This window comes from Calypte anna, chromosome 2 (genome assembly GCF_003957555.1).
Source record: "Calypte anna isolate BGI_N300 chromosome 2, bCalAnn1_v1.p, whole genome shotgun sequence".
In the NCBI taxonomy this organism is placed as follows: domain Eukaryota; kingdom Metazoa; phylum Chordata; class Aves; order Apodiformes; family Trochilidae; genus Calypte; species Calypte anna.
In genome coordinates, this window is record NC_044245.1 from 59,455,223 (window position 1) to 59,599,401 (window position 144,179).

The 144,179-nt window shown below is 39.6% G+C and overlaps 2 protein-coding genes across 2 annotated transcripts; both read right to left on the reverse strand.

The window, feature by feature from the left end:
• Nucleotides 1-2,492: 2,492 nt before the first annotated feature.
• RECK (reversion inducing cysteine rich protein with kazal motifs) lies at nt 2,493-61,641 on the reverse strand. The gene is made up of 21 exons (XM_030444836.1): nt 61,524-61,641; nt 57,395-57,453; nt 48,248-48,322; nt 45,011-45,047; nt 41,120-41,205; nt 38,079-38,126; nt 27,005-27,038; nt 25,948-26,145; nt 25,294-25,561; nt 23,827-24,006; nt 22,633-22,845; nt 21,750-21,886; nt 21,266-21,406; nt 20,185-20,373; nt 16,048-16,170; nt 14,648-14,819; nt 12,609-12,801; nt 10,261-10,471; nt 9,249-9,322; nt 6,015-6,170; nt 2,493-3,731 (listed from the first exon to the last, which is right to left on the reverse strand). The coding sequence occupies exons 1-21, from the start codon at nt 61,600-61,602 to the stop codon at nt 3,516-3,518; spliced, it is 2,889 nt and encodes a 962-aa protein (XP_030300696.1). The 5' UTR covers nt 61,603-61,641; the 3' UTR covers nt 2,493-3,515.
• A 7,715-nt stretch (nt 61,642-69,356) lies between these two features.
• Nucleotides 69,357-101,203, reverse strand: TGFBR1 (transforming growth factor beta receptor 1). Its single transcript, XM_030444882.1, has 9 exons — nt 100,948-101,203; nt 95,394-95,645; nt 94,779-95,021; nt 88,998-89,228; nt 85,054-85,221; nt 84,150-84,306; nt 76,656-76,780; nt 75,857-75,987; nt 69,357-73,590 (listed from the first exon to the last, which is right to left on the reverse strand). The coding sequence occupies exons 1-9, from the start codon at nt 101,024-101,026 to the stop codon at nt 73,465-73,467; spliced, it is 1,512 nt and encodes a 503-aa protein (XP_030300742.1). The 5' UTR covers nt 101,027-101,203; the 3' UTR covers nt 69,357-73,464.
• Nucleotides 101,204-144,179: the final 42,976 nt, after the last annotated feature.

The following is a 144,179-nucleotide window of genomic DNA, read 5'->3' on the forward strand; positions in this document are numbered from 1 at the left end:
ACACCAAGATGATGAAGGGAGTGGAACATCTCCCTTATGAGGAAAGGCTGAGGGAGCTGGGGCTCTGCAGCTTGGAGGAGAATGAGGGGTGACCTTATCAACATTTATAAATATGTAAGGGGTGAGTGTCAGGAGGACGGAGTCAAGGTTTTCTCAGGGGTGACTAACAACAGGACAAGGGGCAATGGTTATAAACTGGAGCACAGGTGGTTCTGTATAAATATTAGGAAGGATTTTTTCACTGGGAGGGTGTCAGGGCACTGGCACAGGCTGCCCAGGGAGGTTGTGGAGTCTCCTTCCCTGGAGACATTTAGAGCCCACCTGGATGTGTTCCTGTGTGACCTGCTGTAGGTGACCCTGCTTTGTCAGGGGGGGTTGAAGTCGATCTTTTTAAGTCCCCTAACTTTCTGTGATTCTATGATTCTGTGTTTTCTGTTATAAAACCTAAAACTGCTTTGAATTGTGCTGTCTTCATTCCTTCTTAAGCAAAGTCAGATTTCTGTACAGGTGGTGACAGCATCTTAAAAAGTTGCATGGAAAACTCACCTGAAACCCGTATCCAATCTGTCACTATTAGCTTCAAATTTCATGACATGCAAGTAAAACTGGGCTTGGTTTCTTCTGTCTTTTCGCCTAGTTAATTTGAATTCAAAACCATAAGTAGTTTCTTCATTCCTTTGAGGTAGTTTGAAGGTCTTAAGAAAACTGAGAAAATACTTACTTCTCTTTAAGCAGCAATAGAAATCTAAGCCCTGTATGTACACTTTGGAAGCTGGACTTATGATCAAGAATTTAGGATCATAGAAACTCTCACTGGTTCTGTACGTCTTTGACATAACCACTCAATATCTTCATTTTAGCAAGTACTGGATGCTCATGTGTGAATTAAAAAGTCTCTGGGCTTAAATTCTGCTTTTTTTTTCAGATTCATCATACAAGGTGAAACAACTTTTGTGGTACTTTTTTCAATGAAGAAGATCTGTACAGCTGATAAAAGACCCTAGATGTCACTGTATACTGTTTAACAAAAGGTATGTTTTTAATCTCTAAACAAATTGTGTGGCATATAAAGATATGTGTGTGCATAAATATTTTCTTCAGATATTTTTAATTCCTCTCATTTAAGTAGGCATCAAGTGCTTCAGCTCCATGCTAAGCAAGCTAATAGGCTACATGTTGAAGAGAGACTTACTGATCATAGAATTTTCAGGGTTGGAAGGGACCTTTAAGATCATCAAGTTCCAGCCTCCCATGGGCAGGGACATGATTTTGATTTAGAAAAAATAAGGAATTAAATAAACTACCTGAATTGCTTGCAATTTCTGATTAGATCATCTAAGCCATTTCAGTTCAAGAACCTTTTCAAATTAATTCATTATGCTTGTCTCCAAAGAATGTGCAGAAGAAATGGTAGAACAATGTATTATCAACATATTCAACAATTTTTTTTGTATCCAGACTTTGATGATTATGTACATCGGTCTTTCTGGAGGTATTTGGCAAAAATACTTCCAAAGACTATCTGCATTTGCACTCATCTACCAAAAGTACTCAGAAACGACTGCACTTAAAGTCTAAAAGTGCTCCTGATTCATTAAGAGACAACAAACGAGCAATATGCTTAGAAATAGCAGCTGATGGAGGTTTCAAAGAAACTCACTCTGACAGCTTGCACTCTGACACAAATCTAGTCACTTAGCTTGCTTTGGAGGTGGTTGTGCCTTAAAGTTTAGGTACAAATAAGGCAGATTTGTGCAGATTTCCAGATGGTGTTGTTTCCAAATCAAAACTGAGGATGATAACCCAAGAGGGTCCCATAAAGACAACTTCATTCTTCTATAGTTCTACATTTCTTGTATGAAGTCTTGACACTCACAGCACAAGCTCACATGCATGTACACAGATTTGGTAAAAAACTACACTCTCAGTACTCCCTTGAAATGTACTTTGTTTGGAAACATTTAACAGTGTAAGCCATGAATGTGTGCAATTGCAGTGAGTTTTAAGCGTTGGTTCCAGACAGAAAGAAAGCTGGGAGCTGGGGGTGTTCAGCCTGGAGAAGAGGAGGCTCAGGGGAGACCTCATCACTCTCTACAACTCCCTGAAAGGAGGGTGTAGCCAGGGGGGGGTTGGTCTCTTTTCCCAGGCAACTCTCAGCAAGACAAGAGGGCAGGGTCTCAAGTTGTGCCAGGGGAAGTTTAGGTTGGATATTAGAAAGAATTTCTTTATGGAGAGGGTGATCAGACATTGGAATGGGCTGCCCAGGGAAGTAGTGGATTCTCCGTCCCTGGAGATATTTAAGAAGAGACTGGATGTGGCACTCAGTGCCATGGTCTGGTAACTGCAGCAGTAGTGGATCAAGGGTTGGACTTGATGATCTCTGAGGTCCCTTCCAACCCAGCTGATTCTATGATTCTATGAAAAATATATGCTGTGTTGCAGAATCCTGTAAAATTATATGCATTGGTACAGAAAGACACAAGACAAAAGAGTTTTATTAAAATAAAAAGCTTTAATACTCTTGCATTTAGAATATTTAGCAGAAAATAACTGCTACAAACATGCTACAACATACATGTTCAAAAAGTTTTCAGTGCTTTTTTCCAAAGTTCAGCATTGTGGCAAAAATAGTATTTCTGTAAATATACAGAAGTTGGCTATCATAATACTGATATAAAATGCTTCATGTAGACTAAGGTCAGGTGCATAAAATACAGTAAGTAATAAAACATACTGTTTGTATAAACATTTAAAGTATAAAATTCATTAGATAACATGCGAATACTGCAATATTTTAAATGGCACTTAAATATAGATACCAAGATTCTTTATAATTTTGCATTCAATACAAGATTCTGAAATGTAAAAAGAACATATTTCTTCACTATTTCTTCACTGAAGTCAGGTACTAGTACAGAGCTTGATTGTCATTTTACAAGCATTGAACCCAATGTCCTGCAAATCTTCACTAGTCCAAGTAAAGATCAATACTGAAATAGGCCCAGGGCTAGGTAGTTTTCTTCATAATGAAACATGAAAGCATATTTACATGAGAAGAAACTCTTAAATTTTTGGTAAGGTAATTAAGTAGCAGCAATTTGTTTCTTCCAAAAATGATGTTTAAAGTAGGTATTTGCTTTTCGTTATCACTGATATGTGTCTGAATAATATAAAATCAACATTCTTCAATAAATTCCACTACCTTGTTCACTGCTGAAAAAAACCCTGTAAGATCCCTTCAAGCAAAAATCATAAATCCATAATGTCACAGCCTTCCACACTATTTTTATGTGTCCAAGATCAATGGAAAACAATTTAATTGTGCTGAAACAGTCATCTGACTAGTAATGAATAAAAGAATCATCTTTTCACATTATTCCAAATACTTATAGTTCTTCATCAAAGAAGTTAATAAGATCTTCGACCAATTTTTGTTTTCTGGTTCAGTGACCAACAATTCTGAATGTCCTTCATAATACAGAACACCACAATAGTCATGTGTGTTTCCTAAGCAGTTATATGCAATATATTAATCCTGACAGGGTGAATAAAAGGCTTATGAGCAGGGAGTGCAGGACAGGCACCACTTTAACAGAAGGAGAAGAAATGCTAAATGAAACTTGTACTTGAGATGCAATCAGAGCTGATAGTGGTACATGTGATGCTAATGTTGGACTGTCTGAGTTTATCAGTGACTCTATGTTTTCTGCTTCTTTATTGCAGGCTTCAATCTAAGGAAAAAAAAAGAAGTTGTTATTTTTCTCCTCCTTGCTACGTAAAATCCCAGTTCAAAAATGTTGCAGAATTCAAGAAAGAAAATCTGAGTTATTCCCATCACAGATAAGATTTATGTAACTTCGGGGAGCATTTCTTAGAAAGTACAGTGGAGCTCTTACCACAGACTTTGGTACTATGACAAGTACTGTGCAAGCCCTGAGTACTAGCAAAAGGGAAGCAAGGAAGCTACATCCAAGCTGTCATGGGTCGTGTGTACTGAATGCTGATGCCAAAAAGCTCACAGTAAATTATAACTGAAATAAGTACCCCTAAAACTAAGGTCATCCTTCCAGATTGAAGTCTTCCTTCCTTACTATCTTGAAGTCTACAGCAGAGGAAAGATCAGGATTTTCTGTTTCTTGGGATTTTTCTTCCAAATAAAGGAAAATTGATTTCTTTCATGGGAAGGGAAGAATGGAAGTAATGGGAAAATGTGAGGAAATCCAGCTTTCCATTTTCCTGCAGACATGATGATAAGTATAACTTTATGTTAGAAAATCCATTTTTTTTTACATTACCTTCTACTCCAACCCAGGGATTGATTCAGTACTCTATTTAACAGCTTTGGAAGCGGCCTCTGGTGACATTTTAACTTGGAAAACTCAGTATCTGGATGCCCAAAGCTTTGAAAATCGATGAACAACTATTCCAGCAATGGGTGTCACCAGTGAGACAGGAAGCTCCTCACTGGTTTCAGGTGGCCTCTCTGATTCCAGAGAGTACTCCTCTCCCCACGGGTCTGACAGCACCTGCTCCTGATGGAATGAGAGCTGACCAGATCAGCAAGACCCTGTTTTCTAAGTCCTGGTAACATTTTGGGCTCTTTCTAGTAAAGATGGAGACATAAACTGGAGCTGAGATGGACAGAACAGGGTTGCTTTGGTAGCATGTCCAAGGAAAATACACACAATATACCTGGCTGAGGAGTAACTAACCTATTAGATATTGCAGCTCACAACATTTATGGCAGTGATTCTGTCCCCTCACACTATATCATAATTTAGCCCATCCCAGAAGCAATATTCAGAACTCAAAATTAAGAGTGTAGAAATATAATGGAAATGGGAAGCAACCATTAATAATAAAATAAAAAATAAGGAAATGAACCTGCCTGAATTCTGTTTGTATAGTAACAGATAAGAGAGAGACTGTGGTTAGTTTTTCTCTCCCCTTTATTTCCCAAGCTAAATCCTTCATTTTACACTGGTACACATCAGCATGTCAGGAAGCAAAATGAAGCAGCAAGACCACCTAATCTGTTATGACTTCATTATAAAGTGCCATCAGCTGGGCCAGGTGGGACTATTATGAACACCTGTAAAATGGCAATAAATTATGTTCTTTTTAATAGGAAGAAGATACCCTCACTAGTCTGGCACAGGTTAACGAGCAGGAAGTGAAAATGAAGCAACAGCCCCAAGACAATAATAGTGCAATACACAGCCAAAGCCTTGTATTGCTCTGAACTGCTCCTAAGAAAATACTGCAAGAATGTTCAGCTGAATATGTTGGTTTACCTTTAGAGTTTATTACTGTGAGTGTTAGATTCTTGTTTGCTGGCATGAACTAGCAATGACACAGCAAGCTGGGCAGCTTACTGGAATCTTACTTACTTATTACAGTTTGTAATAACATTTTGGGATCTTCTAGCACTTTTTACCATAAGGTAGAAAGAAATATCAAAACTAGGATGGTCTCAGAATAGTGCCAACACATCCTCCTTGATATCAATTACTGCTTAACATCAAGATATGCACAAAGTATTAATATATCAATATATATGATGTGCTTCAGCCTAATATCACAATCTACTGCTAACCCTCCTAACAAAGGAGTACCATTTCATATGCAAGTATGCATTTCATATACGATTAACATTGATATAAGAGTAATTTATTTTCATCAATTTGTATTTTCTGTTATCTTAGCCACAGAAATTTGAGGGTTCTGCATTTATTAATTTTTAAACAAAACTTACACTACTCTGTTATTGGCCTTCTTTCACCTCCCCACTCTAATTACCCATACTCAAGAGCCTCTTAGTAGACAAGCAGGATTCTCAAGACATTTCTCCATCCATGATCCTAGCTATTCAGATCTGAGTTACTAAAGAAATCTTCATTAATTCAGTATGCAGGAAAACGCACAATTTAAAACCTGCTATATTGAAAACAGTAAAGTGTATACATAAAAATGAAGTATATCCATGCTGGGTAAACAAAATAACTTAGTTCTACCTGTAATGGTTTGGGGTTCTGATCCACAGGAATAATGAGAATCACGATTTCAGATTCAATGCTTAAGTACCCAAACACATCACACTGTGGCACTGAGACATGCAGGCGTATTTTTTCAAGTATGTCAAGTACTGTTATAGGCTTTTTATTTGTTACCTGGAAAAAAGCAAAGAACTTCATGGATGTTGATATTTTGCACAATTACATTCCTCCTACTCAGTTTCAACAACTTGCCGTTAGGACAGAAAATTTGTTTCATCCGTTAAATGGCTCAGTTCTGATCTCTAGCAAAAAATCCCCAAAACCAACCCTCTCAAAAAGTGAAGAGAAAAAAACTATTTACTTTTTAAATTAACCGTGGTTTTGCTAGTTGTTGTTCTTCACCTTTATGGTTAGTGTGTGTATGTATCACATACCTCAGAATCATGTAAATGGTTATCTGTTACCGTGGCTTGTACTCTCATGCTGGGAAACAAGAGGCAGAGCAGTCCTACCAGCTGGCAGTCCTTTACCATCACAGACCTTATTCCAAAAGCCACCAGAAATGAAGAGAAATACGTCTGTATCTATGGAAACTTATGACATCTCACTATTGTGAGATGTCACTATTGTCATGTGACATGACAATAGTCATGTCACTATTGTGACATCTCATTTCCCCCCAGTTCAGGAAGGATATCGAGGTCCTGGAGCAGGTCCAAAGGAGGGCAACCAGGCTGGTGAAGGGACTCCAGCACAAGTCCTGTGAGGAGAGGCTGAGGGAGCTGGGGCTGTTCAGCCTGGAGAAGAGGAGGCTCAGGGGAGACCTCATCACTCTCTACAACTCCCTGAAAGGAGGGTGTAGCCAGGTGGGGGTTGGTCTCTTTTGCCAAACGACTTTCAACAAGACAAGAGGGCATGGTCTCAAGTTGTGCCAGGGGAGGTTTAGGTTGGATATTAGAAAGAATTTCTTTACAGAGAGGGTGATCAGGCATTGGAATGGGCTGCCCAGGGAAGTAGTGGATTCTCCGTCCCTGGAGATATTTAAAAAGAGACTGGATGTGGCACTCAGTGCCATGGGCTGGTAACCGCAGCGGTGGTTCAAGGGTTGGACTCGATGATCTCTGAGGTCCCTTCCAACCCAGCCAATTCTATGATTCTATATAACTACCATATTTTTCTCTCCTTTCTGCTGTCTATTATCTGACAAAACATAAATTAATTTGACTCTAGGTGCTCAGTCTATTTAAGGACTGCTACACTTTAAAGTATTTTCACCTTTTTATCCAGGTCACTTCTGGATGTGTAGTACTGCAGTATAGACCCCAACACTTCTGATCATTCATTGCTGTATTCTGTTTTCTAGCTTTAGCTGCAGGAAACATCCTTCTTACCCCACTGCAGCTTTGTTTCTCTTGAGACCACTGGTACAGGACCTTAACAAGTGGGTATCTGGAAAACCCAAGCAGACCACCTGAATCAAATTTGCAAGGTGTCACAAAATAATTCTTTTTAGATCTTTGAGGGATTTCCTTGTCATAGCCCCATTAACATGTAGTAGGTAGGACATGCTGACTGAACAGTCTTAGAATAGAAGCACATGTATACTTTAAGAATGCTGACAGGAATGCTTGAGAGGTCACGTATTTTAAAGATACAAATATATGAGTTCTGAAAACTTTAAGACTGTGTTGTGATGCTAGGTGAACAAGAGAAAAAAAAGGCAGCAAGACTGTGGTGACAAAGGGAAATAAAATAGAGGGGGAAGAGATAGAAAAAAGCAACAACTAAATACCCTAATCTGGATATTAGGGTACTTAGCAGGTGAGAGGAATGTAGCTATCACCAACTGCTTGAATAGCTACCTAAATCCAATACATTTTTTAAAAATGGAAAACTTTCTTCTAACTAAAACTAAAAACCTCTCTTCATAGCCACATGTTATATTGTATGAAGTGAGAAGCTGCAGTGGTCACCATGTTCCTGGTACAATGAGAGATGACAGCTGAAAGACATTCCATGTCCATGACCTGACAGACAATGTTGCTCAGCAAAACCGGTCAGTACAGGCACAGCACACACAGAAAGAAGATCTGAGAGTAACTTGGTAGAGCATCAGTCAGAATCACACCCTTGAGACAAAGGCCAACCACACACTGGGCTGGAACACCAGGAACAGAGCCAGCAGAAGTCACTGTTCCCCTTTGTTTACCCCTCCCCAGGCCACATTGATGAGTTGGAGGGAGTTTGGTGGTGTTCAGCTTGTGAAATCTTCACTCTGGAGTTTTTAAACATCTGAACTAACTGGAGTTAACCTTGCTCTGAGCAGGGGTGTGGACTACATGAGCTTCAGGGATCGTATTCAATCTCAGTTTTTCTGTGCTTTTACAGTAATAGTCATTTATCTCAACTTCTAAATATATAAGCAAGTTAATGTAATTATATACTGTTTTGTTGAAATTCTGTCTTTTCTTGATATATTAAAAAGAAAAGAATCATGTGCAGATGCAAACACAGATTGTTTTGCTTCACCTGGCATGATCATGGTATTACTATGTTTTCTTGGGATGCGGTGCCAAAAATCAAGTGTTCTGCTCTGTTCCATAAATCAGAGCATAAAAGCAGGGGTCAAAGAAGTGCAGTCCTTTTATACACCAGGTGGAGACTCTGGGCCTAGCATGCTGTGTTCAGTGATAGACAATCAGAAGATCCATCTTACACTGGAGGTTTTCAAAGAGGAGCAATGAGGATGCTAGTGTCTAACTTATGGTGTCTAACATTTTTAGCTGATTAGCAGCAGAAGCAGTGGCAACTAGGTAACCCAAAAAGTGTAAACCAATCCAATTTAAACATAAGACAATGTCAGAACTAAGTTACCAACGTTAGGAAATAGTGAGTTGGCACAATAAACTTAACAAAAAGGCCATAATAACAAGTACAAACTGTATTATTACCACATGATAGATACAGTTCTGGTATCATTCGTCTTAAATCTTTCATGTCATTTAAAGTGCAAACCTGAATGTGCTTGCTGGTGCCTACTCTAACTCTGTTTTGCTTTGTCTTGTAATTAAATTTCTTTACCTGATACTAAGGTGAAGGAAAGTATAGACAGTGTAAAGAAAAAAAATATTACACACGACTTACTGAAAAATAACTGGTTTTATAATTTGTTAAATACTTTTTAGGAGAGAGTATACAGCAACTTGACTTTTCCATGTACCATTTAAAATAAGGCATGATTAATCTGCTTACCCTTGCAAAAGTATCCAGCTTATCTTTGTCGTATAAGATTCTCAGCATTCCAGCACATAGTGGACAGCAGGCTCCTATGTGAATAATAAAAAAAGAATCTCAGAAATTAAAGCAGATAGTATTTTAACAGAGGTCAAAATTTTAATGTTAACTGGGAATTGAAGATAGCAATACTACCAAAGCAAAGTAAATGTTTCAATTTGATAGCAGAGTTTCACAAGGTCTAAGATTTTTTAATGTTGTAAACATTTATAAGGCAAAAGCAGTCGCCTTTCAACACACATTTACTACTATCAACATGAAACAAAATGTATTTTCATTCACACATTCAGAGTGACTTTTATAATATTACATGTAATACCAAAGCACAAAGACCCTTTTTCATACCACTGAATGAGAAAAAAGCAGAGAACTTTTTAAAAACGGAGCCTTCCTTGCTCTGTTTATTACCTGTAGTTACTTAGTGTTTCATGAAGGAAGTATTTATGAAAACAATATAGAACCCAGTTTAAAACAGCACAACTGCAGAAGTATTCCTACTGTCTTCCTCTTTCATGGTACTGTACACATAAGGTATCTTACTCTTTGTTCTTCTGTGAACTCTACTTTGATGAGAGTTTGGCATTCCAGTACAGTACCTGAAAATTTCCCATCCAGTTCCTACTGACCCTGGACACCACAGATCTCATTGATTTCTGCCAAACCTGCCCTTTGGGGAAAGATGGGAGGACTTCAGTCCTTCCAAGGACTGAAGGAGCATGACTTCTAAAGCTAACACCTTAGCACTTCAGAATTACTTGGCTGAGTCCTGATACTGCCTCGTTCTAGCCCTCAGTAAGGGCTCTCTTAGATATCTCAGAGATATCTTCATCCTCTCTCTTTAGATATCTCAGAGACAGGGAACAGAACATTTTAAAGCTTATTTTTTTTGTTCCAGATACACACTCATCCATACACATACCCTGGGAACTCTCTCCTGCCTGCAGCAAACTTCAGCAGGGTGCTGACTTACCTGGTGCAATAACAGGTTTGCAGCCAGCAGCAGAAAGCTGGGGACACTTAACAAAGGCACACTCAGTGTGAAACCCATAGTCTGAGAGAACCCCCACGGCCTGGCAGTGCCCGTAGTAGTCAACAGCCACACGGTCGGCGTAGGCAGCACAGACACTGCTGTAGGTTTCCCCGTTGTGCCCGCAAACAGGCTCCACCGACCTGCAGAATGCCTGAAACGCAGAGAAAAATGGTTCTGAGGTCAACCTGTTTGTGCTACAGACAAAAAAAAACCAAACCCCACATTAGTTTTAATGTTGCCAAACGTTTTAAAAAGGAAGCAATGGAGAGAAAATAACCCGTCGGTTTATGAATGGGTAATAAATGCAAGGAATAAGTACTTAAAGAAGGTGGCAGAAAAAAAATCTAAGTTGGAATATAGGACATGTTTTGGAAAATAATACTCTTTGTTCTGTGCTAATGCACAATAAATATGACCATATCATTAAAATTAACTTACTAAATTAGCTAGATTTAAGATAATTATAATTTTATTATGTAATAAAGGTATTATTTTAGGAATAAAATCAATTTCTTAATAAAATACTTGATTTTATAGCGTGTGTCAATAATTTAATTACTATTACCTTATTTATTCATTCATCTCAGTGGTTTTGTGTTCTTAAATTTCAGTGCATGTGTGCACAAGTATTTCTAACACATTATTTCAGAAGTAAATGTATACATTTACTGCAAAAGGATAAAACCAGTTACTAGACATCTCTGTCAAAAAGATATTTACTGAGAACATCTGTAACAATACATTTATTTTGTCCACTTTCTCTCAGAAAAACATCTAGTGTGTCACTGGATTAAAAAGCATGTAAGTGTCAAAGAATGGTCATGCCGTTTCTTCCCAACCCACCTGTGCACATGTATTAGTGAACCATGTTCAAGAGGTCAAAAGCCAAGAAACTGAAGCTTTTGAACGTGGAGAGAAGCAAATGGAATTGTTAAGGTGTTTGCAGACAAGACATGGCTAATACTTTTGTCCAAAGTTTTATGAAATGAGACAACTCATTCCATTATTTCTTGATAAGGTCTAAATATTTTGTTAAACTAGTCTTTCAAATAAGACACTATAGCTACGTGATCACTGTATATCCTCTAAACAGTAGGAAAAATACAGTTTCTGTGTTAAACACCTAAGCTAACAGAGAAGAGGACAAGTAAATGTAAGCACTGAAAATTGCTTTGTATTTTGCAGTCATATAAAAGCAAGAGTGCAAACTTAAGGCTACCAATGTCAAAGACTTTGTAAACTTGGATACCACTAGACATACAACTTTTGGAGAAAAAAACCCAGCCATGCAATATTCCTTTGATTCTTACTGTTCAGGGGCTGAACGTTCTCTGAATATCTTGTGAGATATCTGATGTGCAATGAGAAGAATTATCTGTACTTAATGAGGTTGCTGAAAAAGGGCAAGAAAAAGAAGATACAAAGACAGAAAGGCAGAAACCAAAAGTGGGTTAAAAGAGCAATAGCATTTATAATACAGAAAAACCCTGAAAAAATGTTCCGTACTTCTAAGAATACTCTTCAGCTGAGACCAAGAGAAGGTCCCAAATTCATCTTCATAATCTGAGAAAAACCTGGAGATGAACAGCCTACCAAGAAAGAAAAGCTGCCAACTAGAAAAGCTACCAACTTTGGAAAGAGTAGCTCCTGGCTTTTCTTGTGAAGTGACAGAATAACTGCTCTATCAACACTGTAGGAAGGGGTAGGATGGAAGAACTAAACCTGATCCTTCTCAGGGATCTCAAGACTAATCCAATCCAGGCTGAAGAAAACACTGCAGGCTGCCAAGTCTCCAATAAAACTCAGGTGTAAACAGATCCTGAACAATGAACTTGGTAAACCTGGGGCACAGTCACACAACACTACAGACTTGATGACTGAGCATTAGTTTTTATTTAAAACAAGTTCAAATAGGTAAAACCTAGCATTTTACTAACCAAGGAACTGCATTAATTACTGTGAACCTACCTCAGTGCAACTTTTAATAGTGAAAAGTATAGGAAGAATTAATATAAATATCAGAGTACTATCCCTAAGGAAGCTTAAGTAAAGCTTTTGTTTGGCTTTGAGACAGCTGTTAACTAAACCAGATAAAACACTTGACCAAATTCTGAATACAATTTTTTGACAGTATTTTTGCACTAGTTGAAATTACATTTTTAAAGGGTTACTTTCAATGAAAACATTTTGTAAAGCTACAAAAAACAGAATGCAAAAAAACCCCAGAACATAGCAGAGCTGAACATTGAAGAACTAAGGAAACTTTATAGCTTAGAACAACTTCCTACCTGGCATGGTCCTCGGTATGCTAAACTTTTCCCTTTCTGGTACAAAGCACACAAGTTACTGTATTCCACATTGTCTGTGTCACAAACAGGATCCCGTGTCTGGTCACAATTTAACTGCCTTGGCACACATTCATGCTGGCTACATTTGAACTTTTCAAAACTAGTCAAACAAACTTGTTTCTTTGGTATACACCTGCATAAAGTAATCATAATTGCACATAATTTATTAGGATTTCTTTTTTTAAGCAAAAAAAAAAAGAAAAATTCAGGGAAAATATTTTCAGTGAAATATTTTCCTGTGCTTTAGAGCTAACTATGATTCAGCAGAGCTGCAGGAAATACAAGTGGTAGAACATTCTGAATAGCAAATTTCAGGTCTGGAACTGGTTCACACCATGTTTAGTCAATGTGTGAAAATGCAACCATGGTTTTCACTAATTAACCTTTTACCAAGTTCTTTTCAATAGATTTTCAACCATGGCTTGGATAAACTTCTTATTTATTCCCAATTTTGTAAATGTATATTAAAGGAAAACCAGAGAAAACATGAAAACAGTGAACTGCAAGAGGAAAACATATTGCAAAGGTCTAGCCTCATCCTTCCTCAAAAGGGTAGTGAAAGCAAGACTTAGAAGATTATATGGTTTCAATTACAAATAACTAACTGGATTCTAGTTTTGTAGGTTCAGAATATTCTATCACATTCAATCTTGAGTTTGATCAATAAATAGACTGATGAAAGGTCAAATGGCTGTTTTAACAATCTCCTCCTCCTATAAATGACAACAATGCTGCACTGGACTATGTACAACAGGAACTTATTCTCTCTGAGTGCTGCTTTCCTACACATTACATATTTTCCTTCGATATTGGGGAAGCCTCATAAATTGTGAGATTTAAACACTTTGCAAGTGGAACGTAAGATCTTAAGTACATTCTAAATGCTTCAGAGACACTTTAAAATGAATATGTTTATTTAGCTTAGGCAACATTACCAAACTGACCCAGAAAAATGTGTTGTGTAAAGTCATTTATGGAAACTGTAAGTTGAGGTTCCAAGCAGAATGGTTATTCTGTAAAACTGAAAAACCTCTATGCTTCCCAAATTAGAAATATAAAAAGTAAAAAATGTATAGCCACAATGCAGCTTTGAAATTCCAATTTTCAATGCACTAATGGCTACTACAATTAAAAAAATACAACGTTTTCTTTGCAGTTTTTTGCCGCAAGGCATTTCAAATCAGAAAATGGAAAAAAAAAATTGCTGTAATCTGTTTTCATGAAAGCAAAGTATTACACAACTTTTTATTGTGGCTTTCTTTCCAAACAGAAAAATGTACAAATTCAAAGGAGACTGCAATATTGCACAACACCGAGAAAACTGAAGATAGAGATCAATATTATGAGGCACAGACTTTACTTTCTGTGAGACAGGACAGATTGGCTTTTCTTCCAACACTAGTACACAGCATATTTTTGGTTTACTATGTTTGTCTATACAGATTTTGCTTTTTCTGGCACTGAAAAAATAGAGATTGTACAGACACAGTTTCCACAAGATATCAATTGAATTAAGAGAAACTCAAGTGTTCCAGAGAAATGGATATTTTTATATCTTAAAGATAAAAAGCACATATCATTGACTTAATTATCAAGACTGACAAGATGTTTTGAATGCAGGTGTACGAATTTTTTTAAAAACTATCAGAAGATGTGAAATAAAAATAATGAAATTTCACTTACAGCCCTTTCAACAAATTTAATTCTCCCACTTTTGAAAGCACACATAAATTCTTTTTGATTGCTAAAACTGAGATCTGTGTAATGAATTTCAACTATATAGCACGACATAAGTGGAAACAAGGTTTGGCAGTTATGACAGTCCAGTACTATGATAAATAAAAAGTAGCTTTATACAGATATTGGTACTGGAGCATCCCAAAAGTAGAAGTACTACAATATACTACACATTCAAAGAAAAAAGTAAATCTGCTTAACGAACAGAAGATGCCAAGCTTAAAAACATGTATTGCTTTTACCTCTGATTTTTATTACAAGGGTTAGGGTTACAAGGATCCTTGGAAATGCATGATCCAAACTCAAACTGGTTGTCCTGCAGCCCAACACAACGAGCTATACACGCACTTGGATACGTGCGCCCGTTCTGACCACACACTGGTACAAACTGATCAACACAGTTGCATGGCAAACCTGTAGAAGCAACACACAGAACAAGAATTTGGTGTACACTTGTTTTCTCTGACAGAAGATACACAGGGGATCACGATGATATCTTTGCCTTCCAGCAAATGCAAAGTTGTGCCTGCCCCACCTTAGAATCATAGAATCATAGAATTGGCTGGGTTGGAAGGGACCTCAGAGATCATCGAGTCCAACCCTTGAACCACCGCTGCGGTTACCAGCCCATGGCACTGAGTGCCACATCCAGTCTCTTTTTAAATATCTCCAGGGACGGAGAACCCACTACTTCCCTGGGCAGCCCATTCCAGTGTCTGATCACCCTCTCAGTAAAGAAATTCTAATATCCAACCTAAACCTCCCCTGGCACAACTTAAGACCGTGCCCTCTTGTCTTGTTGAAAGTCGTCTCGGAAAAGAGACCAACCCCCACCTGGCTACACCCTCCTTTCAGGGAGTTGTAGAGAGTGATGAGGTCTCCCCTGAGCCTCCTCTTCTCCAGGCTGAACAGCCCCAGCTCTCTCAGCCTCTCCTCACAGGACTTGTGCTGGAGTCCCTTCACCAGCCTGGTTGCCCTCCTTTGGACCTGCTCCAGGACCTCAATCTCCTTCCTGAACTGAGGTGGCCCAGAACTGGACACAGAACTCGAGCTGTGGCCTCACCAGGGCTGAGTACAGGGGCAGAATCACTTCCCTGGACCTGCTGGCCACGCTGTTCCTGATACAGGCCAGGATGCCATTGGCCTTCTTGGCCACCTGGGCACACTGTGGCTCATGTTCAGCTTCCTGTCAATCCAGACTCCCAGGTCCCTCTCTGTCTGCCTGCTCTCAGCCACTCTGTGCCCAGCCTGTAGCTCCCCATGGGGTTGTTGTGACTTTCAGTCACTTGCTCACTCCTGTAATTTGAGCAATGCAGTAAGGAAGGGAAGTTTGTGCTCTGCTTGCTGATTCTACTCAGCTTTCTCCATTTTCCCCAAACTTCCCATCTCTTCTCCCCAGTGACATTACCCTATCTCTAGCAATCGTTACATATTACCTGAGGTTTTATCTTTCAGTACCCATTTTTTTTTAAACCTATATGTTTTTTCTGAAGTGCAGGTTGGACACAAGAAAAGAAACATTTACAATAATATACTAGTAGTAAATTATCAGGTAGTTTCCACTGACACTGTACAAAGAATTGAGAAGCTAATCCTTGCTCTAAGAATATTAAACTTACAGTTTCATAGTTTGGAAATTTACCTGTAAACTTCCGACGTTCATCTTCTGAACTATGCTCAGTTAGACACTGACGTGTAGAACATATCAAGTTTCCAGCAAAACATGAACAGACATTACAATCTATATTGAAGGAAGTTCCATGGCCTTGAAATAAAAGAAATTTAAGTAAACGCATACAATTAATGCAAGTGTATCAAAAGACTATATATGTATATGCTTTACACATATATTACATTTTCATTATTACTTGTTGCTGTGATTTTCCTTATTAAGTTTATTTTCCTCCCAAACGTGTTTTGCTGGTGTCACAGCAAGGCACCAACAATCCAGAAGGTTCACTAATGACAATTTCCTTCTCCAAGTGGTAGAGCAATCAATGAGAGGAAGTGCTATGCTGGACCTTGTTCTCACCAACAAGGGCAGGATCCTGGACATGAAGCTTAAGGGCAGCCTTGGCTGCAGTGACCACAGAATGGTGCAATTCAGGATCCTTAGGGATACAAGAAGGGTGCACAACAAACTCAGTACCCTGGAATCTAGAAGAGCAGACTTTGATCTCTCCATGGATTGGCTCGGTGGGGTACCATGGCATAAAGCCCTGGATGGGAGAGAAGCCCAAGAAAGATGGTCAGTACTCAAGGATCACCTCCTCCAAGTCCAGAGCAATGTGCCCCAACAAAAAGGAAGGCAGGCAAGAATGCCAGTAGCCACACACAGATCAACAAGGAGCTCCTGTACACACTTAGATGTAAAAGGAAAGCGTACAGAGAGTGGAAGCAAGGAGAAGTACCCTGGGAGGAACACAAAAGAAGTTGGAGTAGCCAGGCATTAGCTTATGAAGTTTAAAGCCCAGGTAGAATTAAATCTGGCCAGGAACATCAGGAGTAATAAGAAAAGCTTCTATAGGTACCTCAGTGATAAAAAGGAAGACTAGGGAAAATGTGGGCCCTCTCTGGAAGGAAACAGGATTATCAGAGAGTTGGAGTGCATCTCCTGTGAAAACAGGCTGAAAGAAGTTGGATTGTTCAGTCTAGAGAAGAGAGGAGACATCTCATAGCAACCTTCCAGTACCTGGAGGGGCCTACAGAGGAGCTGGGGAGGGACATTTTACAAGGGCATGGAGTGATAGGATGAGGGGTAATGACTTTAAACTGAAAGAGGGCAGATTTAGATTAGACAGTTGGAAGAAAATCTTTAGTGTGAGGGTGCTGAGACCCTGCAACAGGTTGCTCAGAGGATACCTCATCCCTGGAAGTGTTCAAGGTCTGGCTGGATGGGGCATTGAGCAATCTGACCTAGTGGGAGGTGTCCCTGCCCACACCAGGTTGTTTGGAACTAGCTTATCTTAATACCACTTCCAACCCAAACCATTCTATGAGTTTATGGTTAAGCAGTTAAGAGAGGAAGCTAGTACTTAATCCTTTCAAAGCCTGAATATGTTAGGTTTCCTTTTTTCTTTTAAGGACAATTTATAGCTGCAGAAATGAGTATGTTCAGAAACAGAAGAAGTGGTAATTTAATTATGGCTATGAAGCTTCACTTTTTAAAGGTAAAGCTTTTGTAAAGATGCATTCTTCTCCTAAAAAGTTTTTACATAACACTGCTAAACTTTCAGCCATATTCTCATATATAAACCAAAACTCTTCTGTAGTGCTAAATTTCTTTCCTTTGTGTGTATTTTTTGTCAAAAGGTAAAAAGTGCCAATTCAAATCTTAATTCTTTTGTAACATGCATTATAGTTTTAATTTCAGCTTCAACAAGCAGTAGAAGTTACACTGCACCTCTGTCCAAAGTGGGGAAAAGGAGTGTAACAAAGCTGAAAGGAAACACAGAATTAGCACAAGGAACACAGAAAATATGTCCATATGTTCACCCACTGGCTTTCAAAAAGGAGCTCTTAATAATATAACTGACACCATCACAGCTGCTTTTTGAAGATGGAACAATCCTCCTAATTATTGCATTTTATAAATCAGTAACCCTTTCCCACTTGAATCTAGGAATCAGATGGCAAGCTTACAGAATTTTGCTTCGATTTAGTAATTTCAGTTTGCTTTTGTGAACTGTCCATATGTTGTACACTGTGTTGTACATTCTATGTAAAATAAATTCATGTAGGTGAGAGCCAATCTACTGATTGACTGAAAACTGCTTATTAAAGACAACAAATACACAGCTCTTCAGGAAAATGAGTAACTGTGCCTTACAAAACAAGGTAATTCTCTCTAGCCTCCTTTTAAAGGGTTGAGAATAAGGATTTTTGAAAAATATTACAGGACCACATGGAAAAGACTCAACATCTGAGCAAGTCTCAGCATCTAGGAGCACCTCAGAAGAGGTGCTAGAAAATGATGGCTGAACAAGAGAGGATGGGAGAGAAAGCCTCTGTAGCAGAAAAAGTTCTGTTTAAACCACAGTACTACTCAAGGAAGAGCATTTGAGCAACCTGGTCTAGTGGGAAGTGTCTCTGCCCATGCAGGGAAAACCATTCTATGACTCCACAGTTCTATTTGTAACCTTCCCCAGGGTTTGGATACTAATGCAAGTGGATAAAGTATTTTTTTTTCAAAAAGAGTTCTATGGATAATAAAGACAGGAAAACTTAATTTTGCACCATACCAATATGGTAACAATATAAAAGTTTGCATCAGTGGACACATACCTAAATATGACATGTTGTGGGGAGGAATCAATCAAGGTTTTGTGCAAGTCTTTAAACAAATCTTTTAGGACTACCTGAAAAGTGAATAAGCATGTGTACTACACAAAATCAGGTGGTTACATGTCAAAGCCTAAGACATAAAATATGTCTCTAACATAGGCTTTCAAGAAAAAATAGATAGGAAAAAAGGGCACTCGCATAAATAGATAACTTTGAAACAGAATAAACATAACATAAAGGGAGATCAATGGAAGAGTCTCCAGCAGTGGCTGCTCTGCTCAACATATTTGGTATTTGATTGAAAATATCAAAAGCAAGGATTTCCAGGGAAAAGTCTATCAATAACATCCAAGTAAAAAGGACCAAATAATTAAGAACTGCAAGAAAAATCTCACCATACCGAGCAACTAGGAAAGCATATAGCAGACGAAATTCACTGTACTGAATATGAAGTGATTTTCTACAGTTCACACAATGAGCTGTGATCTGACCATTTCCACTTAGGAACTGGACCAGAGTGTTACAATAGACAGCTCTGTGAAAGCATGGCCTAAATACAATTAGTAGCCAAAAAATTCTGTGTCCAGAATAATAATGAAAGGAACAGGATTTTGCTATTACATGCACTCCACTGGGCACTTGCATCAACAGTGCAATAGTGCATGATTTTCCAGTTACCATTCCAAAAGAAAATGAAAGTAGAGAAAGGTACACGGTAGGGTAATAAATATGATCAACAGTATATAACTATATACTATTCCCTATAAGGAATGCTTAAATTGAATAGGAACTGGCTTGGTTAAAAGAACAGAAAGCTGATGGGAATATCACAGAGGTCTGAAAGAGGTTGGGAATGAGGTACCAATCATGCATCAGCTTTTTCCAACAATAATGACTGTATAAATTTCATGGACTAAAAGGAACCAGATGAAACAAACTATTAAGACTCAAGATTAAGAAATTCCTTTCAAACCCGCCAAGTTGGAATCCAGGAAACAGCAGCCATTTTCAGTCAGTTATACTGTGCTTAAACCTCAGAACAACATGCTTAAAATAGATCAGTTTGTTTTGCTGCTTTTGCTTCATCCCTGCTGCCTACTGGCTACTGTCAGATTTTTTTCCTGCTCAGTCCCCAGACCTCCCACCAGCAAATTCTTCTACCAGAAAGGAAGCCACCTGCTAACAAGTACCACAAAATATAGGTGATGTGAGGCAAGTCAGTGACCTTTTGTTTGAAAAATGGTGTTCTAAGAACGTGCTTCACACAGGACTTTAAACTGGTTTAACAGACAGTGTTAAGTATTAATTTAAATAACAGAAGCTTTCAGCGTATGTAAAAACTAAAAAAGTACTATATTCAGTGATGCAGGCAATAACTTTTGTATTTTTTAATAATCTCTACATTCAGACCCCCTGGGTCTTCATACATACCTCAGAATTCATTACTTGAGGAGCAGGTTTTGTACAAAGACATAATTACTGTTCTAATACTTACTTTTTCTTTGTCCTCCAACAATGCATGATTTTTGGAGGTCAACACAATGCACTTCCATGCAGTTTTCTAGCAATCCACTGAGTCCACATGTACAAATCTTGTAACAACCAACATCACCAGCTGAGGATGGAACCTGAATGAGTGTATCTTGACGGACAATAAAATCTGAGGCTTCTCCCAGTTTGCAGCCTATATCCAAGGAAAAATTTTAGCTTGTATTTATTAAATGCTTTGGCAAGTGCTACTACACAAAAACCTACTACTTTTTGGCTTGTGAAAACCTAAGGTGTTCTGAAAGTAGCCTTGCCCTCTCACTTGAAACAAACTAACTCATTTCACAGAGGCAACAGGCAGCAGAAATGCAAGATACTTTCTTGAGGAAATGTTCTGAGTAATTGTCACTTTAGTGAAAAAGACTGGCAATTCCCACAGTTGTCAAATAATTTCATATTCCCCAGTTCTGTAGTAGTATGACATGTATGTGATATCACTGACACTAATATGCTTCACTCTCCTCAACAGAGATTCTGAATTAAAGGGTCTCAAAAACAAAGTCTTTTTTCCAATTTCACATATTTTATTGTACCTTTCTATCCTACTTGTACCTCTTATGTGAACATCAAAGGACTTTTATAGGTAGAGATTAAGAGAGTAAAAAGGGAGAAAAAATTAGAAAAACTGGATTAAAAAAAAAAAAATGGAAAATAAGAAGAATGTTTTTTAAAATTACATGGGAAAAGTAATAACAAAATAGTAGACCAAAATTACCCTAGAAGTGATGAATTGCAACAAATACCCTGAAACATTCAACCAATAAAAAGACTGAATTCAAACAAAAAAGTTTCAGAGAAAGTAAACTGTCTCTAAAACAGATGCGTTCTAGAAAAGCAGTTCTCAAATGACCATGAATGCAAATGAAACAAAAAGAGCCAGAAAGTAGGCTACAGCTTCTGAAAACACAGGGTAATTGTGGTAATAGTTCTTTTGGGACATCAGCAATTAACATTTAACTTTCAAAAACATTTCAGTAACATGTACTTATCAGCAAAATTCAGCTAAACAGAAGTCAAAACCCACTCACCTGGGACACACAAATAGGGAAGGCACAGCTCTCCAGACTGACATCCCTTCCTATTTACTTCACATAACTGATTTGCTGTACATGGATTAGGATTACATGGATGTGTAACATCTTCTACAATGTTACCTAAGGTACTTGGGCCTGAAAAAAGAATATAAAGCATCTATATTGATTTAAATGAGGTTTATTTTTCTTCAATAAGGCATGGCGTTTTTTACACTTGGTAAAAGAGTATTTTTTGACAATTCTGTTAATTTGTTTCTAATTTTTTAGCTGTGCTTTAGGGGCCTGACATGACATTTCAAAAGTTCAGTCTGTGGTCCTGGAAATTTAACCCAGATGATTCTTCACAAGCAAAATGTATTTATTTACATAAAGAAATATGTATTTCTTTAAAAGAAATAATGAAAATTATTAGAAACAATTACAAGCATTCAAAGTATCTTGGTTTCTAATTTTGCTGCATAGGTATATTGGTACTTACTCAGGTATGTATCCAAAGGGATACAGTTCTCCAGGTCATCTGTTGGAGATAACAGTTCACAAATACTTTCAGCTGAGTGGCCTTCTGGGAATTTATTATGATCTCCACATTTCTTCAGAATTTCCACACAATCTGATCTTCAGACAAATAAAGAAAGAGAACTTCATGAACCCTTCATGAAGAGGTCTTCTATGTAAAAGATTTCTTTCCACATTCTTCCCTTCCCTGAATCCACGATTTCCCCTCCTGCCTCACAACAGTGCTCATAGATATTTATGTAACTGCTGTGTTTTACATACAGGGGAAGGAACAAATTTATGACACAAAGACTGGAACTCTTGCTTAGAGTACTCTTCCTTTGCCATGGGCTTGCTGATCTTTATTTTCTATGACATCACATTCATCTGTCTTTCAAGCATTTCCTTGATTTAATGTTTACTATGGGTTGAACTATATACCCCTACATGTACTATTAACTGGCCTCTTTTGTACCCAGTCACCTACTTTCAAAATTGATTTTAAAAAAAAAGAAGTTTAAAAAATAAATTTCATATTTTCAGATATTTTTGTCAGCCAAAAATTAACAGTAACTACTTAAAAAAACCAAACCAAACAAACAAAAAAGGTTTTATAAACACCACAGAGAGACAAAAACCCCACAAGAATAAGGTCACCTTTACAATGGAAGAATATACATCCATCTCATTAACAGATAAGCATCTTCCACTTAGTGATGGAGCTTCAAACAAGCCCATGTACCTTCTGTGCCTGCCTTGCCATGTTATCTCAACATAAGTAAAACACAGTCTTACAGCAGCTTTTTAGTTCTCATTAAAATACTTAGCAGAACTTCTAAACAGTTTTATTCCTCCACAGTACTTACTTGCAGATAATACTCCCCCTAGATTTGCTGTGGCAAGGTTTAATCTGCAGCGAGCAGGCAATTGCCTTCCACATTTCTGGTTGGCATTTTTTAATATCAAGCACAGGAATATTTATAAATGGCATTTTGATACTCCCTTTTTCCCACAGCTTCATGTCATTCATGGCTCCCTGGTCTGACTGAGTATTGCAGCTCCTAAAAAGTTCTGTTGGTCTGAAAAGAAGAAGTTAAGATATGGCATGTATACATGAAAGAGGAAAACCCACACATTTTACCTTTCACCATTCAATTATACAAACTTTGTATGGTTTGCTTTTTGTCATGAAAATAAATTAACCCCTTCCACAATTAAAAAAGATCAAAATCAATTTGAATTCTGTCTTTAAGAAAAATGAGCTCTTTAAGTCTCAAGGTTGAAACCCCTCATCTCTACCTCTTAGATCAAATATCACTTAAATTTTTCTTACTTGGAGAAAACTGACTTAAAAGCCAGTATCTTAGATATTCAGAGTATCTGTGTGAATGTTTTCTGATGAATCACTAATCCAAGTTATCATTTATATTTGCCTGGGGTGAATCTATTGAATATGTGATTCTACTGCTCATGTAGAACTCCTGCCAGTGTGTATTATTTCTAAGAAACGCCAGAGATTTCTAATTGGTAGCAAAATTATAAATTTTTTTTTTTTTGAAACTCAAACTATTTCAGTTGTAATCTTGCAACTACAGATTCAGACACCATTTATAAATCATGCATTTTGCCCTATACAGTGTAAAACTACAGAAATAAATCTGAAAGGAAAAGAATTTTGAAAAACAGTACCATGGAAATTTTAACAAACATTTAAAAACTTATTTATATTGCACAAAATTCCAGTAATCATGGCTTACTTCTCTATAAAGTAAGTAAGACAGATGAATATGTTGCTAATATATGATGACGTTTTGCAAGTTCATGGGTTAGATGACATTTTGCAAGTTCATGGGTTAGCTTTTATTCTTTTAAATTTAGTTATGCCAGCTGTTAAATACATTTCCACAAGTCTGCTTTAAGGACAAACTTTTGAAATTATATAAAAGAATATTTGCAGAAAGATGGCCACATACAATCTCAAACCTGGAAAAAAAAACATTTTATTTTTTAAATCAAAGCACAGGAATTCTTTTAGAAAATATTCAGTGTCTTTCTCCTACCTGTTATTAAAATTAGTGCAGTAAGTAAGATTTCTACAGCCCAGCTGACAAGGCTCTCGCACATCTGCTAAACAGGTCAGCATGGAAACTTCAACTGCATTATACTCACAAAAGCGATCAAATTCTTGCCAGCTCTGTGAATTGCCCCAGCTCGTGCTGTAAAGTTTAGTGCAGAGCTCTCTGAAAAAAAAAATAATTATATAAAATTGAATGAACACCAGGCGTTCAGATTTACTGGAGTCTATTTAATGTCACTGCTAAGCAGAAGAACCTATGCTCACTGTAGCACACTGTGTTAGCACCCACAGTTTTCAAGAGTATAAATATGTTTTGCTTAGAGCAAATAATTCCACTGTTTTCCAAGTTTTCCAGTCTGCTTAAGAATCTTTAAGCTAGTAAGACTGAAAGACTTCAGAATAGAAACCGCAATATCTAGTAAAAATTTAATAGCTGTAAAACTGAACTAATGACTTTGAGTTGAGACCTATCCCAGCTAATTTTACCTGTAATAAATGTACATTGACATGTTAATGAACAACTTCTAATCCCATCCTTCACCTTCAAATCACAACTACTCCTATTACAGAAAGGATTGGCAGGCAAAATGTGTTTCTTATTTTGCCCTGATGTTTGAAACAGGTGTACAGTTTGTCGCTTGTATTTGATATGTCTCCTGATGTCAGCAGCACTCAAGCCACTTTGTTCAAACCAGTATCCTACAAACTATGACTGAAGGAATAGAACTTCACTGCAAAACTGAAGTCTACTGTATACTGACAACGGGAAGAAAGCATCTACTTGTAGAACTCATTGTCAAAGCAAGCTACTAAAAGATATTACATCAAGTGCTCTATGCTACCATATTCTAAGAAACAGCATAACTTCAGGAGTCTGCTACTAATCTCATTGTAATATCCTACTTCAGGATCTGTTGTTTTGTGTTTCTGTGGAAACTTTGATATAAAAGAAGAAACATGTCAAGAATCAATGCTTGGAACTTTAGTTATTTTTCATTGACAAAAATCTGAATAGCACCTGGTAAAGAATACTGCCAAGATTTTAATATTCCACAACCAAGTTCTTGAGAATTTGTGCCTTTCCCATGGCTTTCATTAGCATCAGGTTAGGGCCTCCTCATCTTGTCAAAATATTGGCAATTATGATCACAAGTAAGGTACAGATTTCCATAGCGTGTTTGCTATAATAGGACAGTGCTGAATGTGAGAAAAGAGTAACTTATAAAAGAACAGAGAGAGAGAAGAGTACTCTTATAAAACAGTACTTTCTGATAAAACACAAGTGTTGAACAGAACGCAGCACCCATCTTATTACCTAAACCTGTATTTTTTCTAAGAGTTCACAGAACTCTTTATTTGATGTACAAAGCAGGGCTCAGGCAACTGTCTTCACACAAGACAATTTGTGAAACATTTTCATAATTGTAAATTAGGGTAGAGAGGTACTGACCTACACATGGAAGAATTTGCTTTAGAACAGCAGTGGAGCTTAGCTCCATCGAGGCCTGTTGAAGGTGGAGGGTGCACAGTGACTCCTGGGTGCACAGACCTTGAACTTTCAAGAAAACATTGCCAAAGTGGATCTTGAGGGAGAGGCATCGTTTTACACCCTTCTATAAGTCCATCAACAATTTCAAGCTCTGTTTTCATTGACATCAAAATTCTTTTACAAGCACTCTGGCATGCATAGTCTTCTGCTCTATCACAGCAATACAAACCTGTTAAAAATTAAAAACAGTTAATGATCAAGTACACAACAACCAAGATGAACGACAAGAAAGTCCTCAGTAAGTACTATAAGGGGGATTTTTCCCATTCCCAAAATAGCCAAAATAGTATTGCTTCTTATAAATGCAAATACAATCAACTCTGGAAAAAACACAACAACAATATGTAGAATTAAAAATATAAATAAAAGTCAATAATGCCCCTAAAGACAAACATTATCATTATATAACTTAGTATAATTAGAATATAGAAATACAGTGATACAATTTATACAGCAGACATAGAATAACACATTTTACATTACAAGGGCATATAATCCTCAATTGTTTTCCGTATTTTTTGTGACTTTTACTAAAGAAGGAGTTTTTATACTTACTATCCGTAGGATTTCTCATTGGATATGATTGTGTATAGTTGTTCACACAGAGTATAAGCTGAGGGCTAATTGATGCACAATAATTTTCAACTGCTTTAATTTGTGATGGACCAGGAGAAGAGTCTGTCCGAAAAATTGCTTGACAATATTCCCGACAGTTTGTATGATGTCCTGCATAACTGCAACAGACTGATCCCACTGGGGAAACAAAGAGAAAAACAACAGAAAATCTATGGGTTCCTACACAGAGAAATAAAGAAATGAGCTTGTGTGTACCACACATTATGATGCTCGAGGTATTATTGTGAAAAAAACGAAGAAATTCTTCTATGCTCTATTCAAGAAATCTGTTTACAGAATGACTGGGAATATATTTAGCCAGCCAAATTACATTTGTTTGTTTGGTTATGGACAAAAGTCCCTAAAGCCATCCTGAACTCAAATTAAATTAGTAAGCCTTCTGAATTTTATCTTTGGGTATTTTGTTCTTATTTGAGGTAACTAGATTTGTCCTATAAATTAATTATTAAACAAATATTAATAGTAAAGAAGTGAATATGAAAGTGGTACCATAAAACTAATTTTAAAACCCCACACTATTGTGATTGATTCATTTCCATATGTTATAAAATATAAATTTTTTGGGAAATACCTATACTAGAGTTCATTCTGAGACACTGATTTATTTTCATTTCATATAGACAGACACCAGGCAACAAAACACTTGCATGGTGCAAGATTTTATGTATAAATTTAATTTTGCTACTTAACACTCATCAAATACACAAAGCAGAAGGAAAAAAAGAGCTTCTAAGCAGTCATAAAATAGGACAGAAAAAACAAATACAGATACACAAATTAAAAACTGGTGTAAATTATATGAGCAGCTCAATCTCCTTATCACTTGAGTAAGAAAATGTATGCATGTGGTTTGTCTTTTTATGGAGCTGAATCCATGGGATTTGAGTATATGTCCACCCACAGAATTTCTTACATTTTAAAGAAAAAAAAGAGAGAATGATATAAAAGAAGGACAAACTGTTCACTTCATACTTACTTTCATTTCTGTTAATACAACTAAAGAGAGCATTCTGAAATCAAAACAAAAATAGTGTTAGACATTAGAAAACTTCCATTAAATAGCATCCAGTCATTTCTTATAATGAATTTAAAAAATCTAACCTTATTATTTGTTCCAAACTCAAACAAAAACTACACAAAACCACTGAAAGCAGGGAAAACTTAGAAACAGCATGCTTTAACAGGATGTCCCACAAAGTTAGTTGTTCTCTTTTTTTGGTTTGTTTTTTAATGACAACAATTTTAGAGATTCTATGTGAAAAAAGGAACTCTGCACAGATGCACACATGCAAATAGGAAATCTCAACTCACTTGACACCAAAATATATTACAAGCTAAAGCATGCTATTAACTCTCAAACTGCAGCCAAAACGTACAGTTGGAGGGACAACACAGCAATATCATCAGCAATTCAGGAGGTTCCTGGAATGCAATGATAACAATGCCTTTCCCTTATACCATGGATAAATCCAAGGAAGGGAGAGGAGCCAAAGGAAGCTGGTCAGTATTCAAGGATAACCTCCAAGCCCCAGAGCAATGTCGCCCAACAAAAAGGAAAGCAGACAAGAATGCCAGGCCTGCATGGATGCTCCTGTACAAACTTAGATGAAAAAAAGACTACCTACAGAGCGTGTAAGCATATGAAATTGCTGCAATTTGAAGTCCTACATGGCAGTGTAAAGGTTCAGAGGCCAATTACACTCCAACTGAAAGAGAAATATTGGCTGCTTATGAAGGAGTTTGAGCCACTTCAGAAGTGATTGGTACTGAGGCAATGCTCCTCCTGGTGCCCTGTCTGCCAGTTCTGAACTGGATGTTCAAGGGGAGGATCTCACCTACACACCATGTCACTGATGCCACCTGGAGTAAGTGGAGTGCCTTGATAAAGCAGTGTGATTGAACAGGGAGTCCTGATCATCCAGACATCGTGGAGGTGATTACAAACTGGCCAGAGGGTAAAAACTGTGGAATACCACCAGATGAGACAGTGATCTGTGCCGAGGAAGCCCCTTCCTATAATGAACCTTCACACTATAAGAAGAAGTTTGCTCTCCTCACCAATGGATCCTGGCATCTTGTAGGAAGTCAGCAGAGGTGGAAAGCAGCAGTTTGGAGTCCTACAGGACAAGTCACTCAAGCAGCTGAGGGTGAATCCAGGCAGCTTGCAGAGGTAAAAGCCATCCAGCTGGCCCTGGACATTGCTGAACGGGCAAAGTGGCCAATGCTTTACCCCTACACTGACTCATGGATGGCAGCAAACGCCTTGTGGGGGTGGCTGAAGGGATGGAAACAGGAGCACTGGCAGGACAGGGGAGGCCTATTTGGGCTGCCACTCTGTGGCAAGATACCAGTGCCCGGTTAGAGACACTGAGGGTGAGGGTACAGCACGTGGACATCACGTACCTAAGAGTGGGGCCAGTGAAGAACAGCAGCAAAACCATCAGGTGGACCAGGCAGCTGAAGTGTTTCAAACAGATTCAGAGTGGGAGTACAGAGCTGAACTGTGCTTAGCTCACTGGGCCCATGGCACTTCAGGTCACCAAGGGCGAGATGCGATGTACCAATGGGCCCCTGACCTAGGGGTGGGTTTAACTTTAGACATTATTACACAGGTTATTGATGCTTGTAATGTATGTGCAGCAATCAAACAAGCTATATGGTTAAAACCTTTGTGGTACAGGGGATGTTGGTGTAAATATAAGCATGGAGAGGCCTGGCAGATTACATCACACTCCCTCAGACTTGCCAGGGGAAGCACTATGGGCTCACAATGGTTGAAGCAAGCTCTGGATGGTTGGAAACGTTTCTGTGCCTCATGGCACTGCCCATAAGACTGTTCTGGGGCTCGAAAGGGATGTGTTGTGGTGGCACAGTAGCCCAGAGAGGACTGAGCCAGAAAATGGGACTCATCTCACAGATAACTGGGCTAAAGAGCACGGTGTAGAGTGGATACACCATATCCCCTATCATGCACCAGTATACTGAACACTACGGTGGCTTGATGGAAACCACCCTGAAAGCAATGGGTAGTGGGACTTTCAAAAACTGGGATATGCATTTGGCAGAAGCCACCTGGCTAGTTAACACTAGGGGATCTATCAATTGAGCCAAGAATTGCAGTGCATTGAGGGCATGAACCCTGACAGACCCTGCACCATCTGTCTTGCTTTGAGAAACTGTCATGATGAGGATCTGCAGCCTGGACTTAACAAAAATCTTGTTTAAAGACAGGGCATTGCTGGGTGAACAAGTATGGAGAGAAATGGAATTGAATAAGGGGTGAAATGTCATCTTTAAATATAAGAAACTAAACGAGAGCTTTCAGACTCTGGGAGGGGCAGCACACAGAGGGGTCTCTTCCCTTCCATTCCCTGCCCATACTCTCTAAGCTCAGGCAGACCCCAGCCCCCTCCTCTCTTTACCCCGCTCCTCGCTTCGCTGCTGTTCCCCTGCGCTCCTTTACCCCCAGCTCCCCACCTGCTCTCCAGAATCCACATCCAGCGGGTGCGGGAAGAGCCCTGGAGCCCTCTCCTGAACAGGCCCTGCCTCAAGGGCCCTCAGGAATCTATCCCTGCTGCCATTGAGATCGGGTTGTATGCATATATTTATATATATATGTATATCTACATCTACATATTTATGTATATAAATTTGTATATACTTTCCAACTTTAGGTCTCCAGTCTTTATTCCCCTTTTATGTTCCCTTTGTGAGGGATGGGAATAGAGAGTAATTCTGCCCTTTGATTTGTGGTCCACCCAAACTCCTAAACTGTGACATCTTTTCATTGTTAATGCATTTGTAGAAACTTTTTGTTTTCCTTTACAAGAGTAGCCAGATTGAGCTGGCTGGGCTTTTGTCTCCCTAATACTTTTTCTACATGACCCAACTAGATCCCTGTACTCATCCTCAGATGTCTGTGTACCCTCTTCCAAAGGAGTTAAAACTCTTTTTCTCCCAAGTCCCAGTAAAAGCTCTCGGTTCATCCAGGCTGGTCATCTTCCCTGCACTTTGTCTTACAGCACATGGGGACAGCCTGCACCCACGCTTCTAAGATTTCCATCTTGAACAATGTCCAGCCTTCTTGGACCCCTCTGTCCTTCAGACAAAGTCACTCCCAAGTGCCTCCCAAGGCCCTCTCTCAAACAGCATCCTGACCAGGCCGAAGTCCTCCCTCCAGAAGTCCATGGTGGAGGTTTTGCTAATTTTCTCACTTCACCTAGGATTGAGAGTTTCACCATTTTGTGGTCGCTAAGCCCAAGATGGCTCCTGACCACTACATCCCCCAGGAGTCCATCCCTGTTTGTGATCAGGAGATGTAACAAGGCACATCTTGTGGTAGGCATGCTCACTAGCTGTGTTAGGAAGCTGTCTTCCTCACACTCAAGGAACCTCTCTGTGCCCTCTCTGCTATGTTACACTTCCAGCAGACATCTGGTAGGTTGAAGCACCCCACCAAAACAAGGGCTAGTGATTGCCCCTTGTAATGCTGTGCACTTCCTCTCAAGCAGCTTCCTCACTTTCAGTCCTGCTTAACAGAATCATCATGGTGGGAAAGGACCTTCAAGATCATCAGGTCCAACTGTCAGTCCTACACCACCATAACCACTAAATCATCTCCTGAAGTACCACATACACGTTTTTTTAAAGACCTTGAGTAAATACAGAACATATGTCAATTCACAGGAGGGGCACATATAGGCAGTCTCATCTCCACTAGGCAGTTTCAGTATATAACCCACACTTTCTGCACCATTTCCCTTACATACTCACCTTGAGAGAATCTTAAACCTGGCTCCAGAAAGCTACTCAGTAAGCACACTTAAAAGAATCAGAGAATTCTACAATCCCAGTTCACTTTTTTCTTTTTTTTTTTTCTCATTGAAGTTTTTAGGTACCCAAGTAAAAACATGATTTTCACATGCTTCTCTTCAGTTTAATAGCTTTCTTCATCATCATCTTTACTGTTATTCATTTAAAAGTAAGCACTTAAAAACACAGATTATCTCTCTATGCGTAAATTACCATTCAAATGAACTAGCAATGCTGCATAGACAGTTCTGATGAAAATCTGAAGAGCTAAAAGAGTTATTTTCTGTACCAAAAGATGGAAGACTCACTTTTTAACTTAGATTTGAAAAGCTTCAAGCATTGATGTTTGTTTGTATCATGCCATTAATAATTGTATTTTATGTTGTAATTTAAATCACAAGTTTCATCTTGCCCATTACACTTCATGTCATGTGAATCATAGTGCCACAGTCCTGGTTTCTACAGACTCATAATTATATAGACATTCTGATAATGTATTTTTGCATACTGAAGTATGTTGAGTCAAACACAAGATTATAAAGAGGACAGTCCCAATACTGCTGTGAGCAGCATCACTTTCTTCTATTTACAGTCAGAAATTAATTTAAACCATGGGTAGAAGTGGCACTGAAGTAATGACACTAAGAAAATAAACACAAACCTAGGAGAAAAATAGAGCTAACTTCCCATGAACACCAGCTACTTGTAATTATAATGACCATGAATAAGAATAAAACTATTGAGAACACCTCACACAAAAATTCAAGCAAGTCCACCAAAGATACAACAACACATAAAACCTTACAAAGCAATAATTCAGACATTTTATTTTCATTCTTATAATAACCTCTACCAAATTTTAGATCTTTTCTCCCAAGAGCTGGGATACTGAATTTCTCTGAGACTGATAATAAAGTTCCAGCAACATTCCTCATTCCAGCACCAAATTTTCATCTGATTCACTTCAGATTTTCCCTCTTTACTACCCACAAAACAAATCCTGTCACTTATTCATCTGTGTAGCATGGAAATCATGGAAGCAGAGCTTGTAAGCAAAATCACCATTTTTCTTCTGTCAAGAACAGATTAATACTGTTTCCTATATGCTCCTGTCATTTTTATAGCACCATACATCTTTCTCTACGGATGCCAGACAATGATTATCAGAAAGTCACTGTTTCAATATGGCCATCTGATTCCTTTGGGATCCTCCACGTATGAAAAAAGAAACAACTGTCAGACAGGAATTGGTGCACAGAACATCACTCTGACCCAAAACTCATGTCCTCAGAAGCTGCTGAAAGTAGACCTCTCCACACTCACCCTGTATAATGCACTTGGCATAAAAATCTACCAGGTAGAAAGCAACATTGAACTTTATTAATCAATGCACTGAGACAGTAGAGACTCCTGAAAAGTCTGTCTGTCATGGTTATACCTAAGTACTTGATGATACTGTTAGCACAAACAGTACTTAGAATCATAAACAGTAAAAGGGATCGTAATGCAGCTATAAACTCCACTAAAATTTGTCATATTATTTTTTAAAAATTGAATGCTACAAAAAAAGTTATTAAGAAGCAGTTCAGGGATAATATTGTTACTGTCCCATATAGCTAGGATTGCAGTTTATAGCTATACACAAAACAGAGAATCTTGAGAAGATTATGGTGTCTACCAACATTCTTCCCATGAAGAAGGACTCTCATTGAGACAAAATTATCTTCTTACAGCAATTTCACACAGGCAGGATGTACTAACCAGGTAATAAATTTTCTTTCTGTACTTTGAAACTGCAGTTCCACAGACTGCTGAATCACTCTAATAGTACTTGTATTTCTGATAAAAGACAGTGGTCTTACTTCTCTTTTACATCTTTTTAAAACTGTTGCATAGCTTTGTGTATTCATTTACACCAGATCTGACCCTAATCACCTTCTCATGACCTGATTTTTCTGAGTAACCCTGCTGAAAACTGCTTTTCCTTATCTCCTAGCAATTCAAACCAAGAGATTTCAACATGTTTAATACTGTTAGAACAGAAAAGAACAGAACAGACCAGACTAGAACACAACCAAACATAATGATTTTTTTGAGATAATCTTTTAGAAGGAACTGCCAGATGCCAGAGGCAAAGAAAGATAAGGAGAAACAAGTTTGTCTGGCTAGCAGCAGGAGGGAATGTGTATGGAAAAAGGGCAATTGCAGGAAGGAACAGGAAGAACTTCAGCTGTACTGAGTTGATTAAGCAACTCACCGTATTTCATGAAACTGTAGTGCCTGTAGCCACCACAGAATATAGTGTTAGTTAGGGTGCTGACTTTGCTCTTTATGTAGGTCTGGATAATCATTGAGTTTCCCATCATGTAATGGTACACATATGGGGAACGTACAGAGACATGAGAAAATCTTAAAAAAAAATAATAAAAATTAGTGTGTAGTCACCTGCTCGTAAATAAAGCTGACAACAGCATTCGATGTTCAGTCTGATTGGAATTACTAACCATAATTTCATTACAAAACACAGAATTAATGCCCATCTCTAGTAAAATAGCACTCATACTTAAGAAATCAAAGCTTTTCTGCCCACTCAAGCTTCCTTTCTGAATCGGCTAGTAAACTGTCAGAAGAGAGTGAAAACAAAGGAAAAAAACAGAGAAATAGGTAAGGAAAATAAAACCCAACAAACAAAGAAAAAACCTCCACAAAACCCCAAAGAGTAGAAAAGTATGTCCTCTTTCAAGAAAGAACTAGGTCAAGATTTGGGAAAACGAGGATAAAAAGGCAATACCATGTACACACAGAGTCTGATACTCCATTTTCAGCTAGTGAAAAAATATTAAATGGTGTTAAATGATGTTATGGGAATTGAAAAAGGCAATTGAAGTTTATCCAGCAGAGAACACTGACCAGTCTTCCTCATCAGAAGCTTCTTGAAGAAGATTTTAGCCAGTACTGCAGGACCTAACTGGTTTCGCTTTTTTTGGAGCTCATCAGCTGCAGGTAACGGCTGCAAAACAAAATGCATGCACAAAAACACAAACAGAGCAGAACATTTTGCTAAATGAAGAAGTATTCTGCATTGTAAGGCATGATTTTATATTATAAATACATTTTTTTCTAAATGGCTGTCTCTTGTGTCTTAAATGAAAAGTGACAGCCAGTCACTTAAGACTGTTCTTAGACACCAGAACTAAGAGTATTTTGCTAAAAAGTGACGATTACTTTCCTCCCCCAAAACTTTAACAGTATCTCTATTCTACTAACTCCAGTAAAAATTAAGTTTTGTAATGCTGTCTTGGGTAACCTAACCATGTTAAATTTTTGAATATAGATGCAATGTATACCCAATTATGGCCCTCTTAATTTACTCTAAAGTACTACCTACAGCTAACACACACACTAGGAAACAAAATGCTCCACTCTGTGAGAACAGCAACAGAAGTCCTGTTAATCCCTGACTTTATTTAACCCTCAAATTTATCAAGTCAGAAGGTAAGCTACTAAAGTTTAGTGGAGGCAGCTGAAGTTTCAGATGACAGTGCACATCTGTTAAGAACTTAAAAAAACTTGCAGTAAGTAATAAGATTTTGCTGGATTATGTAAACCAGTAAACAAATGAGAACACTTGCACAGCAAGGTAGATCAAAATCTATGGAACTTAAATTTTGGCAAGATCATTGATTTTTCTATCAACCTTCTTGGAACAGTAGAGAACAGAGACAAAAAACACCAGTGGCTAACAAAAATATTAGCTATAATGTGTAGTGTATCATAGAATCATAGAATTGGCTGGGTTGGAAGGGACCTCAGAGATCATCGAGTCCAACCCTTAATGGTATGGTCATAGTCCACCCTGAATTTGTTAACTCGTACTTCCAGAGGCCACACACATCTATGTGCCTCAGTAGTTCATTAAAGTTGTTTTGGAACCTTTTCCTAAATGATGTTGAAAAGAGTTTCTAGAGTTATAATATGTTGTCTTTAAGTGATGTACACAAATAAGAGCTAAAAACTGACTTCATTTTTCAGAAGGGGTAACTACTAACCAGCTTTCACCTTCAGCATAAAGTGAGATGACATGACCCTAGAAGATAAAACAAGCCAGTACTGTAAAACACTGAGTACTTTTCTGAATCCCTACTACAGCCCTTAAAGCTGCATTTGAGGTTTCTGTACTTAAAAACTGCAGAAAACAGATTAAGCTAAGCAGTGCTCAGGTCTGAAAATCACCATAAAACAGTCCAAGGACATCAAAAGTGTTTACAAAAAGTGTTAGTTGTTTGTCAAAAATAGTTTAAAGAACAGAATGAAATAATCCACAACATTTCCAACTCAATTTCGACTGCATGGCAGATGTTAACAGTGCTCAGCTGCAGCAAGGCAAGTTTAATAGAGAACAATGAATGTCTTATTTAGTACTCATGAAATAAGAATGGAGTTCTTAATGTGAAGAGGTGAAGTCACAGTATGCAGTATAGATACCCAAGAACTGCAGTCTAAAGGAAATTTTAGTACTACCCTTTCCATGCACTGATGAAGGAAAAGTGATCTTAAATGAATTAATAAGGCTTTTACAGCTTATTTCAAGATTTGGACATTATTTTCAGTTATTCCTCTAAGCATGTATTCTATTCAAAGAATGAACCTCAACTTTACTTGAAACTTTTAAAAATAGGAAAACCAGAAAATCATACATACAATCCATATGGTCTCAACATGGTTTTTCTTCTTCCTTTGACTACTACCTACCTTCTTTTTAGAGGAAGACGCACAGGACAGCAAAAAGCTGGAAGAAGTAGTGAAAGATAAAGAGACTTGAGATGCACAGAACTAGAGAAAAAATGAAGGTGACAAAAATGAGTATCTGAGAAGTGGAAGATGGGAAAAAGGACTACCAGAATAAAATCTTTCAAAAGTAGGAACATATGATCAGCAGAAAAAGCATCTTCAATTAATCTTTTGAAAAGCAGGCACAATGCTCAAGTGATTCTGCTACTGTAAAACCTGACACTCCAGTTAGCAACTTCAACTTTGTGACACCTCCTGCTTGAAGTTTGGGGTTTTTTCACTGCTCTGAACTTTATGCCCTTGAACACTTACCTCATTCTTCATGGTCACTAACTTAGTGAGAAGCTGAAAGGTAAATCTTGAAGTTGCTTCCCTAATCTCAAAAGATTACAGCAAAGTACTCAGTTCAATCAACTATTTTAAGAAGCTTGTGAAAAACCTCTGAGAGGTCCTTATGTCAGTATATAAGAAAGCTATGAAAGCTGGCAACCTATGACAGTGTTTACAAAAAGGGAATTATATTTTAATATTTTTATTCAGATAGTTTTTACTTACATGTCATGTACTTAAATTCAATACCTCAATAACAGCTTTCAGAACCAATTAAGATGCACCATTAGCATACACCATATTGCATGCTAATCCTCAAATTCGATCCTCATTTTTAGTGAGCGAAGTAATAATTTTTAAACACACTATGTATGACATTACATTTCTATGATTCACATGCTGTTTCTGATCTTGTTACTTCTTTCATTTTTAACTCGCCAATCCCATCCCAGTTGTTCAGTTTCTTCCCCAGCCAAACCCACAAAGTATGGTACCAGTCACAGCAAAAGAAACTTCTTACAGAGTACAGAGAGAGCAGAACACACTCACCAAGATCTATTTTTTTAAAAAAAAGAGAAAGGATGACTACAGTGTGAAAAAGCGCAGGTTCCCTCAACAAATTTGGAATCTCCTGTCTTAGGCAAAACTTACTTGAATTTTATATAACCGATGAGTCTCTTGAGTGCATTGCAAATACTACTTTTCACTAGTATCTGTAAGCCTAGATACATAGTCAAACCCCAAAAAATCTGTAATAACTGAAGATCTACCATGTCAGATGGTTAATTTCTGTCCCTAATATAGTATCTGTATCTATTTCTCCTAGTGTTCATAAAAAAAATACACATTCCTTCTTCACCAACCAGGAGGGTGATTCCTTCTTCCATCATTTTTCTCCCTCTCCTCTTTTAGTGCTGCACAGTTAGAACGAGTTAAAGTTTTCTGTATAATAACTCTTGAATAGGAGTGAGGGGGACACTTTCCAAAATTCCAGCTAAAAACTGCAGAATGAAGAACTAGAAAAACTAAATAAGATGGCTATCACCATTTTGTAGTCATTCTTTACCTTTCCTCTCCCGTTATCCTTCAATCCATATTGGCCAACCTCCTACAGCAACGTAGAAATGTACAAAAAAAGAAGGAAACAGACCAGCATAATAGAGGTAAAGCTCACAGATGTTGACAGTGTAGCATATCACAGCACAAGATGAGACAGAACTACTTAACATGAGAATTCATTTTTATGAGAACAAGCTATGGTAATTTCAACAGTGATGAATCTAGGAAAATACTCTGTAAAAGGACCAAAGGGGGAAAAAAAAAAAGAATTCTAGGAAAACAGGAAATCTGTTCCACTTCTGCCCAAATCAAGAGAACAGAGAATTGCCTGGTAACCTGAACTGTTGATTATGAGCAGAATTTATGTAGGACTACCCAATTCAGGGCAGTAGTAAATGAGACCAAAGGAGAAGGAGGTGGAGGAGGAATGTGGCTTTTAATTAAGAAATTGATTGCAAGAAAGGAAGTCCTAGCAGAGCAGCATTCCTATGAGCCATTGGTAAAAAGAATATAGGTAAGGGCAGACTTCTGAAAATATCTTGATGGTTAATTTTAACAGCAGAGTAGTAAAAATAATTGCAATCATCAGTAGTTTCACTGATATGGCAAAAATAATTAATTTTAAATTATTTACATTAGGGTAGGATACTTGAGGGGTTATTCTTTCCTGCGTCAATTTCTTTAGGTCACTTTTAAGCTGACTCTTCCACTACAGAAGCCAAAATGTTTCAGATGGAATAAATGCTTACAATGCATGCTGAATTTCATCAGAATTCCTATGAAAAATACTTTTTTTCAAGCCATGTCTCAATTTTGAAAGTTGTGTAATTTCATTCAAATTAAGATACAGGTAAGCCTAAAAATAGACAATCCCCTTTAACGGAAAATTATTTTATTTTTACAAAAACTGTAGAGAGAGACAATTGACATTTGGATGAAAATTTATCCTGAAATACAACAATAAGAAGACTGCACTTTCTCTCTTCTATAGGATTCATTATACAGAATTTATGACACGGCTGATTTTTAGTAAGATACATCCACACACACATACATACCTCATATTCCTTCCTGCAGACCTTCAAAATATCATTCTTTGCAGAAGCCTGAAAGACAAATTCTCCATTTGTAGTAGAAAATAATACAATCAATTTGCAAAATAAAGATGATTCCACTTATATATTAATAACCATGGATTGATGATCTATTTAAATGTTCCTTTTTAAGAACCTACAGAATGCATGCAAAGCTTTAAGAAAAAAGGCAGAAACCATGACTGTCAATACTACATTTAATGAAAAAACAGAAACCTTGTATTTCTGCACCAAGTCAGTTCATATTGGAACCACACAAAGCAGCTTCTTTTCCTAAAAGTTTACCAGATAGAGCAGAATAAAGGAAACATTTAGGAAACAGATGAACTTGAGCCTAAAAATCTCCCCATTTTGCACACCCAATACCACTTGTATGTCTCTTCCCCTTCTCCTCCCTCCTGTATGTACAGTCCTCCGGTTCCTGATGTCAAACTGGGATGCAGAAATTCTGCCTTCAAACTGCTTATCAATTGCTTCTGTAGAATACCTCTTGCTCCTTTTCCATGAGATATTCAACATTATTATTGCTACTAACATTAGTTACTTCCCCCTCTAATAAAATCCTTGTTCATCATCTTACCTTGGATGTATCATATAACTCTATAAATGCCTTCAAAACCTCAAGTATCAATAGTTAAAATTAAACACTACAGTAGATATTAAATACATCTGTGCTCCAGAAAGCAGTTACAAGGAGGATTATAAATAATTATATGGTCCTTGACGTTGAAGAATTTTTGAATGTCACATGCATACCTTTGGGAAAAAACATTAATCACAAAATGCTTGACATTAAAATATAAATTGTTAAATAAAAATATTGCTGAAATATAAATTGCTAAAATATAATTTTATTATAAATTATAATTGCTAAAATGTATACAATTTTATAAATATAATTGCTAAATTTATGCAGTATGCTGTCACCATTTAACAGGAGGAACTACAGAAGGGCTTTTTGGAGAGCAGCAGAATGCAGAAGGAGGGATCTATTCCCTCCCATTTCCTGCCATACTCTATAATAAAGATCAGAAAGCCAGCAGCTCCTCCCTCTTTTTCCTCTCTCCTCCTGCTGCCCGGGCTGCTGTTTCTTCCCACCAGCTCTACAATGTTATTACTTTGAACTAGTAAAACCTGTATCCGATTGTTTTCAGTGTCCAAATTAAGGTCTCCAGTCTTTATTCCCCTTTTATCTTCCCTTTGTGTGGATTTGGGTTTGTTTTGGGTTTTTCTTTGGGGGGGGGGGGGGGGGAGAGGGATTCTGCCATTAGGTTTGGGGCCCACCTTGCTGAACTGTGACATATGCTTACAATTATCACTAGAAAAAATAGTGATACAGTAACACCAGAAACAACTGTCTTCTGATATCTCTTTGAAGTGGCACAAAAATCTACTGAGGGCTATAACCACAGTGTTGCATTAGAAAACATTAGGCTGCAAAAAAGATCTTAGAAACAGCCACAAACTGTTGCTACCCACTCAGCATTATTTTAAAATAGCATCTTTCATGTTGAGATTGCGACCAAAAAAAAAAAAAAAAAATCAAGAAATTAAGCTTATCACAACCAAAGAGAGCTTTAGAATCTTTATGGAGTCGATCAATAAATCACTAACAAACCAGAGCACATCACTAATAATCACACACCTACTGTCTGCAAAATTAAAATAAGTGGATTAGCCCCAGTTGTTGCCACGTGCAGTGGTGCTAACACGTCTGCAGCAACCTTGCCAGCTCTCACACTGGAACTTCTGTGGTGTTTAAAGTTATAAACACAGGAATATTTTATCTTATTTGTATCTTCATTACTGAGCAATTAAATGTAGCATCAGAATGCACAAAAAGGGCATTGTAAGCCCTCAGGTCTTAAAATATCTTCTTCAGCCTCAAGGCTCACCAAGAAAAGCAGCCCAGTCCTACAGCACAGTTTAAAATCCACTCTCTTAATTTTTTTTTCTTACTAGGTTTTCATCTGATGGGTTGAACTTTTTTATTTTCATTGAAAACTCACTTTACAAACATGATGTGGACACTTTGAAATTATGAATTGTTCTTGGTCCAGCATTTCTCTATTAAAATATATCAAAGCTACTTCAAATTAACATAATTTCCTCCCACCCCGGCCCTGGCCTATTCTTTTAGACTGTAGCAAAACTTATTTCCTCTGAGTACCCATCTTAATTTACATTATACAGAATGTATCAATCAACAAAATCCTGGTTGGCTAACTTCTGCTTACACGTCTTACAATGTCTCCTGATAAGCTGCCAGACAGGTAATACAAATTAGTATCGGATAACAAGAACTGAAGAATTACAGGGTATCAAAAGGAAGTCCTCAAAATTGCAATCATCTGACAATAATTAATGAAAAAGTAATTTACTGAATAAAAACTCAGAGGGAAGAGGAGAAAAAGCCTCAGCTACTGCTAGGGGACAGCCTCAGCAGCCAAGCCAGAGCGGAGGGTCCTACCCCCAGCAAGAGATGCAGATTGCCTGTGACTAGGGTGAAAAAAAAACCCTAATTACTCTCTTTTCTTCTCTTAACGACCCTTTCTCAGAGTGACTCATTTATGTCAAAACCTCTCCTCTTGCAAATTTGTCTTCTAGTACAGACCTCTCTTTTAAAGGCAGTGTCATTTTTTCCCCGACATAAATCTCTGTAATTTGCTCAAATCATAAAACTGGTTATTTTTGCAATTCATGTGACATGTATGAATAGTGCCTAACGTATATCCTCCTAGCAAAATATAAAATAATAGTTATGGACCATAACAAAACATAAATTCTTTATGTTTTGGTTTCTGGAAACTGGTTGCTGGCATTTATCACCAGTAGTACTTCCTGGGAAGTATCTATTCACATTTTGCAATTTTAAAAAGAGTTTATGTGACAATTTACTTTTGATGTAAAAAATGCACTAAGCATGAATTTCATGTACAGTAATATATAAATGAATTCAACATGACACTAGTGTTAATCACATTAAACCAATTAGAAAGCCTTACCTGCTTACATGCTTGCCGACATTCCACAGCAATAGCTAGCTCACAGCAACCTAAACCAACCCACCCGTCAGACTTCTTCAAAACTCCTTTGAAAACAAGATGACAGTACATATTACAATAGATAAAAGATGCCATTATTTTCCCTCCCCTCCCCATGAGTTAGTTACTTTTCAAATCTGACAGTCTTGTTCTCTGAAGAAGCCTATTTACAGATGACATTTTAACTGGAATTTATGAAGTCATTCAAGACTTGGTTGAAGTTTTAAGCATGAAAAGAGCGAGTCGGTGCCATAATAAATACTGAACTTGGCAATTACTAAGTACCTTTTATACACTGAGTTTAAAGAAGCTTTATGTGAACTATTTCATATTACTTGAACTGTCAGTTTGATAATTTATCTAATCTGAAATAAGGAACCAACTGGAAAAAAAGTCATTAAAATGAAGATTAACTCCTCCAAACACATCCTTGTTGGTTTCAACAGCACATTTTTCTGCAGTGAAATGAGGCAACCAGGAGCCACTAATTGCCATGTAGTGAGCATGAGCTTGTGTCAAGCCCACCTGTGCCTGATTAGGGCGGGCCCCCACTGCGCATGAGCAGGACCAGGGGGCCAATAATACCCTAATTGGGCACAGGTGGGCTTGACACAAGCTCATGCCACTTCCTGGCAATTAGTGGCACCTGGTTGCCTCATTTCACTACATTTTTCCACCAACTTTGTCAATGCAGAATATCGTTCTTACTTTGTTTTCAAGCTTCCTGTCCTGTCGCTCACCGAGGCAACCAGCTCCAGTGCAGGAACATCTGCACTGGAGAAGGAAATGGGCAAAAAAGGGGCTTTTACAAGCACTGACACCACTTGGGAAGGGCAGCTCTGCAGAGGGCTGCTAAGGAAGGGTGGGGGAGCCCATCCCCACTCTGACAAAAGGCAGCCCCTAGGAGTAGCAGCAACCAGGATGTGGTGCAGAAATTTGCAGGGGACAGTGTGAAAGAGGCCCTGCACTTTGCTGGTAGGTCCATAGCTCAGGGAAGAGCTCTCAGACTCTGGCAATATGGTAGGCACTCACCTTAAAGATAAAGTGAGTGAAAACACAAGAGCCAAAACAGAAAACTGCATCCACCCAGACTGAACTAGCAACAAAGGAGACTTCAGTACAGGCAGTATTTCCAAGGACTACCAAGACCCTTCTCATGGTAAAAAGGCAAGTACATGCACAAGGTGTGCACAAGTTAATGATTTAGTAATTCAGATGGCTGAGTAGCATTGAACAGTTAAAAGGCTGCATAGTATCAATTGACCTAAGACAGAGATTGACACGTGGTTACAGAAACATCTTCCTGTAGAGGAAGCCATTAAGAATGATGCACCCTGGACTCTGGTGACTTAGAAAAGCTGGACTCAAATTCAACCCAAACCCTTATGAATAATGACAAAAAACAGATATGAAGCCTTAATTCCTATGGAAACCAATGAACATAGGCTGCAAGGAGTAACCGAACAAGCACACAGTCAACACAGTAAAAAGGAATAGTGAGTGCCTGTAGTAGGGGATGCTCTGTTAAAATGCACTGAGGAGCCATCAAGATTGGGTTGTATATATATATTTGTATTTTTGTTCTTTATCCCATTATCTTATTGCCTTTCCCCTCTGCTAGTAAATCTGTTTACAATATTTTATTTTCCAACTTCAAGTCTATCATTAATAGAAAGTAATCCTGTCCTTTCATTTTTTTGTCTGCCCAAACTGCTAAACCCTTACACATACTCATCACACTCAGTATACATTTGAGGGATGACAAGGGCCAAGTTTTTCCTTGCTCGTTGCCTGCATCCTGGGAGGATTCCCTCAGTTCATCTTCCTGTGGCCCTGATCTGTGCCCTCCTGAATCTGTGTGTTCCTGCCGCCAAGTTCTGTCTGTCACTAATTGTCAGATAACTAAAGATAAAAATATTTAAAGAGAAGGTTTAACTCATGCATCTGCTCAGTGTCTCTAGCAGATTTGTTACACTCTTTTGTTTCTTAGGGCAGGCAGTGGAATTGAAATGAACCACTCATTTTCACTATGAGTATTTGAAAAATAAGCACTATTTTAGGATATGCACAAATTATATCCTTTACATAGAATAAAAACTGTAAGGTAACAGAATCAACCATTAATTTGAAAAAACTCTAAGTCTAATAGAAAGGCATGTCCAGAAAAGTAATATGTATGTCTAGTCTTAAAAAAAAGGGAAGTGAAAGAGCCAGGAATGCTATCGGAGAGCTTAAATGCTAAGAAAATATTGAAAAAAAGGTAATTAAAGATCATAGCAATCAATGGATAATAATCACCAGTAGGCACTTATTGTAAACAAAGTTCCTTTAAAATACACTTTTAAAATACAGTTTTTCAGCTTTAAAAACACAGATGGCATAGAAAGTCTTATCAGTATCTTTCATGACATTCTGATGGGCAAATTAAGAAATCAGTCAGCTCCCTTGGAGCCCTCTGTAATGGACAGGATGCTTTATGCATTTGTCTCAAACAGTCTGAAGGACTTAAGAAGCAACAGTTCCTTCATAAGAGGGGAGGCCACAAAGCCAGAGACTGTTGACTCTGCTAAGAAAAAAAGTCTTGACCTAGAGGTACTAACTTTGGGTGGTGACTTAACTTCTTTATTTGCCTTTCTTCCTCTCTTTCCTCTTCTATGACTATAATTTTAAGGGACTGTTCCACAGGGAACATTTGCAACACCACTGTAAGCCCTCAAACAAATACTTGTTAACATTCCTCTAGGACTGCCTGGTGCCTATGGCCTGCATATGGCCTAGGGTCTGCATATGGAAACAAGGGGTGAGGAGCAAAGTGAGAGGAGGTCTGCTCCAGTTGTTCAATCTCATAGTCTCAACCATGGCTTACTTATCATTGTGAAATAATTGAGCAAAACCAGCCTACAAAAGGAGCTGTGATGTGTGGGGGCTGCAGTTCCCACTGGCATTAACCCTTCCCTGATATGGCTGGCCCAATGCTGGATCTATCACTGGCAATTTTCTGTTATCTACCTCTTTCTTTGTCTCTTTTTCTGTATAGAACTAGGTTTTGCAGTTACTGGTTTTGCCTGTAACAACTACAGTTTTAATGCCCACCGGTACTTTTTATGGTCAATAAAGTTGTGTAATTGCACCTGATATGGTGTTTTCTTTACTTTGTCCTGGTGGGATCAACAAGAACACATTTCCAGCCTTTGGAACGTGACACCCTCTTCTCTCCAAGACAATGTTATGGATTCTTCCAACCAGATCACCTGTGCCCTCCTCTTGTATTGTCTCTTCAAAAGGTACCAAATGACTACATGCCATACATACCACTTCTTCAACCATAGGGTGCTAATTCACTCAAAGCCTTTTAGAAGGAACATATGACACAACAGTTCTAGTGAAGCCAAATTTCATCTATTTTTGACTTCTTAACACAGTAGTCCTGTCTTGTGATTTATGCTTTTCCTAAATCCACCCACACCAAGTAGTTTGGCTCTTGATTAAAGACTCTCCAATTCTTAAATTGTTTATCTAGTTCTTACTATTTCCATCTAGTGCTTTAATTTTCCAAATTATATTGTACTTAGAAAGAAACTTGTTTATTGTACTTAAAGAAAAGAAACTCTGTCACAGACGTATATATCAAGCATTTTAGAACTTTTTTTTTAGGAAACAAAAAGCAGTTAAAAATAATGCAAAGGTATCCTTTAGATTAAAGATAACTAGACACCAAATACAGTTCATAATGGAAGCATAATGAAAAGTTAAATTATCATGAAATCTACAGCTGCAGGTAATAAGTCCAACAAGAAAATACACATATGGTGAAAAAGCAACACCATTCAATAGTAAACCAGTATTTCTTACCTGGCAAAGAAGAATTTATACAACCCCATACTTCTCCCTGAAAAGTAAAATGCAATTAAGCAAAAGTAAGTCTACAGATTAAGAGTTTCTGGGAGACACATACCAGCACTTCTGGCATATTTGCCCTAGGTTTTAAATATCCTATTGAAAAATTCTTATGCCTAAAACATCTTTTGAAGAAGTGCTGTATAATTTGAATACCGTTTGCTTTGATGAGAAGGCTGTTACAGAGTTACAGAATCAACTGGATTACCTGGAATTACATGGAATATGCTAGCTGGTCAACTTTTGCCCCCATTGTTTATAGACCTAAGTAGCAATTGTTTAGACAAAGGAAAAAAATTTCTCTAGGTCCAAGACCTCAGGAGAAGCTTACTGGCCTAGCACTCCTTTCCACCAGACAAATCCCCCCCCTAAAGAACACATATAGACACACACAAAACAAAATAAAGAGGTTTTAAGGTATCCCAGAGAAATGTAGTTTCAGAGAAAGACAGATACATGGAAAGAAAAGTTGTAAAAATAAGTTTACTAAAATAAGAAGTTGAGAGGGATATGTTAAGTTCAGCTCAATTGGAGAGCACTTCTGGTTCCAAGCACAGTTCCTGCTAAATGACCTAAGTGGCTGACAGTGTATGGTAGAAAAATTTTTGTGCTTTTTGGAGAGATTCCCTTGCAGCCTGTGGGGAAGATAATGATGAAGCAGATTGTCTCCCTGTGGGGCATGGAGGTTAATGGGGGAGCAGGTATCTGCACAGCAGCTTGTGGAGGATCCCATGCCAGAGCAGGTGGATATGCCCTGAAGGAAGCTGTAACTTGTGGAAAGCCCACACTGAAGCAGGTTCCTGGCAGGACCTGTGGCCCTGTGGAGGGCAATCCACATCAGGGCAAGTTTTCTGGCAGGACTTGTGGCCCCACATTGGAGCACTCTGTTCCTGAAGGACTGTATTCCAAACAAAGGACCCATGATGGAGCAGTGCAAGAGCATGAGGAGGAAGAAGCAGAAGAGACAACACATAACGAACAGACCAAAACCTCCATTCCCCATCCCCCTGTGCTGCTCTGTGTGAGGAGGTAGAGAAGTCAGGAGTGAAGTGCAGCCTGGAAGAAGGGAGGGGTGGAAGGCAGGTGTTAAGATTTGTTCTTATCTCTTGTTACCCTATTCTGACCTTTTAATTGGAAAAAAACTTACTTTCCCTAGCTGATCCTGTTTTGCTTATGATGATGACTGCTGAGAGATCTTGACCCATGAGCCTTTCATCATATTTTCTCTTTCCTGTCCAGTTGAGAAGGGGAAGTGATAGAGTGGCTTGATGGACACATGACATGCAGCCAAGGTTAGCCTACCACAAGGATCTTTAAATGAAAGAGTATCGAACATATTCTTTAAGACAAAATGAAAAGTTCTATTTAACAGCACTGATACAGCAACCTATTTTGTAATGCAGTTACAGAACAGAACAGAAATTAATTACTTACTAAAGTGGTAATAGATCTGTATCTAGTGATCTCAAAAACTGTCCTCTGTATCTGTGAGTTTTCCACTTAAATATGAGTCAAAGCCAGCTCAAAAGAAAGGGGTAAAGAGCTGTCACTTCTACTAGTTCCACCCCATTGATTCAATTATCTGCCTCTACTTTATGAGAAGGTGAATGGTTGGACTCAACAATCTTAAGGTCTTCTCCAACCCAAATGATTCTATGATTTTAAGATAAAGTCACTGTTTGTGTTGGAAGCTACTATGGATTACTATGCAATACCCCATTATATAACCTGAAATAACGTAAGCAACACAGTATCTGTAACTAGTTCTCCAGAAAACATACCATCTGACTGAATTTATTATCTATCTGATCACTATAGAACATCACTAGAACACCTCTCCAACAAAGACAGGTAGTACCTGAAAGCAGCAAATATGATATTAAGTTAAACTGTAAAATATTTGTATCTAGATATTGGTAAAATTAATTCATTACAAGAGAACAAGTAAATATTACCAGTTCAATAATATTAATTAAAAATACACACCGGACAGTAAATGTGCCCTTTTTAATTTTAAAAATTCTTGTGTCAATCATTTTCCCCCTTTCAGGCACTCTCCAGTCATATCTTAAGAAGTGCACTCTTCTACTACACAGATAGACCCTGCTTTTCTATCTCGGAATAAAAGATAAAGAAAACAGTAACAAAACAAATGCTATTCACCACTTTGATATGTTTCAAGGCCTTTCCAAGACCTTAGAGATGATGATCCACAAAAATAAGATATTGAAGAAACATTAATTTTGACACATTGGAGGAAAGGATTCACAGGCAGACACTTTTGCAAAGCTGCTTATGAGGTGTTATTCTCAGATTTACTGCTCCTATACATTGCCCATTTAAGCTCAGTACATGTTTTAGGCTATCTGGAAACAGTGTTAATACTGTTAGGACTTAATTTAAGAGGAAAGCAGATCTTTCTGATAGTAAATGAGCTGAGAAATTTTAAGTTGCCAAACAGAATTTACAATCTCAGTGACTGCTTCTCCCTTTCCTGATTAGATCTCTAAAACTGGGAGCAGATTACATTCATTTTTTTGTGATACACCGAAGAACTTCTAAGAAACTAAATTCTAAATTCAATAAAAGCATTACTTCAGTTTGTCAGATACAGCCATAAACCATTCAGAGCAGCTATTACTGTCACCTCCTTGCCTTAGTAGCTTCGTGTCACACATGGCATGGTCTAATTTATGTCATTGCATCATCCAAGTAACAATCACCCTGCACAATTTTTTACAGCATAGATCTGATTTTCATTGCATTTCACAGCTTACACAACCAGGACACAAAAGCAAAATTGTTAAGTCCCACTACTGAAAATAGTGCAATATATGGTGGCTTTAAAAAAAAAAAAAGAAAATAAGAAAAAAGAAAAAGAAAAATAAAAAAAAAGAAAAAAAAAAAAAAAAAAATTAAAAAAGAAGAAAAACAGGGGGAAAAAAAGAAAAAGAAAAGAAAAAAGAAAAAAAAGAAAATCCTATTTTGAGGATTAAATCTTAAATCTCATTACAGGAATTTTTCTAGACTTCATAAAAAAAGCTTGCACATGTGTTCTACTAGCTCAGAACTCAGTAAAGATAAAATAAAATATAATACAAATAATTTTAAAACTTTATTTTTGCAAGTGAAACTCTGTTTATCCAGGATTAGTACGTTTGTTTTCTTTAATTAAAAACTAGCAAGCCTTACCATTGATTCTGGACAATACTCTGGTGCTCGCTGTAGTAAGTGCTTCAAACGGGAATCACTCTTAGAGGACAAAATCTGCAAGAAAAAACCCACATCTTAAAAAATACAGAATGTAACCACACATTGAATAGTTTTTTTTCAATTGATTTAAGAATTTTTAGTTTCACTACTATCCACCCTTTGACAGCTTTGGCTAACAGTTAATAGGTAAGCAACATAAAAAAATTCTTTTATATATCTGCAGTCTTTCAAGTGGTTTACTTTTTATGAATAAGAAGTTCTTATTTTTAGAAGTGAATGAGAATTTTCCCCTTAAACATAAGAATCAAGAAGTTTCTATTTTGACTACGCAGCATGAAAAACATTGAGGATTTCTGCCCCACATATCCCAAATATTATACAACTCTATTTACTTAATCTTCTGCTACATTTTACATGACATCAGGCAACTAAACTCCTCCCAAAAAACCCTGGCAAGTAAGTTTTGTGGAACAAAGATGAAAAAAACCTAGACTAGTTAAATGAACTATAAAAACTAATTATGACTACTACACAGAGCATGTTAAGCACCACCTAAGCAAAATGAACATCCAGAAGTTATGGATGGGATGCAACTAAGGATGTTAAGCAAGCCACTGACGTTGCAAGGCAGCTTTGGTACCATTTTTGACCAATCATGGTGATTGGATGAGGTTTCTGATGGCTGACAAAAGACTAATGCCATATCCATTAGAAAGGCAAGAAAGAAAATCAAGGAAATTACAGGCTGTTCAACCTAATCTCACCCTGCAGGAAGATGGTGAAACATATCCTCACAGAAGCCACATTAGGGCACATGAAGGAGAAGGAGGCCACTGGGAACAACCAACACAGGCACATTAAAGGCAAATTTAACCTAACATTTTTCCACTTTTTCAGTAAAAAAGTTCAGAACAGTGTATATGTAGTCTACCTTGATTTTAAAAAAGTGGGTTGTATGATCTACTACATCTTTAGAGCAAAACTGCTGAAACATAGATGGGATGGGATGGGTAACAAACTGCCTGGGCTCAATGTCCAAGTGTTGGCCTCTCTGGAGTGGTGTAATACAGGAGTCAAAGAAATACTGCAAATGGCTTTACTACCGAGCTGGATAACGGGACAAAAAAAATCCTCAATGGGTATGCAGATGAGCCTAAACTGGGAGCTACCATTAACATACTGGAAAGCAGGGCTGCCATTCTGATAGGTTTCAACAGGCTGTTGCAGTGGGCTGACAGGAAACTCAAGTTGTCCAATGAAGAAACACACAATCTTGCAGCTGAAGTGGAATAACCCCATGCAGCAGTAGAGGGTTGGGTGCTCACTAGCTAGAAACCAGCCTTGCAGAAAAAGGTGTTGGGTCCTGGTGGATGAAAAGTTGAACGTGGGCCAGAAGTGCACCAGTGCAACACCAAAAGCTTACAGCATACTGCACTTCATTAGCAACAAAACTGCCAGAAGGTTAAAGGAAGATAACCACTCTCTTCTGCTTGGCACTGATGAGGCCCCATCTGTAATAGCAAACCTACTTTTGTGCAATCCTGGGCAAGGGAAGTTACTGATGAACTGCAGAGAGTCCAGCAGAAGGCTACAAAAGATGCTGGACTTTGACACCCCAAGACAGGCCAAGGTAAAAGAATCTGTTCAAACTGAAGGGGTAAGAGAATGCAGGGAGGTTTAAATTCCTGTCTTTCAGGATGACCTGGAAGATGGGTTACAGAAAAGACAAGTCAAAATGTTCTAATTGTTGCACAATGGAAGGATGAGTTGCAAAAGTAACACATTGCAATAGGAGAAATTCTGATTGGATGCAAAGGCAAAGGCAAAAAAACATTCACCATGAGAATGAAGTGCTAGAACAGATATCCCAGACAGGCTGTAGAAAGCCCATCCCTGTGGATATTAAAAACTTGATTAACAAGATTCCCATCAACCTAGTTTAATTTTAAAGCTAGCAACTCTCTGAGCAGAAGGTTAGACAAAATGACACTTCCAGCTTAAATTATTTTGCACAGCTATACTTGGTAAGAATCTTTACCTTACCTTATTAACTTTCATACACAATTCTGAATCATCTAAATTTATCTTTTTTGCCAAGTGTCTTTCAGACCATTTTGTAGTGTTGCTCATCTAATTTCCTTACAACAGTAGCAATATTTTCCCAGTTAATTACAATATGCCTTTAGAGCACAATCTTTACAAGAACTGTCTGTGTGAACACCCAAATTCATGCCTGTGCACCCTGGTCAATGGCATTCCCTATGCATTACTTAAATAAAAAAAGAAATACAGGGTACAAGCCTGACTTCTCTCCTGCCACCTCTATTCTCCCAGGGGAAGACAAAGAAGGTTGGAAGAAAAAAACTAGGGTAGATTTAATGAGGTAGTAATAGCAAATTAAAAATGTATAAAAAAAATATGTAAGTATGGAACTCTCCCTCCTCAGTCGGTAATTACTTTCCAACTGGAAAAGCTCTGGACTGGGTGGCAGATGGGGTGCCCAAGTCCAGGTTCTTGGTGACAGTTCTCATCAGTCATAGAGCAACCAATCCAGGCCTACCTGGGAAGGCAGGAGGTGACCTCTCTGGGTGAGTGGTGGTCTTCTCCAGTGAGGAAACCAGGAGCAGCAGCAGGAGCAAGTATTATACTTGTGAATAACTTAGGTGATAACAACCATTGCTAAATCCAGTCCTTGGTTCCAGACCCATCTGCATGTTCCATCTCTTCCTTGACAACATGAAGCATCATGGGCTCACTGAGCTAAGAATAATTCACCTTTATGTTCCAAACCTAAATCTATTTGGAACACTTTAGCAGACTGGTCCACCCAATGGTTGCTTCCATGTTCCTCAGCAGCTCTGTTTTTAGGCATGTGGGCATCTACATGCCTCACTTTCACCACTAATCCATCCAGTCAGGCAGCAATATCCTGCCACAGGTCAGCTGCCCAAATTGGTTTCCCCTTTCACTGCCAGTTATCCTGTTTCCACCTTTTCAGCCACTCCTACAAAGCATTAGCTGCCATCCAGGCGTCGGTGTAGAGGTAAAGTATTGTCCATTTCTCTTGCTCAGCAATTCTTAGGATAAGTTGGATGGCTTGGACCTCTGCAAATGGCTCAGTTCACCTTCTCCCTCCTTCACTTCTGCAGCCTGTTGAGTAGGGCTCCATCCTGCAGCTTTCCATCCCTGCTGGTTCCCTACAAGACGACAGGATCCATTGGTGCAAAGAGCATAGTGTTTGTCCTGATCAAGAAGTCTTTATATAGGGGGGTTTCCTCAGCCTGAGTCACTGCCTCTTCTGGTGGCATTCCAAGCATTGTGCCCTCTGGCCAATTTCTGATTACTTCCACCAAGCCTGTGCAATTGAGGCTTCATATTTGTGCTCTGTGTGTTATTAGGGCAATCCACTTAACTCCAGGTAGCATCAGTGACATGGTGGTTGGATGGTACCTTCCCCTTGTATATCCAGATCAGGACTGGTAGTCATGGTACCAGAAGGAGCTATGCCTCAGTTCCAATGACTTCTGAAGCAGCTTGAACTCCTTCATAAGCAGCCAGTATCTCCTTTTCTGTGGAAGTGTAATCAGCTTCTAAGCCTCTATAGCCCTGACTTGAGAACCCTAGGGGATGCCTTCAGGTCTCCATTGGTGCTTTCTGGCAGAGGCTCCAGGTAAGACCATCATCCCCTGCTGCAGTGTAGAGCACATTCTTTATCTCTGGTCCTGTTCAGACAGGTCCCAGGGCCATGGCCTGTACACTTACTCATTTTATCTGTTCAAATGCCTGTACTTGTGCAGGGCCCAATACAAAACTGTTTCTTTCCTGAGTTACTTTATATAGAGGCTTCATGTCACTGTATGGTGGAATATGCATCCTCCAAAAATCTACAACACCCAAGGTCTGTGTACCTTTCTTACTGATAGGTGGAGACATGGCTATTATCTTATTCACCACATCCTTAGGAATGTGGTGTCACACATATTGCCATTTTATTCCCAAGAAATACAACTCTTGGGCAGGTCCCTTAGCTTTCCTTCTCTTAATGGCAAACACAGCTTCCAAGAGAAGGTCAATTATCTTTTTACCATTTTCAAAGACTTCATCTGCTGTGTCTCCCCATATAATGTCACTGACATACTGAAGATGCTCTGGAGTTCCATCCTTCTCCAACACAGTTTGGATCAGTCCATGGCAGTTGGTTGGGCTGTGCTTCCATCCCTGGGGCAGTAGATTCCAGGTACATTGGATTCCCCTCCAGGTGAAAGCAAACTGGGGTCAGCACTCTGCTGCCAAGGGAATGGAGAAAAAGGCATTAGCAATAACAATCACAGCATACCATTTTGCTGCCTTGGACTCCAGTTTCCACTGAAGTTCCAGCATGTCAGGCACAGTAGCACTCAGTGGTGGTGTTACTTCATTCAAGCCACGAGAGTCCACAGTTAAAACTCCATTGCCCATCAGACTTTCTTGCTGGCCATACTGGACTGTTGAAGGATGAGTGAGTTTGCTGATGATTCCTTGGCTCTCTAATTGACGTACCCAGTGCTGTGTGGGAAGCAGGGAGTCTCTGCTGGTTTGGTATGGCCGGTGATGGACTATGATGGATGCTGTTGGAAACTTTTGTTCCTCCACTTTCATCAGGCCTACAATGGAAGGGTCATCTTAAAGTCCAGGCAAGCTAGACAGCTGCTTAATACAGTCGGTCTCTAAAGCTGATACAGTAAAAGCCCATTTATACCCTTTTGGATCCTTGAAGTACACTTTCTGAAGGAAATCTATGCCAAGGGTGCATAATGGATTTGGCCAGTCACAACTGCATGTTTTTTCCAGTTGTGCCCAGTCAAGCTCACCTCAGTTTCTATTACTGATAGGGTTTGAGAGCCTCCTGTAATTCCACAAATTGTGATGGAATTTTTCCCACTGATGGAATCAGTGCTCACTGGGCACAAGTATCTACCAGGGCTCGATACCTTTTGGGTTCTGATGTGCCAGGCCATCAAATCCACACTGTCCAATAAACTCAATTACCCCTTTCCTCTACCTGGATGGAGGCAGGGGACCTCTAATCTCTCAGCTATCTTCCACTGTCAACAGGTGCAGTTATATAGCTCAAAGTTGCATCAGTGAATGGGTTTATACTGGGGCTGTTACACTTGTTGCTAGAGACTGGTGCAGCCATCTTCTGGGAAAAGTCTTCTAGTTTGGGAATACACCTTGTAGCTCATACACTCCAGCTCTCATGGTAGCAGTAAGTTGTTTCATATCTTCTTAATGGCTGCACAGCTAATGCCACATGTCACCCTGCTGCATGTCCCATTTTACTTGGGCTGTTTTCACAGGAGGACATCTCCTAACAGTGGAGACACAGGTCCAGAAAGGAGCAGAGTTTAACTTCTCTGTCAACCTGTCTACTCTACCTACTATCTCTTCAGTCATTTTCTCCATGGCTGCAACAATGGAATAATGAAGGGACAGAGTACCCTCATATTGGCCTACCTTGCTAGCCACTTCATTAATTGTTGGTGTGTCACCATCAGGGTCTCCCCAGAACATTGTGGAAAGAGTGTAGGAGTAAGCTGATGGTGTACTCTGCACAAATTTAATACAGGTTGGGGGCAGGGCAGCTCATCAGGATCAATATTTATTTCCCAGTCACCATAAATCATCTCTTTCACCGACAGTTCTCTCAGGTATTTAATACAGTTTTCCACATTATTCCATTAGCTTGGTCAATACTCAGTGTCATCCTTAAAGGGATATCTGCCCTTCACAGATGCCAGGAACCACCTCCAGAAGCTGAGTGTTTCATTTCTTCACAATTGCTCTGTTGATGCCTCCATCTCTTACCAGGTTCCTCAGCTGCCTGGCTTCTCTATTATTTAAGTAGACTGTACCAGTTCCACCATCCCAGCACCAAAGCAAACAGGTCATAGGTGTCTCACCGTCATGACAGTTGAAGTCCTTTCATAGATTTTCTAAGTCATTCAGAGAAAAAGATAAAGTATTCCTTTCTGGCTTTTCTTTCCTCTGTATGTGATGAGGAAAGGGTTACCTTTGAAGGACTTGCTGCTCAAACTTTTGCAGAAGACTCTTCTTCCTGATCCTTTTGGAAAGGACTTGGTCTTTCATCTTTCTCAGAGCTCTCTCCCAGATGTTCTTTCTTCCCTTATATCTTTGGTAACACAGGGCTGAACTTGCTTTCTTCACTTCCTGACCACAGAAGCAACCTGTGCCACCAAGGGTGCAGGGATGGCAGAAGTGCTTGTTGCAGTGTCTGATACAACAGTGACCTATGCTGGTGTGGGCAGAGGGACACCAACAAAGGCTGCTGTAGAAGTCTGGGTGGTGGTCATCCTTGTGTTGTAACTCCTGCACCTATGCCTACTGATAATAAACCCTGCAACATTTTAAACAGAAGTAACATAAAGGAACACAGATAACTATTTCCAGATCATCCAAACTCTAACGGGGTCAACTTGGTGTGAAAAGAAAATGTATAATTTCACATAAAAATATCAAAGATATAATCTGTAATATGGTTCATTAGAAGTTGTCCAAGGTACCCAGGCAGAGCCACTACCCAGCTTATTGCAGAGCAGACCAGTGGTGTCAGACACCAATGCCCTTTGCCCAGCACCCCCAACCAAGAAGCAATACAAACATACTAAACAGGCTGAAATTGTAAGATCTATATGGAAGTTGGAAAACAATGCTAATAAACTATTATTTGCAATGATAGAGTAACGGTGAACGACACATTAATCATTGGTTTAAATTCCAAACTTTGCAGAGCAAAACAAAATATGGAAATATTGAAGTACACGAATATGAATTTATTTGAGCCACCCGTTGGGTGACAATAAATCTGTCACAGTTCTAGATAGAAAACTATGTGACAGATGCTCTCTGCTATTCCCCACTACCTTCCCAGGGGGGAGAAGGGAATAACGAAGAGAGACTTTTAAGGCTGGAAGAAAAAAATTAGGGTAGGTTTAATAAGGTAGTAAGAGAAAAATGTCTATAAAAATATGTAAGCATGGAACTCTCCCTCCTCAGTTGGTAATTACTTTCCAACTGGAAAAGTCCTACTCTGGACTGGGAAGCAGATGGGGGTGGCCAAGTGCAGGGTCTCAGTGACAGTTCACAAGAGTCTGAGAGCAACCAGGCCAGGCCTGCTTGGGAAGGAAGGCAGCAGGCGACCTCTCTGGAGTAGTGGTGTTCTTCTTTCTCCAGTGAGGAAACAAGAAGCAGATCATGAGTAGCAGCAGGAGCAGTGGCAGAGAGGCCTTAACCCAGCTAGCACACCAACCAGAGAAGCCATCAGTGGGCTCAAGAGAGCCATTTTATACTCAGCACCATGGGAAGGAATCCTGCGATTGATCAATTTGGGTCACCCCACCGACTGTGTCCTGCCCATAGGCTCAGCTGCTCTCAATGGGCTGGCAGGTGCTGGTGGTGCCCCAGGCAGGTTCCACTATCCTGGTCCTCTCAAACCAGGACAAAGAATATCAAAATCAGTAGGTGGACACCCTCTTCAAACAGTTTGTGGGCCTATATCAAAGCATCATTCAGAAAATGTAGTGAAATGAGGCAACCAGGTGCCACTAATTGCCAGGGAGTGAGCATGACCTTGTGTCAAGTCCACTCCCTGGCAATTAGTGGCACCTGGTTGCCTCATTTCACTACAAGAAAACGATGCCATCAGCCTGATGTGAAGTAACTAAAACAGCTCTTTATAGAACAACTGGAGGGGTGCAGTCATGCGTTAGACTTGTTCCAGACCTCTCACCACAAAGACTCTAAATATGCCAATTATCTGAGTAGAGAGACATCATCCAGATGGGGCAAGATCAGAATATCTTACAAAAACCATGGAAAACTCTACACAATAATTAGAACTGATATAACAGAAATTTGATGAATCTGACAGTAAAAAGCTCAAAGCCTTTCATGAAGAGCTAACACAAATTCCCATGATAAACTTAAAACCAATGTGATGGAAGAATTAGATTATTCCAAATGCCCTCTCATGGAATCTACTAAACCAGCTAATTAATTGTTTATATGTAGAAATTGATATCTTTCCCTTATTTACATATATGTTACACATACACTAACACCATTTTTAAGACTGAGTGCTATACTTCTGTTTATAATACCATGTGCAGTTTTGCTTACCTGTGGTCAAAGAGAGAAGCTTATGCTGAAAGGGCTGCAAGAATAATTACAGGAATTGAGAGAATATCTTATCCAAAGGCACTGTAAAAATTTTCCTTGTTCAGCCTAACAATAGGAAAGCTGAAAGGGGAGTTGGTTGCATGCTATAAATGTATCAGGGAGGAAGAAGCACAATTCAAAATAAAGGTTTCTGTACAATCACAAATAAACACAAACTTTAACATAATCCGGTTTAGTGCTTGAATAGTCCCAAAGTGGGTAACAACGACAAGAAAAGGGGGGGCAGGTATGATGTAAGGACACAATTATAACATAAAAATTGTGCCTATGTGTATGTATGCCTTGCTGATGTAAATGTTTTATGTACATAAATTTATATATATATATATACACACACAAAGCCATACCACATAGTAACCAAAATTCCAAATCTATATATAAGTTGTTCTAAACTTGAATTTTCAATCTTTGCTATTTTCTTATGAACAGAGTAAATAAGCCAATTCACAAAGCCACCTATATCATAATGAGTATCCTACCTGCTTTGCTAAGACACAAGAACTGGCAGGAAGAAAGAACAGTACCACTATCTTGTTCTTCATTTTAAATTCCAAAAAACTTGGAAACACACAAGGATGCAGGAACTGGTAAAATACCTTCACCCCCTCCTATTTCCCAACATGTTTATCACTTCTTGACCAAATCCTGGCCTCAGGTTTTTATCTTTATTTCTCCCCAACTTCTGCAGAACCTGTCTTCCATGGAAGGAAAGAGGACTATAGTTTTAAACCTTTAAGTTCTTGTTGAAGTAACAGCAATACTACTTCTCATGATTCACACACAGTATTCACACAGAAAAGAATTTTTAATAACCCTAAGCTTGCTCCATCATTGTCTAAAGGCATTATTTTAATTCTGAGGGATGAAACAAATTTAAAACAAACTTACCTGTTCACAGACATCACGGCACATTAGGTTGTCCTTTGCATGGTAACAACAAGACAAGCCTATGGAAAAGCAGAGGTGGGGAAAAAGATACTTAAAAGACTTGAAGTACTTAACTATCATTTCTGAACAGAAGCACCCACTTGATGGCCTGTCAGGACAATTAGTCTGTTCCATGGATGACAGCGAGGAATCTTCATTCACAGAAGATAAAAAAAACATGAGAATTTTTTATTCCATAACTGATGCAAAGTCATTCATTGAATCTCACAGAATTACCCCTGAACACTCACTGACTCCAAAAAGAGATCTTATTCCCCTCCCTTCTGCTTGTAGCGAAATTTCTGCTGCTTAACTTGCACTAGAGCTTGGCACCAGAACAGAACAGAAGTAGAACAGAGTAATAAAAAGTGAACAAAAAAACCACCACCAAAACCTCTTGAGACTGAATGCCTTTGTAAACTGAATCATCTTACTGAATTTGAAAGGTACAAGAACCAGTTAGGAACGTGTAGAAAAGGAAATGTGAGCAGGAACTCCTTTTCACAAAGAGGTGAACACAGCTGCTCATCGAACTCTCGCTTCTTAAAAACTTGGAAGAAAATTGTGAATTATTTCGCTAGTGATGGATGATTAAGAGTGGTTTTGCTAGATGTGATAGAAGTCATAGAGCCAGCACAAATATGTGCACATCAGCAGGAACACAACTGAGAACTGAAGCACTAAGAAACCATGAAACATCAAGGTTTAAATTAACTTTTTAAATATAATACTTTGTTGTACTTTGAATGAAACATTTGGAAGTCTAACAGTAAACCCAACACCACCATGCTCACTAAACCATGTCCTGAAGTGCCACACATCCAGGGATGGTGATTCTACCACTTACAGTTCACTTGATCACTCTTTCAGTTAAGATTTTTTTTCCTAAACCTCCCCTGGTGCAAATTGAAGCCACTTCCTCTCCTGTTGCTAGAGATGTCACTTGGGAGAAGAGGCCAACACCCACCTCACTACGACCTCCTTTCAGGTACTTGTAGAGACAAGGTCTTCTCTCAGCCTCCTTTCCTCCAGGCTGAACAATCCCAATTCCCTCAGCTACTCCTTGTCCAGACCCCTCATCAGCTTTGTTGCCCCTTTTAGGACACACTCCATCACCTTGCTGCCTTTCTTGTAGTGAGTGGCCCAAAACTCAACACAGCAACCGAAACGCGGCCTCACCAGTGCCAAGTACAGGAGCACAATCACTTCCCTACTCCTTTAGCCACACTTTTCCTGACACAAGCCAGGAAGCTGCTGGCCTTCTTGGCCACCTGGGCACACTGCTGGCTCATGTTCAGCTGGATGCTGACTAGCACCCCCGAGATTGTTGTGACTGAAGTGCAGGACTCAGCACTTGGCCTTGGTAAGCCTCATAGAACTGGCCTTAGTCCATCAATCCAGCCTGGGTTTTACAATACCTAGTTACTACATAGATCTTGACTGCATCAATAAGGAGGATTTGGGGAACAAATTCATCAATAATTTCACAACTCAGAAGTGCTTTCACCTGAAAGCTTATAGTTGTTACAAGAAAATAACAATTAACAATAAAACCCAAACCAAAACAGCAACAAATCAATTCACCACTATCAACACCAAAGTTCTCCAATACTGAAAGGACATTAAAAAAGAAAATTTCAGTTTGAAAATACCAAGGATTTGGAAACAAACAAACAAACAAACAAAACCCCAACAAACCACACCAAAAAGGTTGTCTGAAACATTCACAATTTAAAATAGCTACTAGAGAATTGAGCTAAATTTTAATGCAGAAATCTATCATTCCTGTGAGGAAAGAGAAGCAAAATGCAGGACTTGCAACTAGTAAAAGTTTTCATTCATAATTAGCACCAACATGGTAAAACGGCAGTAATAAATGATGACAGCACCAAAAATCTGCTTACAACATGATAAAATGCAAACATTAAATTGTAAAATTGACTTTAATTTTTTTGTCAATTTTCTACCATTGCAGAAAAGGACTGCGATATGCCACAGCAGGCTTAAAAATCTTTATGATTTGAGGGCTACACATGGGATCTTCCAGGTTTTTCTGCAATATTTTCAGTAAGCTGCTGTGTGGCAAGAATCAACTCATCCCAGCTGATTAGCAGGCTTCACCATGTTCAAACTCAGTTATGATTTCACTTAATTGTAAAGCTTTGCTTTACACTTTATTAGTCCTGTTATAAAGCCATGGTATTAGAAGTATATAACATCAATTCAAAGCATGAACATTTAGGAACAGTTAGTTTTTCTTAAGGCAAGAGTTGCACTTATTTTCAGTAATGTGTCTAAATTTTAGTGATTATGCAATCAGACTGCAAGCACATTAACAGTGCTGGAGAAAACATTCAAGTTCACAATCAAAAGATATCCAGCAAATTAATTTTTAAGTAAAAAAATCAAAACAAAACACAAAACCTAATCAAACATACTTACACTTGGGTTTACTCAGAAATATTGGTATTCGATCTTAGTTTTATTGTTTTGTTTCACCCTAAGGCTCAGAATTTTTTCATGATATAATTTTTTATTGAGAGTAACTGCCACACTTAAGAGATCTAAAAATTAAAAGGTCTCAATGTACCTGGAGTTCTTCTTTCCCAGATGCAACACTTTACACTTGCCTTTCTTGTAATCATTTAAATTTCTCCCTGCCCAACTCTCCAACCTGTCTAGGTCTCGCTGTATGGTAGCACAGTGTCCTGGTGTGTCAACCATTCCTCCCAAGTTTGCATCATTAGCAAACTTGCTGACAGTGCAAATTTTATTAGATTTTTTTTCTCTAGATTTACTAAAAAAATTTTCACTTCAAAATTTTATTCATGTTCAACTACGAGATATCTACCTTTCCCTCATGGATAAGACCTACTATCTCAGCAGGTTCTATCTTATATAATTTGGTTTATATCAGCAGGTCTACACTTGTATAGTAGTTTTATCACAAGAAAGCTGGACTAGACTATGTCATATTCCATCATACTAGCTTTTTACAGCCTTCTTCCTAAAACTGTGCATCGCTAGAAACAAGAACTATAGAACAACGAAGTGCCCATAACTGCTTCAGTGATTGCGGTCTTGAAACTATTACATATTTTGTATTCTCCATTCCAATGACAGCATTACCAATGTAATGTATTTATTAAACGTTATTTGCTAATATCTGTGCTTGTGCTGCTTTAATTTTTGATTACTCTTTTTTGGTCCTGTACTTGCTATCACAGCTCCAACACAGGAAACTATCACTGTCCTTCCCTCTATTAAATGTCTTGCCTTGACTTTTTAATAATTCAGCACCTTGTTCAATGCCATTCTTCTGACTGAAAAAGTTAGCAAAACCACAAGGAATACAAGCCCTGGAACATAAGGGCTATTCTGACTTTTTATGATGGCAATCCACTCAGGTTTTACCCATTAGGGGCAAGAGGCGAAGTCTTCTCCCTTTCAAGCCTCCGTCTGGGGAACTGACCCACTGCCAGCCTGACAGCCAAAGACACGAATCCCGGACCCGGGTACCGTAACCCGGTGGGGCAGAAGAAGAGGCAGGATGCGGGCAAGATGGCCGCACCCCCGCATCCTCACCCTCACCACCTCAGCTGCTCAAGCCCCCCGCTTCTTCGGTTCTTGGCCTCCGCACCAGGGCTCCAGGCTTGAGCTTTCCACGGGGAAGCGGGGTGGAGGGAGTGGCCGGACACGGAGATAGCGGCAAGAGGACGGACGCCAGGAAGGCAGCGCTGCCCCTTCCTGGCAGCGCCCCGCAGCCATCGGGGGAGCCGACTCCGACCCTCCCGTGACGCCGCCCCGCGTCCCACGGCCTCCCGCTCCCAAGGGGTCGGTGCGGGCATCAGCGGCTGCCGGGGTCCCGACCACCCTGGGGCCAGGCAGGCAGCCCGCCCCTCGCTGCGGCGAAACAGCAGCGACCCACGGGGCTGGGCCGGGCCAGGCCACATCCCTTTGGGCGACGCTACCACCCCAAGGCTTCGGCACCCCGCAGACGGCCTCGCCCCTGCGCCATGTTGTTGGAGAGAGAGAGACCCGCGGGGCCGCCCCCCGACCCCGACCCCCTCCTCTGCGTCTCGCTACTCACCGGCCGCCCCAGGGATGAGCAGCGGAGCCACCGCCAGGCAGAGCAGGCCCCAGGGCCGCCGAGCGGACGTTACCGCCATGGCCCGGTCGTGAACCCGACGCGCGGCTCCGCCTCACGACCCCCGCCCGCCCGCCCGACGGACGAGCTCTGACGCCGCCTGCGCTCCCGCCCCGCTGTACCCGCTCCCGGCCCCGCTGTGCTCCCGCCGCCACCATTGGCTGCGGATTCCCCGCCCCGCCCCGCCGCCTGGCAGGCAGGGGCATTCCGGCGGGCGGCAGCGGTCGCTGCCGAGAGTTAGGGTTGAGGTCGCTATCCATCCCGCACCGCCCCGCACCGCCCGGCGGGTAAGGGCGGGCGGCAGAGCGGCGCGGGGCTCGCAGAAGACCGGCGTCCGGCGGCGGATCTCGCCGCTCTTCGGCACGGCATCGCGGAGCGACCGGCGCTGGGCTGTCTGTGCGCTCCGGTTCTGTGGTGTCTGCGCCTACCTTTGTCGCCTCCCCGCACCGATATCCCGCAGCCTTCCTTCCCTCCCCCTGCACAAAGAGCAGCAAGTGCGTGTCCGGAGAGAGGGTTGGGGTGCACAGGGCTTAAAAGAGGGCTAAGGAGAGAAGGAACAATACTTAGGAGAAAGGTTTTGTGAAGGAGGCAGAAACCTCCATGAGGTTAGCTTATTGGTGTAATATTGACGTTATTAATGTATTTCTACACGTTACTTTTAATGTATTGGTTGTATTGATTTAATGTATTGATTGTATAACACTATCCTGCTTGAAGTTGCTTCGTGTGTCCGACGACCGCGTGGGAGGAATGAACTGAAGTGCGCGGAGCATCATGAGCCAGGTGACACCTGGGGCTGTATTCCCTCAAACACAGGGATGAGGCCATTATGCCTGCAGCTTGTTGATTCACCGCAAGCTCTTGCCCCCAGGAGAAGCTCTCGGGCAGGTGGTAACACAGTTTGAGCCCGGTGTGCACCTGAGGGGTGTCCGGGTTACAGGTGATGGGTGGGGAAGCTGTCTCAGCCTTTGTAGTGTGCATTCCCACCGCCCCTGCAGCAGCCGTGCCTCTCCCACTGCTGCTTCTGGTGTTGCCTGTGATGGGCTCCAGTTTGGGAAGGGAACTGGAAATGCTCTTGCCAGACTGCTGCCGCTTCCGTGCTCTTCTTTTGTTCAGGTTGTGTGATGTTTGTTGATTTTCTGTCTCTACACTGCAGCCTGGAGCAGTGATGAGACATTTCTATCCCTGGCAGCAGGAAGGCAATGAGTATAGACTGTGAGATCAGTGCACAGCATGGAAGAGAGTCTGCAGTGAAGAAACCTCTGTGCAGTAGGGCCACTGCTGCAGTTTCTCTTCCCTGTAGAGATCAATCGATCCCATTGTTTTTAGAATTCAGGAGAAATTAAATGTAAGCTATCAAATGAAATCAAAGCAGACTTGGGTTACTTCTCATTTCACAGCTAGTGACTATTTGACTTCAAATCTGGTCGTTTCAAGGTGAATGTGGCAGGTTCTGACAGCTCCAGGCTTCTTGGATGAGCACCTCAGCATCCCATTAACAGGTTCTAGAAACAGCTTTCTAGGAACATCTATAAGACCTCAGAAAATTTTGGTGTCCTGCAAACTACTTATAGTTTTTTTCAATCTGTCACCCTAAATAACTCCTTTTCCAAACACAGCTACCTACCTATTAATGGCTCCATGGTCTTCTGCAGCCTAGAGAAACTGTAGGAATCCAATGCTCTTTAATTGCAGTATCAAATTCATAAATGGTCCAGAAAAACCCTGAGGCAATACAGGAGAGCACTGCGATGAGATGAAAAAGTTTTGAAACTTGTCTATCTGCCTATGCACGAGTATAGAGTAATTAAATCCTTTATGGAATCTTGCTCCAAACTTCTTTGTGGAATAAAGACATAAGAAATAATTGTACATTTAGTTGTTTTTTTAATTTGCAGACTAAGAAAGTTGTTGCTGTAATTGCAAATTTAAGAATCTGAAAAGTGAAAATGTAATCTGGTAATAAAAATCCCAAAACTTTTCATACCAGGACAGAAATTATATATAAGTTGGCTTACATGTCAGTTAAATAGCTGGGCTTTTACACCAAAACCTAAGGTTAGCTTTGCTTGAGTTTTTTCCTGCCAGCTCTCTCAGGACTTAAAATTCACCATGAGCCCACGAGGTGGCGGCAGACCCCAAACCAAAATTAGCCGTATGGCCAAATTTGAGGCCTGGTTTAGTTTCTCTGAAAACACGAGGAGGCTGAACCATATGAACGCATTTTTCCCCACTTGCCCTAAATGCTTGGCTTTGACTTGAGTTTGGGTGAGGGACCCGTGCAGTCGGCTTCCCCTCTAAGCCTTTTATTATAAAAGTTATTATATATATAAAAAAAGTATTTTTTTATATATATTTATTTCTTATATATTTTCTTTATAAGCCTTTTATTACAAAGTTGTTATAAAAAATAACTTACCCCACAAGTAAACAAGCAGAGATGGGATTATGCCTGGGACTTTAAAGGCTCTGCACTTCCACCTCAAATCACCAGTTCCAGAAGAAAAAAACTGAGGCTACTGAAAGTCCCTCCTTCAGTTTAAATAAGCCAGCTGAAGTTTGAAGTATTGTAAGCTTTAAAAATGTTGCTTTCAGCAAGGACAGTACAAATTTTAAACTAATTGTTCTAGAAAGCAATGACTTTTATTCCTGGGGAGCTTGGATGCTGAATCTTCTGACTAATGTTTTCCAGTTAAACCATGCAGAGCTGTCTTTCCAAAAGAGAAACTGTTTGAAAATGGATTCCTACCCAGTATTTAACAATGAGAAGGGGAATTTTGTGGCTTGAAGTAATTCAGTGCCCCAGCGTAAGGCGGTTTGCTACAGATACACAGACAGCATTCTTTTTAAGTCTGGTCACCCTTCTGCAAATGTGTCTTGTTTTGAATCATAGAATCATAGAATCAACTGGGTTGGAAGGGACCTCAGAGATCATCAAGTCCAACCCTTGAACCACCGTTGCGGTTGCCAGACCATGGCACTGAGTGCCACATCCAGTCTCTTTTTAAGTATCTCCAGGGACGGAGAATCCACTACTTCCCTGGGCAGCCCATTCCAATGTCTGATCACTCTCTCCATAAAGAAATTCTTTCTAATATCTAACCTGCTTCCCCTGTCACCTGCTAAAGGAAAACAAATATTTTATATTCTGTGTTTCTTGTTGCTTATTACATAATAAAATCTGCTCACTCAGCTGCATTTTTGTGTATTAGTTTGAATAGTTAGTTCATTATATTTTGTTGAGTAGTGTTTGATCTTCCTTTCTGATCCTAAAAATTGCTGAAATATTAAAAGGTTTGAACATTTTCTGGACTGAAAAATATATTTTTTAAATATCCTGGACTGTTCCATATTTGAATTTAACATATTATTACATGTGTTTTCAAGTGTACATAAATCATGTGCACCATAAAAATCAACTCCCCAACCTTTTAAGATCTTCAAGAACCAATATACTGAACTACACCTCTCAACACCCTATTTTATCAGCCAAAAGGCTGTTTTCACCTTACATACCTTATGTTTTTATTTTCATTTAATTACTAGGAGCCAGTAGCGTTTTCCCTCTTGTTAATTCCCAAACCCATTGTATTTTAGCCATGAATACTTTAAAAAACAGCTTTGCTATTATTTTTAGGGTACCTACACCTTATAGTTGGAAAGGTACTTAGAACATTTGTAGACTTATGCTAATTAGCAATGATTTTTCTGATCTGTGTCTCAACAACTAGACGTGCCAGACATGCCAATGCCAGATTTTTTAGTGCATGTTGAAGATCCTTCCTATGCTGAGGGTTGTTTCATTTCATTTCTCTTTCAATATTTCTCTGTTGAACCCAGGTAGGGCTTTACAGATCCCTCAAAATGTGTCTGTGTGCAAACTGGTAGAAATTGTGAGACCAGTTGTGGGTCTGTCCACAACAGGCTGCTTAGCCAGTCAGTGAGGCTGTTGCCCTTGTATTCAGACTAAGAAAGGTTTGCTACAGCAAAGCCTTTTTCAAGGAGATTTTGTTCTTAAACAGCAGAACCTTTTTGTTCAGGCAAGCTTTAGATTTTTCTCCATTTTTTTTTTCAGGCAGCATTTTACAGCTGGCTTTCCAAATAATGAATAAGGAAGATTAACTTATTTTTAGATTACTTCACTCTTTTTAAAGCCCAGAAAATTACAATTGTATTAAAAAGTGAAATGCAAAAGCAAGATTTGCTGGCTGCTATTATATCAGGAGCAGTGTGCGGTTAAACTGATAAAGTTGTATATAAAGCAAAACTGATATTTAAGCTGATAAAAATGTACATTAATGCTAAATACAACGTCTACTATTAGTTTTACACAAGTTAAATATGTAGTGCTTATTAGAATTCATAAAATTTGCCACAGGCAAATAATTATGTTCCATATATCAAGTCTGGAAGGACAGCCAACTGCAAGTAATTAAATAAATGTAGAGCATTTAATTAATTGCAATTTGCTATGAAGGCAATAAAGAAGTAAATAATAATGTGTCATCATCAGAGAGCATAAGTTAAAAATCTATTTGTTTTAAAATCCACTGTTTTATAAAGTAATTTAAAAAATATCTCATGTTTGCTAGAAAGAGGCAGTTTTGATGTTCATAAAAGGTACCATAAAAAAAATGACTCTGCTTTATGTTGTATTACTTCTCAACAGAGCAAATAACCTGAAACTAAAGTCACCTGTCAGTCTAAATTTTAAACCCCTGAAACCAGTCATGAGCCTAGCGACACATCTGATTCTCTTCAAATGAGAATGCTAAGTGAAGTAAAATATAATTTCTTGGTAACAGAGGTTATAAAATGGAGAATTTATAAACAGTTTATGGGCTGATGGAAACATCAGGACCATTCACTCTCTTTAACATAGAAAAACTGCATCAGGTAAGGCTACTTACCTTGTCCTTCCACATGAAAGAAGGTGATGCTAAATGTACTGCCTAAAAAAAAGGTCTCCAAGGTACATTTATTTTTATGTCATTTGGTCAGATACTTTTTACTCTCTATACTGCTTTGTATGAGCTAGTCTTTGTACTGTTTATTGTCTATAATGGAGATATGTATTATTGTAATGGTATCAATTAGCTGCCTTCAAGACTACAGTTTCTAGCAAGTGTGAGGAGTATCTTTATGTAAAAAGCTCTCTATTGGGAAAACAGGTAATTTCAATTTGATTTCTGGAGTATCATTAAGGGATTAATAAAAAAGAACAATGGGCTTAGAGGAGTGGGCAGTGAGGTGGATTGAGAGCTGGCTGTGTGACAGAACTCAGAGTGGTGATAAATGTAGCAGGGTTGAGTTGGAGGCCTGGAACCAGCGGTGTCCCACAGGGGTCAGGACTCAGTCTGATCTTGTTCAACATGTTCATCAGTGACCTGGATGAGGGGACAGAGTCAGCAGGTTTGCTGAGGATACAAAGCTGGGAGGGGTGGCTGACACTCCAGAGGGCTGTGCTGCCATCCAGCATGACCTGGACAGGCTGGAGAGCTGGGCAGAGAAGAACCTGATGGGGTTCAACAAGAGCAAGTTTCAGATTCTGCACCTGGGGAGGAAGAACCCCAAGAAGCAATGTAGGTTTCGGGTGGACCTGATGGAAAACTATTTGGAAGAGAAGGATCTGTGAGTCCTGATAGTTATCCATGAGCCAGCAGTGTGTCCTTGCTGCCAGGAAGGCCAACAGAAGCCTGGGCTGCATAAAGAAGAGTGTGGCCAGTAGGTCTAGAGAGGTCATTGTCCCCCTCTACTCTGCCCTGGTGAGGCCACAGCTGGAATACTGCATCCAGTTCTGGGCTCCCCAGTTCCAGAGAGACAGGGAACTACTGGAGAGAGTGCACTGGCAACCAACAAGGATGATTGGTGGACTGGATCATCTTTCTTGAAGAAAGGCTGAGAGAGTTGGGACTCTTTAGCCTGGGGAAGACTGAGGAAAGACCTTTGTAATGTCTACAAGTATCTGAAGGAGGGTGCAGGGAAGATGGAGCCAGGCTCTTTGCAGTAGTTCCCAGTGATAGGACGAAAGGCAAGAGGCACAAGCTACAACATAGGAAATTCCATTAAAACCTAAGAATAAACCCTACTTTACTATGAAGGTGACAAGGCAGTGGGACAGGCTGCCCAGGGAGGCTGTGGAGTCCCCTTCTCTGGCGATATTTAAAACCTGCCTGGATCCAGTCCTGTGTGGTATGCTCTAGGTGACCCTGCTTTACTGGAGAGCTGGACTACATGATCTCTAGTGGTCCCTACCAACTCTGGTAATTCTACTGTCATTTGTTTAATTGCTGACTAGTAATGCAAGCTAGCACACAAACCTCCTGAATTCAGCATCCCCTCTAAAATGATCTTAAAATATCCTCACATCTAATTTATTTGCAGTAACCACTTGTTGTTCATGGATTTTCATTTCTTAGATTCAGTCCATCAAAGCATGAAACACAGAAGACTATTTAATAAAAACTGAGCCAAAATAAACATATGCATGTAATGTTACAAAAAAATTGACATCTTGCCCTATTTTTTTTTGTTTACATCCTCCTCTTCCTTCAGAATCATAAGAACAGGCTAAAATTGAGTTTTGCAGAGAAACAATCGACTCCAAGACAAGCTGATTTTACTTGCTGCTCTGTGATGCACTGAGGACATCTGTATCAGTAGTCTGAAAACCTCAGCAGCTCTATTTGTTCTATGTAAATGTAAACAGAACACTTTGTCAGTAGTTACTTTGCCCAAGAAATCAGAGACACCAGCACTGTACTTATGCAAACATTATTGTGGGACACAAGGAAGATCAGGCTCTTGTACTATTACCTGTATGGCACATATATGACGGATTGCCTCAGAATTAGCAACCCCCTTGCTAATTTTCCATCTTGTAATTTTGCTTCCAGCTGGGCTTCTTGTAAGTGGCTGCACTTGCTGAAATTAACAGCAAGTTCCTCAGTCAGTGTCTGCTTCTGGGACCGATAATGCTCAATGTTTATAGTTACAGCCAGAGACTGGTGTGCAGAGCCAAGGACACTGCTCAGCTGAGGAACATTTTGCCCTCCAGGAGAAAAGGAGTAAAGAGGTCACACCTGCAGCCCTCCTCTAGGGAGGAGTGGACAAAATAAATGACCAAAATTGACCAGAGTATTCCATCCCATACACATCATACTCAGTATAAATTTAAGGGATCACATGGGTCAACCCCCCCCTTCCTATCCTTCCTGCTTCCCTTCTTCTCCTGTCCCTGTTTGCTTCAGCATCCTGGGAGGATCCCATCTGTTCCTCTGCCTGTGGTCCTGATCCGTGCCAGCCCATATCTGTGTGTTCCTGCCTCCAGATCCCGACTGCTGCTGACCCCAGGAGTCCAGACTGGACTTTCCCAGGGCTTCCCTGCACCCTTGGTGGTGACGTGAGTTATTGGGGGAAAGGGAGAGGAAGGTAGTATCTTTTTTTTGTATATTTGTATATATTTAGTAATTTTCCTTTTTATCATTACAGTTTCATTAAAATTGTGTAGTTTAGTTTCCAACCCATAAGTCTCTCTCCCTTATTCTCTCCTTTCTCTATCAAGGAGGGGGATTAATAGAGAGCACCTGCTACTTGGTTTAATTGCCAGGCCCACATTAAACCCTGACAACCCTTTATAATTTTTACACCAGCAGAAAACTCCTTCTGAAGAAAGGAATTCAAAGTAAACCCATATTTTGCCAGCTAAGAGCAGTATACACCTAAACACATACCTACCTGCAATGTCTTCCTCTGAAAGACAGCTCACACATTTAAAAAAAAGTTATTTATTTCACTGCTTTAATCTCTCTACTGTAGTGTTAGCACTTAACATAAGCATCCACTCTTCTACTGTGCTATTTACAATGCATTGAAATGCATACTCTACAAATACAATACATATTTTCAGAAATGTAAGGGAAATGCACAATTCTGTAAAGTTTTAAAAAGGGATACTCATCTGTACAGGATCTCCAAATCATCCAAAAAGTAAAATTTACAAGGCAGTATCCACACAGCTATGTCAGGACAGGTGCTACAGTGACAAAGACGAAACTTGCTAGGATGATAAAATACATAAAATTTAAGTGTTTTGGGGCACCAGATAATACATTTAGTACCGCTGAAGTTGTACATTTAGTAATACCAATATTTCTACAGAATCACAGAATAGAAAGATGTAACTGCAACCCTGGAGAATGTTCTGAAAAATATAAAATGTTATATACACACGAGGTAAATGTACCTTGGTCTTTGAAGAGGTAATTTGGGTATAAAGCAACTGATATGGGGAAGTGGTCTTTTTTGTAGGTTTTTTTTTAAACATAACATGACTAACACCTTGCAATCATTTCAATGGCACAACATAAACAAGTAACTAACTAAAATGTGAATTTCGTTACAATCACACTCAGAACCATTACAGAAAAAAATAACGTAGCCTCTTATTTTATTTGACACTTTCATGCCCCTATACAGTCGACCAAAATGTTTTTACCTATATACAAAGTCTTTCTTAGGATTACAAGCGGCACCACTGGAGGATGACAGCGTGTCATACTTGGAAAGTCAGCTTGAGAAACATCCCAGTATTCCATCTTTTAAGGTTGGAAGGTCCTTGAAAAAGTCCAGCATTCCAAACCCAATGTTTCTGGCTTTTCAGCATCAGACCATTTCCAATGCTCCTTATTCTCCATGTCCATATCCACGTGGTCACAAGTCTATAAACCAAACTGAGGCTTCAATGCTACTAAAGTGTCAAATTGATTATATCCACAAAACTTAAGTGAATAGATAATGCATGTAATATTTACAATAAACATTTGCATCAGTATTAATCAGAAACAGTTTTGGTATATACTTGAAATGATACAAAATTAATATTTTGAATGATAAAATATTTTGGTCCCCCTGGATTCCCATGAGCAGATTCGGTGATATTACAATCTTAATTTAAAAAATACTTATGTGTACCTGTGTCCATATATATAAGATATGATCTTACACAGGTAACATTTAAAGTTACATAATATATACAGACACAGCCTTTGTAAAAGGTGTTTGGTTTATATAATGGAAAAGAAGAACAAAGCTTGAAGTTGTAGTGTCAGAACTGAGGATATATATGGCTCTATTCAGAATTTTCCCGTTCTTTAATCCAATTTGGATAATAAGGTTGTCTCAAAACAACATTTCTAACGTCACACGCTGTACCAAGTATCCTTCCTGTGCTTTGTTTTTTTGCCTGCTTCTATTACAGTGTGAAAAATCAGAACTCTGTAATAGTTGCTAGCAATTCAGGAGAATGAAGCCTAATAGATGGTTGAGATGAAACAGATGTAACAAACCACTGTACGGTTGACTGAATAATGCCACGATGCTATTCAACGGCAGTAAAATCTCTTTTAAATGCAACAGAACTGCTCCTTGTATTTTAGAAAACTAAACCTTAAGTGGTCAGGTTTTGTAGGTGCTAAAAAAAAAGCTGCAAGTGAAATTATTTAATGAATTATACTGAAAGCTTTCATGTTACCATCAAGATTACACTGAAGATATGAAGCACACCAGTAGCCTGATGATTCTGAAGTATGAACTATACCATTTATATCTATGGTAAGGATCCAGTTATGCCAATGAAAAATTCAGAATTTCACCAAATTAACAAATTGCTTAAAGAGGAATCCTTTGAAATTAGTATGGAGATGCATTAAGCTCTACTTTGATACTGACTTTTTTCTTTAAATTTTTTTTGTAGATACACTGAACTTGTTAGAAGCATGACAAGTAGGTAGATTCGGGAGCTTAGTAATATTGTAATTAAAAAAAAAAAACAGTAATAATTGAAAACTCTGTGGTGCACAGTGGTACACTCCCACAAAAGCATCATTGCTTTGGAATACCTGCATGAAGTAATTTTTGATCCAGCTTTGATGGAGGCCTGAAGCACCTAAGCCTGCCTGGTCAGACAACGCCAAATAAATATAAACATGACATCTGCACGTATTTTTAAACTTGATTGTTTTCTAAAAACTTATTTCTTCTTCTCTCATACACCATTTTCCAGTATGAGCAAACTCATACATAAAACTGGTTGAATAAAGCATTTCATTATTCTGAGTTCTGAAGGTCTGTAATTCCCACATCATTTAAACCTATCTCCAAGCAAAAACTAAGAAACGAGAAACACAAAAGTCAGGAAACTGCTAAACTAGATCTCACGTCACCTATGTAATCTCTTCTTACTAGGACCCGTCCATGTTACTGCTTAAACTACCATATATCACAGACCACAGAACACAACCTCCTGCTTCTGTTAGCAACCACCCTGCCACTGCTACCAGCTTTGTGAATAACACTCAGTGTATGCTGAGGAATAAAGAGGAAGCAGAATTAAGGTTGTGTATGTTGCATAATAGGATGGATAATGATGTGTTCCAGAGAGTAGCTTAAGTGGCATATTAATTACCAGCAACATTTACATACTGAAATACTACTGAGTGGTTTGGACATTAATGAAATCAAAGGGCAGACTCTTCCCTACAACTGCAATTAAAAAAGTATCTTGGTAATCTCAGTTTTTTAAAGACACCATAAACTTTGTTCTTGTAACTATGAAGAGGATTGCTGGAATCCTCTAGTATCCAAAGACTTCGCAGCTCAGCACTTTCTGTAGTTCACCACTTTTTGTGTATGAGGCACACACTAAATACATGCACATAAAATTTATAAGCAGCTTTGAAATTTCTTGTACAAAGGCCTAAATAACTTTTCCCCTAATTACAGGTGCACTTCATCCTCGTTTAATTGCAAATATTGTTCTTTGAGTCTTAAGATGCTGCTGAACTGCACAGAAAATATGCTTATCGTTTTACTTAATGGAGTAAAATCTCTCTTAAGAACATATTACTCCTCTTGCTACTTTTCTGAAGCAAACAGGTCCTTCAAGCATTTCAGAAGTACCACTTTTTCAAGTGGTAAAAAGTCATATATAATTATGACTCATGACAGTTATAAAATATGACTGAATCAACCAGCTTAAACTGTTTAAAATTCCTACTGTGGTTTCAGAAGTCAGATTTTGGTAAAATTAAAGGTATACCAAGAATTACATATTCACCTGAATTAGATCTTAGCTAGACAACAGACCAGTTGTTTTTTAACTTCTATTTTTGAAACCAAAAGTACCATAGGCTTTGTACGCTCATGCTGCTTTGCATTAAAGGACTCAAAAGTGGCACTTACTAGTATAATACAATCTATTTTGAAGGCAATGTAGTATTCTGAAAAAGTGGAAAAAAAGCCCAGTAACCATGTATGAAGTACAGTTGCATAAATTGTGGTGTTCCCATAACTGAAGGAGGTCAATTTGTAAAACAAGGTTCAAAAGATACACTACCTTAATCGCTAGCAAAGTGTACTCCAACAGTACATTCACAATCTGAATCAAAAGAACCGTGACAGTGACTCAGAACAGCCAATGTACCAGCCAGGAATAAAGTTGCTTAAAGAGCCAACAAGGCACTCTAGAACAATATAGTGAACCAGTTCCATTTGAAAAGTGACCTCTTATTTTCAGCACAGTTAACTAGAAATTAAGACCAGCTATCAACTTCCCATATAAAAAAATTCGAGGTTAATAAAAATAAAACTACACTACCTAACATTTTGTAAGTAACCTGGGAAAGAGGTTCATAGTGCACAGAAAGGACACTACACAACTGTTTAGCACATCCACAAAAATTGTAACAAATGACGTTCCTATGAAGTAGTAAAAGGCAGCAATATCCTTCTGTTCCCTCAGTGAGGTAGAACAATTAACCTTCTCAACACGCCACTCTGGTGCAGATATGGACTTTTACAGTATCCTTCGGTAGCAAATCCAGGATTACATCTTTATCCCCTCCTGTTGACTAAGCTGTGATAATGTTTTCTTAATGCGTAGAGCCGTCAGCCTGGCAGCTCCATTGGCGTACCAGCACTCCCGCATGATTTTTGCCATTACTCGTAATGCCTGTGAAGGAAAGACACAGAATTACATGTACTGCTGTTTCTATGTGTAACATCACTTCTGCCTTAGCCTCCCTGCGTTTCTGAAGTCTATTATTAGTATTATAGCTGCACGGAAAAGTGATTTGTATGAAAAACTCGAATTCTTCCTTTACACCCATGGACCCGAGATGGACAGAGCCCCAGCACTTTGGACACACCAGGCTGGACTCCCAAGAGGCCAGGCAGGAAGAAGCCACGGCTCCTGGAATTTGCCAAGACAGAGCAGCCACTTATAACACCCACTAGAAGACTAGACAAGGAACATACAGGAAAATATTTTTTTTTTTAAATATAGTAGAGCTGAACTAGTATTTTCAGTAGAATTTCAGCCCACATGTAAGTATTTCAATGAAAAATCAGTAGCTTGTCTGTAACTGTTTGGGTTTTTTTCTTTCCCAAATTTTCACATTAGACAAAAATACTAATTTTTGTTGTACCTCTGGAAAAAGTTAGGTCAATATATAGTAATTCAGAAGTTATCAGCTGTCTTCCTCAAGTAGTTCTGTAATGACTGAAAATTTGAGTATCTGTACCTTTCAAGCTGCCATTCTTTGAAATCTGTGTTACTACACAAGTAACTACAAATAACTATAAATAACTGAAGAAGAAAGAAAGCAACACATTCCAAGATTTTATACTCAAAGCTGTATTACACTGAGCTGCTAAGTAAATTTACAGGATTGAAATGTATTTCAGGATTTTAAAAATTACATTGTCATTGCACATCATGACCTTTCTCTCCTGTGTCCTCTTGCTCAATCTCTTATCTCAGGCCTTTACCCATATATTCATTTCACAAATGCCAAAACCCAGTTCCCTCTTCCATCTCATCAATCTCTCAGCTTACTGCAGCTGTTCTCCCAAGATCCGAATCAGCAAGCACTGCCTCTGGAGTAAGCAATATGAATAAAACTGGTTGGCAAGGCAAGAGCTCACTGCTATGCATACTACCTACCACCCATGTGGTGACTACCAGCATCATGAACTCAGGTAAGCACGTCTACAGAGGCACGGTCAGGAGGTCACTACATGCGCACTGCAGTTCCAGGCTTTGGCTTACTAAGAGTCTTGCTGCCTCACAACCCTGTTCATCTTTCAGTAAGTGGATACAGTACAAATTGAGACACACAAAATACTAAGGCCACCACGGTTTTGAATTAAAGTTCTAATGTCATTTACTATTTTGCCCAGCCTGTAGGATAGATGGAAGATACCATCTGCATCACAAGAAGCCCTGCTGAGGTGGCAGAGTACTGAGCTGCCACTAGCAAGTACACTTCTTGAATGAGATAACCAGCCTAGACACAAACCAGCTGGCACAGATCTGATTAGCTCATGTATCTTTACTACCCCTTTGGGGGCTAACCACAATAGGTACTCACTCCAGCCCCACACAGCCACTCACTCCATTACCAGTGGGATAGGAGAGAGAACCAGGAGGGCAAAAGTGAGAAAATCTGTAGACTGACAAAGAATTTAACAGGCAAATGGGGGAAACCAAGCCAAAACAAAGACAAACCAGTGATCCAAAATCAATTGCTTACCACCATCCAACTGATGCCCAGCCAGCCCCTGAGCAACAGCAACCCCTGGTAAACTCCCTCCTCACCCAGTTTTACTGCCAAGCACAACACTGAATTGTCTGACATATCCCTTTGGTCAGTTTGGGTCATCTGTCCCAGCTGTGATCCCTCTCAGTCTCTTGCTCACTCCCAGCCTACTCAGTGTAAGGAGGGGCAGAGTGAGAAACTGAAAGTCCTGAAGGTGTATAAGCACTTTTCAGCAACAGCTGAAACTCTGGTGTGCTATCAAACTGTTTTGGTCACAAATTCAAAAAACACCACCATACTGGGTACTATGAATAAAGTTAATTCAATCCAGGTGTACAATCCCCAGTCGCACAATTTATTTGCAGTAAAATAAATATTTTTTTTGCAGACTTCTTCCAATGCAATTCAGTCCAGCTTTAATTTACAATAGTGTCACCTGTACTTCACAGGAGTGAATCCTAGAATCCTCCATGCAGGGTTAGCTATTTTATTTTGTGAAATTACATTAAATACTAATATGTAGGCAAGGATCAATAATGATTTCATTCTGATCCCAGTGGGCTTTATTAAATAAGTTCTTCTAGAACACTTCTACCTTCAACAAGCACACTTTGTGAACCAATGTAATCAATAAAAACTAGTATTCATTAAAGCAGTTTTAGCAAGGTTAGTTAATACCTCACAGCTCTGCCATCTGTTTGGAATATTGGGTCTTAACTTCTGCTCACACACAACTTTCCTCATTTCTTCAACAGAAGGATCTGAAGGAACAAGGTCATAGTATGGCAACTGGTAATCTTCATGAATTCCTGTAATAGGATGAAAACAGCTTTATTTTAACACATTTAACATACTTAACACTAAATTAGATATTCTTTTTACTGTGTTATCAGTATAGTTTTCTTTTTTTGCTTTAATTATTACAAATTACATTACAATGACTGACAAATTAAAAAAAATAAAATCCTTAATCATGCCTTAGAAGTGTTTAGATTTCCCTTGAACAATTTTTCATTTTGGAATTCATGTATTCGGAAATGATAGAAGCTATATAAAATCTTTAGTATGCTATATTAGAGACACACTTCTTGGAAGTATATGATTTATAATAGCATGTTTTATTTTAAACAAGGTGTGGATGTATTCTGAACACCCTTTAGCTAACCCTTACTTGTGGCATTTCCTCCTTGCTCTCAAGGACACTGAACATCCCCCTCTTATTTCCTCTATTTAAATAAAGTTTTTTTTAAAAAAATTAATACAGACAAGGTTATTTCCTATTTTCTTCAACAATTATGGTTCATCAGTTTACAAAGAAGATGAATAAACCAGTTATCATTTACAGGATTAACAGTTAGAAAGTCCTGAGACATACTGTCTATTAGCTTGCACTGCTTTTAGAGCAACCTCTTAAGTTTAATGAAGTTCTTTAAGTTACATATAACTCTGTAAGGATTTTGTAAAGATTGTCACATACCACCGATAGAACACCGCCGAGCTATTTCCCAAAACACTAATCCCATCGCATAGATGTCTGCTCGTTTGAATGACTCAAAATGTTTCATATTTATAGAATCATCTAGAACTTCAGGTGCCATGTACCTATTTGCAATAAAAAAAGAGAAACATTTAATTTCATAAATACTAACCTTAGAGAAAGTTCAGTGCTACCGACCAGCTCAAACCCAAATTTAATATTTATGTGGAAAATGAGACACAGGAAAGTCTGCTTCATTAAGGTAATGCAACCAAATACCTTTCAGTGCAAATAGAGTAAGTAAACCAAGAGAAATAAGCAAAGGAATATGGGGAATAAGTAAAATGTGAAACAATAAACAAATGCTACCATAAGCCTGATAGACTTGATGGGATAACAGACATAATGACAAAGACCAAAAGCCTCCGGTTGCTGACAGGCTACTAGGAATGCCAGGACAGCTTTAGAGAGGGACACTCTGGATACTGTAACTGCTAATAAATGGGAAATGAGGAACAAAAGGCTTGGATATATTCAAGGGATATTGCAGGATCTGCAACGCTTATCAAGTAACCTTTAGGAGGAGGAACACAAGTGGGACAATAGAAAAGGTTACCAAGGGAGCCAGCTGCATGATCAGTTGCCAGTCACTATGCTTGTCTGACCAACCTCTGCATCTGTTCACTGCAGTGTATCCTACATCTCCTTACTGAATCCTGTCCTGGTTTATACCAGGAGAGAACCAATTTTCTGTCTTGTCATTTTGCTTTCAGCTAAGTTTCCTCTAAGTTGCTGCACTTGCTGAAATAAACAGCAAGTTTCTGTCAGTGTCTACTTCTGGGACTAATAATGCTTGTTTATAGTTACAGCTAGAGAATGGTATGCAGAACCAAGGCCACTGCTCAGTTCTGAGGAACATCTTATGCTCTGGAAAGAGGAAGGGAGTGAAGGCGTCACACCTGCAACCTTCCCTTAGGGATGAGAGGACAAGACAGGCGACCAAAACTAGCTAAATGGACTATTCCATCCCATACACGTCATACTCGGTATGAATTTGAGGGATGACGAGGGTCAAGACCTTCCTTCCTTCTTCTGTTCCTTGGCTGGAATCCTGGGAAGATTCCATTCATTTGTCTGCCTGTGGCCACAATCTTCTCTCTCTTGAATCTGTGTGTTCCTGCCTCCAGCTCCCAATTGCTGCTGACTAAAGGAGCCCAGCCTGGGACTTATAAAAGGGTCTGCCCTTCAGCCTTGATGGTGACGTGAGTATTAATGAGGGGAAGAGGAGAGGAACACGGGATTGGGCTTTGCGTATACTTGTATATATTTAATATTTTTTTCTTTTTATCATTACTATTTCATTAAGGCTGTTCAGTTTAGTTTCCAATCCATAAGTCACTCTCCCTTATTTTCTCTCCTTTCCTTAATCATGGAGGGGAGTGGGATTAATAGAGAGCATCTGTCGGTTGGTTAATTACCAGCCAAGTGTTAAACCATGACAAATCCTCGTTATTTTTCCATGCACCCTCATTCTCAAACTCATGCACACTTGTGCTCGTGCTCTAACTACCACATGCCAGCAACTGTCACAGCTTAGCAGTTTGGGTGGACCAAAAAACAGAGGACAGAATTATTCTCTATTACACTTCCCCCCCACCCTTCCAGGAGGAAGATAAAAGGGGAAATTTTAAAAAGATGGAAACACATTCACTAGAACAGGGGAAAGGCAATAACATATGGGATAAAGAAAAAAAATACAAGTATATACAAATATATATACAACCCGATCTCGATGGCAGCAGGGATAGGTTCCTGAGGGCCCTTGAGGCAGGGCCTGTTCAGGAGGGGGCTCCAGGGCTCTTTCCAGCACCCGCTGGATGTGGATTCTGGAGAGCAGGTGGGGAGCTGGGGGTAAAGGAGCGAAGGGGAACAGCAGCGAAGCAAGGAGCGGGGGAAAGAGAGGAGGGGGCTGGGGTCTGCCTGAGCTTAGAGAGTATGGGCAGGGAATGGGAGGGAAGAGACCCCTCCCAGAGCCTGAAAGCCCTTCTGATTCAGTTCCTCAGACTCAAACTAGGACAGCAACCAAAGGCAGGTATGAGTGAATTCCAGACTAGCCACCAGATTCAGACAAGGGATGAGGTTGTCTTTGAGCCTTGGGTGCTAGCAACTGGAGGGAAGGAGGGTCTCAGCCTATGTGGACAGAAAGGGAACTGCAGATCCTAGGAATACATGTCCACAGGTCTTCTCTACAGTGGGGGAAACAGCATGAAGGAATTTTGGGCCTGTAACTGCAATAAAAGAGAGTGAAGCCATCCCTAGCACCAGCAATTGGAGCAAATGAGGGCCTCTGCTCCAGACAGAGGTGGGACCATAGATAACAGGCTTCAGAGTGATCTAGCTACAGAGAAGAACTGGAATGAGAGAAGCAGGGTAAGGGCCTCTCAGCACCAGTAACTCAAGTGGGAATCACAGATCATAAGGTCTGTATGCCTGAGAAGTAGCTGATAGGTGGGACAGAAAGTTTGTATTTTCCCCTAACCCGGTGTGAATGGATGTAATTCAGTAGCAAACTTCAAGCTGGTTTAGCCAGCAAGTGGCTCAAACAGGAATGTCTCACAGGGGGAGGGGCTGTGTTAGTATAGGAGGAAATCAATGTATGTAGATATGCATATAAGTACATGCATCTGTTTGCATTAACCCAACACAGCTGGTGAGTAGTAGACCTGAGGAGTACAGAAGAGGGCATGAGACACATTAGAGGAAATTAAGACGGTTGTAGTGATAGTTGACAGATTCATAAATATGCATAGGCATATATAAAGCTAAAGAAGAGTGCTTGTGTTTTCACTAATGAAATTCAGTCATGATTAGCTGAAAAGAAGGAAAGGGACATCAGTACGATACTTGCATTTTATACAAGTTCTGACAGTATTTTATGTGGGTGTTGAAGACAGCACATGATATACAGCAATCTGTGTCATCAGCTCTGTAGTACTGCATTTATCTGTGTTGCCCAGTCACACTACTGGTTCAATCACAAGAAAGCAGGAGCAACATCCATGGACCCAAGATGGACAGAGCCCCAGCCCTTTGGACACACCAGGCTGGACTCCCAAGAGGCCAGGCAGGAAGAAGCCACAGCTCCTGGAATTTGCCAAGATAGAGCAGCCACTTATAACACCCACTAGCAAGAGCAGACAGGGAACAGATAGGAAGGGCTGATTAAAAAAAAAAAAGTACCACTAAGGATTCCTTGGGAACAAAGGCTCTGAAGTAACTGATCATCTGGTTATGATCAGTAACTGTTTTTTTTTTAATAGCAAATCCCATTTGGGTTACACATTAACAACTGTGCTCACAAGAAAAACTTTATCAACATTTCTGCAACAGAAAAATCTGTGACAGACTTTCAACTGAGAAACAAGGATGAGGAAACCGGTCATGGCATCCAAATGACTGCTACCTTGTTTACTGACCAGGTCTAATGTGGGAATATTAAGCAAAACATTAGTGTGAACCATATCGTGAGTTACTGACAGCAGCATTCCCATGGGTTGCTGGAAAGAACAAGTGGTATTTGCTGTACCAGTCAAGAACAGTTCTACTATTGCTCTCTCAGTTTGGTATAGGTCTGACAGCTAAATCAAATACGTAATGTTTAGCAGAGCTCAGTGTTTCTCCACTTCATTGCCCTGTCAATCTCAAGCTGACATATTAATGACACAGGCAAACAATGACATCAGGGCTTTGGAGATCACAGTTATCTGGTAAAAAAAAAAATCAAAGCACACAGATTATGGGAACAGAACAAGAGCAATAGCACATTTCAGGATGATCAGTCCTTTTAGAACTCTCTCAGCACTACTGTGCCTTATGGAAATGATATACATACAAGGAAGCAAGGGCTACCAACAAAAGACGAAAAATGCAACCAGTCATCCAGAACTTCAAAGAGAGTTGCTGACATGAGACTTCTCCTAAGCACCATACAGGCATACAAATTCCCCACAGATAATACACATAGTACAAGCAGCAGAAAACCGTCCAAAGAGGAACATAAGGTTTACTTTGACAGTATTTACTGAATGAAAGCAGAGTGTTAAGTTTACATAAATCAAAATCTTCACTATGCACAAGGCTCAGATTATTTCAGGCCACTGATATCAAAAATTTTAAAATCAAGAATGCAGGATGGAGGTTGTTCTAATGTTCTCCAATAATTTTGCATTATTGGATATCAGTCTTATACTACGTCATGTACTGGACAGTACAGTGGTAAGTTTTGGCTCTAGAAAAAAGAATATTGATCCAGCTTAAGATCACATGTGGACAAGATGAGTGATTGTAGCTGCTGGAAAAAAAACACAGAAACCAAACCCCCAAACACGTTGCAAGACTGTCAGCCATAATCACTTATACAAGCAGTATAGGAGTTTGTTTCCATGTTATCAACCTGAGGACATGGGTTTTAACAGGAAAGCCCTTAAGATCCTGGAATGTAGCAAAGGAACTGAACTCATACCCTCAAAAGAAAAAATTCCCTCCCCATAAATGTGACTTCCATTGAACTTATGGGCAAATTGACCTCTTACCATGGTCCTTCATTACTGCACTTAGATTGGCTTTGGCTTCCATAACACAGAATGGTGACTGCTCAAGAAGCCTGAGATATTATTGCTGGAACAAGAGAGGTGAAAGGCAAGTAAGGTCATCTCGTGTGGTTAGCAGAGAAGCCGTTTCACGGCTATCAGACAAAAGGGAAAAAAATATTCATCTCCTTGTCAGCTTATATATTGGGAGTGAACTGCTTGTTAGAAACAGTACTTTAGGTCCTGGAGAGAACTACTCTAGAAATACTAACTTTGATCTTCTGAACAAGGTCTGCAGCTCAGTACTCTCCAAGAATGAAAGAACAGGCCTACAGAAAAGTTTACCCATTATGTTCAGCGTGGTCTTGCCAAACTTTGGGTGCCTGCTGACCTCTTCCACCCCCCATCCCTTTTAGTCCTTTATAACTGTATTAGATGCCTACATTTCTTGTATAACATAAGAAGTTTGGTGTCATCAAACAGGACCCACACAAAACATGCTCTCTTTAACCAAGCCTGTTCTAGCATAGCTAGAATTCTGTTTATATTGGGTTTATGTTAACTGCAGAAAAGCACCCATGTTAAGGCAGAATTCACAGCCAAATTTCTTCTAAACACTGCCTATTTTCACTACAATCTTTTTTTTTTTAACTTGCCTGAGAGAATAAGAAAGAGAATCCTTCCCAATTTGAAGTTCACATTCCCTGTTCTATGTTGCAGACTGAGCTGTTAAAAGGACATAGTTCACACCCTCTGGTAAAGCTATGCCTCTGAACATAAAAGAAAGATTCATTCAGATAGAGAGAAAGATCATCAGTTTGACTTAGCACTTACATTGCTCACTCAAGAGCAAGTTTTCTTGCTCCCTAAATCACATATCTTTACAATAGATTAGGAAAAATACAAACTTAGGAAAGTGTCCCTGAACTTACACACAGAGCTTCCAATATGCAGAAGAGGTACCAGCAGTGGCAACCAGTGGGGGTTAAAGTTGTTATTGAACAGGTAAGATCTTAACCTTACTATGAAAAATGAACCAGAGGTGCAGTTACTTACCTAAGAACACAAAACAGAGAGGAAGAGGGGACCAAGCCTTTTAGGAAAATGAACAATTTCCAAAAGGTAGAAGCAACTAATGTCTTTAAAGTGGCAAACAGTCTTAGTCCTGCTGCTGTCAGCTGCAGCAAGAAGTGAATTGCAGCTTCACTCTTGTGAAGAAGTGTAAGAGAGATAAACAAGCAATTTAGTAGCACCTATGTAAGAAGGGATAAGAAGGATCTACAGACACAGCTAAAATAATGCTTTCTCCAAAGACGAGACTGAAAAAGTAACTGATTTGCATGTAGGTGTAGTAGAAAATACTAAGCCCTGCATAGTATGTACCCTTCACACAGCTAAGTCTGCAATGGAAAGTTATGAAGTAGTCTCCTCTTTTGTTATCAATGATTACTGGAGACTTTGAGAAGGAACAATGCCCAGAATTTTACTATCTAGTAGGAATTCAGAAAATAAATCTCACCTGACCATTTGTGTGGTATTTTTAAATTTGGCACAGGACTGGCACAGCAGAGCTTCAGAAAAAAAGTAATTTCAGCAATATAATGATCACAGTACACATTCTAAAGCTTTTGCCCACTAAGACTTAAAAAAGTCGGGTTTTTTTCTTCCTAAAAGCCATAGTTAAAGGGGCATCCTAGTTCACTGTAAAACCCCAATCACACCCTCCAATACTGCTAGGGCATATTCTGAAATTAGTCATGTACTGCCCTGAATCACTGGGCTTCCACATGTTTCTCTGTGACAGGCATACAAGCTTCTGTTTGACATACCAGTGAACCTATGGGCCTCAAAAGGACTAAAAGCTACTCTGACTGCACAACTCTGTCCCTCAGATTCACTGTTAGTGCTGCTAACTCTGTATGCTGTATAGCTGCACAGATTGCTAAAGGAACTTAGTATTTGCTTCAGAATAGCTTTGATTTGTTATTGTTTGAAGGTCCAGCAATGATAAATTAGAGTCAGTAAGTTTAATTGCACCTGTGTTGATGGAGTTAAACAGCTCTGAGTTCTTTCAAGGACAAGAATACTTGCATTTCCAAATTCAGTAGGCCTTTAAAAGAATGGAAGTATACTGACTCATCTATTAATAATTCTATTTATGCATTAGCTGACAAATGTGACTGCTGTTTTGTGTTCTCATGTTTCTCTCAAAAATATGACCCCATGAAAACCGACATCCATGTCTCTGCACCTTGTATATTCTTGTATTCACACTGAAAAAAACCCCAGCTTTTCACTTCCAATGTCTTACACTCCAGACTGGACTGCACGTAACACTTTAGGTCAAGAGGAAATGAGTTCAAGTTGCACCAGTGGAGATTCAGATTACATATTAGGAAAAATGTCTTCACTGAAAGAGTGGTGAAGCATTGGAACAGGTTGCCCAGGGACGTGGTGAAATTGCTGTCCCTGGGGGACAACAATTTAGTGGTTATGGTTTTGTAGGACTGACAGTTGAACTTGATGATCTTGAAGGTCCTTTCCAACCATGAGGATTCTATGATTTCCATTAACACAAGGCCAAAAAAGAATAAAGACACTGCAATAAAGTCTCTAAAACTGTAATTCGTGAAGTGCCCTACTTGTTTTGTACTCTACCATAAATATCTTGCAAGTGCTCAGTGTTTTACACATGCTAGAAATAGATACCAAGATTCAACATGCTTTTTAAGCACACACTTACTAACTAAAGTTTCAACCTGCAAGGAAGCATCTAGGAACTCTACTTGGCATTATTTAAATTTTCCCGTTGCTTGTGTTTGATCCGAAGTCTTCTATATGGGAGAAGGAAAACAAAAGCATTGTATTATAAAAGTCACGTGACACACCATGTTAATACTTTTACCTTTTTGTTCCCACTCTGTGGTTTGGGGCAATATCAATCGTGTCTGTAGCTGAATCATGCCTAACTGCCAATCCTAGGTCTGCAATGCAGCACGTTCCATTCTTTTTTACCAATATATTCTTTGATTTCAAATCTCTGTGGGCAATAGCTGGTTTGCCTGCAAGGTAAAAACAGTAGAAATAACACATTTGTAAAAAAAGATAATCACTCTCATTTTAAACCTGGTGCGGATTTTATTTGAAGTTACTGAATTCTTTCCAGTTCTGCTGCTTTATATGCATCAAGGGAACTCCCAAAATTATTTATTGCAGACTTGCTGGGTGTCCAGAAAAATGCTTCAAATGTCTATAGAATTAGTCCACTCAATGCTTCAAATGTCTATAGAATTAGTCCACTCAATGCTTCAAATGTCTATAGAATTAGTCCACTCTACTGCTCCTTTACCTCTTCCTGCAACTATTACTGTATACACATAGTACTAGCCACAAAAAAGATTTCAGTATCTCTAGAAATAGACCAGTAGCACAACCAAAGTTGGGAAGATACAACAGGCATCATTACTTAGTGCCTTTTAATAGGTATTTTGTAAGAAGTATTGTTACTTCACAAAACCTTGATATACTATAAAAAGGAAGGTAAAAACCCCTTCTGAATCAAGAAGTTGTCACAGGGCCAAAACAGACATTTTTCAATTCATTCAGTTCCACAAGGGATTAACTTTGGTTTCTGTCCTAGGGTTCAGATGCCCTCTGATCTCATAAGTAGCTATGGGCAAGGGAACTACACGCTGAAAAAGGCCGCATGTTCTGACTAAAAAACAGAATTACAGCAGAAAGAAGTATATATGTGTTATTTTTAAAAAATCCAGTATTATTCAAATGACAGGCTGAATACTTTTGATTACCTTGTGTGCCAACAATTTCCATGTGAAGATGAGCAAGACCACTAGCAGTGGACAAAGCTAGTTTTATCATTCCTTCCACTGTCACTGTATACCTGTTCAGGTAATCAAAGAGTGATCCATGTTCATGATAGTCTGACACCAACCACAGCTGAGTCCACGTACCATTGTCTGCAAAATAACACTGGCATGAATATCACAGATACACAAAAGATCAGCAAACCAGGTATGTTATTTTAATACAATGCTTATCAGGCACAAATTATACTTTGCAAGTAACCTAAGCCATTTAGACTCTTAAATCTTAAATTCTATCTCTGTAACATTTAAATGTCTCTGTAAGGGCTGGGATCACCATGCAAAACTTCGTAAACAGTTTAGTAAGTATTCTTTTATTTAAATTAAAAAGTGACCAAAACATAACAAGACAATGCCACTGTGACAGTTAGGTGAAATACTTAAGGTATTTAGCCAGGCCCTGCCTTCCCTTAACTTTTCTGCTTGGGGAAGCAACAGTGCTGATGCAAAGCTAATCCTGTCACTATTGGTCTAGCACAATATTGTCCAGGCTACTAAAAACCAAACCAAACCAACCAAAAAAACCCAAAAAACCAACCAAACAAAAAAAAGTCTTTCAAGCTTTGCCCCATAACTCCTTCAGTCTTGCCATAACCTATCCTCTGTCCTCAGCCTGGGAGACAACTTGCAGTTACCACCAGCTGGTGGATTTTTCCTCCTGCAGCAGAAGCTTGCAAACTGCAATCAGACACATCACTTAAAAAAATCAAGTCAAATCCCACCTCTGGTGACCTCTAAGTTGCTGGCCAAAACTGAGGTTTCTAGCAGGCACAAGGGTAAAGGGAATGAAAAAACACTGATTATGAGGAAACCAGTTTGCTGTATGATTTTTCACTGAACCATAACAGAACAAGACAGGCCATAACACATTTGCAGATATCCCAAGGCATATAAATAACAGATAAAAACTAAATTGTTCACATTAAACTAGCGAACACAAAGCACCCTGAAGTTTAAACCACAGAAAGAAAGAATATTAAAGGAATCTAAATAAAGAGAGGCCAAAAACTTGTTTGGGGTTTTTTTTTTAACCTAAGTAGTAAATATAGATCCAGAAAAGAACAATCTTGCTGCCAAATAGGTTTTCCACTCTTATTTCATTATAAAAACAACTCTCGTGGCAGATCTGAGAGCTGTTTTTAAAGTTAGCTGCTTCTGTAGAAGGGTCTTTCATGTCTTTAAAATACTAGTTATCCCACCAAAAAAAATTCAGTTGGACATCTATCCTGACAGCTACTACTCCCCAAGAACAAGTGTGATAGCTCAGAACAAACAAACAAAATCATTATGTAGTAGTCCCAAAAGGCTATCAAAATGCATACTCAAGAAGTAAATATGAAAACAGGCATGAGAGAACGGAATTCAGAAGTTAGTTCCTATCATACTGAAATTTTTTTTAGTTTCCAAACAGAAGGTTTTTTAAATTTTCTGCTCTATCTTCCTCTGCTGCCCTCCACTTTGCCTGTGAAAGTCACAAAGGTACAAAATGCCTGATCTACAGACTACCTGAAAAAGATCTTTATAGAAGCACATGTGCTTATCTTTAATAAGCACTTGGGTGAGGGTGGCAAAACTTTCAAACATCCTTTTTACTGGGGTGTTTCTAGGGAGGCCTGAGATGCTACTAAAAATAATTAAGAAGCCACCAAATACTTCAGAGTAAGTAAGCAAAGTCTACACTCAAACAATTCTCATGATGGAAATAAAATTCTGCCTTACTACATTCACAGAATACTGTCAATTAAGTTGTTAATTTAAACTGGCAAAAGAAAGCAGTAAAATTCTCTAACCTGTAAGAGATGCTTAGAAAGCTGCTATTGCTGTGGGAGACTTCTTATAATATGCCCAGTGAAGTGACCCCTAAGCTTTGTTTTTTCAAAAAGGAAAAAAGGAAACTAAAAATATTTTGTGGTTACAATTGCAGCTTCTTTTGTTACTGGACATACCCAAGCATGAATCTGTAGAAGTGAGCATACTATTAAATACGAGTTTTTCCAATGAGAATTACTATCTCTGAAAAGTAACTCCAACAGCATTGGATTCACTGAACCAGTTTTACAGAACCATTAGAACCAGGTATGTGTTTAGAGGCATTTAAAAGTGGTCGCAAATCCATTTAGTCAGAAAGGTCCAAAAAGCTGCAGAATTTTAAAATAAGCCAACTTAATTAGCTTTATTCTACCACTTCACCAGTTATGACTCTACCCTGCCTGAAATAATCCTCTTCTGTGCACTAACAATACACACAGTCATTATTTAATCCTGTATTTGATCTCTCCTATTTCTTATGAATGAGATACCTCAGCAGGTGTCTAAACTAGACAACAATAAGCAGGGAAATTAGTAATCTAATTTTAACTAGTCTACCAGATGTATTTTGTTTAAACAGATCTTTTTAATATGTCAAAGTTTCTGAAGAACTACCATTGCTTTGAGTCAAATTACAGTGTATTTGTCTAAAGTTTTCCCCCTCTGCTGATTATAGACTCTTCTACTTGTTTTACCTTACTTACTACCTGCAAGTTTTAATATTCAGTCTGTTTTTACTTTCCTTCCAAAGCAGAAAATATAAAGCTGGGCTTCTGAAAGAAGCCATGATTCCTTCTTACTGTGTGTCAGATTTGGGTGTGTCATACTGTATGTAAGATTTTAAGGAACAGTGTTACATTCAAGCTTACAATTAATTACAGATAAACTGAAATGCAACATAAGTACTATCTCACTACTAGATGGGACCTACTAAATTTTATGTACCTTGCCATGTTTGACAAGCTACATTCATTTAATGATCTAAGCAGAACACATGTTATGATGAACCTCAGTTTCTTACATTTTTGACAGTAGTAAATTATTGCCAAATAACAATTAACCTGACTGAATATTTTTGGCAGCACAGTGAACAGCATCTGCCAGGAAGCTTTCAATCACAGGATTTATGTTATCAGGTAAGAAAAAGCAATTACACTCAGTAGTAATTACATACAGTAGCACAGCCTTCCATGACAAGCTAACCTAATTTAGTTCATACACACACCATATATAGCTTTTCAGTTATGAGGAAGGAATGGAGAGGCCAAAGTACTGTAGTGCATCCAGTTATCTGAAAGTGTTGACAGAAGTTTTTGTTAATGCTTTCTTCTGAAAGGTAATGTGTGGTGAAATTTGTGATTTCAGATTAAAATAACTGAATGAAACAGAAAAACCTTTGAGCTCTCCATCCTTAATGTAAGAAATTCAGGGTTTTTTTTTGTTTTGCCAAATTTTTGTGCCTGCAAGAAAAACCAAGAAACTTTCATCAGACTGAAATCATGACTAATCAAACTCAAAAAAATGTACCTTAGTCAATAGTTAAAGGAATAGTTCTTCAGGAAACAAGTACACCATTTTAATACTAGGAATTAATAATTAATTCTCTTTTTCCATTTTTTTTTCTAACTAGAGTACTAAATTAATAACTTCACATATCTCAGCCTCAAAAATGGACCCTCTATTTTATATTAGAACAACAGAATTACCCATGACATCTTTTGGTGTATCTTACTAGGTTAAAAGGGAAGTAAAAGTACAGGCATTCAGCAGACGTGTGGGCTGACGTAAGGTATTTCCTTTTTGATACCAAACTTAGCCAGTATTTTAACTTGATTGCAGAAATTATACTCAGTATTTTTTCAGATTTAAACAAAGCACATTTTCCAGGAAAAGATACTTTTTTCATTCATTAAACCTATTGGAAGTCTGCTACTCTCCGAGATCCTCTAGTAACAGGGTTTTTTTCCTAGTCTTAATGGGAAAACTTACAACTTTATTTTCCCCTCCACCTCTTCTGACTGGGTACAAAATCAGCAAAATGAATTCATAGTATCACTCACCTTTGTTGTCTGCAGCTATAAATCCAAGAATGTTTTCATGCCGTAGCATAACTGTTTGGTAAATTTCTGCCTCACGAAACCATGACCGCTCCTCTCTTGAAGAGAAGATCTTCACAGCAACTTCTTCCCCTCTCCACTTCCCTCGCCAGACTTCTCCAAAGCGACCCTTACCAATGCTTTCTTGAAGTACTATAGTTCTTGCAATTGTTCTTTGCACAAGTAAAGGTAAACCTACAAAGAGTATTTAACATTAACTTAAACATCACTCCAACAAAATAAGTATATCATAAGGACTAAATATTCAAACCATATTTCATTAAGGTATTTCTCTTAGAATCCACTTGAACCACCTTAAGATTTCAACAGCTTGTTGTGTACTGCTAACAGACAAGTAGGTAAGATGCTACCTTTAACCTTAATAGCCCCAAAATATCGTGTTACGAACTACCTCTACAGTTGGTAGATGCTTCATTTAAATTTTTTTACAGTATCATAACAAAGTATCCTCAAACCTCCAATGAGTTTAACAAAAGGGTTTTTTTTCTTTTCCATAATTTAACTGTATTCTGATTAGCTTAGACCACTGACTGTCAAGTGCATAAAAGTTCTTTTGAGCTCTTTAGGAAGCACAGGTGGGGGCAAAGAGGATGTGGTGTCACACTCTACACAGGTAGCTGGAATCCATGGAACTCTGCCTGGGGATGAATAAGGAGGTGACCAAGAGCTTATGGGTGAGGGTTGACAGGAAGACAGGGGCAGGTGATGTAGTGGGGGTCTGCTACAGGCCACTTGACCAGGAAAACCTGGCAGAGGAGGCCCTCCATAGACAGATAAGAGCAGCTTCGCAAGGGATTTTTTTATAAGGACATCTAGTAATAGGATAAAGAGCTTTAAACTCATAGAGGGTAGATTCAGGGTAGGTATTAGGAAGGATTTCTTCAGTATGAGGGTGGTGAGACACTGGAACATGTTGCCCATGAAGGCCATGGATGCCCCATACCCAGAAGCATTCAAGTCCAGGTTGGATGGGGCTTTGAGCAACTTGGTCAAGTGGGAAGTGTTCCTGTCCATGGAAGGGGGGGATGGAACTAGATGATCTTTAAGCTCCCTTTCAACCCATTCACTGATACAATTTTATGAAGTTTGCACTTGGTTTGGATAATTCAAGAAATAAGGAATTAAGTTCTAAAGCACCAAAGTTAGCCAATAAAAGCACTTGCTAGAACTTTGTAACCTCTGCCCAGAAGACTTCCTCTGAAGTGGAATAATAAAAAAACCCAACAACCAGCAATCTCATTCTCTTTAAGCTTCTATGAGCCAATGATAAGGTTTTAAGTTCTAGGTTCACTGTAACTGACTAAAAGTAATTTGACAATTCTTCCTTGCAACTAAGTTATTTTGCCATTTGTGAGCTGGAGCAATAGTAGTACATTGTTGATATCGAGAGACTTGCATTATGATCTGAAAAGCATTCTCAGCTCCAAGAGACTTTGAAATCCTTCTCTTAAACCCTTCTGCTCAAGTCACAGCTTCTACTTTAGATGTTTCATCAATTCCTCTCATCAAGGCTCTAGCTGTTTCAGGTCTTGTTCGTCATGGAAAAATTGTGCAATAATAGCAGAAGTCAACACTGAATAATTAATAAAAGTTTACTATTCAACATTGGAGAAAATGAATCCTACTTCCCTTTTAATCTAAGTAGGAAGCTCATCTTTTATAAACTATAAACTTCTGTTTTATATGTTTCTCTCTAGAGAAACATATTGTAACAGCCAATAATGGTAGAATTTTTTATTTGACCATGAGCTCTTTTGGACCCTTGGCATTAATCTAACAACATAAAGTGTACTGTGGGTCAACAGACTAAAAAATTCCTCTTTGGTCTGGATTATACGAACATTGATGAATTTTGAAACTAAGTGATATAAGTCATTGCAAACACATACACTGCCTACAATACAGAAAATAAGTATTTGAAGCACCTCCTATATTACTGTCATAATAAAAGGGAAGTACAGAACACTAAATAATGCTAATACTTGTCTCACAAACAGAAGAACATGGAACTCACTGCAGCTGAAGTTAAAAGATCACTCTTAAGGAAACATCTGGTTTTGGTTTACAGGAACATGACTTTGTCTTTCAAGCATAAAAACAAATTATTGATGAGCTTTCCTTAGGGGTAGGTCAAATTTGACTGTATTTGGGATTTTCTTCCTTTGATGCAGCAATCAGTATCTAATGCTCAAATACTATAGTTGGTGAGACAAGCCCGAGTGTGCTGAAGCTCTGACAATCAAATAATTTCCCAACATGTTGCTTTAACTTCAAGTGTAATGTGCAAATAAGCAAGGGAAGAGTCAGTGGTTTGGGACCATTTGCTCTGGAGGAAGAATCCTAGAGCTTCCTCTAATGGGCATTCCCCACTTTTCAACAGCTTATTTTGAAGGAATGCTTCCAGAATTTTAAAACACAGAGAGGCTCAAAAGCACTACAGGGAAGGTCAGAAGAAAAATTAAGATACCCAATAACAAACTGAAAGACTAAGTGACAGCTAAGTCTGCATTAACTTTATCACAGGCCTGAATTTAGATCTAAAGAAAGTATGGGAAAGCCACCATGTACAAAGTGGCAGGAATGCTGCGATTATCCACAGAAGTTAGAAGGGAACTATCAACCAGACAGTACTTTAAATTGACTAAATACAGTTCCAAGATAACTGGCCTTGAACAGTTCCAGGCAGAGGGCATCCACAGCTCCTCTGTGACACCTGTCTCACTACCCTCACACTAAAAAAATGTCCTTCTAATGTTTAACTTAAATCTAGCATCCTCTAGTTTAAAGCTATTGCCTCTTGCCTTATCACTACATGCCCTTGTAATAAGTCCCACCCCAGTAGTCCCCTTCCAGTTACTGGGAGGCCACTGTAAGGTCTCTCCAGAACTTTGTCTTCTCCAGGCTGAACAACCCAGTCTTCACAGGAAGGTGCTCCAGCCCTCTAACCACCTCCATGGCCTTTCTCTGGACTCTGAACAGCTCCATGTCCTTCCTATGCTGGGGACTCCAGAACTGGATGCAGTACTCCAAGTGGGGTCTCACAAGAGCAGAGTAGAGGGGAGAATCATCTCCCCTGACCTCCTGCCCACTCTTCTTTTGATGCAGCCCAGCATACAATTGGTTTTCTTGGATGCAAATGCATACTGCTGGCTCACATTGAGCTTCTCATCAACCAGCACTCCCAAGTCCTCCTCAGAGCTGTTCTCAATGCATTCTCCATCCAGCTTATATTTGTGCTTGGGATTGCTCCGACCCAGGCGCAGGACCTCCCACTAGGCCTTTCTGAACTTCATGAAGTTCATACAGCCCCACTTCTTGGACTTACCCAGGTACCTCTGGGTGGCATCCTCTCCCTCTCATTCAAACACAGCACACAGGTTGGATTGACAGCAAACTTGCTAAGGGTGCACTCAATCCCATGTCACCAACAAAGGTGTTAAACAGCACCAGTCCCAATACCAACTCAGGAATGCCACTCGTCACTGGTCTCCACTTAGACATCAAGCCATTGACCACTACTCCTTGTGAGCAACTATTTAGCCAATTCTTTATCCCTGAGTGGTCCATCCATCAAGCCCATGTCTCTCCAATTTAGAGACAAGAATGTCATGCAGGACAGTGTCAAATGCTTTGCACAGGTACAGGTAGATGACATCAGTTGCTCTACACCCTTGCCCACTGACACTGTGACCCCATCATAAAAGGACACCAAATTTCTCAGGTATGGTTTGATTTGCCTTTGGTTGCCACCAACTACCTCCACATTTTTTAATCACTTAAGCAGAGCCTTCAGGAGGATCTGCTCCATGACCTTGCTGAGCACAGAAGTGAGACTGGGTGGCCTGTAATTCCCCAGGTCTGCCTTTTTTTCCTTTTTGAAAATGGTGGTAATGTTCCCCCTTATCCAGTCAGTGGGAAACTTCACCTGACTGCCATTGCCTTTCAACCATGATGGAATGCAGCTTCAGCCACCGTTTCCCTCGGGAGCTGCAGATGGATCTCTTGGGTCCCAGGGACTTGTGAATCTTCCTTTTCCCAGTCCCTGCTTTTGCCTTCTGTAACTTGTAGAGTTATCAGGATATGGTAATAGGGTTAGGACAAGGTTGGACTCTATAATCTTGAAGCTCTTTTCCAGCCTGAGCAATTCTATGGTCCTATGAAGTTTATGTCAATTTACTTGATAAAGCAATGCAAATTAAACAGTTTTGTCAGTTACTGCCCTTGGAAAAGAAACACAGCCTACATGTTTGGGGTTTGTTAGAATCTTTTTCACTTCTGTAAAATTAAACAATTGAGTCACAACCAGCTATCTCTTTGCAGAAAGTACTCTGAAAGGGCATGGATGTTTAAGCACATATGTCTGCAAGCAGCAGAAATAATTTTCAGTATTAATTATTTGAAATGATTATACAGTAGAAAGCTGGTAAGAGGTTGCCGTACACAATCTAATGTCCTGCACTTTAGCATGGACCAGAGATTAATTTATACAATGATTTATCTGACATATAATCCCTACTAGTGCCTATTAAACTGTATTCCTGTAACACAGACTGCCACAATCCTATAAACAACTACGTCAGAATTACGACTGAGAATACTATATGCAGAGAACAGACTACTCCTCATCTTCACAGAGTAACATCTGTTAGTCAGAACTAAAACAAAAATTAATGAAATCAATTACTGTGTCCAGTTCTGGGCCCCTCAGTTCAGGAAGGAGATTGAGGTGCTGGAGTAGGTCCAAAGGAGGGCAACCAGGCTGGTGAAGGGACTCGAGCACACACCCTATGAGGAGAGGCTGAGAGAGCTGGGGCTGTTCAGCCTGGAGAAGAGGAGGCTCAGGGGAGACCTCATCACTCTCTACAGCTCCCTGAAAGGAGGGTGTAGCCAGGTGGGGGTTGGTCTCTTTTCCCAGGCAACTCTCAGCAAGACAAGAGGGCATGGTCTTAAGTTGTGCTGTGGGAGGTTTAGATTGGACATTAGAAAGAATTTCTTTACGGAGAGGGTGATGAGGCATTGGAATGGGCTGCCCAGGGAAGTAGTGGATTCTCCATCCCTGGAGATATTTAAAAAGAGACTGGATGTGGCACTCAGTGCCATGGGCTTGTAACTGCAGTGGTAGTGGATCAAAGGTTGGACTTGATGATCTCTGAGGTCCCTTCCAACCCAGCTGATTCTATGATTCTAAGGGATAGAAATTTTTCAGATACAGTCTGCATACTACACCCATTCTATACACATGGAAATGTCAATCTGCCACTTCAAAAAAAAAAATCTCTAAAGAGAGAACTGTCTAAACTATTAAAAACATTTTAAATATACAGATTGCTATGGATATTAATGATTTTTCGATTTAAATTATCTCAAAAACTACATAAAATGACATATCAGATACACTGTACAGAACAAAAAGGTAAATGGCTGATCCTTACCAACAGACAAAACATTTACAAGAGCTGGCTGCAATATTCCCTGCATATCAGACTGTGCTTCCAGAATTGAGGAGCAGTAGCAACAACTCAATCTGTTTCTTTTAATTACCTTATTTCCATATAATGAATCTCCAGTGATATTAAATGAATCTACACAAAAAATAGCTTTTCCAGTAGTTTCTTCAGTTAATTATCACTTTTATAAAAATTTGGCAATATTAAAAAAAAAATAAATGGATGCCTTACCAGGCTCTTAGATATAAAGTAATTACTACAAGAAGTTTGATGTTACCTGATCCTGAGCCTGAAGTTGTCATGTCATAAATTAAATCCTTTAAAGTAGTTCCTTCTGATATAAAGGGACGATCGAGTGAGGGATCCTCTTCATTTGGCACACGATGATGAATTACAGTGCGATTATGACAGAGATACAGAATCAACATCAGAGAAATGCAGACAAAGCAGACAGGTCCAGCTATGACAGCAGCCAATTCCACAGGTCCTAGATTAGAAGCTGGTTTTCCTGGAGTAGGGCCTGACGGTCAAAACAAAAGAAACTGGTAAAACTATGTCTCTCTTTCTATGCAACTAAATTCATTGTATTCCACAGTGATCCTAAAATTATTTCAATGTATTTGTTAAAATTTTTGCACAGTTAAGTATCAAAATAATTATTAAAAAGAACAAAAGCAACTATGTGCTTATTCACAGCTTCAATTTAACTTCAAAACAGTCTTCAAAACTGCCCCTAAAATCCCTATCCAGAAGATTATTTTTTGTTTCAGGTCTCTAAAAATTTTATTCACAGAATATAAGGTATACGTTCAGCCTTCAAATTCACATTAGAACTGAAACTTCCTCTCTTATGGAATTTTCTCTTAAAAAATCAAATATGCCAAAAGCTTACCTGGTGTTGGAATTAGAAGTTCTATTTTATTGCAGTGGTCTCTGTCACAGCAGTGAGGCACAGTAATGACTCCATCTTTGGAGGAGAAGGCACAAACAAACGGCCTGTCTCGGGGAATCAGATCGATCTCTGCTATACACATACTGTTGTGTATGACTTTGTCTGCAGTCCGTGTTACTGAAGTAAAACACAGCCCGTCTGTCACACATGTGAAGTTGTCTTTTGTACATAGATGGCAGTAACACTGTAATGCTGTATTGAGAAAAAAACCCACAAAAACTAACTTAAGTATTGGTACATGTTCAGAGTTGAGAAACAAGTTGAATGACTAAAGAAACAGAAGTTCAAAACACTAAAAAGCCCGTAATCTTTTTGATTACATAAATACAACTGTAACACTAAAGAATAGGACAAAATGATTCAGTTAGACAAAATAATTACCAGATGATGAAGTCGAATTTAAAGCTGAAGTATTCTCTGTTTATACAGCTATGTATGTATATAGCTGTATAAAGAAAGGCTGCAATCCTAGATGTTCTTCCACAAGAAGTTCCATTACAGCTTCTCATACTAAAAGTCTAGACTTTTTAATAACACCGTATCCTCTACTACACACAACTCTGCTATGTTCAAACCTTTACTAAGTGACAAACAGGATGCTGCCAGCTACCTAAGGTTAATACCTCATACACTATTTGATGGCTTCAATTTTGCACAAAGGAAAGAGCATATCAAGGCTTCATCTCACTAAAAAGAAAAAACAAAAAAACAACCAACTCAGTGACCTGAGAACATACTCTTTCACACATGCAGAATATGGTTTAGACTTGTTATTTACAAAGCCACAGGAAAACACTGCCTAACATTACTGATGTTCCTAGTTTACTAAAGGTATCAATTTACTATTAAAGGAAGGGTGATATGCAGAGAAGCAGGAATGACAGACTAATAATGTCTTAAGATGATCAGGTTGCATTCTTAAAACTGCAGAAGCTCTTAGAAAGTTGAAGTGGTAGTCTTCTTTCTCCTCTACTCCTGCATTTACAGGACCAAAACCAGGCAGAAAACAGTGCACTAGCAACAATAGAAAGGTTCAATCACTCTGACTCCATTTGTTCATCTGTGAAGAGCAAAAACTAGCATGCAATTTGTGTACATGCATGCAGGAAGATAAAAATACAAAAAATAAAATTAATTTCAAATTTTACACATTCATTCCCAAAACACAAAAATGAACCAAGCCATAATCAAAATGAGCCTCTTTCAAGGGTACATACACAACCTCACATCAAAGGTCTGAGGATTAATAGGTGCCAATGCAAAAGATGCCCTGAAATCTGAAACTTGGTGTTTCACTTCAATTTAAGTGTTTAAGGAAACCACCTTAATTGCCAGAGATTTTACAAGCCCTCTCTGTCCTTGGACACCATGGATATAAATGAATCCTGATATAATCTCAAATGCATATTCCATCTAAAATCTTGATTCTGAGTTGTACATCTTCCTCTGCAAGCATCTCCTTCCACCAAGATTCCAGAGCAAAACAAATTATTGCCGATCATCCTCTAGTGTTACAGAAAAGATATGATGAAGTTCTTAGGACACACTACAGAAAGATAACCCATGTTTCAGAGAGAGGCACCAGCCCACAGATGAAATCAGAAATAGGGAAGGGAACATAAATGGGATTACAAAAATATTCATTTAGTATGAAGATTACTAAAAAGGTAATTAGCAAGTATATGAAATGAGAACTGGCACAAGGAGAGATAAAGCTTAACAGTACACTTTGTGGAGATGCAATATACCCCCCAGCAGAGAAGTAAGGAAAGTCTTATATTTTTAAAATCTATTAAAAGATTCATAAAATAATCACATATTGATATTTCTTTCAGCTTCCCTAACAAGCAAGTCTTTATTTCACTTGCTTCATCCATGTTTTTTTTCCCTATTTAAATAGTATTCTTAGCTCACCATAACTGCACATGCATCTGAATGCGTACAGTAAGATATATTTACATTGAGTCATCAGACTGAGGCCAAGTTACTTCAAGTAAAAAGCGGGGTTTGGGTTGACCCTGTTATGCGTACTCATCTTCCTGATCTTGTGAAGTTGTATGACTAAATAAAGCATTATCTTCTTGCATTTTGTTTCCAATGATTTTGCTACAGAATTCTCAAGGAGTGCAATTTGACACAATTTACACTTTTTTTTGATGCCACTGTCAAAAGAAGACACAAGTACAGCCACATGTAACTGAATGGTTTCCTCGGCATAAAAAGATGACTGCTTCCTTCAGAAGCTACTCTCCTCCTCCCTAATCAGCTCAACAGCCAGAGCTTCTAGGAATACAGGTTTTCAGTGCTCTCTAGCGGACACGCTTCCCTTCCTACTCTCACCACTTAAAATTCTTCAGACCTTCCCAATCCAGTGGATGAGTTAAATTTCTGTATTTTACCAACAGGAAAACGAATTCAGCATCTTCAACAATCCATACCAGAAGAGGAAACAGCATTAAACTATCCTTGCCCATGTCTCAACCTCCAGTTATCTATGTGTAAAAGAACAAAGACTATGACTACATAAACACAGGGGGATGAGGAAACATCCATGTCCAAGTGTAGTTAAACCACTTCATTCCTACCAGAAAGCATTTTCATTTATAACTGATCTGAAATAAGAGTATCATACGTTGTCCTTTTGGAGATGTAAATTTTTGCTTTGTCTCCAAGTAGTCCATGTTCTTACCAGAGAAAAACTACAGTATTTTAAAAACCCAGACAGAAACCATTTGGGTCTTCAAGTGCACTTAAATGAGAAAATATATTTCTCAGATGTGCTGATAACAATGTCATGAGAAATTTACAAACTGTAATGTAAACTGATCTTCTGGAGCTAGTAATATACCTCAGGTATAATGCATTTCAATACATTTGGAACAGGCCCTTTGAACCTACTGCCACAAAAGCTCCTTCAAAACCAGTAAAGTCAAAAAGGATAAAAAAAAATTGTTTTCCCTCAAGTGTTGGTCCAGAACTTTTTTTTTTTTTTTAAACAAAACAACAAAACCCAAAGTATTATAACACTATTTGGATGGAACCACTACCATGATGCTCTTATGGTATGCCTACTAATGAAAGGTCATGTCTGTTAAAGTGATTCAAAGCTTGGGAAATGAAAGTATAGACAACTAAATGAATGCACTAAAGGCTATACAGGCAACCAGTGAGAAAGTCAAGAACAGAAGTTGGGTCACCATAATAACTTAGTACCTTCTCCATTCATTTCCTCACTGCACCATGACCACAGTACATAATCACTGCTTTATGTGACTGACTACCATGTCAGGCATCAGTGAGACAATGGAATTATAAAAGCATCTATGTGTGCACTATGACACATGCCAGGTCACAGAAGTTCTCAGCAGTATACTTCTCATACCTCAATATGATTTAATAATAGCTAAAACTCTTGTGCTGCAGCCTGGAAAACCTACAGTGAGACGTAAAGCAAGGTGGCAACAGAAAGGAGACACTAGGACTACACTGCTTGACAATACTTAAAACAAGCTGGTTCCCAAGAGCTCAGATATTAATACTATATACAAAACAAGACCACAGAAAACACACAGTATCTACTTCACTTGTAGAAGTTTATAAAAAACTTCTTTATCAAAAAATTCTTTTTTCTATCTGATGTCTGCCTGAAGTAAGAAAGTCACACAATGCCTTAAACTTAAAAAAAAGAATTGCATAAAACCAACTACGTATCATTTGCTAACATCCTGCAGAACTACTTCAGCCAGACAGTTTAGCACAGAACACCACCTCCAGACAAGGGACTTTCATGGAAATCATATGTATTTCAAAGGATACTAGGAAAGTATACTACAGCAGTTAAAACCTGTGATGTGCCCTAAAAAAAAAAAAAGCAACACAAGCCTCATTATAATTAACAATTTTTATATTATCAATACCTTTATTTATTTCATAATTTGTCTTTGTTTTACAAATCTAAAAGAGATTAATTGAATATTCTCAGGTCTCCTCTACAGCAGTATTATGCTGCAGTAGAAACTTCAGATCCTTCTTTCGTGACATTGTAATGCTTCTCTCGTCAAAAATACAATCTATGAAACACAAATTTCACCAGAATGTGGAACATCAGGAAAGTAATAATCAAGACTGTTGGTTCCACAAGATGTAGAGTTTAAAGGGACAAAGGAGCAAGGCCATCACGATATGCAAGACAGCAAAATATTTTGGGGAGATTAGCAAGAGGGCGGTCTTAAAGTTGTAATTGAAGAAGAAAGTTGTGATGCTTCTCCATTTCCTCTTTAAAAGAAATATACAGTCCATTTACAGAAAAGTCTAGGAAGTAGACTAATTACAAAATGCAGACTTTGTGTATCTGTTATCATCAAACTTACTAGAGATAAAACAGAAACCTAAACCAAAGTAAAATGTCTACGACGTTTGTGTACCCCATTAGAAGAGATGGCCCAAACCGGTAACCAAGTATCAAAACTTCCCGCTTTTTAAAAAGAACAAAAAACCCACAACCCAACCAACCAACCAAAACATTAAAAAAAGCAAAAATAGCACTTCTGAATGCCATTAAGAATTCCTGTTCAATGCATCAGCTCTGACACAGCACAGCTCTAATACCGCATCTTCTTGCTTAAAAGAGCAAGAAGATCGGAGGAACCAAACCATTTTACTGTATATTGTTCACTCCTTTATTTCCGCAGGGTTTGGTCACCACAGAGCACACAGATTACCTGTGTGACTGTCACTGAAAGATCACCTCCCTAAATCACCACACCAACTTTCAGAACAGACACTGCCAGCACGCCACAACGCGGCGCGTAAAAGAGTTAAAGCATCCCAGATGGGAGTTGAGGGGACTCTTTTTACCTTAGCTACGTGGAACATTCAACACGTATCTACACACTAGCCGGCCGCGCTTGCCTCTCCTCCCCCGCGGAACTGTTTGTAGAGGCTGCTCAGCGCCCCGATAACCAAGTTGCCGTCAGGGGCCACGGCCACCATACCCACACAGGAAGGGCCAGACCGAGATCCAGCCCACGGGGAGAGGAGCTGGCGAGCTCACGGGGCTGAGGGCGGAGGAAAGTTACCCCGGGCAGACGCCACCCGAGGCGCTGCTCCCAGGGGGCAAGCCGGGCGCAGGCCGCCGCGGGTACGGTGCCCACCACCCCCTCCCGGGAGCCGCCAGCCGCCCGCCCCTGCCCCTCCTCGCCCGGCCGCACCCCATCTGCCCCACGCCGCGGCCCCTCCCGCGAAGCCGCTGCCGCGCTCGGACAACAAAGGGACGGTCAGTCCCCCGGCTCCACCAGGCTCGGACACCGGAGGGATAGGGGGGGGGGGGGGGGGGGGAAGGAAGGCGACTCCGCCCCAGCCAGCCCCTCCGCCATGTTGTTGAAAGAAACCGGAGGGGACTCGCAGCTCCCTGCCGCTCTCCTCCCCCCGCCCCAAGCACCACCTCGCCCGCTCCCCTCCCTCCCCTCCTTCCCCTAGACACGCGTGCACTCACCGGCCGCCCCAGGGAAGCGCAGCGCGGCCATCACCAGACACAGGAGGGCCCAGGGCCGCCGAGTGGCCGCTACCACCATGGTCCCGACCCGACACCGCAGAGCCAGGGCGGGCGCGCGCGCGCCCGCCCGCTCCCTCGCCCGCGCACCAGGATTCCGCCTCGCGACCCCGACCCCCTCCCCTCCCCGCCCCTCCCTTCTCCTCTCCCGCCCGCGACAGACAGGGAGAGACGCTCCCGCTGCCAGCGCCTCCCCAGCTCGCCCCGGCTGCCAATGTAACTGACGCAGCAGCTCCGACGGATTGGCCGCTCCCCCGCCTCCGATCCCGCCCCGCTCTTACTCCTGCCCACGCCCCCCGCCCCACGGTCCCGCCCCCCTCGGCAGCTGCGGAGAGGGGGGACAAGGCGGCCGCAGGGCACAAGCGGCACGGCTGAGGGGCGGGTCGAGGCTGTGATTGATTGGCGGGTCGAGGCTGTGATTGGCGGGGCGAGGCTGTGATTGATTGGCGGGGCGACGCTGTGATTGGCGGGGCGCCGGCGGCGTCGCTAGGCCGGTGAGGCCTGCGGGTGCCCGGGCTTCGCGGGTGCCGATCGGCGGCGGGCACCGGTCCTGCGCACGCAGCCTCTGCGTTGCTGGAGGCACCGTAACTTCTCTCCGAAACAAGGGGGGACGGGACGGCCGGCGCCCAAAGGCACTCGGGAGATGGGGGGGGACCACCCAAGCGTGCGGCTGGGGCGCTGCGCTGGCCCGTCCGGCACTGCCGGCTTCCTCGATTCGCTGGCTGTGAGGTGCGGGGCCGCGGTGAGAGCGCTGCCGCTGGAGTGAGTTACGGGAGGGATTGGGCGGCACTCAGGTTGTCTGGAGAGAGGAGAAATACCCGCAGCAGCCGAGGGATTGCCCCTCTCCGGAGACAGCGCGGGTGAGAGAGGGACCCGCTGAAGCGTGCAGAGCCCTGCGGTGCTTCCCGCTTGGGCTGGCGGATGGGTTGTAGTTGTAATACCCAACACTCCTGACAGCTTATTCGCTGCTAACATTGCAGCTGGCGTACTTACTAGAGCTTGTCCTGCATCCTGCTTCGTAATTCGGGAATGAAGGATGCGTCTTCCCGCAGCACTGGATGCTACAGGGTAGAGCCTCCGAGTTCTAGTGCCGGGCCAGAAAGAACCGCGCTGGTCCCGGTGTGCAGCTCCCGTCTGATACCACAGTCTGCACGTTCACTGCTCGTAACTGGAGGGATTATTTTGCAATCGGAAGCGAATTTGCACAGTTCTAGTAGCTGCCCGAGGCTCTGCTTAATCTTGCAACCAGTGGCAGCTAGGATCCACCCTATGAAGAAAATTACCGTGACTGAGATTGTTAGTTTTATCCACAGCTTTATTGGCTTTTTCAGGGGTGGCGGGGAAGGAGGGAAGGTGCTCTTCCCTCTTGGGATCGGGTAGCTACTCTCCAACCAGTTACCAGCTTGCTCTGGGAATCCACTCCCCCGCCCCGTTCACATTCCCCCAGTTTTGGCTTCATTACCTGGCTGCTGTGTTCAAATCCTGAAAAAGTTCAGAGTCCCTCACGTTTGGTATCTGCATTTATACTGCTCTTATCACTTCCTTTGCTTGGTGTGTGACCCTTCTGTTACAGGACAAGTCAAACGGGTCACAGGTGCTTTTTCACTGCAGTCACTCTTGCAGGCTCCATTTATTGTCTCTTGCCAGCTGCTGACTTTCCAGTTCATAGTGTTCAGGGCAGCAACCCTGAATATATAAGCAACACTTGCTAGATTTAAGAAATACTTAGTGTATTACTTGAGGATAATCCCTTTAAGTATTTCTTAATACACTAACACACACAAATAAATACTGAAACACTTAAAACTGCTTAAATCCTCTGCCACTCTTAAAGTTGCTTGAATCCCAAGGCATTTTTAAAATTTATATAGAGCACGGAAACTCTGTTTCAATTCTAACTCAATTTTCCCTGGCAGTTTTATCAAACCAAGACAAAAAGGATCAAAGTGTGTGCAATTTATGTAAGTGCACAAATCAGAAAGTTCAGCAAAGATAAGTGATCTTGCTAAATCAGAGACAAGCAAAAGAAAACATATTTTGAAGTCCCTGCTTTGTAAAATAGAATTACTAATTTTATAAGTTTTTAAAACATCTTCCCAGAGCTCAGTACTGGAGCCAGTTGTGTTTAATATCTTTGTTAATGATCTGGATGAGAGAATCAAATGCACCCTCAGTAAGTTTGCAGATGACACTAAGCTGAGAGGGTGTGTTGATCTGCCTGAGGATAGACAGGCTTTGCAGAGGGACCTGAACAGGTTTGATGGGCCTGGATCAATGGGCCAAGGCAAACTGTGTGAGATTCAACAAGGCCAATTGTCAGACCTTGCCACAACAACTCCAGGCAATGCTACAGGCTTGGTGAAGTGTGGCTGAAAATCTTCCTGGTGGAAAAGGACCTAGAGGTGGTGATCAGCAGCTGGCTGAGTATGAGCCAGCAGTGTGCCCAGATGGCCAAGAGAGCCAACAGCATCCTGATTGTGTCAGCAATAGTGTGGCCAGGAGGATTAGGGAAGTAAATGTCCCCCTGTGCTCAGCACTGGTGAGGCCACACCTTGAGTACTGTGCTCAGTTTTGGGCCCCTCACTGTAAGGAAATCAAGGTGCTGGAGCATGTTCAAAGGAAGGCAGTGAAGCTCTTGAAGGATCTAGAGCACAAGTCTTACAAATTGTGGCTGGGGTTGTTTATTCTGGAGAAAAGGAGACTGAGGGGAGACATCGTTGCTTTCTATAACTACCTGAAAGGAGCTTGTAGTGAGGTCAGTTTTGGACTCTTCTCCTTGGTAACAAGTAACAGAACAAGAGGAAATTATCTCAAGTTGTGCCAGTGTATGCTGAGATCGATATTAGAAGAAACTTCTTTGCTGGAACAGGCTGTCCAGGGAGGTGGTTGAATCACCATCCCTGGAGGTATTTAAAAGATGTGTAGAGGTGGTGCTTCAGGACATGGTTTGGTACTGGACTTGGTTGAACTTGATGATCTTATGAGTCTTTTCTATCCAGGATGATTCTGTGATTGCCTGGTTTGCCTCATCAATGCTTCAAAAACTATTTGCAGTGAGATTTTAGTTATTCGAAACCCAGTTAATCATCTCCATTAACAGAAGACCATTTGAAGATTAAGACATATGAAAGCCTTTTTGCTTTTTACTCACTGCCTGTGGAACACCAGAACCACTCCTGCAAGTTGTGAACTGTGCAGCCCAGGAATACACTGTGTCAGTCTGCAGCTGCTTGATTCTTCCAGCTGACACTCTCCTTACTATGCAGCTAAAAGATTTGTGCATACATTACAGGGTTGTCCTCTGCAGTTACCAGACCTAAATGATGACAGTCCGGTGTTGCTGCTGTCAAACCCCTCAAACTCAGTGTTTCATTACAGCTTGTACTCTACTAATCAGCTTCTGAGCCTGTTTCCTGCACATATGAATCAGAATCATAGAATGGTAAGGGATGAAATGGACCTCTGGAGATCACCCAGTCCAACCCCCCTGCCAAAGAAGGACACCCCAGAAGGCTGTGCTGCCATTCAGAGGGAACTATACAGGCTGGAGAGTGTAGCAGGGAGAAATTTAATGAATTACAAAAAGGACAAGTATGAAGTCTGGGTAAGAACAACCCCAAGTACCAGTATAGGTACCCTTAACCTTTATGATACAAAACCATATCTATCAGTTTGGCTTCTAGAAATACTCATTCCAATAGCTGAAATGTGTATCTGATCTATCTCATACATCAACTAGTTCTGTTCTGTAAGATGATTTGTACCATTTTTGTCTCCTCTGTATTTGCAGTGTGTTAACTTCTGCCTAAAAGTGCATCAAAGCTTCAAAATAAATGGATGTTTTCAACCAAAGTCTTCCTCTTAAAGGTGTAAGAATCTTATTTGACTGATACTCTGATTTCATTCATTTAGACTGCTGCATTGGTTTCTAGTGCAGTTACTCCTTTCAAAAATGCACTGGTGCTCATTTTGGTGATTCATTTGCTTTATACATAGAACCCTTACCTGATTTAGCAAATGTTCTTCCTGATGCACACCTGACCTTTGTGTTGAAATCATGCTGAAAAAAGTGTTCGGCTTTGATAGGGAGAGTTAATTGATTTTCTAAGTACTGGGCTATTTTTTTCTCTGTCACATCCTCCATTAACATGATTGTTTCTTTTCAGTTATATTAGGAAGCATACAGAGCCTCTCTGGCTCTGGTTAAAATGACAAAAAATGTTTTTTCCAAGAGGAACCTCATCTTTCTAACAGATCTCATGACATCAGCTAGCTCCCTTGCTGCTGTGTGAGTACAGCATGTGAACTCAGTACCACAGCAGTCCAGATGATGGATGGTTCATGCTCTGTATTAAGTTGAAAGGCGTGCAATAAATTCCTGTAACCTGTAGCTTAATGTTAGAGGTGGGAAACAACCACTGAGAGTTCTTTAACATGTCATTGATGGTGCTGAACCATTTCAGTTCCCTGCTAAGCTCTAGCTGCTATTCAGGATACAGAGAGGTTGTGAAAGGATGGGTATGAAGAGGATTCTGGACCCATTTTTGCTGGTCCTGACTTAAACACTAGCTCAGCATCTCCTAAAAGCTGCATATTTTTTTAGTCTTTTCTCCTCCCCTCTTCACAAAGCATCCCATCCTCTCTCCCCATCTCTTGTCACTGCAGTTCTAGGCAAGAGATAACCAGCTCCCCAGCTGCTGGGTCTGTCTCAGGAGTGGAAGAGCAAGAACTGATGGTGATGACTGGCTGGAAGCACAAACCCCATTAGCCATGACTTGGCCAAACTGAGGGTCTGCCAACAATTAAAGAATTAAAGGTAGATGGCTTCTTCTGGAAGCATGTGAAAGCACTTTATTTTCTCCCTTGACCCTTCTGTGTCTCAGAGTGAAACACCACAGTACTTATGCAACTCTTCCAACTGTGTCAATTAAATAACTTTTGCATTTCACAAGAGTGCTCAGCATTTCAAGGAAACAGCCTATGGATGCAGTGAATTGTTATGCATACATAAAATGTAATATAAACTGCTTTGTGTCGTTACCATGTTGTGACAATGGAGTTACAACTTTTCCAAGAAAAAAACAAGATACAATTCAGCTGACCCTGGGAAATAAGCTTTCATTTTAAAGTGGAAAAGTAAAGCCGAATTTCACAATATTATGTTATGTATCAGTTTGTTATAGTAAGTGTGATTTGTTTTTGTCTTTTCAGGGTAGCTATCCAGTAATTAATGCACTAATGGTAAGCAAATGAACACGTGTTTCCAAACACAGACTCTAGATTAAATCTTTAAAAATGATAATGTGGAGTTTGACCTCCGTAGTTGCTGCCTGATAAAATATAAGTAAGTATGTTGCTTAAAGTATGCAGTAGAAATTTATAAGCAAAACATTTCAGATATTAGTGATACTGTTTACTGAGATTATTTGCATTTACTGATCATTCCTATCATTGCTGCTGTTATTTTATATTTACAAATCTTTAATTATGTGAATACCAGAAGGGTAAATTCACTAAAAGGTCAATCACTTTACATGTAACTTAGTGGAATAACAATGTCTAGAACCTCTTTTAAAGAAATGATGACATACTTAACTCATTCAGCAGTCTGCCACAACAGGAAATTACTCCCTCTAATATGCAGTGAAATAAATAAGGTCAGATGATTCATTTGGCTGCATTTACTTTGCACAGTTCTACCAATAAACCAGGATGTTTTCTGTTAACATCGCTTCAGGTTTCCTGGTAATAATAGCACCAAAAGAAGGATCAGATTTTTTCTAGGTAAAATTCACTCATTCTGCATAAAGCCCTATGCAGGGCTTTTTCAGAATACAGCTGAAGTAAGATGTGGAAGCTGAGTTTGTGTGTAAGCACCAGGCTGTGATCGGTTCAAACTTACAGGTGTTAAATACTCAGTTTCCACTGAAAGTGACAGGAGCTGGGCACCTTTTTTTTTTAAAGCTTTTTTTTTTTTAAAATATTCCAGCCCTGTAGGATTTAACACTGGCCCTGTAGGATTAAACACTCTCCCATTAATTGTTCAGGGACTGGATATACAAATATATGTTAATGGTGCTTTGGGTATTCAAAATCTTTTCAAGTGAAAAGAAGAGAATAGAGCATGCAGCTTCTCGGCTGTGAAGAAGCAGCAGCCTTGCAGGTTCATACTTATGAGACAAACTACTGGGTCTTCCTCACAGACCACAACTGACTTGTGCTCTTAAGTGATCTTCAGCTCAGCCTAAAAGACAAGCAGCTGTGAGTTAATTGTTGGCAAACTTGGAACCACATAGGGTTCAAGAGGAAGGAAGGGCTTTAAGATAGGTGTATGTGCACTGGATGTTCCCCCTAACTGGAATGCAGTTTGTGTTGAGGTATGTTTCTTTAGCTATTTTTCCTGAAATGTGCAATTACAAAATTTAAAATATTTACATTAATTACAAATGAAATTTCAGTGTCAGCTTTTTCTGTCCTAAAAGGGAATATTCCTATGTGCAACAGGTGAATTATTTTCCTAGGGGATCAAATACAAAACTGTTTTCAATACAGAGAACAATAAACATATTACTGCAGCTATATGCTTTCTGATCAAGAATTTTCCCTGTCTTCAGTGGTGATGCTTGTCCCATAGCTCCCACACTGTCTGTGTGCCAGGCTTCACAGTAGCTGTTAACCAGTCGGATCCCATTTGCAGTTGAACCATGCCATATTACTTTTTGAGGCCTGGAAGGTAATGTTAAGAAGTTACTTCCTGAAAAAAAGTATCTATTTTGTTTTATTAAACTTCTATGTGTGGTGACATTTCTGCTTTCCTTCTTGAAGAAGACAGTGGGTAGGGAAAGATGAAGATAGAAAGGAGAGCACATCAAGGAGAACACAACCTGATATCCTGTTAGGCTATCAGAAACAGAGAAGAAACATGGCATAAGGAAAGGGAGAGATTTAAATCACATTTCTAGTAGCCTAAGGTATGGATAAAAATAAGTGTAATGTAAAACTTCTTAATGATAATGTAAACCCACCAAGAGGGATCACTCATGATGTTCCTCCCATCGAAGGAGTAGATTGGAACATGAATGTTGAATTGTCCACCATTTCCATTAAATATAGATTCCCAGTTATTGAAAAGGATTTCTCCCTGTTAAAATTTGAAAGCAAATTTTACAAATAAACCCAAAACACATGACTTTTATAGACTTACCTAAAATCCTTCCTGCATTGAAGATCACTTGTGATTCCAGCTTTCACATTAGTTTCTGCATGATGCTCCTGAACAAACCTATCTATTATCTCTGTACTAAATGCTCTCTGACCCACACCTTTTCATCACAGTTACATCTTTCCTGTTATCACTCCAAATATTCAGCTTGATCATCTCCACTATCTTTTTCCTTCAAACAGTCTAAGATGTTATTTGAAAATTGTCTACAACTCTTGTTGCTACAGAGAAATAATAGAGATAATTTATATCGGAGCAACCATTGAAGTCACAGTTTTTTGTGCAAAGTGTTACAATTATTCAAGGCAAAAGCCTTTAGTTAGGCTGCCCAAACAGTTTTTGAGTTTTTCCAAGTTGAAACATCACTGTTTTTAAAAATTTGTCTCTGAGGTCCTGTATTTGTAGGTACTTCAGAGTAGCATCCATTCAGCATGTTTGAAGCATCATGTGTTATAACTATATTACTATATTACTAAGGTGTCTTTGGCTGCTTGTTCTGGGAGTCAGCAAAAGCTACAGAAATGTGGGGGTTTTTCCCTCAGTTTTACTATCTGTTTATGTGAGACCATAAAATTGGGAGAGTCATGTGAGACTTATGTAAGACTCATGTACTAGATTCTCCTCTTGGTTTTATTGGGGTAAATCCAGCATCACTCCTAAGCACAGAATTTCCTTTTATCTTTAGAAATGAGAAAAATAGATACTTTATTCTACTATACTGAAGGAAGAGCACAACCACTACCTTTGAGAGATAAGGATTCACTTCCCCTGCTGATACAAAAAATAGCCAGAAAACTGAACATCATACTGTTGCTTTGTCAGCAGTCTCCTCAAAGTAGGTTATTCTTATAGCTTTATTTCTACCATTACCTTTTTAGGATCTTGAAAAAAGCAGCCCTTGAAAATGCAAAGGAAATGTGAGACAATCTGTAATTTTCTACTTCAAAACATTTTTGCTTCTTGAACCCTGCTCCAAAACATGAAGCAAAGCTGCTTCTTCAGAAACTGCACTTTGAATTGAAACTTCCTGCTTTTGCCACTTTCCAAGAGTTTGGGGCACCTACAGCGTATCTTAATATAACAAGTACTAAGCACTTATTTTTACCTTAATATTGACTATTGGTAAATGGTATCTGTCTGTTTTTCTGACAACTGTGGCCAAATCTTGCAAATGTGATGAGAGGAAGGCTCTATAGGTAGATGTCAATCCTGCTTGTTGGGCCTGTCGGAAACACTCAAAATCTGCTCGCATATCACCAGAAAATGGCAAGTTTAAAGCCACCAGATGCAGCTGAAGGAAAAAAAAAAAGCAAAGTTACTTTATCTTTAAATTTTATAACAATAGCAAGGTATTCTACGGAAGACAAACTAGACTCCCTCCTTTCAGCACAAGAGCTAGAACCTTCCATATCAGGTATGAGAGTCGTTTGCTGCCATAACATTATGTTTCTTAAAGCTATCAGAGTCAGAAGAAATACCTATTTATCTTTGAACTTTAAGGAAACCATGAAAATTATATACCCCTAAAAAATAAAAAATTCTTCTAAAAGCAACTAATATTTTTGAACGGAAGTCTTGTAGTTATAACACAAACTAAATCCCACATCCTACATCATGGAAATAAATAGTAAGGAGTGACCATACACCATTTAAAATTTAACTGTTATCAAATACAAGAAGTTGCATGCTTACGTCAGACAATACAGATACAAGAGCTAATCCACATTTTTGGGGTTTTGGTTTCTTTTGGGTTTGTTTGGGGTTTTTTTAGTTATAGCTCTGTTACCTTGCTTTCTTTGTCTGAATATTTTAAAGCATTTTTAATGAAGGAATACATTCTAAAGTGTATCTCAAACAAGCAGTGACATGAAGATAGAAAATACTCTTAAAGTATTTGCTTATAACACTATTAAGAATTACTGTCTGTCGCAGGTGCAATCACTAAACGAAAAGGTGTTTTTAACTCAGAATAAGGATTTGGGGTTTTTTCTTTGAGATGGGAAAGGGGCTAGCATGATGAAAATAGATCTGGAAGAAAAAATTTAAATTGTCTGTGAGATGTCTAAACCAGTTCAAGAAGTGTATTTGTAAATTCTTAAAATAAAACCCATAAACGTGAAGAGGAAATATCACAAAACTCCTCAGTAGGCAAAGTGTTGCATTTCAAGCTACAGCTATGAAGTTGCAATACAGATCTCATACTTACTGCTGGTTTTCCATGGATCATATTTGATATTGGACTCGGTGCCGGAAGAGACTGAAATCCCTGTTATTTTAACACATGTAAACAGACATTGTGAACACGTTACTTGGATCAGAATTTTAGACAATAATTTTCTAACTAAAGCAAATCTTGAATACTGGAAAATCTGAAACTGTTCTGCCTCTGAAAAATAAACCCAAACCCTGTAGCCAGAAGAGTTTCTCTATATAACACCATCTTGGTGTCTCACAGAAATATATGGTTGAAAGCTGTCCTGGCAAGTGGTGTTTTGCTGCACTCTGTCACCACCAGATTGCACCTAGAGTCCTGCATGGAATCATTCTGCTCTTGGGGGCCACGGAAGACCAGCTCAGGAAAATTAAAACTGAAAGGATAATGGAGATACAGGAAATACGGTGGGTGGGAATGTTTCTCAAGACCTTGCTAATTCCCTCTCCTAGCAACTGGCATGTAGAGATCAGAAGGTTGCAGGTTTTCCCAGCTGTTTCAGGAACAGCAAAATTTTCCTCTCTAGTTATTTTAACTGTGAGTGACAAGTCACTCACTGTACCAGTTGGGGAACACAAGTAGCATCTGCTGGAGGCTGCAGGCAATTTCTTATAACATGAGGTCTAGATATTTCTCACTGTGTTAACTGGACTTCTCTCTGATCTACTCAAATATTGTAATTCTTTCTGTCCATCTTCCTTCTTGCAGCTCATTCCTAGTACTCTCTTGCCCTTTCATTATCTCAGCAATCAGATCAATTAACCTGTCATCAGCAAGACTGTTCTCTATCATTTTAGCCACTTCTTGGTTTTCATACTCCTGCTATGATTTGGAAGAGACATCATGTTCACATGCAGATTGGTACATGCAGAGCAGGGTCAGGTACAAACTAACAATTGAGGCTTTAGAAGAGACTGCTAGGATAAGCTACATGCAGGCAATGATGATGTAGCCTGAATACAGGGCTATAATATTTTAAAGAAAACCTACTTTTCAGAAACACTTTCTGAACTTCCTGGAAGGGGACCAGGGTTTGATATGACCAATTTCAGTGTTTTGAAACAGAATACTGGTATTGTTTGCTTGTTTGTTTTAGTAGGCAGTATGCTCTGTCCTGTTTTTGTAGATGCTGCCTTGTCTCTGTAGTGTTTGGAGTCTCAGATGATGGAAACAGATGACTGGCCTGTGTAAGCCAATTTGAAACCTAATCCTCATTGTGAACTGAGAAGTACCAGTGGAAAAATATGTTGTGAGGAAATCTGCCTGAAAATTCTGCCAAGTGTATAACCTGTTTTGTGTATTTCGACTAAATTTTTCACAGTCCAATATTTTGTACTTACATGGCTTGACATGGCTGGAGGAGGAAGGCTGTCAGCAGGGACAGGAATTAGCTCACCGAGCTGCAAAATACCCAGAGAAAACAAAACAGTATCACCAGGAGCTTCTGAACTAAAAAAGGGAATCTTTGTACTCATACTTCTCCACCTTTGTAAAAAATATCTGCAACAACACCACTTTGAGTACAGAAGTTGGAAGCAGTGCTACAGTACCTGCAATTTTTTCCATCCATTTCGAACACGCATAAAAATCTCACTGGTTTCACTCAGATAGATTAGCGTACCTTCTGCTACAAAATGAACTTTTTCCAACATTCCCTCAATGTTTTTTAATGTTGTAACCTGTCAAGCAGGAAAATGAAACATGCTTTATCAAATATACAAAACATTTTGCAAGTTCAATTGTTAATTCAAGTCTCATTTGAATACATAAACGTCAAGGTTTCTTCCACAAAAATACTCAGTTTACTGTAATTTCATACAAAAAGCTTCAATGCCATAAATATCTTACTACTTTGTCATGCCAGCATTTTGTGGATTATAGTAGAATTACAGCACCAGTTAATTTTTCACAGAGTGAAGATTATTACATCTCTACAGCTGAGTGTCCTGGGTCAAAATGGCAGACTTCAGAAGGGATTTGGTAAGGTTTATAAATATTACACATTTGATTCTGTTATGTTTTGGTAGTGTTGTGACCTCGTTTCTTCAAGGCTGTTTTCTTCCATTCCTTTTGTTTTGTTTGCAGATGTCACTAGTTCACACAGCAAGTATTTTTGTATTTCTCTTCTATAGATCATGAGGATCTATGAATGGATATTTCTCAGGTATGGACATTGGACTTACTACCTCTGTCTTTGTGACCTGAAGGTAAGAACACAGTTCCTTCTAAGATGGGTTGCTTCTATAATCTGTTAAATAATTGCAGGTTGTGTAAAATTGAGGGCAAGTTTTTTGAGAGTGTTATTTCTTGACACTTCAGTGTAATTTCTTTATAGAATCATAGAATCATTGAATTTGGAAAGGACCTCTAAGACCATCAACTCCAACCACCAACCCAACACCACCAGCCAATTAAACCATGTCTTCAAGTCCTGTATCTACACATCTTTTATATACCTCCAGGAACAGTGACTCCACCACTTCCCTGGGTAGGCTGTTCCAATGCTAGACCATTCTTTCCAAAGTGGCCTCCAAACACTGGATCTCCCACCAGTCCTCTGTAAACAGCAAGCCTAGGGAAGCAACTTCCCTGGCAGGCTCACTTAGCAGCCCTGCCAGGAAGTAATTATCCACACACTCCAGGAACATCCTAGGCTGATTCCTCTCTGCTGTGTTGGATTTCCAGCAGCTGTCTGGTAAGTTGAAGTCTCCCACTAGAACAATGGCTACCAAGTGTGAGACTTCTGCCAGTGGCTTGTAGAATTATTTCATCAGCCTCTTTATCCTGGTTGGATGGTCTATAACAGACTCCCAACAGGATGTTTGCCGCATTGGCCTTCCCCCTCATCCTCCTCTATTACAATTAACCTTATTAACACAATTGTTGAGCTCTATACAATCAAAACACTCCCTAACATACAGAGCCATCCCACTGCCTCTCCATTCTTTCATAGCCTTTCTGAAGAGCTTGTAGCCATCTATTGCAGCACTCCAGTCGTGAAACTCACACCATGTTTCTGTGGTGGAAAATGCATCACAGGTATCCTGCTGCACAAAAGCTTCCAGCTCGTCCTGTTTGTTTCCCACTCTGTGTGCATTTGTGTAGACTACTCATATCTTCAGTGTCAGAGGGCATAATAATACTTTATGAATCATGCATTTACCTTTCATCTTATCACTACAAGCCCCTGTTAAAAGGCTCACCAGAGCTTCCTGGTAAGCCCCCTTCAGGTACTGGAAGGCCACTATAGGGTCTTTTTCCAGAGCTCTTGCTACTCCAGGCTGGACAGTCCCAAGTTTCAGCCTGTATTCATCGGAGAGGTGCTTCAGCCCTCTGATCATTTTCATGGCCCTTGTCTGGATTCACTCCAACAGCTCCATGTCATTCTTATGTTGAGGAGTCCAAAGCTGGACACAGTACTCCAGGTGTGCTCTCATGAGAGCAGAACAGAGGGGGAGAATCACCTCCCCTGACCTGCTGGCCACGCTTCTCTTGATATAGTCCAGGATATGGTTGGCTTTCTGGGCTGCAAGCTCACATGACTGGCACATTTGAGCTTCTCATCAACTAATACCCCCGAGTCCTATCCTCAGAGCTGTTCTCTGCCCAACCTGTAATTATGCTTGGGATTGCTCTGACCCAACTGCAGGACCTTGCTCTTGTCCTTGCTGAGCTTTTGTGGGCTGCATGGACCCAGCTCTTCTTCTCTTGAGCTTGTCATGGTCCCTCTAAATCACATCTCTTTCCTCCGGTGTGTTGGCCATACCTCACAGCTTGGTGTCATCAGCAAACTTGCTGAGGGTGCACTGAATTCCTCTGTCTGTGTCACTGACAAAGATGTTAAACAGTGACTGTTCCAATACTGCACCCTGAGGAATGCCACTCATCATTTGGACACTGAGATGTTGACCATAACTCTTTGAGTGCAACCATCCAGCCAGTTCCTTATCCACCAAGTGGTCTATCCATCAAATCCACGTTTCTCCAATCTAGAGATAAGGGTGCCATGTGGGATAGTGTCAAAGGTTTTGCACGAGTCCAGGTAGATGACATCAGTTGCTCTTCCCTTATCCACCAGTGCTGTAACCTGGTCACAGAAGGCCACCAGATTTGTCAGGCAAGATGCACTCTTAGTGAAGCCATCATCTCCGTTCTTGACATGTGCTTTGGCATAGTTTCCAGGAAAATGTGCTCCATGATCTGGATGGGGACAGTAGTAAGACTAACTGATGTGTTGTTCCCCAGGTCTTCTTTTTTTCCTGTTTTTAAAATATGGGATTATGTCCCCCTTTTTGCAGACAGTGGGAACTTCACAAGACTGCCATAACTTTTCAAATATGATGGAAAGCAGCTTTGGAACTTCATCTGCCTTTTCCCTCAGGACTTGTGGATATCTCATTAGGTCCCATGGATCTCTGCACCTTTAGGTTCCTCCAATGCTCTCAAACCTGATCCACCCCTACCATAGGTGGTTCTCCATTTTCTCAGGTCCCTGCCTTTGTCTTCTGTGACTTCTGTTGTGTGGCTTGAGCCCTTGCCAGTGAAGACTGAGTAAAAAAAGTCATTAAATAACTCAACCTTCATCATATCCCAGGTAACCAGATCTCCCATTTCCTACTGGAGAGGGCCTACATTTTGCCTACTTGATTTGATCCAAAAATTGGCTTATTTATTAGTGCATCCTCAAATGATTGCCAAAGATACCTAGCAAATTTGTTTTTTAAATGTGTCAGAATGTGGAATATGAAATTTTCCATTACTTTAGCATGCCATCAATCTTTGTATTTATTTGAAAGGCTGTAAGTAACAAGATAATGGAGAGACTTCTCTGCATATCGCTTTTCCCATATATATATATAGATATATATATATATATGCTGCTGATAAATTCAGAGGTTCAGAAAACCAGAAAACATTATAATAAAAACCCCACAAGACAGAGCTTTCCCTTCTCTCTCAGCATGCCCAATGACCATCAAAAGTTCTGGAGCAAGGTTTCAATGGCAAACTTGCTGATTTTGTTGTCTTACCAGATTCCTTGTTGCAGGTGGACCTGGCTCTCCAGGGGGACCTGGTGGCCCAGGCATTGGAGCTACTAAAATAAAACAAGGATACAATACATGTTGAAATTAATCTTTTAAAATTTTTTTTTAAAGAGAAGATGAGTGACATAAGGAAAGTAAAGTAACATAATGAGTGACGTGAGGAAAGTGGCAGTGTCTAGGAGTAGTGGGAAGTTTAAGTAGCCATAGACCTTACATAGTCAAGTTCTGAATAGCTGTGTTCAAGTTCCAAGTTCCAAGTACAGAAAATGAAACTAAAGATTGTTTTAAAGCAACAGTGAAAGTCTTTCCTCTGCTAGTTAGGAAGGTAAGTTCAACAGATTGCAATTTGTTGTGGATAGTTGAAAAAAGGGAAAGAGAAATGCAAAGTGGGGGCAACAAAAAAAAGCCAGGAGAGTAGAGTAGTATACTGCTGGTAGGGAATATAAAAGGTTCAGTAAGAAATCTGATTAGGAACAGAAAGGAAGACTAACATGTCCTAGCATGCTGGAGAATCTGGAGCATGAAACATACACAAAGAACTGCAAGATTCAGTTTCTAACCACTCCCCAGTTCCTACCTTGCTGGGTAGCAAAAGGTGCTCAGCTGCTCTTCACTATGCAACAAGTACTATAATTCCAAATCTGGGCAGAATTACTGTCCTCCACAGAAATGGAGGAGAAATGTAGGAATGTAGGAATATTCTCTGAAACTGCCCTTTGGACAAATTCTGGTGAGCACATATGGTAGCCCTCCCCACAATAACCCAAGTCCTCTCATCCACAGCTTACTGGATACAGCAACTAAATTGACTGAAGGAGAGTAAGAGAAGATAAATTAAAGGACTATACCTTCTGCTTTCATAATTTTCAAAGGAATCAGGATCACAGCAGGCTTCAGTAAAAGTGGAGCTGTAGATTCCCCCCCCATCCCCACAAATACATGCAGCAAAGTATTGACTATCTTCTCTTTTATTGTATTGTTGTACTCTGAAGTGATTTGATAGTCTGAATAAAAGATTGTAAGATGTTTATAATATAGTTAGTTTGAATCACTGAAGAGTCAGTAAAGACTAGACTTGAGAGCACTGCTGCATTCCAGAGTTTGTTTTTTGCTGATCTGCAGTTTTTGAGTTAGGAAGGTTCAGTTACATGCCAATTATGCAAGTTCTACTGTTCAAAAATGTTTGTTTTTTATGAAACCTGGAGAAACCTTGAACTCAACTTTTACCAACTGGAAAATGTATGCTCTGAAGCATTTACAAGTATCCTCCAGAGCAGTTCCTTCATGTCAATGGCAAGGGGAATGGGCTCAGTTCTCAGAAGTATTCTGTCTCAGAAGGGCTATTTATCTGCAGATAAGGCATTCCTCTGTGCCAGTATACCGGATGTGAGCCTTATATTACCATAAGCAGAACTTTAACAGATATAACTGAGCCTTGAAGATAGGAAATAAACATCTCTGTTCGTAACAGTCAAATGGACAGCCATCAGTGTGCTGGCTGAAGAACCTTCTTACAAAGTAAAGAGAAATAATGTGTTAGAGGATGATGAAAACTAATGACAGAGAAGCTAAGTTAAAGTGTGGGTATGGAGTACTAAAAGTAATTTGCTTTGTCTGACTGAGTCTTTTAGCTAATATTCAGAAGTGCTTAGTATAAATTACACAGTAAAAGGCTTGAAGGCCTTTATGTATGGACTTTATTGGTGCTGAGGATCTGTCCATATTATGGTGATCAGGGGCTAACTCAGGTACAGGCCTACAGTCCCCTGTTGAACATGTTAAGGATTTCTTCTCCCTCAAATATTCTTCAGAAGATGAAACCCTTAACTGATAGACACTCAGTTATAGATTATTTATGGATGACTATTAGATGTCTCAGCTTGTCTTTAGGCAGCTGTATAAACCAGTCTATCCAGGTTCAAGAAATGCCTGGGGAGAACAAACCTGAGGCAGAGAGGTCTGCTCCTCAAACTAGCATATTCGAGGTACAGGTCTGATCATTGGTTCTCAGAAATGGAGATCTGCATAAGCTAGAATTGCCCAAAGTTTAGATAGGACTGATTTGCATTGTAACATCTCTATTCAGTGAATCATTACCATTGTGTTAGTAGTTGAAAGAATGCCTTGCTCTGGTTTTACCTGACTGGATTCTGGTGCTAGTCACAGTTCCCAGAGGGAGGAATCAGAGTTGCTGACTCAGACAGACCTATAAGGTAATGTCAGAGGAGCACAGGACCCCAACCACCAGAACCTAGTGTAAGGGCTGGACGTTAATGGTATGACACTTGTCACTAGCAGACCTGTGACTCAAGAGGAGTCAAAAGCACAAGTGTCTTTAATTGTGACACTTGGTTTATAGCCATGTATTCTCTTTGATAGAAGTTTGTGATTATCCACCTGAAGATCCAGAGCCATTGTATTGGAAAAGTTCCTCCTCTGATGTGACTGTGGCAAGTTCTACTCTTTTTCTGATCCAGTAAGTTAAAACTTATTAAAGACAGAATAACTCATCCATCTAAAGTTTTGTTTCTATTCAGCATTTACATAACAACTAGTTTTTAGAAGCAGTTCTCCAGCAGTCTCATTCTAGACCTAAACATGGCTGTAGGTAGTGTCTTTATGTCAGAGAATCATAAACCAGAATCATTTAGGTTGGAAAAAAAGAAGATCACCAAGTCCAGCCATTAACCTAACACTGCCAAGTCCACCACTAAACCATGCCATTAAGTGCCACATCTACATGTCTCTGAAATACCTCCAAGGATGGTGACTCCACCATTTCCATGGGTACCCTTTTCCAGTGCTTGACAATCTCTTCGGTAAATATTTTTTTCCTAATATCTAATCTAAACCTCCCTTTGCACAACTGAGGAAAATATCCTTTCTTACCACTTGTTAGTGGGGAAAAGAAACCAACACCCACCTCACTACAACCTCCTTTCAGGTAGTTCTAGAGAGCAATAAGATCTCCCCTCAGCCTCCTTTTTTCAAACTAAAAACCCCCAGTTCTCTCAGCCACTCCTTGTAAGACCTGTGCTCCAGACCCTTCACCAGCTTTGTTGCTCTTCTTTGGACATGCTCTAGCAGCTCAGTCCTTCTTGTAGTGAGGGGCCCAGAACTGAACACAGTATTCCAAGTGCAGCCTCACCAGTGCTGAATACAGGGGCACAATCCCTTCACTTGTCCTGCTGTCCACATTATTTCTGGCACAAGCCAGGATGCCATTGGCCTTCTTGGCCACCTGGGCACACTGCTGGCTCATATTCAGCTGGGTGTCAACCAACACCCCCAGATTCTTTTCTGCCTGACAGGTTCCCAGCCACTTTTCCCTGAGCCTGTGGCATTGCCTGGGGTTGTTGTGGCCCAGGTGCAGGACCCAACACTTGACTTTGTTGAATCTCATACAGTTGGCCTCAGCCCATTGATCCAGCCTGTCCAGGTCCTTTAGGTAGAGCCTTTCTACCAACAAGTAGACCAACACTTCCTCCCAACTTGTGTCATCTGCAGTCTTACTGAGGGTGCACTCAACCCCCTTGTCCAGATCATTGACAATGGTATTACAGAGAACTGACTACAAAACTGAGCCCTGGGGAGCACCATTTGTGAGTGGCTGGCAGTTGGATTTAAATGCATTTACCACAGGAAGAGCAACTTGGCCCACATTAACATCTTCCCAAGGTTAACCAAATCTTGTAGATTTTGCCTCAATTATGTAGATGTCCTCCCAGTCACAGACACACTGAGAGTTTTCATGCAATAGCACTCCCATGGCACAAGTCAGTGAAAACTGTTAGCAGACAAATTGTCCCTCTTGTGATCTCAGTCCCAACTCCCCCCCTCAAGGAGAAATCAGTAGAGGACATGAGGAGAGGGGGGAGCAACCTGATTAAAGTGTACAGATTGGGTGGCCAGATGGAAGAACATAGATGTAAGGGAAGTGCCAATGTGTAGGGTTGTAGGCACATGTCTGTGCACTCATACATACAGTGAAAAGCAAAATCACACCCTCTCACCTGAGCAATATGTTGCTGGGGGTCCTGGTGGGCCTGGTGGGCCAGGTGGGCCAGGAAGTCCAATTCTTCCATAACCTGGCAAGCCAGGTAGGCCAGGTAACCCTGGAGGTCCTCTAGGTCCAACAACTGAATCTCCTTTTGGTCCCTATCAGTGATTAAAAGTGTTTATTTGAACATACCAACTCCACAGCTGCAGCATCTTCACCTCCAGTATTTTCTGAAGGCTTGCCACAACATCACTCTTTAAACTTGAGTCTGCATGTAACTTTCTTCAAGGAGGCATGGATATTAATGGAAAATGAAATTTTTTACCATATGCTTTTATATTTACCAATTTACCAAGGTCCAGAATTTTTCTGAAAGTTCTCACATTTATTCCTGAAACATGCAAAACTCTTGACACTACTCTCAGAGTTGCAGACCTCAACTCTTCTCATGCTGAGACTACTTGCTTCACTGTGCTTGTAAGAATTTGTCTGAAGGCACATGGTGGAAAGCTTCAACAAAAAGTGTATCTAGGCAGGTGTATGTCTCTTGATGTGTGTTGTTTTCTCCCTCTTGTGATCAAATGTAAGCTTAAGCTTTTCATCTGCCAGTCTTCTGGATTACAAAGATTCAAACTATCCACTTTTCCAGTTTAACACTGTGTTCAACCTGAATGAAGTGGGCTTGCACTCCCTGTGCTCAACTGGACTGCATACATGGACCCTGGACTAGAAGATCTCAGTCTCTGATCTACCTCAGCTGTGCCATCCAGCTCCTTCCTACCAGTCAAACAGTTTCTAAACAGGGAGCTAGTTCTCAGCAGTGTGGAATAGCAGGTGGATTTTTGGAAGGTAGGTTTGCTAATCTGATACTTCATTCTCAGTAGTGACCTACCCATGCATGCTCCTTGGCACAGAACATAACAGTAGAGTAATGCAATGCACACATTTTTTGCCAGACCCCAGAGGTAAACTGGTTTCCAAAGAATCAATGGATTTGATTCCAAAGCAGATGTGGTGGCAACACCAGAAGATTAAAAAAAAATCAACAAAACAAAGCAACCAGGGAGAGATTAGACAGTTCCTGAATTTTATAAGAATGATCCAGATGGGTACACACTGGACTTTTCATTTTTTTGGATTAGTAGAATAGAAAATAAGATTAGTTTAAATTGCAAATAATTTTCAAGTCAGCCTCTGTCAAACTATCTAACTTTACATAGGCTGCTTTAGTTTATAGATTTAAGTAATAGCATCACAAGTTATATATACTTCCTTGATTTGTAATGCTCTTAATAGTATGAACCTACATACTAATGTGGTTGCATTAGACAGCCAAGTATAGCATTGCATTCACTTTTCATAGCAAATTAATTCTGTACACAACAGTGAAGTGTCTGTGTTTATGCCTAATGCAACTCTCATATTCACCTAATGGCTAGGCCATGAGTTTTAACATAGTTTTAAGCATTCTCTTAATGATTGTCTCTTTTTAGTGCTTTCCAAATTAAAAAAATGGGTACCCACAAATATTCCAATTCTACAACCTGTGTGACTTACAACTAATCCTGGTTTTCCAGGCAGTCCAGGTGGTCCTGTCAGGAAAAAACCTCCATTTGGTTCTCCTTTTTCTCCTTTTACACCGGTGTCTCCTTTTTCACCCTTTAATGAGAATATATTTTAAAACATTGATCTGAAGTGCAATCAGAACTCTATTCACTGGTATTTTAAAGTTACATTAAATCTCCAATAAAGAAAGACATATGCATACATCTTTTTGGCATCACTTCCTTCTTCAGTGATAAGGAATGAAAAGGAATGATCTTTCAGTTGAGTTGGCAAGGCTCTAACAGGGCTGGGGTTAGGGAAGGTGGAATTAAGAGGCAGAAAAATATTCTGGAGGCAGAAAAAGTGCTTCTAATACTGTTGGCTGCTATACTACTCAGCAAAACCTTCTGCTGTAGCTGATGGCAAAGCAAAAGCTACAGAAAGCACAAAAGCTTTTGTCCTTCATCAAGGAAAAATCAAAGCATGACATGTAATGGACAGCTATTCAAACATTTATGTCAAAGTGAAGATTGCTGTGAATAGGGTAAAAGAGGAGGGTTGGGGTGTGTACTACAAATAACAGGGACACACAGAATTGCATACACTCTGAGCTGCATCTCTTCTCCTGTCCTTCACTGTTGAATATCTGTTGGTTTGGGGAACAGAGTGATAGGTAAAAAGGAGCCTGTAAATACTAGGTCGTTGTCTCTCTGTGCAAAATGAGCCACAGCAGTTGTATGTTCTTCTTCACATGATTTCCTTCTGTTTTTCTAGTGTTTGTTTTTACCTTTACCATTTTGCTGTGTATACTTTTTTCACCTTTCTGAGAAATAAATATGTGAGTAGAAGAGTTGGAAAGGGCAAAGCAAGAATGGCAGGTAGTTGCAGAAAGCCAGTAGCCATGGCTATGCATAAGTCATCCCCTGACTTCTTATTTTCCCAGTAAACATGGTACATTCTCTAAGGCATGAAGTTTTACAGAGATTAAAGACTAGAGGAAAAACAAGGTCTTTGTAGCTAAAGCTGTAAAGCTACAGACACTACTCTGCAAGATCAAAGAAACCATATCTGCTCTGCCATGGGGGCACTTCATGTCATGAATAAAGAAAGTGCACTCAGTTCAGTGAAGCAGAAACAATATCTGGAAAACAGGTGGCACTAGGAGTCCTTCAAGGACAGTGCTTTTGGTGGCATCACTGAATGACATCTTGATTCAATTGTTTTTCAGACATTCAGAACAGATAAAGAGCCCTGTTCACTTGAAAACATTTAAAATACTACATTTGTATGAATTTTTGTCACTTCACAGACAGAATCATAGAATTGTCATGGTTGGAAAGAGCTCTAAGATCACTGTGTCCAACTGTCAACATCCCCCCCCCCAAATTAATAAAGTATATTTCTCAATATCTGTACCAACGTGCCACTAGAGCATGTCCTGAAGTACCACATCTACACAGTTTTTAAACTCTTTCAGGGATGGTGACTACACCACCTCCCTGGGCAGTCCATTGGTAGTCCATAGCCTAAGTACTCTCCCTGTAAATAAATTCTTCCTAATATCTAGTATAAACCACCCCTGGTGCAACTTCAGGCCATTTCCTCTAGTCCTATCATCATTTACTTGAGAGAAGAGACCAGCACTCACCTCCCTACTCTGTCCACTCAGGTAGCTGTGGAAAGTGATCACTCAGCCTCCTCTTCTCCAAACTAAACAATCCCAGTTCCCTCAGCCTCTCCTCATTGGACTTGTTCTCCAGATCCTTCACCGTCTCAGTTTCCCTTCTCTGAACTCTCTACAGCAGCTCAATGTCCTTCTTGTAGTGAAGGGTCCAGAACTGGACACAGTACTCAAGGTGTGACCTCACCAGTGTCGGGTACATGAACATGATCATTCCCCATCTCCTCCTGGCCACACTATTCCTGATACAGGCCAGGATGATGTTGGCCTTCCTGGCCACCTGGGCACACTGCTGGCTCATGTCCAGCAGGCTGTCTACCAGCATTCCCAACTCTTCTGCCTGGCAGCTTTCCAGCCACACCTCCCTTAGTCTGTAGTGTTGTATGGAGCTGCTGTCACCAAAGTGCAGGACCTGGCACTTGGCCTTGATAAACCTCATATTATTGGTCTCAGCTCACTGATCCAGCCTGTCCCAGTCCCTCTGCGGAGTCTTCCTACCCTTGAGCAGATCAACACTCCCACCCAACTTGGTGTTGTCTGCAAACTTACTCAATCCCTTCATCTAAATCACTGATGAAGACATTGACCAAGACAGCTCCAAAACTGAGCCCTGGGGAACACCACTGGTGACCAGTCACCAAATTTAACTTTGTTGGCTACAACTCTCTGGGTCTGGCTAGGCAGCCAATTTTTAACGCAGAGAAGAGTAGGCCTGCCTGTGCCATGAGACACCAGCTTCTCTAGAAGAATGCTGGGGGAGATGGTGCCAAAAGCTTTACTGAAGTCCAGCAGACAATGTCCACAGCCTGTCCCTCATTGAGTAGGTGGGTCACCCGGTCACAGAATGAGACCAGGTTAGTTAGGCTGGACCTTCTTTTCCTGAACTCATGCTGGCTGTCCTGCACTTGCCATGAGAGTGCACTCATGATGAACCTCTCCGTAATTTCTCCAGGCCCAGAGGTCAGGCTGTAGTTCCCTAGGAGCAGTCCAGAAAATAATGGAATAGAGGGAGGACAAAAAGATTAAGGGATGGGTAGACTTTCTTGCAAGAGATTCCAGATCACTTTAGATTGTTTTATTCAGAGTGCTTTAAAGATAAAAAGCACTACACAGAGTGAATTTTCACCCCCCTTCGCATGTTAATTGTTGAAAAAATTTTCTAGAAGCCCTTTAGGTAATGGATGTCTCTTGTTTGAGCTGTCATGAAAACAAAGCCATTCTTTTATGGCAGATAATTTACACCAACTTATGTTAGGTAACAATGAATTATGACTCACTTCAATATGACCAGGAATATAAAAAGCCACAGTAATAAAGTTTTTTCAAAAGTAATCTTTGTATAATACTGAAATCTTCTATTCCTGCACTTGTAATAGTCTTGTCTATACAGTTAGAGTTTAAGAAATTAATATAATTTGTAACTGCTGATGCTCTTACCTGTTTTTTGTTATTTCTTCATGCTATACTGTTTTATGCTTAATTTGTAGTGAAGAACACTTTTTTAAAAGCTCAACAGAAGTCAAACACAAATGAGATATAATTACCTTTATGCTATTAATGAAGTGGCTGAAATATGATGGGGGCAGAGGTGGACCTGGAAAATGAAAAAAGTACAATAAAGTAAAACAATTATCTGTAATTTTAATTTTAAAAGCACTGCTTTGGATATTACTGGTTTAAGAGTTTAAAGAAAATTTTTATAGTAATAACATTAACCTTTAAACCTAAAATATTTATTTATATTTGTTTCCAAACAAAGCAAGGCTTATCTTGTCTGTCACTTCTCCACCTTAGTAACTTCTGAATATAAAATAAATCTGTGACTTTCAGATGAAGTTGAAAGGAAAGAAGGTTCAAAGATGAAAAAATTTTGGTTTTCTGAAAAATGACAGCTGGGCAGAGGGTGAAAGAGAAGCATCCAAATAAAATGCTTTGATGGAAACCAAGATAAAAGGAAAGTTTTCCACATATTTTACCAGCAGTGGATCATCAGTAGTTTTGTTATCTTTCATGCAAGGACAGTACCGTAAGTGACAAGAAAGAAAGGGTGCTGCTTCTGTGCTGCTGATCATAGAATAATATCACCCTGACATTTTTTCTGTGATAAAAACCAATAAAAATATGAATGGTTATACCATGTGTGTTGTGTTATTTGCTGGTGGTGGTCAGCCAAAGTTGCAAGTCCATCTAAAAAGCTTTCAAATATTCCCTGTTTGTCATACACTTGGAAAAAAAGACTGGTTTACAGCTGCCCACAACAACTCCATGCATTTTCTTCAGATGTGTTCTGATTCATTTGGGGATATTTTTATCCAGCTCTATGCTAGCCACCTCTTAGTTCCTTGAGCAACAGAACTGATTTATTACCAGGATTAATGCTTGTTCAGCCAGAAGCTATCACAGATTCTCCATTCCTTCCAGGAAACAGAGAAAAAGGTGAAGCTTCTTCATAGAGGAAAGAAGGTCTCAGGACAAGCAGAGAGACCAAAGTATGAATATGAATGAATGTGAAAACTTCTTCAGAATGCCAGATTTGCCTTCTGGGGAATGATCTGCAGGATGAAAAGGGTTTGACTGTGGTCAAGAGCCAGCACACTGCAATAGCCTCTGCATTTTTGATTAGCAGATCTTTAGCCTTACGCTGCTGGGTCTGAGACTATGGTACAGTGAATTTTCCTACTCTGTTTCTCAGTGTGTTTTGATACACGGCTCCAGATCGTGTTCCTACAGCCAGAAACACTGGGATAGTGATGGAGCATTGCACATGTGGCTGGACCACTGGACACTTAGTACATGTGCCTCTACAGAGAGTAGCTGAATAAAATTCTGCCTGCTGTTTACTCAGGCTTTTTGCTGGCTTCATATTTTGGCATGGTATGAATTAGCAGAACCTATTTGTAAGGGCAGAGAGGAGACATTTTGTGAAAAGAAAAGTAAATCCATTGCATGGACGAGTACCACAATTCAGAAAGCTTTTCTGCCTTCTGGAACTCAACAGATATTATAATGGGAGGAGCTTCAGCCATCTCTCCCTCAGAGAAGGTTTTGAAAAATTCCTATGCTTAAATCATGTCCTACTACCCTGAAAATTTTAATTGTGAATTTTCACTGTTCAAGATTATGTTGGTATCTATAGGACCTAAAGATCTGGTTTGTATGAAGAAATATTTTAGCAACTACATCAGTGATCAAGAACCAAACAAATATTTTTGGAGCATCAATAAAGTTGATCTTAGTCACCACATTTTAACTTAAAAAATACTGAAGCTAGTTGATCCATTTGGATTCAGTTGGAAAACAAATTAATAAATCTCTGTTATTTTACGAGAAATGTGAATGCAGTTTTCAGATTATCCAGAATTCTTTTTTTATTTTCACTGTCCTTCAACAGCAGCAGTTTTCCAACAAAATCATAAGCATAGTCCTTTCATAATCCTCTCCTGAAGAACTTGAAATAATCAGATATAGGGAAAACCACTTGTAGAATATTGATTTGCATTAAATACAAAACCTAAAAGGGAACAGATATATTCACAGTAGATGAACCAGCACAGAAGAGAACATTTTCATAATTTCTTTTTATTAATACTTCTTGTCACCTCCTTGTACAAGTTTATTAATTACTAGGAAGCACTAACCCCTTATTTTAAGGCACTGGATATTGCTCAGAATAAACATTAATAAAGACAAGTCAAGAAAAGAGTAGTAATAAGATCAGGGATAATGGCCTGTAAACAGAAAGAGCGTAGGTTTTGACTAAATGCAAGGAAGAATCTAGAATGAGGGTGGTGAAACACTGGAACAGGTTGCCCAGAGAGGTGGTAGAAGCACCAACCCTGGAATCTTAAAGATGAGGTTGGATGGGGCTCTGAGCAACCTGATCTAATAAAAGATGTCCCTGCTTATTGCAGAGGGTTGGACTAGATGATCTTTAGAGGCCCCTTCTAACTTGAACCTTTCTATAATTCTATGAAAACAGATTTTCTTAGAACAAAAAGATATCCCCTTAAAATAACCAGAATATGACCTTCAGTCAGCAGAAGTGTCTTTTGAACAAAGACAGAAATAACCATATAGATATAGTTTTGCGTTTACTATCAACCCATTAGAGAACAAAGATTATAAGTATGGTATAGCAATATTAATTTCATATAATGCTTCTTCCATTACAAATTATTTCTGGCACTGACAAAAGCCTAATCTCAGTATACAAGGGGTCAAAAAATATGTAGAAAAGGAAGGCATTTTAATAGCAATCTTTTCAAATAGATGCTTGTTTCTGTAACTATTTTTGAATCTTTAAGAATTAGCAATATGCATCAATTTTTTTTGAAACAGAAAAATCATTGTTGCAGAACATCTATTATGATGCTCCTATCACCAGTAACTTAGCATTTTCAGTTCACATAGGCTTTTCATGATTATCACAAATAAATCACAGAATATTTTAAAAGTTGGTTGAAATGGATATCATCTAGTTCTACCTCCTGCTGGAAGTGAGGCTGTCACCAGCAAATGACTTCCTTGAACTCGGAATGTGGAAATATGTTACCCTGAAATGCGTAGTGCTGGGGTTTAGCCCAACTGGCTCAAAAATTGACAACAAAATGACATCTCAGGAAGTAAACATGATGTCTTTCTAAGACTGCAAAAAAATCTCTGACCAGTTATGTTTCAATATCTTTTCTTGTACTTAACACACTCATAATACTAACAAATGTGCAGCACAGGCATTTCTTTTCAGAAGACTATTTTGATAGCATTATGGGGTTTGTTTTTCTGTGTGTAATTTCAGCAAGGAACCTAGGTATAAGTCTTAGGCAGGTGAGGCTGCAGAGGTAAGGTTCAAATGACTTTGTTGAATTGCTTTTTAAGTTAAATAGGTATTCTTTTAGAGGATGTCAACGACATATCAGATTTAGTATACCTGGTGGTCCCGGAGCACCTCTGTCTCCCTTTTCTCCTTTTAAGTCCGCTGAACTTTGTAACCCCCAGGAATCTGTATTTGCTTTACCACCTGCCATAAAAGCATTACAAATGAGAACTTGCAAACAGCAGAGACAAAAAAACCCCACTGAAAGTGAAAGCAGACTTTTCCATACATGTGGTTCCAGTCCCTGTGTGTTTGTCTCACTCTCCTCCTGAACACTGAATGGCTGCCTGATCACCTTCTCTTATCAATCCCAGTTTACTCAAGATAATCCCTCTCTAATAAGACAATCTTTCACTCAGTCTTCTAAGACTCTCTACCTAGCCTAAGACCCTCTGAAAAACCTGCTGCATTTGTGCTACGCACTGGGGCCAGAGTCGAAACAGTTCTTGAGTTAGGGCTTTGCATTTGATACCACATCTTCTCCTATGTTTGGACTCCAAAACAAACTAATAAATTATAATATCTGCAACTGTGAATGTAACAAATGTTATCATTTATTGCTCCTCCATGTAATAAAAACATTAACAATGAAGACAATATTCTCTGAGAACAGAAATGCCCTTAGAATAATTTTCCACTCAGATGAGCTAAAGGTAGAATTACACTCAAATACATCTGGATTAACCTATTACTCCAGATATTATGCAGCTTTCATATAACTTTACCCTGCAAAATATCAGAATAAAATGATCTCTGAGTATTTAGACTCCTTAGGTCTGATTTCTCTCTATTCTTCCTAAGTAACTGCTAATGTCTTTGCAAAATTCCTGTAAAATAGCATCATTTTGCCACAGTAAGATCTTATAGACATTTCCTTCAGGTAGAAATGATTTTTCAAGTTTAAACTGAGTCATGAACAGAAAGGGTGCTTGGTCAAGGCAGTACTATTTCAATCAGCATTGATAATTTTGTTTTGGTTTGTTTGTTTGTTTGTTTTTTGGGTTGGTTTTTTTTGTTTATTTTTCTGCAGAATTGCTACCTGTTTCCCTCTGGATGTACCTAAGGCCACTCCTGGAGCATGTCTTTGAGGGAGGACAAAAGTGCTGCACCACAAATGCACAAAAACAGGCTTGTGTTACTTTTAATGTCCAGTGTGCACAGTAAGTGACCATAAGTGACCACTTTGTGTTTATGTTGTGGAGTACTACCTCAAGAATGGAACAGTCAGACCATTGCAATAATCTAAAAATGGGATGAAAACTGCATGTAAATGGTCTAATAGGATGTATCTTGAAGTGACTTTAAGATTTACTGTTTGGATTGGGAATTAGTTTACATTTAATAAAAAAAAAAACCTCTAATGATTAACTGAATAAACCCAACAAGTTTTAAGCAATATCCTCACTTTTAAGTTTTACCTAGGCTGAAAATGTTAAAAGAGCAGCATGCCCCTGGTCAGCTTGGAGTCAGCTCTTAGAATTAAGGAAAATGGTATGAGCCAAGAACTTCAGGCTCTCTGGGCATTTCAACTGCTAGAGCATAGGATTTTTGTTAAAAATAAAATTATGGGCAGAGAAAGCTTTTGGAGCCCCTGTTTCAGGGCAACACAAACAATTGAGTCTCTGAATTTAGGAGCAGCACTGGAGACCCTAGGCTGTATGGACTTAATTCTGTGGATATAGCCCTAAAACAAAGTGTACTCTTGCCAAGCACAGGATCTAGGCTTTCACTTGTAAGAGGTGAGTCAGCCATTCAGCAATAAGGACTTGGAAAGAAGGCTCAGGGCACCATGGTGCCCCACAGATTTGACCCTCTGTTCTCCTGATATGCCTTTCAATTAAAAGGAGTGAAAAATAACATCTCCAGTCTTGTGACAGCTTCCCCAGGGACTTCATGTATGGAGTTCCTCATCTTCCTTCCGCATTAGTTTTACTTCCTTCTTTTTTTCAGCTTGTCAGGTTTTTACCCTAACTACTATCAAGCCCCCAAAATTACTTTCTTTTCAACTGGCTTCACCCTCCTAGTGAAGGACAGCATGAGAAGCATTTACTCAGCCTTACAAGAGAATTCACCCTCCCACACACAAAGAACTGTTAATACCTTTTCCTCACCAATATTCTCCGGGACTTGAAGCCAATGTATGTTGATTGTGATGGTGATAATTGTTTTTCAAGTAAAAGAATTGCAGCTCTGATCACAAACTCAGGGTTTTCTGGTATCAGTCACTTAGAAAAGGGAAGTGTTTTGATGCCATCAGTCAAACACTGGACGAATGACACCACCTGGCTGATTGGTTGGATGTACTATCAGGTGGACTTTAGAATTCACTTCTTAGGAGCACTGCCAGAGCAGAGAGTACTTGGTTTGGTTGCTCTGACAGAGAACATCTAAGATTAGATCTTGCAGAAACTGTGTTGCACTGCTCAGTTTATAAATTTAATTCTCCAACAAGTAGACATCATCTGCTCTTTGGTCTACATGTCAAGACTGGACCAATATATGAATTTAGAGATTCAGCACAAAAAGAAGGAGGCCACCTTTTTTTTTTTTTTTTCACTTCTCTCCCTCTCTTCCTTCCCCCTTTTTCCCCCCCAATCATCCCAGTTATGCAATAGCCAAGAAAAGGCAGAATGACCTTAACTAAGAAAAAAAAAATTAAAAGCTTTTTTAAATCAGGGTACAGGAACAGAATGACTCACCATGGAAATGAAGAGCATTTTGATTTCCAGGGTAGGGAGTGCTCACCTACAGACAAAGAAATCTATTAAAAATTATCCAAATTATCCAAACACATTAATCAATGGAAGTGCATTAACTGGTGTGACTGAAAATCCTGGACAGTTTGCATGATACACATTAATTATAACAACTCTAGAGGATCATACCCAGTTTGACAAGACCTGAATATCAATTGATCAAGCATTTTTGAGGATTGTGCTCTCTCTAACATGGAACATGCTTTCAGCATTCTAATCCTTCCTGTTTTGATACCAGCCACCTGTAACAGAGGGCTTGCAACTTACCTCTACTTCCCATCTTCAAAACAGGGACAGTGCAGGAATGAAAATGTGGCACAGTGCTTGGACATGGGCAGACTGTAGTGGACAGATCCAATCTAAACCTCTCCTGGCACAACCAAAGTCCATTTTCTCTTGTTCTATCACTTATAACTTAGGAAAAAAGACTGACACCCACCTCAATATAAACTGTTTTCCTGGTAGTTGTAGAGTGAGATAAAATCTATGTTTATATGAATAATACAAATCTAATATGAACATAAGCAACTGTTTAGAAAAAAACCAAACCAAACCCAAACAAATTGAAGGTGCTGAATCTGGCTAATCCTTTAACATTAGCTCTTGGAAATCTCACTCACATGGATAGCTCCATTAACTACAGGAGTTCAGTTCACAAGGGGAAAACTTGTGGGCTTCAGTCTGTAGTTCTTTATCAATATTCATTTATGTAGACATATGCAGCAGACTTCTTCACTATAAGCTTGGATACATTTAAGAGATTATTCACAAATGCAGGACAAATCTATCTAGCATACTCAGATGCATGAAGAGATGTTTATAAGCATAGGTTTCTTGTGTACATAAAATTTACTGCTGTTTAAAGGCATTTATCCTCATCCTATCAGAATATGCATTTCTTGAAAGGTAACATTATTATTATCTGAAATTGAGTTAAGTAGGCTTGTATTGTTTGAATCATTCCACAGACAATCTTAGGAAAGTTGAGGTTGGAATTTATAGCCTGAGATTGTGTAACCCAAAGCAGAATCATCTACCTCAGGCTGTTCAGGACTTGTCCAATCAGGTTGCAGAGGTGAGGCTAATCCATATGTGATTATGAATCTGTGCTATTAACATACAAGAATGCTATAGGGTGAAAATAGGATGATTTAAGGAGGAATTCAAAGAGATAAAAAGATGTTGTCTGGAGGTGGTAAGCCAAAACCCTAGAAATCTCAAATTACCACAGAGTAATGACTATTTATCACTAATTGGGAGAAAAGGTCCATAAACTGGCATATATCTTTCTTCAGCTAAGGATAGGTGATGATGAGTTTCATTGCATCTAGTATGGTGCAATTCAAGAGCTGCTTCTATCAAATAAGTGAAAAAGAACTGGAATAGAGAAAGAACTGGAATACTGAACTCTGTCCACAGTTCATTGTAGGATATAATTTCCATGATTCATCAAAAATAATTTGTGTTATGGGATTCTGAAAATAAAAATCCCACTCCTTTCACACTAAGTGTGAAATTGCTGGTCTTTTGAAGGTAGTGGAGGCATTGTCATTCCATTTAGAAAGCAGGGCAGAGCTTCATTTGCTCCCATTCTTGAGATAATAAGTGTATATATGTGAATAGATTCCACTAGAGGGAGAAATAAAGAATACAGTCTTTCTCTTCTAGTGCACCTTTCATGACACAATGAAATACATAAGAAGTTTTATTTTAGCCAGGAAAATTGATAACCACTAAAGACAGAACACGGTGACAGTATTCATATACATTTCTGAAAAATATGTGTACATGAATGCATAGACATTCAGCTCCCCAAAGTGACTCTTAAACTATGGAAACAAAGGTCTGGACAACCAAGTAACCCAAACGTTTGGACAACCTTTAAGCAAAAGGTTATAGTGTTTGAAGTTTTATTATATATTTTATATACAGCTAACTTTGTGTATCTAACACTTGAAAATTTAACCTGAAGACTAGGTAAAACACATACCTGGTGCAAAGCAGAAGGCCAGGGAAGAAAAACTGCAAACTACTGTGGTTATGTGTATAGCTACTTTGGTTATGTGCTGCCATGGCCATGCATTTTGCTAAGAACAGATTCTACTTGTGGCTTACTGGCATTTTGCAGTGAGGTCTGGGAGGGGCTGGGAAAACAGCCTATTGAAAACAGGAGGGAAAATTATTGCAATAAACAGAATTATAATTCAGCAGATAGCACACAAAATAGATCTAATAGACGTGATGGAATAAAGCCTGAAAACACAAATCAGCACCTCCTGAGCAAAGAGTCCATCTTGCTGCCTAAGAGCTCTGAGGGGCTGGTCAGCAGGTCCCACTCTGGGTGGTAGAGGGGCCCACTCCTACATGACAGTGGCTCCAGTTAAGAGATTTTTTTCCTATGCACACAAGCAAGGCTAACCCTCTGTAAACTGTGTTGCCTGAAACAAGTTTTGATATTTCCCTTTGAAAGCTGTTTTTTTAGAGAAACATGGGTCTGCTATAGAGCTAGCCAGGTTGTACTTACTCCTTTGATATAAACATTGCATCCTGGAGGTCCAGGGGGCCCTGGGGGCCCAGGCAAGCCAGGAAGGCCCTGGTAAGAGAAAGTGAAAGGAGGAACATTCAGATAGATATTTTCATGTGCAACACAAGTGAGCCTACAAAAAGATGGCCAAAGGCCTCAGAGAGCCCCATTTAACCAAGATGTGTTAAGGAGTTTGAGGAGAGGATGAGAATTCACTTACAGAGACCAACTTGCCAGGGGAATTTTAATATTTAACCTAAAACTCTATGGAGAACAAAATATAAGCTTGCTGTTCCCACAGAGAAAAAACCCAAACTGGAAACACAAAACCACTAAAGATCGAAACTAAATTAAAGGCATTGGATCCCTCATCCAAGGAAAATTAGGTATTCAAGACTGGTCTGGAATTTCCAGGGCTGCTGAGATTCACATATTTTCAAGCACCAGCCAGACAACCCCATGCTAATTAGCACCTTCAAGGAACCCTACTAGACTGGAGGGGTGACTGCCTTTACAATAAAAAAAAATACTCCAGCTCTTTACTGTGTAATTTAAAAACCTGGCACCATGCCACGTCCATCTTTTACTCTACATCAATGCAAGCTTCTGGGAGGTGACACATATACTCTCATAATTAATTAGACATCTTACTTGACTTTATCTCTCCTCAGCACACGAGGAATAACTATTAGAACATGTAGCCTCTTTTGGTTACTTGTTTGCTTTGGTCTCCCAGCCTGATGTACTTCATCTAGTTGTACTTGCTGTAATAGTTTCTGTTTGGTTAAGGCAGACAATCCATAAAATTAACTTTAACACTGTTTGAAGGTATAGATGAATGGAAAATCTACTTTAATATTTTCTGCCAGTGGCTAGTCATCTTTTCTGTCATTTTCTTCTGATCAGAATTTGTCTACTTTGTCTGGTTTCACCTTCTAGAAACTGAATTTCTATTTACACATTTCTCTAGAGATATATGAAAATTTTAGTATCTTTCTTTGAATACACTTAGATACTTACCTATTCTCAGTCTCCCTGTTAGTTGGACAAACTAATATAATAATCTCACTTATATTTATTGTTCAGGTAGACAATATACTTATGTTTTGTAGTTTGTGTGACGTATTGTTTTTTCTCTTAAACAAAGCAGAACCAGAGGACCTGGTGACTATTCGATGATTATTACCAGATGGAAAAGGAGCAGAAATATATAATTATTTCTAGATCATTTCAGGTTTTTAGTCCTGTAAGCATTTTAAAGGAATTCAGATAAATCAGACTTGACTGAAGATTTTAACAGGATTTTTTTTTTCACCTAATTACAACACCATGAACTTACATTAAATGCTTTTCCTCTATCACCTTTCACACCTTTTAATCCATTCAGTCCTGGGCGTCCCTGAAATAAGCAGAAATAGTGTAGTATGTGTAAGAAGCAATCTCCTCTATCTTTATTCCACTTAAGACCATAATACATACAGGGCGTCCTGGGAAACCAAGTTCTCCTTTAGGTCCAATAGGCCCTATTGGTCCCTGGAAAAAAAAGAAAATGTGATTATGAGGAATATATGGAACATAAATTTGACATATATTTGATTATTTAGAATAAGAGGCACAGTTTTGTATCTGTGTTAAAAATCAGGCTGTGATTGTCTGCATAGAATGCACTGCATGTCCTCTCTACTTGCTTTGCTGAGCTCTAAGGTGAGGCCTACATATAACAGTCTTGGAAAAGTCTGAATTCTCAGCTATTTGTAGGGTGTTGAATTCAAAACTGAGTCACCATGTATCAAAGGAAAATCAAAACAGTAGAAATAAGGCAGTTAATGCTCAATGTTTTGTGCATTTCCTTTTCATTTGCTTAGTTTTTCTTCTTATTCTTGATTCAGACTGAGAAGAAATGTTTGTGGAGAGTTTGAGAACTGTGCCAGGTTTCTACCTGCTTCTTGCCAGCCCGGGTATGTGGGTTTATGGGGCTGATAGTTGAAACAGAACAGATCCTTCTTTATACAAGTGACTGACCCATCAGGTCTCACAAACTGATAAAAGTGACTCCAAAAGAAAAGGCCAGTCAGCTACCTGGAAAAAGAAGTCCTGGACTACGGATGATCTATGAGTATTTGGAAGCATGCAACTTCTAGGCATCCATCAAGTGGTCAAGAAATAGCAGTGAACTTGAGAATATCCAAAACTTTAATCTGCTCTCAGCTTCCTGAAATCTGATGAAATCACAAAGGTCTGGGCAATCTCTCTATGTATCAACTTTTCTGCTTTGTTTGTTTGTTTTTCCTGTTTGTTTGGCTTTGTTGGGCTTTTTTTTTCATTCTGGTGAAATGTTCTTGCATCATTGGTTAAATATTCTGTGTCTCATGCAGATAACACAGGTGACATATTAAATCCTGGGAAACCACATGACTTTCAGTGATTATCCTGACGTTCTGTTGCTACCTGCAGTATGGTGGTCAGTGCAGGTTCGTGCTGACGACAGAAAGACATTGGCTACTGCACTGCTTAAAATTTCAGCACATCACTTGAATGATGTGCTTAACAAAAAACTGCTGACACTGTGACTGGCAGTTCAAAGCAAACAATCAAAGAACAGGAGTAAATACCCATCTCGCCACACACTTGCTCTTGGTATTAAGGGTAGTGAAGACTAAGAAGGAAATAATCATGTGGCAGAACTGAGTCTCCTTATTTACTGTACAGTTCTTTGGCCATCTTAGCTCTCAGTTCAAGGCCCAGAGGGAGCACAGGCAAGCGAAGAGCTAGAAAGGTTGCAGAAAATAGCCTGATGTTTATATTTGGATGATTTGTATGCTCAGAGTTTATTTATCTTAGCATTGAGATGAAATTCATGGATTAATTGAAGTTTTTATCATGCCAAATATGAAGATGAGATTAGAGATGAAACTCACAAATGGTTAACCTGTGAACATACTGATTCATAACATCACCATTGTAATCAGAATTTTAAGCTCATTAATGGTAGCTGAAAATGTCTGAAGATAGTAGGACCTGTATTTAACTTCTTTTCCTGTTCAAAGGTACTTTTTGTCCATATGATCAAAGCTAATGCCTGTGTCTCAAGCAGTTAGTTGTTTGCTGGTAGACTCTGGCAGATGTGAACTTCAAGATTATGCACTCAAACTTCCAGAATTATTCAACCCCCCCATCCTCTGTTGCCATCTCCAATACTGAGGTTTGAAAAAAATAAAATTCAAAATGTTGGGGGGGTATTTTTGTATTTGAATTTTTTCTTTATACTGAAATTTCCCTTGTTGGACCTTGTGTTAATTGGCAATTGTCTTTTTCCTGTGCATCTCTGCTAAGGACCTGGCTTCATTCTATGATTCCCTCTCAGGCAACAGCAGGGTGCAATTAAAGCTCCTCTCAGCCATATATCTTCAGGGCCACACAAGTCCAGTTCACTCAGTCATAAGTTATTTAAATTTCTAGCCTTGATGATATTTCACTGTCTGATTTGACAGTAATAGATGCTAGCAGAATTTAAATTCTTAATCAAATCAATGGTTTCCAGCACCACATATGTAACAACCACATTCTTTTCTGAAGGGTCATTCTGACACTGATCATTCTGAATCACAAATACTCCTTCTCATCCCTACTTGAAAGGAATAAAAAGCTAAAAAAATTACATTTACTGTGAACCCAAAGCAAAATAGGAAAAGAATCCAGTCATCTAAGGAAATGTCTTACCATTGGTCCCACTGGTCCCACCACTCCAGCTTCACCCTGTTGAAGACAGACACACAGAGCAATGACAAGGAGAACTCCTGCAGTGTCCATTAGAGGTGGCTGCTACCAAGGCCACCAAACATTCTGGAGGAACACAACATGGTATTAGCTCACCTTCTCCCCTTTTCTTCCTAATAGTTCAGTTAAAGATCCATCAGCAGCCGTGATAGTTGCAGGTTCTCCCTTTTCACCCTGCAATTATCAAAGTTATTTTACAGTGTTTACAAAGGGGTTCTCAATGAATCAGAAGAAGTCAAAGCAGTTTTACTGCTGTTTGAAGCATGACAGAGTGCTCATGCTCTGATATAAAATATAAAGTGTTATCAGTGTGATATGAGTAAGGTGAAAGGTTGGTATTTGTGGCCTCAGATGTTTCCTTCTGAGCAATGAAGATGCTGTTCATTTGTTCATCATTTAAAACAGAATTGATAATTTCCAAGCCTTCCTATTACATGTGAGAAAATGAGGTCAGCTTCTTACAAAGAATAAGCAAAAAGTGGTTTTGGTTTTCTTTTTTTTTGTTATGAGAAGGGAAGGCAGAACAGAACAACAGATGCAATATTTACAAATTAGCAGAGTCAGTCACCTCTCAGCAGTGCTTCAAAATAAACATTGCTGTCCGGAAATAAGAGAAGGAATCCTAAGGAGGGAGTGCTCCAAGTTTTATACCTTCTTTGGGAATGGAACACTGCTGTCTTCACTTTGTAGTGAAGACACACTCCTATATTCCAAAAGAGTAAGGAAAGTTGTTTTTTTTTTTTTTAAATTTTCTTTCTTTTTTTTTCTTTTCTTTTTTTTCCTTTTATTCCTTTTTTCCTTTTTTCTTTCTTTTTCTTTTTTCTTTCTTCTTTTTTCTTTTCCCTTCATTTTTTTCCTTTTTTACCTTTTTTCCATTTTTCTTTTTCTTTTTCCTTTCTTTTTTCTTCTTTTACTGGTTTCTTTTTTTTTTCTTTTACTTCTTCCTTTCTTTTTTCTTCTTTTACTGTTTTCTTTTTTTCTTCTTTCTTTTCTTCTTTTCTTTCTTTTTTCCTATTTTCTTTTTCTTTTTCTCTTTTCATCTTTTTTCTTTCCTTTTTCTTTTCTTTCCTTTTTAAAATTTTTTCTTTCCTTTTTTATTTTGTCTTCTTTTTCTTTCTTTTCTTTCCTTTTTCCTTTCTCTTTTTTCTTTCCTTTTTTGTTTTTTTTTCCTTTTTTCTTTTTTTCCCTTTTTCTTTTTTTCTTCTTTTGCTTTTTTTTTTTTTTTTTTTTCTATTTTTTAATTTTTTTTTTTTTTTTTTTTTTTTTTTTTTTTTTTTTTTTTTTTTCATTTGGTCTTTCAGTTAGGCTCCCAGCACAATCAACTTCCAAGAAACGGTCACCTCACCTTTCATGTTTACCAAATTAGTCCTGATAAATGCACACTGCACTGCATAATCTCCACCCTGTGTCCGGAACGGTAGCTCTCAGGGTCTGCGACATCTTCCTGCCACAACCAACTCACCGCCTCCCGGGTGCCCGCCACCCCGTTCCGCGCCGCCTCCGCGCCGGGCTCCGCGGCCGCCGTCGGGCAGTGGGGCTGTTTCAGCACCAGGGACAGAGCCCCGGGGAGCAGCGGGCGGCTCTGCTGATGGGCACCGGGTGTGGGGAGGGGAAGGGACAGCGGCCGGGGGGGAGGGGACACGGGCTGTAAAATGCTCCAGCCGAATAACCTTATCCTTCCACTGTGCTTGGTCATCAGAGAACAGTGCAAGCGTTTTCAGTGATCTCACAATTAGATAAAGGGAACTCAACCAACTGTGAAAACCAAACAATTAACAATGAAATTTTGCGGCGTGTACTTTTCCTTATGCATTTTCTCTCACCTGTTGTCCTTTAGGTCCTTGTGATCCAGGCAAACCCATATCACCCTTTGGTCCCTGAGGTCCCTAAGGAAAAACAACTACATAAATCCATGGTATGAACTGCTAAGAATATGGGCCTAATAATACAAAGACATACACATATGAAGATTACTTTCAGAAGTCCATTTGTTCCTCCTAAATGGAATTGGTCTTTTCCTTAGTAATTTTTCATCAATTACATTTAGATTTATCTACAGAACTGAATCTGTGATAAGCAGAAAAATAAGATGAGCATATCACAGTGTACTTCATTTCCATCAGTTAATTTCTACTACCCCTGCTGATTCTATAGAGACCTGAAATCTCCCATATGAAAAGTCAATAGACTTTGTCTAAATTCTGTACAATATAAATTATGTAAATATTACACTGTATTGAAAAATACTTACTTAAATCCAAGGAATACAATACTTACAGGAAATCCTAGTAGACCTGGTTTGCCATCTTGTCCCTGCAAAATGCAAAAACCACTCTTATAAACCCCTATTAAACACCTGCAAAACAGAATGGAAAAATCCATTTTCTGTGGATTGCATAAATTTTTAGTATTAACACATCTCAAACTGGATTAAAAATTTCATTCTGCCAGCAGTAAAGTTGTGATCACCCCACAGTGCCCTCTGCTTCTAACTTTTACTAGGATATTAACATTTACTTTCCAAAACTGAAGGGACAGAGATACAGCAAAGGCTGAAGGAAGTTGACATTTCCCATGTATGACAGACACGTAACCCTAATACAGCTTCCTTTGAATCTTTTTCAGAGTCCAGAACAAAGATCACAGTAGGCCTCCAACCTTTGCCAATTTGTTCTTGGTTGTCTGTGGGTAGAAAATAGGGTGTGATAGGCTGTGAAGAGAAAGATGGCTTTAGATTTGTACTGGGAATGTTTGAGATTGCCCCACAGATTGTCCCCACAATGGCAGAGCCACAATTCAGTTCTAGTTCAGATCACCTGGATGTGTACTTGAGCCACTGTGAGACTGCACCTATTTCCTGACTATGGGATGCTCAGACACTGAGGTTCAAAGACCTTTCCAATTGCAAATGCTCTTTGAGCAATGGGACCTGGTTTTTTCTGTTGGGACAGAAAAGTCTGGATTGACAGGAAGCTGAACATGAGCCAGCAGTGTGCCCAGGTGGCCAAGAAGGCCAATGGCATCCTGGCCTGGATCAGGAATGGTGCGGCCAGCAGGTCCAGGGAAGGGATTCTGCCCCTGTACTCAGCCCTGGTGAGGCCACACCTCGAGTCCTGTGTCCAGTTCTGGGCCTCTCAGTTCAGGAAGGATATCGAGGTCCTGGAACAGGTCCAAAGGAGGGCAACCAGGCTGGTGAAGGGACTCGAGCACAGATCCTATGAGGAGAGGCTGAGGGAGCTGGGGCTGTTCAGCCTGGAGAAGAGGAGGCTCAGGGGAGACCTCATCGCTCTCTACAACTCCCTGAAAGGAGGGTGTAGCCAGGGGGGGGGTTGGTCTCTTTTCCCAGGCAACTCTCAGCAAGACAAGAGGGCATGGTCTTAAGTTGTGCCAGGGGAAGTTTAGGTTGGACATTAGAAAGAATTTCTTTACGGAGAGGGTGATCAGACATTGGAATGGGCTGCCCAGGGAAGTAGTGGATTCTCCATCCCTGGAGATATTTAAAAAGAGACTGGATGTGGCACTCAGTGCCATGGGCTGGTAACCACAGTGGTAGTGGATCAAGGGTTGGACTTGATGATCTCTGAGGTCCCTTCCAACCCAGCCAATTCTATGATTCTATGATTCTATGACTGAAATTCTTAAAACTGTTACAAAGCAGTGCATTTCTGCTTGGCTCATAAGCCTACTCATCTATGTTGTTTTGAGAACCTGTCAGCTAAGTCTTCAATGGCAACTACCTGCAGTCGTAGAGCCCATCCAAGAGGGGTTATCTTGGCATCCTATTATGTCCAGAGACTATGAAAACCAGACTTTCAGGAAACACAACAAAATACTCTTCCATGAGCGCTGTTTTACTGTAATCACAGCCGGATGCAGCCACAGAAATATGATGTTGTCCTATTATGTGACAAGTTGACAAGAGGCGTATTAGGCAAACAGTTAAAGGCTAAAAGTTGCTATTGGAGGTAATGACCTTCTTCCCAGTTCACTGACAAATTTAGTAAATGCTTGTTTTGAGACAGTTGTATTAAAAAATTACATGGTATTTTTTCAAACTGTGGCTATGTGGAGTGAAATTCTGTTACCAGAATTCTAGTTTTTCTTGTTTCTTCAGGGGCTGAATGTGAAGGAGAAAACTGTGCCCACAAACAAGAAAGCAGATAAAATTAAATACACAGACAACAGTCCACAAATGAAACTATCTGTGAAGTAAAATACTTTATTAGGGAAATTAAAATTTTGCAGTATTTGAAATATATGGTAGCTTTTCAGACAATTTTGAATAGACCTGACAGCCTGGAAAAGGTAGATATCTCATTGGATCCTGCCCTAGGGATTTTAAATCATTACCAAGAAGAATTCAGAATTTCTAATATCAGACTGAACTATTTTGCAGCTACAATCCTAGCTGCAAAACAGAACCTAAGATTTGGTATCTGTTGTCTACTTATGAAATTTCCAGCTTTTCATCCACAGCTATAATTGCTGTGAAACTAAACTTATACCCAGGAGCCTAGCATTTCTAGTTGCAGTCTCAAGTAGAATACTTTATCCCAACATTTTATGACTTGAAAATCAAGATTAGATAAAAAGAATTGAAAAAATGGTATGTAAATCTTTCTCCCCATTTTTGCATTAGTTCCATACTCCTGTCATTTTGAGAATATAATTCAGACTCAGAGTTAATCCAGTTTCTTTCTTTCATATAAATGTACAAAAGCAATTAATTCACACAGAATTCAGTTCAGCCCTGAAGTCCTTCCACAGAGCTTAGTGCTGAAGTTTAGTAGGAACACAATTTTAAAGCACAGGAAACTCAGCCTCATCTGATACTTAAAAGGACACATTGAAGATACAACAAATATGAAGATTTAATAAAGCAACACATACTCACTGGAGGCCCAAGAAGTTCTTTATTTTCAGTAAAGTTATAATTTCCATCTGTACCATTGAGTAGTAGCTAAAAAGTGATTAAGGAGCAGGTTATTTCAAATACTGAACTGATTGACTAGGGTACACATACATTTTTAGGTACGTATAGACAGCTAAAGCACCCTTTATAAATATGGAGAGAAATCCACAAATAAGGCCACAGAAAATGCTCTCTACTTCTAATTTTTGTTGCATTTATAGGATAACAAAAAATAGCATTTGTTTTACACTTTTTATGTAAGGATCTCATAAAGCTTTCAAAACTTTAAGTAACAAACACTAATTTTTAACTTAAAATCAATGGCACCAAATGTTGCAGCCTGAAGTAGTTTCTACTCAGTAAGATAAAAATTAAAATTAAGATTTTATACTCCAATGTGTCACTGGTATTCCAAGTTAGAGAATGTCTGACCATGCTCATCCTGTTGTAGAGTTGAAATTATAATTACATTCTGGATATGCCTCCATCACACCATGCAGTGCCATGCAGTGATTATTAGGCATCTCTGTTCATGCTGTTGTGGATGAAACCAGCTTGGGTACCAAAACAGTGTAGTCACTTGGGTTTGGAGCAGCACCTAAGCTGTTTATCACTGAGTCTGGAGAAGCCTGAACAGAGCAGTGTAAGAGCAATGTTGTTATACTGATTCCTATTCTGTCACTTTGGTAACCATGTGTGCCCCACTCTCTGTAAGATGAGTTAGAGACATTAATACTTGACAAATACACTTACCTCAGGTATTGCTATGATTTTTCCTGGTGGCCCTGGTGGTCCAGGTGGTCCCACAGTACTGTTCCCATCTTGTCCTGGGTCACCCTATTTCAAAAGAATTGCAGGTGAAAATCCCCTTTACTGAGTATGATATTTCACATTGGTTTCTTGGAAAGAATGAAATCCACACAATCTCACCTGAGGTCCTGGGTCACCTTTCTCCCCTTTTGGACCCTGCATGTGATTAAAAAAATAAGCATAAGTGATTTAAAAGGAAAAAAATGTGAAAGTGTTCTTTCTCTAGATAGACAAAAAGCACAGCAGTAAAATACAGGTACAAAATGATTGACCCCCAGCTCTCAAATCACAGGTGGAACCAGCCAGTTTCAACTCAGACCGTCTGAGGATTTGATGTTTCAAAATATTTCCCAGCATGTCTGTCAGTGTTCACAGATGACCAGAAGAAAATGGGCTCTGAATATTTAATTTAGTTGGGCATTATTTGAGCAAGCTTTTCTTTTACTGCACTGATATCACCCATGTCTGGCTTTTTTTTTTTCAGCATTAAACACCTTATTTTTGTCTAGGATACCTAGTAGACCTGGCAGGGGAATACAGGTGAACCAAACAGTCATTTTTCAGGCAAGTTATTTCTAAGCTTGGTGGGGCCCTCTATAAAACTCAGTGTGCCTGGCACATGCAAGGGGAAGGTGAAAGAGGATGAGCTGCAGGAATTCCTAGCAAAAGAGCTCTGTAATCCTCATGGCTGTTAAGCACGAGATACACTAGAAGTCACCTATGAGCCTGTTGGCTTCTCTCTGACTAAAAGCAGAGCTGATTTCTGCATAATTAAAAGCAAAAGGTTTACTGAAGAATTGGAACTAGACTCTGGAGATGCCTATATCACTTCTGACTGATGAGGGAGGCAAAGGCAAGAGACATTCTGCTCTTGTGTTTGGTGTCAGAAGTAACTGCTCCAAGTAGGATGAACCTTGGCCCAGCTCTCCACACACTGCTAGTAAGTACTGCCAGGGCTCCTGCTGATCCTTAAGATCTAGATTTGGAATCCTGTATGTATTAGGTTATCACAGGTTATGATAGCCCTACTCACCACATGTCTGGGATGTCCAGCAATGCCAGGAAAACCCGGTTTTCCATCTGTACCCAGCATTCCTTACCACAACAAATTCATGGTCATTCTCTCTTAATTGTATGCAGTTTCCTACAAGCAGACGGCTACCCCTCTTGGGGGACACATAGTAAGATTCTCAATAGCCCAGGGGACAACTTCTTGGAGGGCTCTGAGGAGTCCACCTGTTTCACCTGTTTTTTCATGCATCTACATTCAAGCTTCTCCACTGCTCCCACCTCTGCTTAGCAAAAGGGTGAATTCTGTTGTGTTCCCCAAGGGTGCATTTTGTGGGTTCTTTCTACTCTTAGTTAAGTAAATGAGTGAGAGGGAGGCATTGATTGTGAGGGGGGCTGTTATGCAGGGCAAAAGGTTTGAGAGCCCCTGTTCTAGTTTAATGAAAGAATCTATGTTACTGCTAAGAATTTAATCAGTTACTCTATTTAATCAATTACTCTAGATCAGTGATCTATTCTATATGGGAAAAACAGAAGTATTACTCACTAATGATAATGCAGTTTGCCCAGAATAAAATGGAGGGAAGAAGATTCTGAATTCCTAAGGGACCGGGTGAACTACATTTTTTGCATCCTTATTTCATGTGAAAGAGCAAAGGAAATGACACAGAACAGCCTAATGGCTCATCCAAGTGACAGATAAGCCCTGTTTTGTTTTAGTAATGGTACTTTTTTTATTTGTTTGCTTGTTTGGTTGATGGGTAGTTTTTTGGTGTTGGGGTTTCTTTGTGGTTTTTTTGGGGGGGAGGG

Excerpts from the sequence above, each read along its gene's own strand:
- RECK (XM_030444836.1), bottom strand. The coding sequence starts at position 61,602 with ATGGCGGTAACGTCCGCTCGGCGGCCCTGGGGCCTGCTCTGCCTGGCG. Across the intron at positions 21,407-21,749 it reads CCCTTTGGATACATACCTGA|GCCCAAGTACCTTAGGTAAC; the intron begins GTAAGTACCAAT and ends TTCTTTTTTCAG. Across the intron at positions 12,802-14,647 it reads CCTTGTAATAAAAATCAGAG|GTGTATACCAAAGAAACAAG; the intron begins GTAAAAGCAATA and ends TACTTTATGCAG.
- TGFBR1 (XM_030444882.1), bottom strand. The coding sequence starts at position 101,026 with ATGGTGGTAGCGGCCACTCGGCGGCCCTGGGCCCTCCTGTGTCTGGTG. Across the intron at positions 89,229-94,778 it reads AACTTCAGGCTCAGGATCAG|GTTTACCTTTACTTGTGCAA; the intron begins GTAACATCAAAC and ends TACTCTTTGTAG. Across the intron at positions 84,307-85,053 it reads GGAAATTGTTGGCACACAAG|GCAAACCAGCTATTGCCCAC; the intron begins GTAATCAAAAGT and ends TTTACCTTGCAG.